The 123951-nt window shown below is 54.0% G+C and overlaps 7 protein-coding genes across 19 annotated transcripts in view; 2 read left to right on the top strand and 5 right to left on the bottom strand.

Moving 5' to 3' along the window:
* The first annotated feature begins 3111 nt into the window (after positions 1-3111).
* PGAP3 (post-GPI attachment to proteins phospholipase 3) lies at positions 3112-16864 on the top strand. 3 transcript variants are annotated; one of them, XM_081027131.1, is made up of 8 exons: positions 3112-3396; positions 4599-4696; positions 5503-5655; positions 13294-13356; positions 13972-14033; positions 14390-14526; positions 14772-14973; positions 15136-16864. In XM_081027131.1, exons 1-8 carry the CDS (start codon positions 3216-3218, stop codon positions 15197-15199), a joined length of 960 nt encoding a protein of 319 aa, XP_080883257.1. In that variant the 5' UTR covers positions 3112-3215; the 3' UTR covers positions 15200-16864. The 3 variants fall into 3 exon arrangements, with proteins under 3 accessions (XP_080883257.1, XP_080883259.1, XP_080883258.1); XM_081027133.1 differs by having other exon boundaries at positions 15293-15709; XM_081027132.1 differs by lacking the exon at positions 13294-13356 and having other exon boundaries at positions 3114-3396.
* A 523-nt stretch (positions 16865-17387) lies between these two features.
* Positions 17388-19145, bottom strand: PNMT (phenylethanolamine N-methyltransferase; the record flags this gene model as incomplete). The annotated part of the gene is given in 5 exon segments (XM_081027129.1): positions 17388-17915; positions 18034-18241; positions 18823-19008; positions 19011-19097; positions 19100-19145. Coding segments are annotated over 5 exon segments (966 nt in total). The 3' UTR covers positions 17388-17476.
* A 1513-nt stretch (positions 19146-20658) lies between these two features.
* Positions 20659-24359, bottom strand: TCAP (titin-cap). Its single transcript, XM_081027130.1, has 2 exons — positions 21725-24359; positions 20659-21514 (listed from the first exon to the last, which is right to left on the bottom strand). Exons 1-2 carry the CDS (start codon positions 21832-21834, stop codon positions 21121-21123), a joined length of 504 nt encoding a protein of 167 aa, XP_080883256.1. The 5' UTR covers positions 21835-24359; the 3' UTR covers positions 20659-21120.
* STARD3 (StAR related lipid transfer domain containing 3) lies at positions 23746-44855 on the bottom strand. Of its 3 annotated transcripts, none has more exons than XM_081027126.1 (15): positions 44688-44855; positions 32787-33059; positions 30034-30111; positions 29579-29656; positions 29401-29454; positions 28877-28994; positions 28585-28683; positions 28313-28368; positions 27859-27951; positions 27135-27197; positions 26871-26966; positions 26426-26505; positions 26230-26334; positions 24903-24996; positions 23746-24484 (listed from the first exon to the last, which is right to left on the bottom strand). In XM_081027126.1, the coding sequence occupies exons 2-15, from the start codon at positions 33006-33008 to the stop codon at positions 24380-24382; spliced, it is 1341 nt and encodes a 446-aa protein (XP_080883252.1). In that variant the 5' UTR covers positions 33009-33059; positions 44688-44855; the 3' UTR covers positions 23746-24379. The 3 variants fall into 3 exon arrangements, with proteins under 3 accessions (XP_080883252.1, XP_080883254.1, XP_080883253.1); XM_081027128.1 differs by lacking the exon at positions 44688-44855 and adding an exon at positions 33798-33858; XM_081027127.1 differs by lacking the exon at positions 44688-44855 and adding an exon at positions 33319-33528.
* Positions 44856-45328: 473 nt separating this feature from the next.
* Positions 45329-54525, bottom strand: PPP1R1B (protein phosphatase 1 regulatory inhibitor subunit 1B). Of its 2 annotated transcripts, none has more exons than XM_081029372.1 (8): positions 54364-54525; positions 53835-54021; positions 52090-52150; positions 51779-51801; positions 51288-51363; positions 47915-48118; positions 46234-46353; positions 45329-46146 (listed from the first exon to the last, which is right to left on the bottom strand). In XM_081029372.1, the coding sequence occupies exons 2-8, from the start codon at positions 53913-53915 to the stop codon at positions 46097-46099; spliced, it is 615 nt and encodes a 204-aa protein (XP_080885498.1). In that variant the 5' UTR covers positions 53916-54021; positions 54364-54525; the 3' UTR covers positions 45329-46096. The 2 variants fall into 2 exon arrangements, with proteins under 2 accessions (XP_080885498.1, XP_080885499.1); XM_081029373.1 differs by having other exon boundaries at positions 54163-54400.
* Positions 54526-71269: 16744 nt separating this feature from the next.
* On the top strand, positions 71270-75353 carry NEUROD2 (neuronal differentiation 2). Its single transcript, XM_081028550.1, has 2 exons — positions 71270-71487; positions 72568-75353. Exon 2 carries the CDS (start codon positions 72573-72575, stop codon positions 73719-73721), a length of 1149 nt encoding a protein of 382 aa, XP_080884676.1. The 5' UTR covers positions 71270-71487; positions 72568-72572; the 3' UTR covers positions 73722-75353.
* Positions 75354-99010: 23657 nt separating this feature from the next.
* The window catches only part of CDK12 (cyclin dependent kinase 12), a 72057-nt gene continuing 47116 nt past the window's right edge, over positions 99011-123951 (bottom strand). The window contains exons 15-21 of one of the 8 annotated variants that reach the window (XR_013991994.1): positions 121848-121960; positions 121223-121364; positions 118610-118793; positions 112697-112785; positions 110264-110444; positions 105098-105189; positions 99011-103379 (exon numbers count right to left, since the gene is read on the bottom strand). The gene's annotated coding sequence lies outside the window, so the exon portion shown is untranslated. Of the gene's footprint in view, positions 103380-105097; positions 105190-110263; positions 110445-112696; positions 112786-118609; positions 118794-119907; positions 119938-121222; positions 121365-121847; positions 121961-123951 lie in introns of those variants that run through there. The other 7 variants (XR_013991995.1, XR_013991996.1, XR_013991997.1 and 4 more) reach the window with 7 other exon arrangements.

The raw sequence follows: 123951 nt of genomic DNA, 5'->3' as shown, positions 1-123951 counted from the left end.
AATTCAATCCCTATTGATGGACATTTAGTTGTTTCCTTTTCTTTTGCGATTGAAAATAATGAACAACGCTGTCATGAATAGCTTCAACACCATTACTAGTACTTAACACCATTTTGTACTCATGTAGGTATACCTAGAGTTTGTGTAGGTATACCTAGGAGAGAAATTGCTGATTAGAGTGTTTCTGCAAATTGCTGGATTAAGGGGTATGTATAATTTACTCTGAAAGCGCTAAATTATCCTACAGAGTGATCATACTAATATGCTCTTACATTAGCAGCGAAATTATCTTAGTCTGCTGTTTGATAATTGTTTATTGCCTGTTTCCATCCTCTGACCATGAGGACAGTGCCTTGTTCATCACTGTCTCCAGAGCCTCACACATAGTAAACTGCCATAAATATTTGATGAATAAGGAACCCTCATTGTAGACTATCCCCCAAAATTTGTTCTAAGAATATGGTCAGTTTTCCTATGAGTCTTCAGCATGCTGTACTGTTTGCTTTGTCTTTTTCCTCCCTGGACTGGGAATCATTTCTTATTCATCTTTATCTTTTCTAGTGCAATTGCTGACACCCAGTAGGGCTCAAGCCTGAGTCGAAGAAATGAATCAATGACTTTGCAGGCTGTAACTCACACTGGAAACCAAATACAAGTTAGGAAGCAGATTAAGCTAAGGGCTCAATGGGGAAGAAGGAACCCTGGGATGAAAAGTTGAGAGAGGGAAAGACTTGGTAATTGTCTAGAGATGTAGGGCTGTGCTGACAGGGACAACCCTTAAGAATCGTCCCAGAGAGAAAACACCCCATCTCCCACCAGGACAACATAACATAAGTCTTCACTGCATGAGTTTTCAAGGACCTATGAAATGTTGAGAAGTGAACTAATTTTCAATGTTAGCTCCAAAATATAAGAAAACTATAAAAATTAATATTTTATTAAATGTATACAAAATGTGGGGCCGGCCCGGTGGCTCAGGCGGTTGGAGCTCCATGCTCCCAGCTCCAAAAGCTGCCGGTTCGATTCCCACATGGGCCAGTGGGCTCTCAACCACAAGGTTGCCGGTTCAACTCCTCGAGTCCCGCAAGGGATGGTGGGCTCTGCCCCCTGCAACTAAGATTGAACACGGCACCTTGAGCTGCTGCTGAGCTCCCGGATGGCTCAGTTGGTTGGAGTGCGTCCTCTCAACCACAAGGTTGCCAGTTTGACTCCCTCAAGGGATGGTGGGCTGCGCCCCCTGCAACTAGCAATGGCAACTGGACCTGGAGCTGAGCTGCGCCCTCCACAACTAAGACCGAAGGGACAACAACTTGACTTGGAAAAAAAAGTCCTGGAAGTACACATTGTTCCCCAATAAAGTCCTGTTCCCCTTTCCCAATAAAATAAAATAAAAAAGTATACAAAATGTAATGTATACAAAATGTATACAAAATGTATGTTAACTATTAGCAGATATGTAGCTATCTATAAATTGTATTTAATGTGGGGTTTTGCTACATTTTAATATGTTTGATATAATACAGAATGAGGTCTCCAAAATTGGAAACTTGAAAGTTCTAAAAGAGCCTTGTCTCTACCTCAGAGTTCTTTTAAAGGCAGAATCCTGCTTTGTCAGGATCTCTTCCTCTTTAATCCTAAATTTCCTCATGCAAAGAGTCATCCCAGAGTTATAGTAAGGACAAAATGAAAGAATACACTATAAAAGGACTGGTTTTTAGCAGATGCAAAGTAGTATTAGCATCCAAAGGTTTCTGGTCAGCTCCTGACCAGGAGGAGTGAGGGGTTGTTTTGTTTGTTTCATCTTCCCAATCAGAATCAACTGGTGCTCAACTCCAGGAGACACTATTTTTGTTTGGTTTTGTTTTGAACTGGAAGAGGCACACTTCACAGAAAATACAATGGGAATGTGTCTCCTGGACTTGTGCTTTGCCTAGCATGGTGGTAGAGCTAAGGGCTCAGGAAGTGTGTGCTTAATTTGTGAATGAATGGAACCCAATTTTACTCCCTGCACATTCCCCCCCCCAACCCCCCTCCCCAAGATAAAAAGGAAAAGTTGACCAGGGTGGAAGAGAATGGGGGAGGAGGGAAGACAGTCATTAATCCTTACACATTATGCATCTATAAGGCCTCAATGGGGTGTGTGCGTGTGTGTGCGTGTGTGTGTGTGTGCGTGTGTTGATGGTCCTACGGGGAGTGGGGATGCTAAAGTACCCTCTTCCCAAAAGTCCTTCTCTTAATTTTCCTTGAAGTCTTACACCTCTCCTATTTTCAGCGAGGGCTGAATCACGCTGGTGATTTGACAGCCCTGGATTTGGCCCCCAAAGTCGTAAGTTAATTATGTTGTTCGTTCATTAAGAAAAAGTTCTTAGCACCTACCAAGTGCCAAATGCTGTACTAGTGCTGGCAATAGAACGGCAAACAAGACAGCGGAGGTCCCCGCCGTACCTGGGGAACACAGACCACTGAGTGTTGCTGTATCACCCTTCAGGTGTCATCACCCTCAGGAGTGGTGTTTACACTGAGACTAGGGTCCCCAAAAGGAGACTAAGAGTAGTATAGACGCGACCACAGGCGGGAGGCTGCAGAGACGTGGCCCCTTGGGGGAGGTCTGGGGCAGGGGGGTGAGGGAGACCCGTGGGCAGGGCCAAATCAAGCAGGATTTGTGGAGTTATTTTATCCTACCTGGGAGCCAGTAAAGAATTTTAAGAAGAAAAGTGACATGGTCAAATTTGAATTTTGGGAAATGGAGCGCGGACTGAAGGGAGTGAAAAGTAGAGGCAGGGAGACTCGTTAAGGGGCTACTGCGGCGGTCTCAGCGACAGATGATGGCTTTAATCAGGGAGGTGCCAGAGGAGATGGAGAACAGTGGCCAGTTCCAGGTACATTAGAAGTGAAATCCAACAGGGCTGGTGACATAAAAATAGCCCTACCTCAAATAAAAGAGAACCTGGGGAGCAACAAAACGGATGTTGATAAAAGACCACTTTATTTCTCGCTTCAATCACCTGTCGTCACCTCTCCCTCAACTCGGTCGCCTCTATATATGGACATGACAGTAATGCAAGGGGCGGGGCAGGCGCGCACAAAAATCCGGGTACTTTTCATTTCAACGTAGTGGACGTCAGCGGAGAGAATAGAGAACACAAGGCACTTCCGGTTACTCCGGATGTGAAGACACCTAAGCTCCTCCGCCGGCGGAGGGCCAGGGTGAAGGGATGGCCGGGTGGACAGCGCGGCTGATGCTGCTAGCCGGGGCAGCCGCGCTAGCCAGTGGTTCCCAGGGCGACCGCGAACCGGTGTACCGCGACTGCGTGTTCCGGTGCGAGGAGCGGAACTGCTCGGGGGGAGCATTAAAGCACTTCCGCTCCCGCCAGCCAATCTACATGAGTCTAGCAGGTAAGCCCCGCCCTCTAAGCCCCGCCCCTTGTGCCCGAAATACCTCTGTGCAATCTGTGAACCTTGTTTTCCCACGCAGGGCCCGATGTCAGTGTGATTGGAGACCCAGGATAATGAGAGGCTCATCAGCCAGTTTTATTTTCCCAGCAGCTCTCATTTACTGTTTATTTAGTCAAACGGTTGTTTAATATTCATGGATACAAAGCCCTGAAATCAGACCGGGGTCCTGCCCCTCGCTGCTCACAGCTTCCACGGGACATTAACCTTCTCAAGTGCAAAGTAGAAGATAATTTGAGCTCTAAAGGACCCTTAGATTAAGCAATAGGAACATGTAGGAGAGGAAGGAATCGTTTCTGGATTTGAGAATGCGCGGGCAGCAATCATTTTAGAACATTCTGAGAAGGAAGGATTTCCAATGGATACATTTATTTGGACCTGTGGTAATAGAGGGCACCTAGTGTGTGACAGGTGTCAAAATAATTAATTTTCACAACAATGCTTTGAGGTATATTCTAATTTTACAGATAGGAAAACTCAGAGAGGTTAAGTACTCTGCCCAAAGTCACACAGTAAGTGGTAATACAGAGTTTTTAGTTCTGGCCTATTTGACTACAAGTTTGTTCTCTTTATTGTCCCTTTGCAATACAGACAGAGGGAACAGAGAGAGTGGAGGCCCTGAGCAGATGCAGGCACGTCCAGTAGCTTGTTTTATTCAGGGAGCAGGATGCATGAAAAGGAGTATTGGGAAATAAAGTTGGAAAGACAATTTGGGGCCTTAAAAGTCAGACTGAAGAATTTGGGCTTCATTTTTGCAGGAGGGGACTAACAGAGCAAGGGTTCCTCGCAGGTGGGTGAGAACAAATTCTGTGTTCAGGAAGCAAACATAAACCCAGGCATCCATAGAGGAGTCCATCAGATGCAAAGATCCCCATTTGGGGTGAAAGGAGAAGAGAAGAAACATTCCTATTTGCTCACTGTATTCCCCCACCCCCGGCAACACACACACACACACACACACACACCTTTCCTTATGTGTATGTCCCACTATCTCTCATCGATCCAAGCGGGAAACTAGAATTTTGAGATTTATTCTGGTTCTCTCCAACCTGCAGGCCCTCTTGACCTGCATTTGACTTTGAGCCCCATTCAAGCTCTCTGTGCTTCCCGTACTGAATAGTTCACCAGGCCAATTTATGTTTCAGGCTGGACCTGTCGGGACGACTGTAAGTATGAGTGTATGTGGGTCACCGTTGGCCTCTATCTCCAGGAAGGTCACGAAGTGCCTCAGTTCCATGGCAAGGTGAGTTAGAGAGTCAGGGTACGTAGATGGTAGTAGTGTGGTAGGAATCAGATACCCTCCTGTTAGACTACACTGTCCAAGCAGTCTGAGGTATGGGGTGATGAGTGTGTGTTTGAGGCAGATACCTGTGCTCAAAATCTGCTGGTTTTCATATAATCAGATGGGACCAATGTGTCCTGCCTCTGGATTGGGAGTGACAAGATCTGGGAGGCTTTGGGATCCCCTCAGAGTGTGGTGCTGGGCTTCTGAGGGTGGCTGAAGGCCCACCTTGCTCCAGGACAAATTCCCTGACCGCCACAGCGTCCTCTCTGTTGCTTCTTCAGTAGGAGTCTGGATTAAAATAGCAATACCCCCTCAGATTGCCCAGCGAGGCACAGTGTGCTGATGCCTTTTGATCCGATATGATGGGGCTTCTTGCGGTTCACAAGAATTATTGTCCCCAGTTTGTCACAGAGTAAGCTGAGGTTCAGAGAGCTGTGGTCAGTGGTAGAAGCGTGATTAGGACCTCTGTCTTCTGGATGGCAGGTCAGTGCTGTTTCCACTAGGCCATCCTGACCCATCTGCACTGGATCACTTAGGCTTCTCAGAGACCTGGCTAAGTGCTGGCTAGGATAGAGGGATGGCCCTCAGCCAGGGACTGGAGGGGAGCTCACTGACCCAAAGAGGAACTGAACCTGAGACTTTGGCCAGGTCCAGAGCTGAGAAACCGGCTGGGGACCTATGGATGCAGCAAGTCAAGAAAAGATAGTTTGGGCCACCTGGGAGGTGCTTGCCCCTCAGCCATCCTCCCCGTGTTCCTTTTTCAGTGGCCCTTTTCCCGGTTCCTGTTCTTCCAAGAGCCAGCTTCTGCTGTGGCCTCTTTCCTCAATGGCCTGGCCAGCCTGGTGATGCTCTGTCGCTACCGCACCTCTGTACCAGCCTCCTCGCCTATGTATTCCACCTGCGTAGCCTTTGCCTGGGTAAGTAACCTGGCAGGATTCCCGCTTTACATGCTCACCTAGGATAAAGGAATTGTTAGATCCCTGCTCTCACCCTACAGGGCTTCCACCCACCAAGCTGCCCCTCTGTTTTCCAGGACTGAAGTTGCAGGGTGACCAGAACTGGGCAGAAAACAGGGATGGTGCTGAATTGGGCCTTACCTTTCTAGCAGAGTCCTAGGTCAGGCTGTTTGGGAAGGAGAGAGAGGAAAGAAACATTGTTCTTGTCCTGAAGGAGGAAGCCACGAAAAGACCCAATAGGGCCATTTACAAACACAGAAGGGAGATGGGTGGTGGGGAGCATGTTGGGACCACAGGCCTTTCCAAGAGCGTCTTTGAAGGACTTGAAGCAATTTCAACCCCAGCTCAGGCCTAGAAGCAGTGGCAGCCAGAGCACTCCGTCGAGAGTTCAGCCTGATCTTAGAGCATCCCTGGAGAAGCTGAAATATGTTCCAGGGATGGCTCTGAGCTTCACAGTGTGACTGGTCAGAAAAGCCAGCATCCAGGGTCAGGAATTGTGTGAGAAGCATGGACTTTGGTACAGATATGAACTGTGACAACCTTGGGGAGGGTGTGAGAGTAAGAGGTTGCTATGGAGGTCTCTAGATGAGAGCTACCACTGTAAGCCTTAGGGAAACAATCCCCACTCCCTCACCTTCCTGCCATCCAAGCAGCCACTCAGTCACATATTAAGCACCTACTGTGTGCCAGGTACTTTGCTGGGTCCTGGAGATCCAAAAGTATATAAAAACAGATGGGTCCCTGCCCTCTGGTACTAATCACACAATTGAATGTAAAAGTGCAGTGGAGGAGAGGTGCTGTAAGGGCATGTGGTGGGGGACCAGATCAGTACAGGGCAATCAGGGAAGGCTTCCCGAAGGAAGGGGCAAAGGAGGGAAGATCAGAATGGTGAGTGAATGTTAACTAGATGAATTCAGGGAGATTAGGAGGAGTCATCTACGGAGAAAACTCAGAATGTGCACAGGCTGGAGAGAGCTCAGGTTATCTGAGGACCTGAACAGCCAGGAGGCCTTCCATGCAGGAAGCCAGGGAGTGGGGTGTGCAACCAGTGGGCAGGTAGCCCGCCCATGGGGATCTTGGGGACAAACAAACACTTTAGATCTCGACTCTCAAAGCATCAGGAAACAATGAGGGTCAGACAGAAGGGGGTTTCATGACTAGATTGCTTGCAAAATTCATGCTGGCTACTGTGTAGGGAACAGATTGGAGTGGGTGGGAGTGCATGCATGGGGCTGGTTGATAGCTTTAGCACAGGGCACAGAAGCTAGACTAGAGAGGTGGCACAGGTCTTATGAAGTGCGGTATTAAAGAAGTGTATTTGAGCTATGTTTTGGCGGTGACATTAAAATTAAAAAAAAATTTCTTTAACAAACGCATATGTAGCTCTCCTGTATGCCAGGCACCATTCTAAGCATTTTATAAATATTAACTTGTTAATCCCATGACAAGCTTATGAAGTAGGTAGTATTATTACCCCCAGTTTATAGAGGCGGAAACCAGGACTGGAGTTAAGTAACCTGTCCTAGGAGCCGGGGATCTGGCTCCTGAGTCCACACTTACCATCCTGGCTATGCTGACAAGCCTCAGCGGTAGGTTAGATGAGGAGAAAGAAATCCAGGATGACCACTGTGTTTCTGCTTACGAGACAGTGATAGAAGCTGTGAGTGTGGATGAGATCACCAGGGAGACCTTAGACGGCGAGAAGAGAAGGAGACTAGGAGAGAGCCCTGAGGGACCTTAAAATTTAATGGCTGGATAGAGGAGGACAAGCCAGCAATGGAGACAGAGGTGTAGGTAGAAAGTTAGGATATCGGGTGCTTAGGGGAGCCCTGGGGCAAGGACAGGAAGGAGAGAGTAGGCCATTCTCCTGAATGCTGCTGGACAGTCAAGGAAAATGAGAATTGAGAACCTTAGGAAAACTGATAGCGTGGGGGTGCCGAGAAGTCCATGCTGAGCGCCAGACTTGGGAGACGGGAATCGGAAGGAGGGCGGGACGGAGGCTGTGAAGCCTCTGGGAAATGCTGATCCTCCCTAATACTGTCCATTCAACAGATATCAGTAATTGTTATGAATTATGGAACACAAATCATGTGATGGGCATTGTCCTACCCTGTTTCCCAGAAAATAAGACCTAGCCAGATAATCAGCTCTAATGCGTCTTTTGGAGCAAAAATTAATATATGTAATATAAGACTGGGTCTTATATTATAGTAAAATAAGACTGGGTCTTATATTAATTTTTGCTCCAAAAGACGCATTAGAGCTGATTGTCCGGCTAGGTCTTATTTTCAGGGAAACATGGTATGTACTTTACCTACATGTTCTCATTTAATCCTAACACCACTGTGAGCTCTGAGCAAGTCTCAGAGGGAAAAAAAAAACTTTGCCCAAAGCTAATAGCCCACAAGTTAACAAATAGTGGAGACAGGGCAGGTTGGCATCCAGGTCTGTCTGAGTCCGGAGCCCGAGCACCAAGCCCCTTTGGGGTTGTCCCCACAGACTAGGACAGACGTTAGCAGAGCATTTGCTATGGGTGGAGACCGGGGTTAGCACTTGTGGAAGCTGAAGCCCTTGCCCCAGAAGCTGAGCCCAGTGGGAGGTGCAGGTCCAGCCAGCCTGGGGGGCAGAGTACAGGCAGAGCCAAGGAGGGCTTAGGTAGAGAGGCTGGAAGTGTTGACATGGGGAGACCACGTGGAGAAGTGTGTTGCAGGAGCCCTAGGAGGTGGAGAGGCTTCACCTGGGACTTGCAGGCCTCATCAGGCTTGGACATATACCTATGGGGGGAGAGGAGGGTGGATTTCAGCATTCCAGGCTGGGGCCGTAGCAGGGGCCATAGCAGGAGCGAAGGAGAGTGTGGGACCTCACAGGCAACCTGGGAAGGTCAGCCTGGCCGCTGCGTGGCTGTGTGAAGGGGAGGAGAGAGAGGGAAGGTGGAGCAGAGGAGGCCTGGAGTGCCAAGCTGAGGGGCAAGTTCTGTTGCAGAGGCAGGGGCCTGGCATCAATACACACTGTCACAGGCCTGGGTGGGATGGAGTCACCACTTCCTGTTTAGGCCTCTTGCAGGGAAGGGAATTTGGTCCTGGCTGAGAAAGCAGGAAGGGCATGGAAATTGAGGAGGGTATACCTGTCCTCTTTCCCTTGAGGTTCTTCCAGGTGTACTGTTTGTCTCGCCCACCACCTGCACCCCCCCCTCAGCTCTGCCCTAACAGAGAGCATAGCACAGCCCTGTCTGAACTCTCTGAACAAAGCTCAGAGCTCCTTGGATAGACCCAGGGATTTGAGGGGGCCTCAGAGGGTCCCAGCCTTTGTCTTCATGTGCCAAAAGCCAGTGGTCATTTCACGACTCTTGTCTTTGTCTCTCTGATTCTTGGGTCTTGCATTTCACTGTCATCTGCCACTCAGCTTACTTCTCAGTGAGGTGTCACACTTCCCAGCCATATATCCAAGGACTCTCAGGAACAGAGGAGAAGCTGTTAGGGTGGGAGAGAAAGATACCTGGGGCCTGTGTCTTAGGCTACCCTACAGTGTATGGTGTTCTGGGACATGGAACCCCCTCATGCCACCACTAGGCCCTTGAGGGACAGAGTCGCAGTCCCTTGGGTGATCCAGTTTGGATTTTACACCTAGTCTTTCATCCTGTATGTATTTGCAGGATGGAGGGATCCTGCCTGTATGGAGGGTGTGGCCGTGGACTTTGTCCGGAGCTGGATGTCCTGGAGCCGTGGAGCTCTTGATTTCTGTTGGGGTGGGGTAGGAAGGCCCCTCACCTCCTCCAGGTTAAGTCTTGGGCGGGGGTTGTCCCAATCTTCTTCTTTGGGAAATAAGGAGACCCTGCCCCCAGCAAAGTTAGTGAAGCGTTAGCACAAGAAAGCAGCCCCTGCCCTGACATTTAGGCCTGAGCGTGGGCTGGACAGCAGCCAGGCTTTGAGGGAGCCCGCCCAAGCTCTGTACACCACGGACCTTAGACTTCATGGAACTGGGGGCCCCTGCTCTCTGCCAAAGCTGGGAAGACAAACCAGTTCCCTGCCCCTTCATCCAGCAAGAAAAGGTCCTCAGGGGGAGAGGCGAGAGCCTGAGGATGTCAGGGTGATTTGTGGAGATGGGGACTGTGGTCGACCTCTGCTGAGGAAACTCTGAGAAGACATAGGTTGAGGCTGCTGCAGAATGATGGTTAGATTTCAGGAAGGACTTCTTGACAGTCAGACACGAGCCAGGGGAACAGGCAATGGCAGGAAATCAAGGAATCCTTTTCGAGGGTGGACAAAGCCCACTTCTTCCTATCTGCATCCACCTCTTCTCTCTCAGGGGTGAACTGGGCAGGTTTGCTCTGCGTGAGGCAGGGGGTGAAACACCATGGCCTTTAGGGGGGGCCCAGGATGGCAGCAGGCATCATATTTAACATTCTGCCTCCCCCACTTCTGAGACACCGAGCTATTTAAAGACCCACTTGTCCCCACCACCACGGTGTCAGTGACAGCCCCGAGCACTGGGGCTTAGCACTGGGGTCGAATTCCTGTCACTTGGCATCCAACCAGTTTCACGGCTGTGATATTTTTGTCTCAATTTTCTTATTTTCTAACAGACTGAAACAGCCTCCTGCTCTCTCTCCCCGCAGCCTTCCCTGTCCCCCTCCATTTCCACCCTCATTGGCACCCTGCCCCTGGCCTCCCCCTTTCCTCGGTGTTTACAAGAAGTTCTTGGCGCCTGCTGGGCCAGGCCCTCCTCCTCCTGGCCTGTCTGATTGGCCAGTTACCCCATCTGCCCCCCCCCCCATTCTACTCGAGCTTGGCAGAGGAGCCCAGGAGCAGCCGGACACTTGCATCTTGGGGGCTTTCCCTTCCTTCCACATCGCTCTGTCCCCTTCACTTGAGTCTTGATTACAAACTGAGGGAAGGGAACTAGTATCTCTTCAGTGCATCCTGGCAGGGTGATGGCTCTGGAGCCAGGAGGAGGGGCCGCTCCCTATAGCTGAGGTGTCTGCACCTCTGGGATCCACAGACTGGGGCCCCATGGTTTGACCTGCACATTGTGCACCTTGATGAAGAGGAAGGTGAGGTCAGGTGAAGGGAAACCTGCTGGACATGATGAAGAAAACTGGCATTTATGGGGCACCTACCGTGTACCAGGCAGCAGTAATAGCAACCATGTATTGAGTGGTTTCTTTGGGCCAGGCTTTCGCAGACATTGTCCTCACGACCCTCTTATGCAGTGGGTACTATTATTAACCCTGTTTTGTAGATGAGGCAGCCGAGGCTCAGAGAACCTGTTACTTGTTCAAGATCACACAGCTATTTAAAGGCTGAGGCAGGACTTGAACCCAGAGTCCATCTCATTGTGAAGGCTCCAGACATTCTGCCCCCAGCCTAGAACTGTGGGACGGGCCTGGGCAGCTGTGGGGAGACCAGCCCTTCTGCTCCTAGACTGCCTTGGCCCACAGGGAGAATTGAAGGCAGACGTGGCCTCTCAGGTCTGTGGAGAGGTGTGACAGTCCCCTGCTGGTCAACACAATGCAGAGAAATAACACCTAATGTTTCACCCTGTCCTGGGCACTGGGCTCTACAGACCTGTATTACTCCTTCAATCCTTATTGACACTAGCTGTTCACATTTTACACATGAGGAAAGTGAGGCACAGCAAGGCTAGGACACGCCCAAGGACACAGGAAATGCTGAGCCAGGATGTGAACCCTGGTAGTCCGCCCGAGGGCCTGCATTCTTGATGACACTCTCTCCCAGGTCTGAGGAGAGGGTCAGAAGAGGAGCCGTCCATAATGGGACACTCCCCAGGGAGAGGTGATTTTTCAGGGATGCAGAGACAGTTAAACGGGGGACCAAGCAGTCCCCACCCCTGTGCCCTACAGCTAAGCCCTGGTCCTGTGCACACCTCCTGCTTTCCTTGTTCCAACCGCCACTGAGCTCAGTCTTTTTGTCACCTCCCCCTTCCTGCTAGGTGACAAGGACTCCTGGCTGGCTTCCAGTCCCTGCTGCCTTCTTCTCTATCTCCCTCTCACACTGGCTCCAGGGCCACTCTCTTTCCCAAGGCTGTCCCTGTTCCTGGCCTGCCTGGGAGATCTGGTCCGCGTGACCACCTGGGTCCTCTCCATGCTGACCCTGCGCGTCACACTTTGTGGGAGCAGTACCCAAGAAGCACCCTCTTCTGTCCCGTTTTCTAGCCTCCATTACTGTCTGGGGAAGGGGCAGCATAAGGGATGGGATAGGATGGCTGTCCTTAAAAGTGGAAGCAACCTGACCTAGAATAATCACTTGACATCAGGCCTGGACAGGGATGAAGGAGCACGTAGGCCAGTCCCTGATTTTTCCCAGAGGGAATCTCAGTCCATTGTCCAGGACAAGAGAAGCATAAACAGTGGGAATCACCCCAGGACCCAGGCAGAAAGGCTTGTACCAGGAGCCCTCCAGAGACTTCCAGGACTGACTGGAAAGCCAGCAAAGGCAAGGAAAGCCCTCTGGCCCTCTCCCCATTGCCCTTCCCATTCTCTCTGAAGCCCCCTCGGGCCTGCATGAGGGAGCTCATCCTACTGTCTGAGCTTCCTGGTGCAGTGCTCATGGAGAGTGGCTTCCTACCCTGCTCCCATGGGCCGTGCCTGGCCTGTTTCCCTGGTGTTTGGGACTCCAGTGAGCAGCTCCGGGCCTTTGCCCATCTTGGGCAGGGCTGTCCCACCCTAATGCATCCCTCCCTACCTCCGGGGCATCCAGGCTGGCTCTTTCTTCCTTTGACTGATTGTCAGTGGTTTCCCAGCCCTTCCTCCCAACCCAAGTATCTCCACCCCAGCCCACCCTCTTTTCAGTAATTTGGGCCTCTGCCGTTGTTACGGCAGTCTCAGAAAACAAGTGCCAGCACACTCCCACAAGATCTAGGGCTCATTTGCAAGACGATCCATACTCTCTCCTTGCAGTTAATTTCCAGGAAAAAGGCCTCAACCATTCTCCTGGGCCCTTGCCCACCACTGCGCCTTCAGTCCTGCTTCTCTGCTTCTCCCAGAGCTCTGAGCAGCAGCCACTGGTCTGGCGGGTTGGGCCGGCCCAGCCAGGAGGAAGCTGGGCTAGCTGGGGAGCCTCCTCCTCAGAGACTTGGCCCCAGTGGGATCTGCTTGATCTCCCTCCCTTGCGTGCTCCGGACACACCCCAAGCTGGCTCAAGCCCCTCTACCCCACCCACTTCATTCCCACCCCCAGAGACTGAGGTCACTGGCTCCCCTGGCCTGGGTGGGGCTGTCATCACCTGCCAGTTGGGGAAGGAGGCAAGCTCCCCCCACACCCCCACCCCGGGGGCTGTTGTCTTAGCGATTGAGTAACCAGGGAACTTGACTTTGCTGGAACTAGTTCCCAGGCCAGGCTGGAAACCTGTGGAGGCTTCAAGCCCCCCAGCCTCCTTGAAGGTTCGGGGTAGTGGGAAGCTGAGCCTGAAGGAGCTGGGCTGGGTGGGGGTGGAGGGGAAGGTTTTTTAATGGGCTCCAGGAACAAGGGGAAATGCTTTTGTCTGCTCTGAAGAGCCTCTTCCCAAGAGTAAGACCGATGTCAGCCTCCGGGGGTCTTCCCCACCTTGGGGTGCCACACTCACCAGCTGCCCCCCTCCTCAGGTCTCCCTCAATGCTTGGTTCTGGTCTACAGTCTTCCACACCAGGGACACCGACCTCACCGAGGTGAGCGCCCCTCCTGCTCCTGCTCCTGCCCCTAGAGGGCCGGGGTGGGGCAGAGCTGGCTCTTAGGTCTCTTGCTGACTCCATTGAGGGAGCACCTGTTCTGTGCTGGGCATTTAAAACCTATTAGTGAGTGCACTTGAGCTCACTTAACCCTTGTGAGGTAGATGTGATTATTGGCTCTTCTTAACTGACGAGGCAGCTGAGCCTTGGAAAGGTGAAATCACTTGCCCAGGATCACCCAGCCAGTAAAGGGGTGCAATCCGGACGGGAGCCCCCAGCTGTGGGACTCCAGACTGCGCTCTGAGTTCTCGGACGTGCTTTGATGTTCCGGAGTCTTTGTAGGCACCCTCCATCAATACCTAAAGCTTCGCTGCTTGAACACCATTTTTAAAAACTGTACAGTGTGAATACAGGGGTCAGTCTGTTAAATTCAGAGGTGAAACGCCAATCGGCAGGAGGAGCATGAGACCTGGACCCCACTGACTATGGGCCTCAGCCTGCGGCTGTGCCTCTGCCCCCGAACCTGGTGGGTCCTCACTGGGCCCTGCCCTGCATGAAGCCTTGTTCCCCTACTCCCCGCTCCCCGGCCCCTCATCCAGCTCTCCCTGTCCTCAGAAAATGGACTACTTCTGTGCCTCCACCGTCGTCCTGCACTCAATCTACCTGTGCTGTGTCAGGTGAGCCCACCTCGGGAGCTGTAGGGGTAACGTCAGGCCCTAGGGACAGACGGGTCACCCAGCCCTCCCCTGGGGCTGCTGTCCCCAGGGCCTTCTTCACCAGTCCCTCAACACACACACATCCCCGGACTGGATGGGGATTCTGGGGTAGAACTGGGGGCCCTGGCTCTTTCTGGGGACCTGCAGCACTTGGTCCCAGGTCCCTGGAGGTTTGGAGGTCTGCCCAGCTGGCCTGTTTTGGTGGGGGAGAGGGGCAGTGGCTTCCATGGACTGCTGTTGGGGTGAGGGGAGCCTCAGGGAATGCTGTTCTGGGGACGGGCCACCCTCCATCTGAGCCGCTCTGGATGGGGGGGCAGGACCGTGGGGCTGCAGCGCCCGACTGTGGCCAGTACCTTCCGGGTTGTCCTACTGTTAATGCTGACCGCGCACGTCGCCTACCTGAGCCTCGTCCGCTTCGACTACGGCTACAACCTGGTGGCTAATGTGGCTATTGGTGAGGCGGGGCTGGGCCCCATGCAGAACTGCTGGTTTGGAGTAGAGGCGGGTGGTGGTGCTGTTCCTGGGAAAGGGGGTTCTAGGGAGACCCTGGGGTGGGGGAAAGGGCAGGATTTGGGGTAGAAGGGGGAGGCTGGGAGGGGAGTCAGGTGGTCCTGGGGTCAAAGAGCATGGGGGTATGGGATGCTTTGCTGGGGAGAAGGGCTGCGGGGAGTGAGCCTCTCCCCACCCCCACGCCCCTAGGCCTGGTGAATGTGCTGTGGTGGCTGAGCTGGTGCCTGTGGAACCAGCGTCTGCCTCATGTGCACAAGTGCGTGGTGGTGGTCCTGCTGCTGCAGGGGCTGTCCCTGCTGGAACTGTTGGACTTCCCACCTCTCTTCTGGGTCCTGGATGCCCACGCCATCTGGCACATCAGCACCATCCCCGTCCATGTCCTCTTTTTCAGGTGGGTACTACTCCCTGCCCAGGGCTCACCTTCCTTGTGCCCTTGCTCACCCGCTCTGTAGGGCAGACTGAGTTCTCTGCCACTAAGCCCCCTGCCAGCTTGCCTGCACTCGCCCCACGCAGCTCTCAGAGCTAAGCCTCCGTGGGCTTCTTGGCTCAACAGCTTTCTGGAAGATGACAGCCTGTACCTGCTGAAGGAATCAAAGGCCAAGTTCAAGCTGGATTGAAGGCCCTGGGAGCGGGTCTGCCCTAGTGGGGATTCTGCCCCCTCCCTGCTGTATCCTCTTCTCCCCCCAGTCTTTGAGATGATTTATTTTTTCCCTTTTGCATCTTGAACTTAAATATGAAGGATCATGTGACCTGCCCACTCCCCTGCTCGCCCCCACACGGCCCTCACAGGTCTTGGCGTCTGTTCAGGCCTGGCCGCTGAGCGTCTGGGGTAGGGAACAGGTAGCCAGCCCTCTTGTTCCTGAACTCAGCTGGTGTGGAACCGTGTTCTTAGCTCCACTGAGAAGAGAGCTGCCTGTGCTCCCCCATCAGCTTCCTCCTCGCGTCTCCTCACTGCCTGGCCGGTTCCCCTGGCCCTCTGTCTAGCTGGGAGACCAGGTGCCAGGACTTAGGGGATGCAGTGGGGTCCCCTTTTGTCACCCCCACCCCGCGCGCGCCCTGCGCCCTCCTCTAGGGACCACTAGGTGGCACTAGATGCTTACTCTTTAGCTGCCCGTTTCGAGGCAGTCCGCATTCCCCCATGGGATTTTGAGGACCAAGCTGTTGGGATTGAGGATCAGTCTTACCCTGACTAATGCCCTGGTCAGACCCCAAGAGGCCACACTCTCCATTCGGGGCCAGGATCCCAGAGAGCACAGGACAGGAATCCCCCTGGCCTCTGTGTTGCTGTCCTCATTGGGAGCCTGCACACGAGTGTGTACGGGAGTGTGGAGCAGACCAGGTGTGTAGGTGACGGGATGGTGAGCACAGGCCTGGGTGTGTGGGGTGCTGGGTGGACAGTGTATGTGAGCCTGGGCCTGGGACAGTGCACAGTGGTTTTAAAGTGTGTGTGTTGGGTCAGTGTGGGTTAGGGGAGTAGACATAGACTGAGTGTAAGATGAGTGTTAGTGCAGGTGAGTGTGCCACGCAGTGGGGGGGCATTGGAGTAGGATGAGGGAATCAAGTCACAATCAGCAGCCATTTACTGAGCACCAACTGCACAAAGGCCCAGGCCAGGCAGAAAGCCAGGATATCCCCAAGACCTGGCTGGGGGTATGGGTGTCTAGGCTGCGTGTGCGTGTGTGTGTGTGTGTGTGTGTGTGTGTGTGTTTCTGTTGCCCCGCCCCACCCTTTGCAAACCACTTAGGGCCCCCACACAACTCAAGATCACCTTCCAGAACCAGCCACTTGGGAGGCAGAGGAAGGAAGGAAAATAGGGATTCTGTGGGCCCCGCCAGCCTCCCTGTCTCCTCCCCCACCCCAGTGCCCTGCTTGTTAAACCCCTTTGCCACAGCCTGAACTCTGGGGAAGGGAACAGGCAGTCTGAGGGAAGAGGGGAAAAGGCTTATGGTTAGGTCTGGTTTCTAGCCTTCCCAGAGGCAGGCAGGGGCCACGCTGTGTCTGCACCCTTGTAAAGGTGACCCCTGCGAGTTGCTGGCAGCCCTGGGATAGAATGTGGCACTCCAGAAACTTTCCATCCAAAGGCAGTCTCTGTGATTGGAGCAGCGAGTCTGGCTTCTTGTTCTTCCCCTGCTGTCTTGTCCCTTTCTGGGGTAGGCGCACTATGCTAAGACTCCAACTGAAGGGACTTGAGTGGCTTGTGTTAATTTTTTTTTGATACTGAGAACTATTTTAAGGTGGGAGGGTAGCAAGGGACATTCTTAATAAACCAATTGTCAGCCTCACCTACCCTTGTTCAGCTCATTTGTGTGAGTGGGTGGGATAGAGGGAAGGAGGAGACCATGCTGTCTAGAAGCAGCAGACAGGTGGGGTCTCTACCTAGGTACGGGGCGTCGTGATGGCAGGGACCAGATACAGAGCAACAGCAGAGCTGCACAGAGCTCCAGTCCAGCTTGTGGAGCGAGCTGCGGGAGGGAGCTGGTGTCCATTCTTCCCCTCTCACTTCCCTGTGTCTGGATTGTAACCTTGACCCCTGCAAGTTCCACTTTAGTCTCTTAATTCTCCCTGCTGTCCCCCCTTCTGGTCTGAACCTTTCTTAGCTTCACCTGCAAACAGGATAATAGGACCTGCTGCTGAGTGGATCTAGTAGGTATCTGGCACACATGCTGACTGAGGTCCCTCTGACCCAGGCCTGCCTTCGTTTGGGAAGAACCTTCAGGGGTTGGTGCCTCCCACACTCCCACAACACAAGAGAGAGCTCTGGGCCCTTGTTGCTTCCCAGGAGAGCCATAGACAGCACTGACACTCGGCAGCAGACACATTTCTTTATTACGTGCCACCTCAGATAATAGGGAACTGGGTGGATGAGGGCTGCTGGCACTGGGTACACTGGGGCCTTACACCCTGACCTTCTGGGCCCAGGCAAAGAAAATGCCCTTGACATCGTCAACGCCTGTGAGAAGATGGGCAGGCATGGTGTAGGTGCGCAGGTCCCGTACCTTATAGCCACTGCGCACCAGGGCCTCCCTCACCTCCTCCTCACACACCGGCACCACTGCCAGCCTGGCCTCCCCAGCCAGGTACCATGACTCCTCCAGGGCCCCGATGAGGAGGAGGTGCCCCTCCGGCCTCAGCAGTGTGGTGATGTGGTCCAGGGCCCGCTGGAAGCTGGTAAGGTCGGGGCTCACGGCCTCCAGGCAGAAGGCCGAGACCAGGGCATCGGCAGGCAGGGGCGCCAGGTCCCCAGCACCCAGGGGCTGGGGCTGGTGCACATCGATGGGCAGGACCCGCTTCACCCTGGCTCGCAGCTGGTGCTCCTTCTCCTGCCAGGACTCACTGTGCAGGGGCAGAAGGCAGCGTCAGGACCAGGGCTCAGTCCTCTGTTGCTACGCTCCGCCCCCCATCAGCGACTCCAGGGGAGGCCCCCCCCCCACCCCGCACCCCCAGCCCTTACCCCTTGTCCTCAATGAGGCAGACATGCTGGCTGTATGTGCTCCAATCGAAGGCCCCAGGTTCCTCCCGAAGCCAGAGCCCCAGCTCCTGGCGATTCACCTCCAGGAAGTCTGTCATGGTGATGTCCTCGAAGTGGGCGCAGGCGCTGAGCAGCTGGTATATGGTGGGGCCCGACCCAATGTCGATGAGGGTGCGTCCAAACACTTCACCTGGGTGGGGCAGAGCGAGAGGGTCCCGGTGGCAGACCCGTCCAGGTGGCCCCGCCTCACTTACTCCTCCCTCACCTGCTTCTCCCTCTCCCCCCTCTGCCTCTGTGTGTCTTTATCTGGGAAAAGCATTGGCTCTGGAGTAGAAGTAACGTCTGAGTCCTGGCTCCAACACCTACGGACTTCCTTGGGAAAGGGACCTCACCCCTCTGCGACCCAGGCCCACATCTGTGACACCACCTACCAGCGTGATTACGGGGGAAATCCTGAGGCGCCTGGCAGTTTCTCCCAGTTGTCACGCTGCCCTCCCTCGTTCTGTCTCCATTTCTTTCCCTGCGTCTCTCTTCATCTTTGTCTCCATCTCTCCTGCATCCCCACCTCTCAATTCCGAGCATTCTGCCCTCCCCGCCCCTCTCCAGGTGTCTCTCCTCTTCCCCTCACTTAAGGGATAGTGTTTCTCTTCCTCTTCTGTTTTCACCTCTTAACCACCCAGCTCAGCTTCTTGGTTCCCATCTGACTCTCGCACGCGCCCCTTTAGCTCCCTGGTGACTTCCTGTCCCCGGCGCCTGGGTCCCCGCGCTCACCGGTGGCGAAGGTCTGCGCCAAGCACCGCAGCTTCCAAGGCCCGACGCCGTCAGGGCTGCTCAGGTTTCCCCGCGGAGGCGCGTAGTTGTTGCGGAGGTAGGCACGGGGCTCGAAGCGCTGGTAGGCGCAGGCGACCGCCTCCCGGGCCGGGTGCGAGGCAGGCTCCGCGGTGCTCATGCTGCCGCGCGGCCGGCCGTGTGCGCCGCTCGCGTCTCAGCCCCTTTATCTGCGTCCGGACCCCCGCCCCGACCCCTCCGCTGCGGGGGCGGCGGCGAGAGCAGAGCCGCCTGGGGCCACGCGCTCCGCGTCTCCCCCCGCGCATCCATCTCCGTTAGTGTCCGGGCGGCAGACACGCGGGGGTGTGGGCGGCAGCCGCGGGAACATGTGTTCCCACCCCTGGTCACCGTTGCGCTCGCTGCCCTCCACCCTTGTCCCGCTTCCGCGACCTGCACCTCGGTGTCACACCCCCATAATCCTAGATCCCGAGTCCCCACCCCCCAGAGCCCTCCTCCCAGGGGCCCCGTCCGCCGCCAGGCTCCCCTTCTCCAGGACACCCTGTCCAACAGCCACTCCTTTCCTTCGGAAGGTCACCCCAACTGCCCTTCTCCGCCCCTCCTCCAGGGCTCGTTTTCATCCTGCCCTACCCTGGCCCCGTCCTCCAGCGCCCCCCGCTCACCCCCACTGCACAAGGGACAGTCCGTTCTGGCCTCCGCCGCGGTTGCTCCGGGGCCGCACAACGGAGCTCGCCCCACCCGTCCGATGGCAGCAGCGATAGGGAAGGAGAGGAGGGCTAATGCAGTTAGCGGGTACAACAGCCGGACTTCCCCTGCGGGCCCTGCCGGCCCCGAGCGTCTTATCTGGGGGCTGCCGAGGGCGGAAGGCTCGGGACGTTCCAGCTGAGCCTTCCCAGGTGCGCCACCCAGGTGCGGGCGGGAGAGCGCGGGGCGCATTTCCCAGGCTGCCAAAGCCAAGGGGCGCATCCGGCGCTCGGCCGCCAAGGGCTGTAGTTCCCGCGCCTGGAGTTTCTGACCCCTCTCCTCTCCTCTCTCGGGGAGCTGGCCAGACCAGGTCTGCCGGTGCTGCTTGGTGTTCCAGGTACCAGGCTGCCGAGATGCCGGGGTCTCCTCTCTTATGCCCTCAAATAGGAAGTGGAGGCTGCAGGGCTATCTCCACGGTCTTCCTGGAATGGGGCCCCTCTACCCGGGGTGGGCTACCAGCCCCTACCCAGGTGGGCCCCCGTCCTCCTCTGTGCACCTCTGCCCACCACCCCTTGTCCCAAGGGGAAAGCGTCTCCTTGTTGGGCCAGACAGCCAGGTTGGAACATGAGTCCTCACCACAGCTGCAGGGGTGACAGACAGGAAACTGAGCCCCCCTCGCCCCCACCCTGACAACCCGCCCTGGGCTCTCAGGAGAGGGAGGGGGGGCACCTGACCCCAGCCAAGGATTCATTCTGTCTGGCTTCAGAACTGAGGCAGGTCAGCCTGGGGGTCACTGACCCCGTCCACACCCTGATGCCCGCCAAGGACAGCCCTGGTGCCAGCTCCCTCCGTAGTCTCCATGAGATCATTGAAACAAACCCTGGATGCCAACTGGCCTCCAGGGCACTGCCCAGTGCCAGGGGACTGGACACGGAGACCAGGACTACACAGCAGAGGCAGGGTACAGAAGGGGGACTGGCCAGCCACCCAGTTTACAGCTCTGTTCCTCCCCCCACCCAAACGGGATGTACCCACTAGCTTTGCCATATTTAGCTCAGATGCAGGGCCTGTTCCCAGAAGTGAGCATGGGGGGCACCAATGGGCTGGCCCCCACAACTACAAGGAAAGACATGAAACTGAAACATGATTGAGCATTTATTGCAGCTAACGGGGGTGCTGGGGGCTCCAGCCTGCCTCTGCCCACTTCACGTCCCCCTCCCTCCTGTCTTCTCCAAGACTCCTTCCCGGTAATTCCGAGATCCCCTTACACTTTTTCTGTCCTTCTCTGAAGCCGTCCTGGCCCAGAGTCACCCCTCTCAGGGACCTCTCAGCCTCACCAGCAGCTTTTGTCCCTCCGCCTGGCGCTGGGGGTACTCAGTTGTGCTGGTGCCAGCTCTCTACCCTCAGTGCCCACTATCTTTGCTCCCCTCCTTTTGGCTACTCAGAGGACCCAGGCATCCTGGCCTCTGGTTCCCTCCTCCTCTAGCCCCCAACTCTGGGCAAACTACAAAGCACCCATGGCCACCAGCTCCCCTCCACGGTCCTAGCCAGGAAGGGCCCAGTCCAGGGTGGGCACAGTGGAGCTCGAGTCAGTCCCTCTTAGCCTCTCTGTGCTTCCTGGGACATGGAGCGCGACAGAGAGCGACGAAGGGCACCTGGCTTGCTGACAGACACCACAGGGGGCAGCTGCTTGGTGATCTCTGCCATATCCTGGCGTTCCACACACTGGCCACCCAGGGCTCTCTCCAGTGCCAGCAGCTCCTGCAGCTGCGTGGGGGTGTCTTCACGGTCCTCCTTGGCGGCACTCATCTTGGTGGGGGTGAAGAGGGGCAGTGGTAGCACCCGCTGGTAGGGCAGCAGGTATTCCTGTAGCCCGCGGCCCAGGATACCCATACGCATCACCAACCAGGGGGAACGCTGCACCAGCGCCTGACACTGCCCCTGCTGGTGGTAGGTCTCATGCCGCTGGGTATCCTCTTCATGCAGGGAGCAACTGGGGAGGAGAGGGTGGGGTCACGGAGCTGCTGAGAGCTGTTGCCCTCCAGTCACAGGCTGGGTGGGGGGACCCCCTGGGTGCAGGAGAGGTGACTCCACGTCACTCTCCCTTGCTCCCACCCCCAGGAACTTTGTGCTCTGGCCTCTTAAGACTCAGCAAGGGTGCTCGAGGGGAGGAGAGGAGGGACCCCGGCTAGCCAGCACTCACCCCTCCTCAGGGCGAGTGAACAGCGTCAGATCCTTCCATTCAGCCCAGAAGGCCTCTCGACGCTCACAGTTCTCCTCAGACACCAGGCAGCTCAGCTCTGAAGTGGCCATGATCCGCCTCACTCCCTCAGCTCTGCTCCTCCCAGGCCCTTTAAATAGACCCCTCCTCCCCCTCCTCCAGGGGCTATTTTCAGCCCCTTTGGTGTCAGATGCTATAAGCAGAGCCAAGGTCTGATGGGGAACTCTAGGCCCGGGGCGGGGGTTGGGGTACCTGGACTCTGGCTGGCCCCAGGTTGGAGGTCAGCTTCTGAAGACATCAAGATACTGCGGTAGGCACAGGGGTTCAGAGCGACACCCCCAGGTGTCTGACATGCCTTAGACACTGTCTGAGACCAGGCACATGCCCAGCCTCGTGCCATCTTGGCACCTGCCCTCTGCCCCACCCCTTCCCCCTACCCAGGGAAGACAGTGGTTTGTCCATAAACAGAGCAGGAAAGTGAGGGAACTGAGGCCCCTCTGGGCTCTGGACCAGGTGGTCAGCTTCCCGCTACCCCCCCCACCGGCCCCACTGCTGTCCTCTGACTGGGCTCAAGGGCACATCCCTGGACCAAATCCCTCAACAGGAACTAACAGGGCAACCACGTCCTCAGACATCTGCATCCAAAGGCCTGGTCCCCGACCACCACCACACTGACAGGGATACTGGCAGTTCACTCCACACTGGGAGTCTGGGCACAGACCTTTGCCAGGTGTCGTCTTCCCCCATGGCCAGTGGTCAGAGTGGTCTCCCAGGTTGGAACAGTTACAGTGAAGGGAGTAGGTGTGGGAGTGGCCCCCAGCTCTACTCCCAACACCCCAAGTGGGGTGAAATGGGGTGAGATGGCAATCCAGGGGCTCCGATGAGTGGCAGTCAGCAGATCTGGCTCTAGCCCAAGTCAGCTATAAACAGGTGTGACCATGGGACAGTCCTTGCCCCTTTCTGGGCTTCATTTTCCCCACTTTCTGGTCATAACAGCCTGACCAAAGCTCTGGGGTCTGCCAACTCCAAAGTGTCACCAAGGAGGGGCCTGGCTCTGGTTCAGGAGAGCAGGATCGGAGGATGGCTGCTGGGACAGCCCAGCGCCCAGCTGGCACAGAGGGTGGTGGGCATGGTGGGAGGGAGGAACAAGGGCACTGCTGAGTGGACAATGCAAAAAGGGCACCAGAAGGGGCAGTGAGAGGAGCTGAGCTAAGGACTTGTGGGGACAGCACGGCACCAGCGGCTGGTAAGACCCACAAGCACCCACTGGGGGCAGAACTGCATACTCTTGATTACTGAGGCACTATGCCTGATTCTTGGTATCTTTCAATCTTATAATAGCTCTATGATGTAGTCAGTCTCATTTTTACAAAGTAAGAAATGGAAGCTGAGATGCAGATTTGCCCAGGGTCACACACAAGCCAGGCCCCACATGGGCCCCCCTGGCTCTAAGCAAGTCGACTCCTTTGAAAACCTGCAGACGTGAAGGGAAGAGAGCAGCGCCCAGGCCCTCACCTAGAACGACTCGATGCTGCCCCTTGTGAGTGTGGCGGGGCACAGCGGTAGGTGAGTGGCGCTCAAGAGGCTAAGATCCCAGTGGGGCCTCAGCGACCAGGAAGCCCAGGCCCCACCTCCAGGCTCCCCACCTCTTTTGGGACCCCAGGAACAGCCAGAGCCTGCTGTGGGCGCAGCTGGGTCTCTCCTACCTCTCCCCAAACCTTTACTGGAGGCCTTAACCTGACGTTCCCTCACAGGAAGCCTCCTATGGGGGTAGGACATTTTTCTCTGACCAGTCATCTGCCCAGCTGACCCATTCAGGAAAGTATGTGTGTGTTGGGGTGGGGTAAGGGGGGTGTTTCCAGGAACTGGGTCCCCGCTGGCTCCAGGGGAGAGAGAGTGTCATGTATCTGGCCATGGTGATAGGTGGCTCACTGCTTCCCCACCTGCATGGTGCTGCCCTCCTCTTCCCTCAACAGGCCCAGCTGGAGAGGGTGGTTTTTCTTCTGAGTTCATGTTTTTAATTGGCTCAAATTACAAAGGTCCCCAAGGAGGCCCTGGGAGGAGGGAGAGAACCTGGGAGAGGCAGAGGTTCACTGCCAGCACCCACCATCCCCACCTGCCACCCACTGCCCCACAAGTACATGTGGAAAAAGGTCCCAGACCCTTTAAATAATCCTAAAAAACCTTGACGAGAGCAGGCCACTGAAAGGGCTCCTGTACCTTACCACCGGTGAAAAGGCTGCTCTGGTCTCCATCCTGCCCAGAGCCCTGGCCCTCACCCACCAAGGCGGAGGCTCCCAATCCAGATGTTGTCCCCAGCTTGGCAGGGGACAGAGGACCTCCTTCTCTAGGAGGCAGGGACGCCATGCCTGTAAACATCAGCAGGACACTACCCACCCGCTGTAGTGGCAGAGCCCCGGGGTCCAGATGCTCTCCACCCCACAACCTGCTGTGGCCATGGCTCCCAGGCACAGCGAAGTGTGGTGGAGGGTGGCAGCTTGGCGCCAGGGGGCTGCTGTGAGAGGACATTTCTCTCTCCCACTGCTTGAGGCCAGGTCCTTTGCAGGCAGCCCCACGGCCTCTCTCTCTGGCTCCAGAGACTGTGTGACAGGCCCCCAGGGTGGTGAGAGGGCATGGTTATGCCCGGGCTCCCAGCTCACTGACGCGCTGCCGCAGGTGAAAGGCAAATTCAAACATGGTGGCTGCAAGGCTCTGGTGGATGAGGTACCTGGGCAGGCGGCCCTGAGGAAGGCGGGAAGGAGTTCCAGGGTGGCTTGTCCTCAGCAGGGGCTCCCCCCTCAACTGGCACCAGCAGGGAGTGCTGGGGCTACAATGCAGGTGCAGCTCTGGAATGCAGCCTGGGCCACCCTCTCCCCCTCAACCCTGGCAAGAAGGACATGCTGTGCCCAGGTCTTGGCACCAGCTACACAGACCCGGAAAGGGCGGGGCTGGCAGCTAGCCACCCCTCCGTGGGGCCTCAGGAGCCAGAGGTAAGAACCGGGAGGCACAGGCCCTCCAGTAACTCAGGCCGAGACCATCCAGACACTGCCCCAAATTTGTAAGAAAGGAGGCAGGGAGTAGGGGAGACGCTGAGCAAGACAGGGAGCTCCCAAGGTCACGCAGCCCCCTGCACTCCACCAAGCCTGCCCTGCACCCCCACCTTGAGATCTGTGTTAAGGATCCAGAGGAAAGTGCAGACGTGGGGGTTACTGGTCGACTTGAGCACGATGAAGCCCCCAGGACCATTCTCTCCCCTAAGGAAGAGAGGTACAATTGGGGGGACCTTGGAACCAGGAAAGGCCCCTGACTCCCCACCCCATTCTTAGCCCATCTTGGACTGGGGTGGAAGAGAGAAGGGAGCTGCTGACCTAGCAACTGCTACCCTGCCTGAGTGGGGGCCAGGACAGGTGTCCCAGAGGCCACAGCCCTCCATCCCCACCCACCATGTGATGCTCGCAGCCTGCCAATGTTTGCACACCCCCCTTCCAGCTCACCACCCTCTGAGCACTCCCAGCTGGGAGCTCACCACCTTCCCAGCCCTCATCTACTCTGTCCAGTGATTCTAGGTCAACTCTAGCTGTGAGGGGGTGGGCTACTCTGGCACGTCTCACCCCTGCTCAACTCAGTGGACAGTGTAGTGCTGGTGGGCTCCAGGAGGGGGCGCCATCTCAGGAGGCAGTCAAGGCCTGAGCTGCATGGTTCACATCCTGTGGTCATTTAATTTGCCCACAGCTCCACTTTTTTTTTTTTTTTTTTTAAAGGAGGGAGCAGCTCACAGGGGCCCATGCGGGGATGGAACCAGCAACCTTGGTCTTATCAGCACCATGCTCTAACCAATGGAGCTAACCAGCCACCCCTCCACTGAGCACTCTTAAGCCCACTCCAATAATAAGGAATTCGGCACCCCAGGAGGAAACAAGCTTGCCCATCATCAGCCAGCAGGACTGTGGTGGTGCCGAGAGCAGAACCTCAGTCTGATACTCAAAGAACAGTGCTCTGTGCAGAAGTCCAGGAAGGATGGAGGAGTGAGGGGGGTGCCGGGAGGAGCCGCCTGCAGCACGGGTACACAAAGAGAACTGCAGGACACCCTGGAACGGGCAGCAGGAAAAGTGAAACTCTGCTTCCTTTGGCGAGCCCTCCGAGCTCTCCAGGAGAAAGGCAGGGGAGAAGATGAGGAAAGGGGACTCGAGTCCCCTCAGGAAGGAAGTTCAGCTCCAGGCTGCAGAGCCTACTGCTCAGGTTGCCGGACTAGTGCAGCCTCATGGCTCCCAGCCCTATCCCTGGCCCCTGGTCTACACCCTCCAGCCATTATTCCCCAAGTCTCCAGCCAAGAGAGCAGCCGATTAGCGGGATTAGGAGTCGGGAGGGGTAAAGCCCAGTGGGCCAGGGGCTAGGAAGGTGGCCTCAGCAGGAGAAAGTGCCCAGCTGTACATACTGTACCCTGCCCTGTCCTCACAGCCACTGAGGGAGGGGCTAGTGGGGCTCACCTGACATATTTGTGTGTAGGGGGCTTGGCACAATGGGTCGCGGCGATGCCTGACGACAGGTATCGGTCTCTGCGCCTCTCAATGCGTCGGACGTTCACAAAGTCCCTGGGGGAGGGAGAGTTAGGTCAGGGGGTGCCAAGCCCAAGATGCAGGGGCAGGAGGCCTGCCTGGGAGGAGGAGCTTGGTGGCTACCCACCTGGGGGAGACCACACCGCCCGCAGCCCCTGCGGATACATCATAGGAGATGAGGGTGTTGTCTTCCACTCGCTGCAGGATCTGTGGGGCGTCAGGGGAGACATGAGGTGCAGCGCACCCCAGGAGAACCCCAGGGACAGGGCCCCAGCACTTCAGGAAACCCCCAGGCGAGCCTGCTATCTGCTCAGGTCCCCTTAAGAGCCATTCCCATTCGCGGGCCCTGGGCTGGACCCTGTGAGCACTCCTTTTCATTTTCCGATCCTCTCCAGGAAGCACTAGTGCCATCATCCCCGTTTTACAGACGGGGAAGCAGAGGCACACAGCAGTTCAATGCTATGACTCAGGGCCCCCTGGGGGTAACTGGTCACAGTATGATGGCCCCGCCCCGCCATGTCGCTCGCCTCTGCCCCGAGACGTGGTCAGGCCAGGCCCCCGGCTCAGCTCACCTGGCAGGCGGTCACTGTCTTATTCCACAGCACCATGCTTTCGGGCTGCAGGATCACTTCCTGGTACACCAGCTCCGCGGGGCAGGCCAGGAAGCTCTGGGGCAGGGCGGGCGGAGGGCTAGGTGGTGCCAGCTGTGCTCAGGCACACCAGCCCTTCCCTCTTGGAGGGAAAAACCTGCCAGAAGGCCCCTCGGCCTCTTTCTGGAGTCCCAGACTGAGCAGGACGCTCCAGAACATGCCAGAACAGCCATTTCCCTCACTCACCTTCAGGATGAATGTCTTGCCATGAAAGGGAACCTCGATGGTGTATACAGTATCCCCATATTCCTACGGGAGGGACAAAAGGGTGGGTGGAGGGTGGGAGAGGGCATGGGGGGCTGGTGGCACACGAATGGGTGACAGGTAAGTCAGGTTTTTAACAGCTCAGGGCAGAAAACTCCAGGAATCTGGGGATATTTGAGTAGCCGTTAAAAAACAGTGGTTCTGACAAATGTCCGGCAACAAGGAGAGAAAGGCTTTTGCTATCAAGTTAAAAGACAGGAGCACAGCTGTGGCTGCAACCGCGAAGAACCGTGTCTCCAGGCCAACAAGGGCTGCCAGAGGAACTGGCCAGAGAAAGGGACAGGGATGTTTTCCCCGTTTTCCAAGCCCTCTGCCATCTTTTCAGATAATATTGTTTTGATCATGAAACAAAACACCAGACACAGGGCAGAAGCCTGGCTTCCCCTTCAAAGCTGAGCTGAGAGAGCAGAGCAGCAGGGAGGTGAGGGCAGGGGGGTGTTTGGGGGGGAGCGGGGGGAGGGGCACTAGAGACATCTAATCCATCCTGACCTCCTACCACGTGGCCAACCCCAGGGCCCAGCCCCACCTCCTGGGGCAGGGATATGGTTCCAACCCTGGTAATCCTCGGGCTTATTTCTTAGGCCTCAGAAAAGGGAACAAAAACTCCCAACACATATGGGCGAGTCAGGTGGGAGAGGTTTCTTACATTATTCTTCTCAAACTTCCAGTTCTCCTCTTGGGCCAAAATCTGATCCACCACCGCCGTGGCCTCCTTGCCCTGGCGGATGTACTCCCGCTCCTGGCCAGGGATGGGAGGCGGGATGGGGTCACTCTGGGGTCACCTTGTTTGTGGCTGGTTCTTTCTCTAGACACTCCACACATCCCATGGAAGCTTGACCCAGCCACATGTGAGGTGTGACTCGTCTCCTGGGCCCTGCAGGATTCCTGGGGCCAGGAGCTGTGGCTGTGGCTGCTCCCCCCTGGTTCCCAGGCATGAGGTAGACCAGTGGGCCTGACAGATAGTGTGGTCAACACTCAGATGGGCACTGCCTGGCATTCAGGCTGCTGGGGTCTACCCTCGGCTGGGAAGCCCCTGCCCATCCTGGCTGAGGCCAGTGCTGGCCACTCTAAAGGCAGGGTGGGGGTGGGCGGCCAAATACCTGGGCAGAGAAGCTTTTCTTCCCGACACCTTCTTCATCTGATTCATTGTCAGACCCTGCAGAGAACAAGCACCGATGACAATGGGAAGAGGTGGGGAGGTATGAGGATTCGGGTATAAATGCAGGATGAGGGGCGGATGGCAGTGTGTGTGGGAGGCTGGCTATCCCTAGGGAACCAACCCATAGAAGGAATAGAAACAACAGATCCAGCCCAGCCCACTCCTTATAAATCCCCTCCCTCAAGGCAGTTCCCCCACCCACCAGCCCATCACCTGCAAAGGATTCTGGGGGTGAATAGAACTGGCCCTCGGACAGAGCTCTGGAGAAGAGTAGGGGTCCACGGGCGACAGTGGCCTGGGCAGCAAGATACCCTGGGAAAGCAGACATGGGCAGCCATTGTCCCAGACCAAGGACGTTAAGGCCTCAGCAGCCTGGGTTCCCCTGCCCCGGGCTAACTCTTGGAAGCTGCTCGGGTTGGCAAGATGGCTCACAAGTGGCTCCATGGGCTGACACTGTCCTCTCTTGGGGCTGGGATGACCCTCGCTGCCCCACCCCAGCACTCACATCGCTCCTCCTCGGCTTCCTGGGGCAGGACTTTGAAGTCAAGGAACCAGGTCTCCAACCAGGCAAGGACAAAGGAGACGATGGGGAGCAGGTAACCGAATGCCCCTTTGCTGAGCAGCTGTGGAGGGAGGGCGCTGAGCTCCATGCAGGGGTCACCCCAAACCAACCCAGAGCTCAGGCCCCTCCTGGGGCTGCCGACTCTGGCATACAACCACAACCCACTCTTGGTACGGGCTGCTTGGGGACCCTCTACGGCACATGCCTCTGGATGGATGAATGGATTCTACAGCAGGCTAAACTAAGGTTAGGCTGGAGGAAGAAGAATTTTCTGTCCTTGGGGCTGCCAGGGGGCAAGTGGGAGAAGCCAGTGAAGATAATTCCTTGGAAATATCAAAGGACCGGATATCCCCTTACCCCAACCTTGACAACAAGGGCAGACACCCAAAATGAGAGAAATAGTCCCTTAGGAGAAGTCCATCCCGCAGGCCACGCCCACCCGACCAGCCAAACCCCAAGCCCCTGACCTGAGAGAGGATGACCTTGACGATGAGGAAGGCACTGGACACCAGCGTGGTGACCTGCCGGTGGGGGCGGGGAGGTGGAAGGAGAGAGGGAAAACGGAGGCTGGCGAGTGAGTCTGCAGCCCCTCCCTTGCACCAGCCTCACCAGGGCCCCCGAGCTGCCCGGAAAGTGGCATCTTACCGCAATCACCCACCAGTGCTGGAGCCGCAGCACCGCGTAGCCCAAGAGTAGTCCTGAGAAGCGGAAGAAGGCCAAGACCTGGGGTGGGGAGGGGCAGGGAAGCCATCACAGGCAAGCCAATGTCCCTTACCCCTGCTGCAGGCTGGCATCGCCCTCTAGTCCTGCTCCCCCCAGGGCCCCTCCACATGGGTGTGCACGCCTCAGGAAAGAATGGCTGAGTCAGGGTTTCTCTGGAGACAATCTGGATGTGACCTTCTTGCACAGGGTCTTCTCTTCCCCCTCCCAAGGGGACTCTCTGAAGCTGGGCCCTCATTTAAGAAGCTTTTTGCAGACCGAAGGTTCCCTGAGGATGGCAGCCAAGTCTCCCTGATCAGGTGACAATGTGCATCGCCGAAACAAGAGAGTCCAGCCAGAGTCATGTCCCTCCCTGCCCCCAGGACCCTAAGGTCACTCACAAAGATGTCAAAGAAGGAAGTTTTAAAGTTGTAGTGGATGATCTCCTGTTCCAGGTTCTTCCGGATACCTGTGTTGGTCTGAAAGAGAGAGATACAAACAGCTCTGCAGGCAGAACCCAATCCCCTGGGCTGCCCCTCACCTCCCAGAATGGGGCAGCGCAGGGGGAGGGTGAAACCTGGAGGAGAGGCTGTCAATGCTAAGCCACCACCCAAGGAGGTCCCCAAAGCACCAAGGGAGCTCATCTAGGGGCCAGGGACCCCAGTACTAATAGGGTCCAGGCAGCCCAGAAAGGCAGGGCTGGGCTCAGGCACTGATGCTTGTGGGCACACCGCCCAGGAAGGGGTAAGCGTGGAGGGCCTCGGGGACGTGCAGAGGACGCGATGGGCCATGCAGGTAGGCAGGGCTGGCAGACAGTGTGCTGGGAGCCTGCCTTGCACATAATTTCATCTCCCTCCCACCGGTGCAGTACACATCTTTCTAGCCAACCATCTATCTGGGGTGATGGGGGCCGGGGTGGGCAGTGGTGTCAGACGGAGCCCCAGGTGGCAAATCAATTGATTAGGTTTGTGCTTAATGGGTAAAATCCATCACCCTGCTGGAGAGGACAGTGTGGAGAGTGGGCAGGCTTGTCCTTGCCCCTGTTCCTGCCCTAGCCACCCACACATTTTCAGTGAGACCTCTGAGACCTCGGCTAGGGAGTGAGGGGGCCTGGTTTGGTGCCAAAAGCCAAACTGCAGCCTGAGGGGGTAGACCCTTCACAACCACGTAGACACGTAGACTTCTAATCCCTGGTAGATGATCTGAATTGGGGGTGAGGGGGCTCGTTAAAGATGTAGATGTTCAGACCACCGAGTCTGAATCTCAGGGAGAGCTGAGCATCTGGAACCTTTATAAAGCTCCCGTGTGATTCTGGTACTCTACGGACTGCCTCCCCACCCCCACCCCGACACGAGAAACCCCCTGCACATTCCCACCGGGTGCCTCTACCTCAGGACCACTCTGAGCCCCTCAGAGGCCAGCACCCCCATGCCCTGGCCTGACACCCCACCCCACCCCACCCAGGCCCGCCTTTTCCTCCTCAGACGGCTCTCTCTTGGGCTCCACAGCCCCTCCCACCCCTAAGCGTCCCCACCCCTCACAGCTCTGTCTCTGCCCTTCTCTGTCCAGAGAACTGTCCTTCCCTTCCACCTGGGCACCGGCCTGTGCTGACTGCATCAGGGCTCAGGAGAGCCGAGTTCCGGTCCCCGCTTGGCCAGTATCTGGTGGCGAGCCCTAGTGCAGCTCTTGTAACCCTGCTGGGGTCCTTGTGTCCACTGGGCAACACATAGACTGTTAGAGAACTAAAAATATATAGGCTCCAAAACACGAAAGTAAAATTACAAAACTGAAAATGAATAAAATTTTAATTAAGTGTCCACCAAGTGAGACATTACGGTAACTCTACTAAATGTTAAGTCCAGCGTTCTGAAACTTTTCATGACATCTGAAAACAACTTGGAGGTTCGGTTTTCTCACTTTGCAAGAATTGCCAAATATGCATGATGACTGCTGAGCTATTACAGCCAATACAGCCACATAGTTTCAAAAGTAAAGTTATCAAAATATTTTCAGCTCTTTTCTGGAAAGGAAATATATATTGAATGAAGGATGTGGGTAGCTTCAGTGCTTGCTTTGATGTTGAATGGGACCTTCAAAAGGAAGACTGCTGAGCCCTCAGAAGCTGTTTGAACGGCCGCAAACCTTGCGGGGCCTCAGCTTTTTCATCAGTAAAATGGTCCCTAAGGTCCCCTGTGGCTGTGGTTCTATCTCGCTGAAGGTGCCAGCTCATCTCTGTGCACAAGGGACAGTCACCCGCAGAGCCCTACTTTGCCCTCCAGCTCCATATGCCCAGAATCAAACTTATCCTCTTCAGCCCTAAACCAGCCCCTTCTCCAAACTCCTCATTTCTACCAACAAAGTCATCATTTTCCTGTCACTCGAGCTTGAGACCTGGAGGACAAGCATCTGCCATCCGGAGCTCTGACTCCCTTTGCAGGGGGAAAGGAGGGGAGGCTCAGAGAGGCTCCCTTGCAGAGGTCACAGCTAATAGAGGAGGAGCAGGTATAGGGCCGAGTCTGGGGTGCTCTACTCCCCCAACTCCCGCCTCTGCGGTCAGGTCCTGCTCTGCCCGCTGGCCAAGCACGGCACAGGGAAGAGGGGTGCTGACCCTGCACTGAGGGCAGCTCCGTCTCCAGGCTGCTAGGTGGCATCTCACCAAACCCAGAGAGGCCAAACTGGGGGGCACTGGAGGAGTTTCCATAATGGGGAGGGAGAGCTGGGAGTTTTTACTGTCAGCTCCTCACTGTGCTCTGCTTTCGGCCCAGTGCCTGGGACACAGCAGGGGCTCAAAAAATGTTTGCTGAATGAATGAATGAAGCCAGAGAGCAATGGAAGGCAGAAAGAAGACAAAGGTTTCAATAGCTCAACCAGAGCCGGTTGGGGTCTCCCCTCCTTTCTCAAGAGTGTCCACTAGGGGGGCAGTATGGCGCAGAGATCAAGAGCAAGCTCTGGAGCCAGAGGGTCTGGGTTCAAACGTGCCTCCCTCACATACTTGCTGAGAGACCTTAGACAAGTGACTCAACCCCTCTGAGCTTCACTTTCTTTCTCCGATAGGTGAGAACAGCTGTTCTTCCCATTCTTCATGTTACTGACTAAGGCCCAGGTGTCCCCACCAAGACGGCGTGTGCCCCCAGCCTCAACCCCACTCACTCACGTTCAGCTCAATGATCCAGAGCAGGGAGATGAACAGCAGGTCGAAGGTGACAAAGAGGCAGAAGGTGCGGCGGACATCAGAGATCGTCTGGCGCTTCTCAGGAGGTGGCAGGAGGAAGTGCGACGAGAGGCTCTGGCTGTGAGACAGCGATGAGCCAAGAGAGGCCACAGCCGGCAGGCTGCGCTCCAAGTCGCGGGCCAAGTCCCCAGACAGTTTGTTCATCCTGGTGGGCCCCCACCCCCAGGTGGGGAGGGCGGGGCTTCAGAGGCACACCTGGGGGGAGGCGAGATGTCAGGGTCCTGGAGGTCTGCGTCACCGATGTCATGCCTTCACACACAGCCTCCAGGGACCCCATTGGCTCCCAAACACGTCTGCCGCGGCCCCCTACCCCGTGCCAAGCCCAGCCCAGGGCCCTCTCTGCCCCAATTCCCCCCAGCAGTCTGACTTCCGGGCTGGAGAGGTTTGAGCATTCCTCTCGTTTGGGCCTCCTTCCTCACCACCCCCTGCAAAGCCGTGTGGCCCCACACTTCACCTGTGGAGGGCTTGGGGTCCTCCCCAGTGCCTGGGGGCACAGCCTACTCCGGCCAAACCCAGCCCTGTGGTTCAGCCTCTGGTCCTGTCAACAGCCTCCCTCGGCCTGCACCCACCCCCAGGGAGGAGAGGGCCCAAAGCTCTGTTCTTTGTTTTCCAAGCACAAAGCCACATTCCCTCCCAGCAGCCAGCCCTATCCTCCCACCCCCTCGTCCATGGCAACTGGGAGGGACCTCTAGAGCAGTGCTCAGCACTGGGACAGCGGGTATGGAGGAAGGACGTCTTGGTCCCTTTTCTCTAGCGCAGTCCCCCAACCCCTACCTCGGCCCCAACCACCGTGGGTGCTCCTCTGGACACTACAACTTTCCCCTAATGGGCGTCTCCAGGCTGCCTCTCTAACCCTGCAACAACCGTTTCTCCACACAACAACCAGAGAAAGCTTTTCAAAACATAAATCAGAGCCTGCCATTCCCCGCTTACAACTCTCCAAAGGCTCCCATGGGTCCTTGGATAACAGCCCTCCTCACATGCCTTTGCAGTCAAGGCCTGCGGGGTGTGGCTCGACCATGCTCCTCTTACAGCTCCTCTCAAGAGGCCTGCCCCCGTCTCACTACCACTGCCAGCCTGGCCTGCGTTCAGATCCTGCAGAGTGGCAGCCGAGTCCGGCCTCGGGGCCTTGAACCTGCCTCTCTCAGCTGCTGCGTGGAATGTTCTTCCTGTCCTTTCAACTGGCTGCTCCAAAGCCATCACCTCGGAGCCTCCTGCCTCCCGTTCCCAGTCACAGTTTTATATATATACATTCTTCAGTGAACTCATCACTGAAATGATCTTATTTGTTGTCAAACGCCACGGGTGCAGGGTCTTTTCCTGACTTGGTCACTGCCATCTCTTAGTGCTTGGCACAATGGCTGGTGCCTAACAGGTGCTGAATAATTGACTGTTGATCCAGAGGCTCCCCTGGCCCTCAGCAACGTGCTATGCAGCGGAGAGGACCAGGGCAGATCCTAAAGAGAACAAGAACCAGCCACTAGCCAAGGCTCCACTGCCCAGAGAACACTACCCACAGCCGACACTGTTTCAGGCCGACTCAGGCCGACACAGGGCAGGATGGTTCTTTCTATTCTACAGGTAAGATAGACAAGGCTCAGAAAGGTAGACACTTACTTATCCCTTAACTGCCTGTGCAACCCTAAGGCTGAAATTCTCAAGAACCCTAGAGACAAAAGGGGTCCCAGGGCACTCCCTCCCTACAGCCCCCAGGCCTAAGGTCTCCGCTCCATCAACTGGCTGACAAGGGACCAATGAGGCCCTGCGCCCTGGATGGGGGAAGAAAAGGTTCGGTCGAGAGCCAGAGAGGAGCTGACTGAGTGTGGTGGGGCCTGAACTTCTGGGACTCCATCAAGAGTGTCCCTGAGTCTTCTCACAGGTCAGCAGCAGGGAACTGACTTGGGGCCAGTGGAAAGGGAACCATAGATGTTTGTCCCTGACCTTAAGAAGGCAAGATCTAACCAGTCTCTCTCCTGATTCGTTATTTCCTTTAAACTTTGGCTATACCTACTACCTGCCACAGCCCCCTCAATCTACTAGGTCCAAAACAAGCCCCTAGTTGGTGGCCAGCAGGAGGTTCTGAGCAAGCCAGCTGGTCTATCCCTCTGCCTCTACATAAGTCCCGTGGACAGGAGCTGACGGCTCTCAGCACAGGCACCAGCTCACGGCCACCCCCAATACCACACTCTTGGGGGCCCCCAGGACAAGCTCATCTAGAGGGTATTGAAGGAAAGCCGGGCCCCGCTCCAGAAGGAGGCTGTCAGAGGAGGAGGTGACAGGCCACTGGCCATGACCCCCCAGCATCTATCAGCCAGACCTGGTGCCAGACGGCACGATCAGGGTATCCCTCACTGCGACAGGGCCACAGCTCCTGGGCAGGTGACATTTCCTTGTCTCTAACAGCCCTCTTATCTCCTGTCAGACCTGTCTCCATCTCTCCCCTTTCCTGTCTGTCTCACAAACGACCTTTCTAGCTTTTCATTGTAAGTGTCTGTGTACCCCGTCCCCGCCATCGTTACTTCGCCCGCTGTCTGCGTCTTCTTCCCCATCTCTCTCCCTTTTATGAGTCTCCCTCTCCACCCCCATCAGGTCAGCATCTCTCTCCCTTTCTCCAGTTTTCTCTTTAGCTCCTTCTCTATCTGCCTTCACCCTGTCTCTCCCTCTTCCCTATCTCGCTGCAGGGCACTATGGCTTCCTTACTCCTAGTCTGCTCCAGTGTCCCTCTGTCTTTCCCCCTGGCTTTCTCCCTCCCTCCCTGGGGGCAGGATTGGGTGGCAGCAGCTTGGGTGTGAGAGGCACTCAGAGTGGCAAGAGCGCTGACACATACTCAGACATCCCTGTGGAAGCGAGAGACACAGATGGAGGCTGAGAGCAGAGGTGTCACGGAGCCTGGGAGCTGCAGACGCAAGGGTGTGCGGGAGCCAAGCATAGGGGCTCTGAAGCAGGGCTGGGGGTGGCTGGCCAAGAGTTGGGGGGGGTTCTCTATCACCCTCCCCCATGACAGCAGCTCAGAGTCCAAATACGCCAGAGCTTGTAGAGTAAAACGAGCCCAGTCTTGGCACAGGCACTAATTCCGAGTAACTTTGGGCAAGTCCTTTTCACCAAGGAAAAAGGTCAGTGGTTTTTTTAAAACCCCTTTTAAGAGAAACTTAATAACATAAAATAAAACCTTACTTGGAACCTCAATATATAAAACAGATAAAACGAGGACTGTCGTGGAGCCTGCCACAGAAAGTGGCCACAGAGAGCCCCACTAGTCAGCCTTTCCTCGAACCCTGGGTTCACCCCTGGGGCACCTCCTTGGGTGCACCCTCAGATGGCTTCAAAAGGCCTTTGAGCCCCCTCAGACCACCTGCCAGTCTAACAGGTGAAAAACATCTTGGCTTGGAACTGCGCTTAGCAGTCCCCAGAGAACCAAAGCACTTGTTCTCTGGTCCTTGAGGGCGGAAGGTGGCAGTGCCAGCAGAACAACTAGACTTCGCTTCCACCCCACAGCGCCCACCCTCCTGAGAAGGGGGAGGCAGGAATGAGTGATGTGAGGCTGCCACCCAGACCCTTGGGAGCAACACTCCCCTGCCAAGCCCACCACCTGCTGTCACTGGCCCCTCCCCTGCACCTTTAGAGGTGTCAGGAGTGGAATGGCACATGTGGCGTGAAGGAGTCCACACAGGATGGCTACAGACTTGACTCTGGATGTGTGTTTACGGAAGCTGAACTGCTAAGGTTTGGGGGGAGTGGGAGGGAGGGAATTGGAGGTTTTATCACCCTCGGTTGGAAAGAAGGGTGGAGAGGAATAGGCAAGTAGGTCTCGGGAACAGTGGAAAGCTCCTGAAGCAAAGGGGAGGGGTGGGCATGGGAGCTCACACCCCCTCCCAGGCCTTGCCTTACTCACCAGGAAATGCTAGTACCGCCCAATTGCAGTAGGAGCTTTGGGGTAGGGTCCTGGGCTCAGGGCAGACAGCAGCAGGCAGAAAAGAGAACTGGACTCTGAAATCAGGGTTCAAATCTCAGTCTCCCCTTAACTAGCTGTCCGATCTGGGGCAAATATAAGCATTCTGAGATTCAGTTTCTTCAGTTGCATTAAATAAAGGCAACAATAATATACAGTAAGTCCTTACTTAACCTCGATAGTTTCTGTGACTTGGAGACAACGCATAACGAAACTAATTGATATAAACAAGAGTTAAGTTCCTACGGCAACGTTCTAATGAAACGATGTTGAACCAAACAACGTTTGAGGACCTGCTGTACTTAATGCCACAGACATACACTTAAAAATGGTGAAGATGGGGCACAGCCGGATGGCTCAGTTGGTTAGAGCGTGAGCTCTGAACAACAAACAGGATTGCCGGTTCGATTCCCACATGGGCCAGTGAGCTGTGCCCTCCACAACTAGACTGAAGGACGACTTGGGGCTGATGGGCGCTGGAGAAACACACTGTTCCCCAATTAAAAAACAAAACAAAACTTACCACCTATGTTAAAAAAAAAAAAAACGGTTAAGATGGTAAATGTTATGCTATGTGTATTTCACCACAATAGAAAAGGTAACGATAATTGCTACCTTCTCAGGCTGGCATCTATGTACCCGTCAAGAGGAGGTAGGCAGGTGCTTGGTCAGTGGTGGTTGAAATGGAACAAGTAGCTGGCAAGGTCATCCAGGTGAGAGGGAAATTAAGTGTGTGTGAATGTGTGTGTACGAGGGGGAGGGCTTATACACTACAGTGATGTGTAATACAATCTCCCCAAAAGGCCTGGGTTCAAATCTGGGCTCTACAATTCACCTGCCAGGTGACCTAGAGCAAGCTCGCTGAGCCTCAGTCCCAAGTTCCCTCATCTATACATAAAAAAGGCCAAGATATTCCAGCTTTAGGCAAAGGTGAATTCCCAGGTGGGGGTGGGGGCAGGAAGTGGGGGGGGGACTGTTCTGGCTCCCCCCACAGGATCTGGCTGGGGGGGGGGTGGAGTATCAGACCTGATCTCAAATACTACCCCTTCCCACCAGTGCCCAGCCCCACTGCAGTCCCAAGCTTCCATCTCCCCGCCTTATCACCCACCGCCAGGTTCTGATTTCCAGTTCTTAAGTGGCAGAGATGCAGAAGGGTTCCTTGCCAGCCTTCAGTCACACCCCAGGGACAAGCTCCAGTCATCTCTCTGCAGCTCAACACCCCAGCTGCCTGCAGCTCCCAGCTGGTGTTTCCTGGCCGAGGCCAGGCTGCAATTTGAACAATGCCCCTTACTGTGCAAGCTTCAGAGGCTGCATCTGGGATCTGGGGATACCTGTCTTGATCCTGGGTTGTCTGGGGCATCAGAGGAGATAGCAATGCAGAGGAAGTGCATAGAATAGTGCTGGGCACCACAGTAAGTGCGTTAGACATTCACCTCTGCCACCTGAGTCTTCTTGACCTTTCCCACCTCCCAACCTCCTCTGGAGGGCCGGGCCACATTGTACAAGGACCAGTTAAGAGTTTGTTCCAGAGAGCTGTGCTCTGTGAACTCAGGATAGGGGAACAAATCTCATATATATCCAGAAATAGTCCACATTTCTGGGTAGTGTGGCTTCTCCAAACCCTGTCCCAGGGCCGAGGGGACAGTGGACACAGGCACGCAATACCTCCCACGCTCTGCATCCTCAGGAAGTGCTAGCATTAGCTCCAGCCAGCCAAAGGGGATTTCCAGTGGGTCCCTAACTCAGCACAAATCAGGAGGAATCAGTGACGCCGAGAAAAAACTGGACTCCAAACCAGAAGGTTCAAATCCTGGATTCCTACATTACTAGTCACGGAACCTCTCTGTGCCTCAGTTTTCTTCTCTGTGAAACGGGGATAACAACACTTACTACAGGTATTATAAGGATTAATGACTTTTTAAAAGTAATGGCCTAGAACACTCTCTGACACAGAGGATTAGCTCGTATGACATCCCTGCCTCTTCTCTAGAGGAAGACACAAGTCTTGAGCTATGACTGCCTCTGTGAGATCGCTTCAGGCCAGGGCTGGTGTTGTTCTGGGTCAAGCTGCCCTGTTAATGCCGAGGTTAATGGTGAATCCACAGACGGACAGAGGCAGAGGCTCTGGGTGTGGAACAGGTTGGCCTTGGCCCTGTCCTGCTGATGGCCAGCCTGAGAGGGAGCTGGTTTAGGGAGGGAGGAGAGCAGACCAAATGGGCCTGCGGTCCATCCAGATGGGCCAGCACAGAAGAAACACATCCGGCTGGCAGTGGCCCATGTGGCAGCCTGCAGACATCCTCTCCCTTACTCATCACCACCCCCACCCCCAAGAACTACAGCGATGGGATAGGAGGAGGAGACTGAAGCTTGGAGAAGCCTGCCCCGTCTCCCAGCCAGGATGGGGCAGAGCTGACCCCAGAGACATGGAGGCTTCCTCCCCACGCTGGACTGGGACCCACTAAATGGGTCCTAGACATGCAACTGCTGTCTCCAAAGCCTCTTCTAGACAGGAAGCAAGGTGTCAAAAGACCCCAAAGAGGTTAACAGCCACCCAGCCAGGGCCTGTGCAGAGCCCAGTGCCCTCCCTTCCACATGCAAACCACCCACAAATCCTGTTGGCTCTTCCTTCAAAATCCACCCAGCATCTGCCCACTGCTCACCACGACCACCACGTCACCGGCCCACTGTCATCCCCCATTTGCTGCAGCTTACTGACCACCCCGTTGTCCTTGTCCCAAGTCTATTCTCAACACAGCAGCCAGAGTGAGCAGAGAAAACTCAGAGCACACCTCCCCAACGCCCCAAACCTCTAATGGCTCCCGGCTGGCCCAGAGTTAAGGCCAAAGTATCTACCCTGGCCTCCAAGCACCCTCTTCCCCTGGCCTCTTCCCCTTGAACCCTCTGCTGCAGCCACACTGGGCCCCCTCTGTTCCTTGGGCCCATCGAGCACGCTCCCACCCCAGGGACCTTGCACTTCCTGTCCTCCGTCTGGAGCTCCTCCCCCAGGTCTCTGCATTGTTCCCTTCCTCCATTCTGGTCTCTGTGTCCCTGTAGAGGCCTTCCCTGAACTCCCTATTTAGCCCCACCCTTCATCCACTCACCCTGCTTATTCCCCACAGCGCTCATCACCGGCTCATAGTATGTGTTTAGCAGTCTGTGTTTACTGCCTGTCTTCTCCCACTGGAATGCCAACTTCATGAGAGCAGGGACCCCCAGTGCTCTGCTCACTGCTGCATGCCCAGCACCCAGAATAGCACCAGGCTTATAGCGGACACTCAGGAAATGTGTTGAAGGACTATTTACACCCTTCCTTACAGGTGCGCGTGCACACACCAACGCCTTGTCCGGTCTAGACTGCCTCTCCTGGAGCTGGACTCCATCCTCTGCTGATGTCTCACCCTGCCCAGAGCCCAGACACCCCTTCCACCAGTGGGCAAGAGGAACTGGTTTCCTGGACACCCTTAGGCAGGGTGGCTGCTCCCCTCCCGTCCCTGAGCCCAGACTTGCAGGAAAAGGACTGGAGGTGAGTTAAATTCCTTAGCAAAGGTCAAGGAGGAAGGACTCGCTCACTTGGCAAGACCCCAGCACTCCTCTCTTGCTTTGAGGGGTAATACTCCTCCCCCAATACTCTCCTAACCACTGGCTGCTACAAGGACACCCAAGGCCTGCTGGTCTCCCTTCTGTGCGTCCATTCCCCGCTTCCTCATTCTAGAATGACCTCCTCCCCCTGGGGGAGAACTCTTGACTCTGCAGAGACCAGTTCAAATGTCACCTCCTGGGCAAAGCTCTCCCTTACCCTCCAGGCTGCCCCAACCCCAGGTGTCAGGACTGGCTCAGCGCTTCCCTGACACAGACTTGAGCCTCAAAGTCGTCTTCCCTTGAGCCCATGAGTGTCTGGTTATGCCGCATGTCTAGTAAGTTCACTGCTCTGTGCATCTGTAATGCCCACCCTGGAACAGGGTAAAGTGCATGGATTTGGGGTTGGTCAACAGACCTAGAGTCAAAAACCCAAGGATATTCTTTATTAGGCTGTGTGCCCTTGACCAAATCAATCTCTGAACCTCAGTCTCTTCATCTATAAAATGGGGGTATCACAGTGCCCACTTCACAGAGCTATTAAAAGGATTAGAAATAACACATGCAAAATGCCTGTGACTAATTAACAGTAGATATTACCACTATTAGGGGCCACGGGTAGGGTTAGAGGCAGGGCCCTCTGGTCCAGGCATATCCAGCATGGCGCTTTGCCCAAACTGAAGCTCCCATCAGTACTGCTGGGGGGAAGGATGGGCTCTGGCCTCAGGTAGCTGACCCAGGATGGCACTTATTAGGCACTCCTGTAAGTCAAGGCTCGATGGCCCATGCCATCAACCTTGGCACAGTTAGCTGACTGGCCCCTACTCCACCCCACCCACAGAGAGTTTGGGATATTCCCTGGAGAAGTAGGAGTTCAGTACGAGGAGGACAGGGCGGCAGTGACAAATGAGATCTCAAAGCTAAAGCCAGGCTCCATTTCCCCCTTCCTCCTGGGGAAGTAGAAGGGAAGTGTCAAGCCAAAACAGAAACTATATTCATCACTGTACTGTACCCTCCCATTCCTGCCCAAGAGGGCTTCTGACAGTACAGTTTACTGGGAAACCCTAACAAACGGAGAACTTCTCTGCCCTCCTTCCCCCTCCACATGCCAGGCCCTATTAAATGTCTGGATGCCCCCAGCTGACTCTACGACCCTGGCCTACTCAGGCCCCATCCCACCCCTCAGAGCTGTTGGGTAAAACTTGAGGCTAATGAGGTCGAGTTCTCAAGGTCAGTGTGGAAAGGGCCAGTCATCTTCCAGAGAAATCTCAGTCTTATCAGCCCACTTATCAAAGTGAGTTCTCCGGCAGGGGTGGGGGTGATTCAGCTCACACTCCTCCAGCACCAGCCCAGATGGGACAAAAGCCAGGATCAGCCACTTCTCAGCCAGAAAAAGTTCAGAGGGATATATTGGTCAGATGGGATGGCCTCCTTGTCTCTTGTTCCACTGATGTGACAACTGTCCCTTTGGGGACCAGGACCCTGAGGCAGTTTCCAGAGACATCTATGGACCTAGAGTTGGGAGACAGTTCTTAAGTCCCCGCTGAGTGATTCTGACCTTAGCTGCAAGTCTCAGCTACCTCACCTGAAAATGGAGCCGACAACCTCTGCCACTCCCTGGAACAAATACGTGTCAAATGTACAAGATTTTAGTTCTCACCTGCACAAATCTAGGTGTGTGAGAGCCCGTTTAATGCAGCACACAGTGGCTGGGGACACTCAGTGGCCCCCAGTCTGGTAAGGGAAGCTGATAAAAAAGAAATGGTACCACGCTGTGGTCAGCGCTTTTAGGGAGGAAAGAACAAAGGACCATGGACTCCCAGAGAAGTGAGCATCTCACCCAGGCTGGGGTGAGGCTAGGAAAGCCACAGGGAGGAACCATCCGACAGAGGCCTTGAAAAATCTGTATCTGTCCCATCTGTCACCGGAGGCCTGGAGGATGAGCATCCCAGGCAGGCAAAGCAGCAGGAACAAAGGCCCCGCCTCAGGTCTAAAGCACAGACCCAGATAACAGGCTGACCCTACCCAGGGGGCCTGCCCCCAGGGCATGGTTCAGATCACCCCAGGGCATGGTCTCCACAGGCTCCTAACCTAAGGGGGTACTTCCTCATAGCCAGTGGAGGAAAGGAATCCCCAATCTCAGCGGAGGAGGCTGCCTCTGCTCTCCTGCCTACCTCCGCTCCCTCCCCCCACAAGAGCTACGTTCAGAGGACCCCGCTCTCCATTCTCTGAGCCCACCCGGTCTCCACCTCCCTCTGGTAAACTCATCGTCTTGCACTAAGGCCCTTCACTAAGTGTCGGCTCTTTTGGGAAGCCATTCTTGGCCTTTTTCTGCCTTGGGTTCCCCAAGCTTCATGCAGTTCTCTAGAATTAGTGCTTGCCATGTAAATTTATCCATTTCCAGATTCATTTCCTGAGCAGACTCACAGTCTGGGTCTTTTTCACTCTCGAATCTTCATTCGATAAATCCAGATCCTGCCCTCAATGCCCTCCACCCTAGCATTTTACTTACTGAGAAAGAGCCAGGCTCTGGGGCTCTGGGACAGAATGAGAAGCCACATCAACTGTCCTTAAGCAGCTTATGAAATTAAAAGTCATAACCACTGCTCTCTATTGTTCTTATATAAACAATAGCTAATATGTATTTATTGAGCATTCGTGCATGTGCTCAGTTTTAAGTCCTATACCCACATTATTTCATTTAATCCTCACAATAACTCAATGAGGTAGGCACATTACTATCTCAATTTTACAAATAAGGAAACTGAGGCACTGACTTCATCAAGGTCACAAAACAGAATGAGAACCCACGAAGTCTGAGTTAGAAGTCTGAATTTTCAACCACTATGCTATTATGGAGACGGTGTTGCAGGGACACAGAGGAGCAATATTTAGCCTTTGGGTGTGGGGAGAAGGTGATCCAGAGGCTGCCTGAGCAGAGCACTAAAGGAAAAGCAGAAGGTAGCCCAGCAGATTGGATAAAACGGGCTTTGTAGGTAAAGGTGCTGTGTGTGCAAAGGCAGAGACACAAAATAGCAAGGTGTGGGCAAGCGCATGCTGCAATGTCATATCATTGGACCTTAGGGTGTACACAGGAGGCTCAGATCATAGAGAGCTCTGCAAACTGTGCTAGGAATTCAGCCTTCCCCGTAGGCAATGGAAAGCCATCAAAGGGTTTTAAGCAAAGTAGTGACCCTATGAGACTTGTGTTTTAAGAGGATCACAAGAGTTACAGTTTGGAAACTGAGTTGCAGGCAACCAGGCCTGGAAGTTGCTGGGAAGCCACTGCAGTCATCCTGGTGAGAAATGCCACAAGGATAGTAACCAAAGAGATGGAGGTGTGAGGCCAGGTGTGAACCATGTTCAGGAAGTTAGACGGACTTAAGTCTCCTCTTAGATGTGAGAATTGAGGGAGAAGAGGAAATGTAAGATAATGCCCAGGTTTCTGACTGGAATGGGAGCATGAGTCTGCAGGGGAAAAGACCATTTCGAGTTTAGACAGTGAGCTCCAGTTGAAGTGGAGCTAGAAGGCCAAGTCTGCGACCCCAGGGAGGGGTTGCACTGAAGTTGTAGAGCTGAGCGTAGTTCGGGTATTTAGGCGGTGTAAAGCTGAAGCCCCCGGAACAGATGAGACCAACCAGATTCAGTGTACAGAAGGGCTGGAGCAGAGGAGAATGTGAAACTGTACTTCTGTCAGAGCAGTAGGAAGAAAATAAGGAGATGCTGACGCAGAGGAACCAAAAAAAAAAAAGTCACGTGTCAATTATGTCAATTAGAAATGACTGTCAGGGGTGTGATGCACCTATCAGAACTCGAGAAAGATACTTTAAAGGGCCCTTTTTATGTCAATTAGGAAGTTATTCATTGAGATTTCCAAAGGAAGTTGGGAGAGACCGGATATCAGTGGGACGCAGACTTACAGGAACCTGTAGATATTTTCCTCCTTGTCTGGGAACCCTGACCCCTCCCCATATCCAACTCCTGCCCTTAATACAAGCTACCATCAACCCCTCGCCTTTCCCATCGCAGTAAACAGGCGGGTTTTGCAGGGCGACCCGGGGCGCACTAACCGGACCCTCTCGAGTGGACGGGCCGCGGAGGGTCAGCGCGGTGGACCCCCGAACCCCGCGCGGGGCGGAGCGAGGCCGAGCAGAGGAAGGGGGCGGAACCTGGGACGCGGGGGGTGTGAGAAGGGTCGGACGGAACCAAGAACGGACACCGGGCAGGGAGGCGGGATCCGCTAGCAAGACACGACCCTCGTGGCACTACCTGGTCCTAGTGACTTCTGCTGGACCCACCTGCTCCATGTCAACCACCGGCCAGGCTCTTCTGCCCCAGCAGCTGTCTGGCTCCGTGGCCCCCGCAACGCCTCCGAGCGGAAGGGGATCCGGCGGCGGCGCCACTTCCGCCGCTGAGTCCGCCCTCAAGAGCGAACCGGGACGCGCGTAGTCCTGCAGCCCCGCCCCTTTGCCTCAGCCTCCTCCCCCACGTCCTCCAGCCCCACCCACAAGGGCCGGAAGTCGGGGCTGCAGCTAAAGTTAGACTTCAAGAGGGTCTTCCTAGAGTTAGGGAATGGGGAAGCCCAGGGGTATCGTCGTTATTGAGCCATGTAGGCTTGGCACAGTGGAAAAAAGGGAATTTCCTGAGGCAGTGCTGGGGGGACGGAATTTGGAGGAATCCACAATTGCTCTTGAAGCCCCTGTCCTCTTTCCTCTCTGTCTCTTTCAGCCATCTCTAGTAGGATATAGAAATTTTGTGGTCCTTCCTAAGAGTGCCCCCCGCTGGTTGTCTGCAGGACAGACTCCTAGACGAGAGGGCTGGTTACGAGGGCAAGACCCTGACCCCAGGATGACCAGTAACCAGGTCCTCCACATGAGGGGGAAAATTCCTACTACCTCCTCCTCCCTTTCCTTTCCCCTGAAAAAGGAGTCTCAGCACAGTTATTTACAAAGATTTATTACAGCATGGAAGCGGTTGAGGTCTGGAGTCAGGGAAGAGAGGAAGGGGGTAGAGCAGCTGGAGGGCAAGAACCTGGCTCCCCCACTGCGTGCCCCCCCCAAGAACGAATACTAGGCGGCATTCCTGGCATCAAAGCACAAACAAAACGCAACAAAGCAGCCTCGGCCAGTCCATCTTCCAGGCACCCAGGCTGAGGAGCAGGGGTGATAAGGGGAAGATTTCCAAAATGTTGAGGCTGTGGAGAAGGATTCCTGAATCCTTGGCCCTAGTAGAAGCCAGTGAGAGGGGTGGTGACTTGGAATCCACCATAGGAAGAGAGGGGATGGAGAAGGACCTAGGGCACCTACAGATTCTCTGTATCCTCTTTTCCCATATCTTAGGGTCCTGCCCTTTGGTTTTCCTGTGCCCGAGGGAGGAGGTCTGGGGAGTAGAATGGTGAAGGATGAACATTTATCCCTTGTTTACTGGATTTTCCAATATAAGCTCTCTCACATCCTGCCTCCCACTGGGTGAATAGGGGAATGACTGGCAGGGGTAGACATCTGGCAGGCAGCAAGTGCCCAGGGACTCTGGGCATCAGCCAAAGGTGGGCAAACAAGCAAACAGACCAATTTTAGTCTTCTAGAAGTCAGAAGCCGCAGCCCTAGCAAGTGAGGGGAAGGGTAGAAAATAGGGTGAGGACAAAGTGGGTTTCTGGGGAACAGTGATGTCCCCTCCATTTCCTTCTGGGAGATGCAGGGCTGGGTGCCTATGTGCCAGGCTCAGGGTGGGCAGGACGCTGTGGCTCCTCCCCCAGCTCTGCAAGGCAAGCAGAGGGACTCAGGGCCTGGACATGCCTACCAAAATCCCAGCCCCACCTCCCCGCACCCTTCCTCCAAACCTCACCACTTAGCGCAGGATCTTTCACTTGGTCCTCAGAGCTTCCATCTTTCTGGGGCTCATCCAGAGGGGGCGGGCGCTCCCAGGGCCCCTCCAGACCCTGGCCATAAGTTGTCTTCTGCGCAGCTGGGGATGGGGAACAAGAGATGAAGCCACAGAATCTAAGTGTCCATCTGGCTGCCTGGAGCGTGAGCTGAGGATCGCTGATGACTGAGGCTAAGTTTACTGAGGTCATTATGGTATAGTGGAGAGAGCACTGGACTACCATGTTTCTCCAAAAATAAGACCGGGTCTTATATTATTTTTGTTCCATTAGGGCTTATTTTCAGGGGATGTCTTATTTTGCTCATGTACAACAATCTACATTTATTCAAATGCAGTCATGTCATCTTCTTCTGGAACATCGTCATAACGTACTAAATATGTCCGTCTGGCTGAGACCTTAACTGGGGCTGCTTTTCGGGATAGGTCTTATTTTCAGGGAAACATGGTAGGATAGCGCTGCCAATGACTAGCCATGTGACTTAGATAAGTCAATTATTACCTTTCTGAAGGGGATAGTAACAGGGAAATTGTGTAGATTGCCTTAGATAAGATAATAGTTAATACCCTGCCCAGGCCAGCACTGGCACCCAGGAGCCACTCTGGGAGTGGTGGCAGCCTTATCATTTGACCCACTGCCCTGTTGCTTTTCCAGAGGGTACAGTCTCCTTTTATCTTCTCTCCGCCTGTTCTGAGGGTCTCAGTGGGAGTTGACTCAACTCTTCCAGCTACAGCTTTTGCTCCCATGGCTGATGCTCCCATTGCCAGAAATGCAGAGAGGAGGCCCATTCCATTTTGTTTGGGTGCAAAGGCTGGACAAGCTGGGGTGGTCAACTGTTTTTCATCCCCTTAAATAATGGGACCAAAAAATGTATGTGCACTAGGTGGGAGATAGATGAGGCACAGCCTTCCATGGCCAGGCATGGGAGAAATAGCGTGGGAGGGGCTCAGATCTTCCTGCCCAGAAATTCTCTGGGCCTTGAGACCCTCTGTGTAGATTGTTGAATCTGAGGCCTCTGGCTCTCAGGACTTGTGGTAGGTCTGAGCCCCTTCCCTGGCCCCTTTCTTCCCAGGCAGCTGGGGTTGGAGGAGCGCAAGACCAGATAGGTTCTCGAGTCCTGGATTCTCCGTCTAGACACTAGAGGGCACTCTCTCACCCCAGCCTAAGTAATAAAGGAGAGGAGAAAGCCACAGGGTCTGGGAGAGGACTTATCAGCCAGCCCTCTGCCTCCCAGCAGAGACCACATCCTACATTCAGAAATGCAGGCGATGGGGGGCATTGGACACTCTTCATCCCCTATCCCTGTATCTGCTTGCACTCCCTCACCACCATGGATGGGAAGTTCTTTCTTGGGTCCAGCTTCAAACCTCACGTGGCCTTGTCTGATTCTTAGGGAAGAGAAGAATTATTAAGAAAAACCTGATTGGGAGAGGGACTGAGTCAAGGATGAGAGCAGCCCAGGTGTCAGGTAAGGCTGCATGTGGGGCATCCTGTGGGGTGAGAGGATGGGGAGGACCTTGTAATAACGACTGCAGTTGACATGTGTGAGACACTGAACTGGGAGGGGGTGTCCCAGGACACTCGAGGAGGACCCCACCTGCCCCTTGGTGGTAGGACTCAGGCTTCACAGCCCCTTCAGCTTACCAGAACCCCTGCTGCCCTTCAGGACTTCAGCCTGGCTGTCCTCCTCTTCCTCTTCTTCCTCATCATCGTCGTCCTCCTCCTCTTCTTCCTCTCTCGGGTAGCCCAGTTCCCGCAGCTCGCCCAGCTCATCCTCCTCCTCTGAGGCCTGGTTCTCGCTCAGGTTGCTGATGGACTGCAGGTGAGACTCAGCAATGCGCTGCACAGCTGGCACAGGGGCACCCAGGAAGGCAGGGTCAGCCAGGTCCCAAAACAGTCCCTGGAGCTGGCCAGGCCCCAGCCTCCTTCCATTGGCCTGCTGCAGAGCTAACCCCCTACGGGTCTAGTTCAAAGCTGAAGGCTGCAGGGCAGCCTGCTGGGGGCCAGGCCAGGACTGAAGCAGCAGGGGTAGACTCTTGATCGTGTTTGGCTCTTAAGCTGTCCAAAGATGCTGGCCCCCCAGAGGCTGGCACTAGGCCATAGGGCACCAAGCTGGACAAGATCGGGCGGGCACAACAGCAGCTTAACATTCCCTGGCTGGGGAGCTTGCTTCTCCAAGGACCTGGAACTGGACATAGTGTCCACCAGCTATAGCCTGGGCAGAAGGTACAGGGCCCCTGGGCCAGGGCCGGGGAAATTTGTCCCTTTCAATGTCTGGGAGAATGCCTAGCCGGCTTATGGCTCACTGCTCACCCTGATCCTGCCCACCCCTAAGCGGGGCTTGGTCACCATCCTCTGGCACTGCCCCATCATAAATGCCACTCCATACGCCTCTGCCCCAGGCTCTAAGAGGTAGGAACAGTTCTGAGCCTGAGGACATAATAGCCTGCAGCCAGTGAAGTCTGCCTGGGGGTGTGGTGTGCTCAGACGCGGCCCCCACAATCTTGACCCACATCCCCAAGCTTCCAGCTCCCTCTGTGGTGACCTAGAAAGCAGCAAACACCACCCACCCACCCCCCCAACACCACCAAAGCCTGCTGGGATACGGCTTAGGTAGGGAACCGTGTGGGCAGCTGGAGAGGTTTCCAGAAGATGGAAAGGACCTGACAGTGGAGGAAGGGGCTACGGCTAGGAGATTCTGGGAGGAGGGCAGGGGTGGAGGGGACACCGTGAGGAGTGGCTGGGGCAGAGGCAGCAGAGGGCCAGGCACTGGTAAACTCAGCCTACAGAAAAGATGCTGAGGAGCCAGGGGCTGAGGTTGCCTTAGCTCCTTCTTGGTGGGCAGGCAGCCCCTCCCCTCAGAAAGCCCAGAGGGGTAGATCCAGGCTGGAAACCTCCGGTGCAGTGAGCAGGGCACCGCACTCTTGCCAAGTTGGGGACAGGCACAGAGGGAGCATTGTGTGTGCCCACTGCCCCGCCCTGCCCCAAGCTCCCAGCCGGTGCCTCCCGCTGGCTCTGGGCAAACTACCCAGGCAATAAAAGCGCAATAAATCGCCCTGCCCTGGCCTTGGGGACTCGGCGAATCTTCACCTTTAGCCAAGTGTGAGAGCTTGTCCTTGGAGAGACCCCTTCAAGCCAAGACTCACTGTGGCCCACTCCCCAGAGGCCCTTGCTTTATCCCCCTACCCAATCCTGCCAGGTGCTTTCCCTTGCCCAGAAAGGGGTTGCAGTCTACAAAACAGTGTCCTCCAGGTACAGAAGGGTCCTCTGAGGGATGGAGAAAGGGTTGAAGGGAGGAGAGGAGGTGGCAGCTCCGGCAGCCACCCTCTTCCCGAGCTGGGGGAGGAGAGTTCAGTTCGTGAGCCTCAGTGACAACAATAGGTGTGTGCAGTGCCTGTGCTGGCGCCCCGTGAGCCTCCCCGCGTGTGCGTGCACAGCGCCTCGTGCCTCTCGGGGTTCTCTGGGGTCTCCCCTCCCCCTCCTAGCTGTCTCCTTTCTCTGCCATCTCTGGAGCCCTGAACCCTCACCCCAAGTCTCCCTTTTTGAGCTCAAAGGTCTCCAGCACAGCTCCCAACCTCCCCCCACTGCCCACCCCTATCCTGGCCCTTTTCCACTGCCCTGCTTCTCCCCACGTAGCCTCTCCTAAGGCACAGCCCAAAGGGGCAGGGGGCTGGGGCACGTGTCTGGCCCCTGCAGGGTGCTCGGAAAGCCTTGGCCTTATCCTCTTCACCCAGCCCCCTGCCCCACTCTCACAGGCAAGAGCCCAAGGGATGGTTCTTCCTCACATCCATTCAGCAGCCCCCTCCCGGTCCAGGGTGGGAGGAGAGAGTTTTTGTCTTCTCACCTGAGAAGATGCCACCTTCCCCCCCCATGTCTGCCTTAGGGGTTGGCCTTCCCCACATCCCTACAGGTGAGAAGTCCTTCCACGGGCTGAACCACACTGCCTGCTTGCTGTCCCTTCATTTTCCTGTCTCCTGGGGAAGAGAAAGGGTCCCTACCCTCTCTCCTCTCCTCCCAGCCTTCCCTCTCTGCTCCCAGCTCTGGCAGGCGGGCTGACAGGTGCACCTGTTGACCTTAGCTGGTGCTGGGAACTCATTAAACCCACGGGGGTAAGCAGGGAGCTTTCAGCACGCTCTTCCGCTCTCCCTCCCTCTCACCTCTGTGGGAGGAGGGGGCTGGCCCGGCAGGAAGAGCCTTAGGTGGAAGTTGAAGTGGGGGTGGGGAAGCATCCTAGGGCTTAGGAAGGAAGAGACCCACCCCCCACCCCAATCCGCCCCACCTTCTTCTTAAGGTGTATCTCCCACAGCTCCCCACTTTAAGCCAAGTCTCCAGGCTGGCCCTAAAGATCCCTGTGACTTCACACCTCCTCTCTTTGGCCCATCTTCTCCCCTCTTTCTGGAATACCCTTGCCTGCCAGTTGAATTCCCATTCATCCTGCAAATCCAGGCTGAAGGATCCTCTCCTCTGTAACTCCCCCTGACCCTTTGAGGCAAAGGCCCCAGGAGGCAGGGACCAAATCTCCTTCCCCTTATTTGGCCCAGTGCCCGCCAGTGAGCCCTGGCACACACTAGGTATTGAATAAGTGTATGCTATAGAAATGATTTGCCTTTTAATATAGGAAGGAAAAGGAGGAAGGAGAAGCACCCAGTGTGCAGACCTGTGCAAATGTTATGGACATGGGAGAGGGGAGCAAGGGGTGCAGTCCAGGGAAGAAGGTGCCTTTTGGGAGTGGGGAACGGGAGGTGGTCAGTGCACACTTGCAAAGGGCAGAGCTGAGTCTGGCTATGTTGATGCCTGCTTGTTATTGTAGGCCAGCCACCGCTTTTCTTTCAACCCCACAGCCACCCTTCCCAGCTTCTGGGTCAAATTAAGACCTAATTGGTCTTGAAGTGGGGTTTGGAGGACAAGACAATCCCTCCCCACTGATAAAAACTTAACACTTCACCGCCCTCCCCCAATATCAGCCCAGTTCCAGAGGTCATGGGGACAGCCAGACTGATGGGTGGGGGGATAGTACCTTTCAGCGAGGGGGGGGTGTAGGCACAGGGGTTAGGTCTCTTCGATTTGAGGTGGTGCCCCTCTCCTGAGGCTCTCTGCCAGGGAAAGTGCCAGGTTAAGTGGGCTTACCGCAGGCCCCTTCTCTTCCACCTCCCTCCATTCCATCCCACCCATAGCAACCTGGGCAGACGGGTCTGGCCTCTGCTGATGGGTCTGGGTGCTGCTGCCCCTCTGGTCCTGCAACAGGCTGAGGCTACCCCACTGCTTCCAGAGGGCCTCCATAAACTGTGACCTGGCTCAGGGCGGGACCCTGGGCTCTAGAGGCCTCATCCCAGTCCGGAGTAAAGACAAGGGCAGAGGAGGATCGGTTGGTGGCACCCTGGCACCAGGCTCTGTCACCAGAGGTGCCGATTGATATGCTAATGTGTCCTCCTGGGTGGTACCCTGTAGCTGGGAAGTCACCCCAGCTGCCTCACCACATCCCTCCTTCCAGCGGCCCTGGAAACTCACCTGGTGGGGGGAGGCCTCTTCCTCTGAGGGAAGCCGCCAATGAACCAAGGGAGGCGGGGAGAGAGAAACAGAATCTGAATTACTTTCCCCAAAGGGTCAATCTCTGGGGAAAGGGAAAGTGTGCCCTTTCCTTCCTAGTGTTGGGAGGTGCCCGTCAATACATGAACCCAGCAGAATTGGGCTCCCAGACCTTACTCACTCCCGCCCCCCTTCTGCTCCATCTCCTATCCTTGGGACTTTGGCAAGGGCCCCAAGAAGGCATCAGGGTTAGGGTGGGGCCAGGGCTCGGCAGGGGCTGGGAAGGGGCCCACCTGGTGAGGAGTGCTCAGAGAGCCGGAACAGCATGGCAGGGGTTGGTCTCCTGCGCCGGATCTAAGGAGATGGAGAAAGAGGTGGGGAGGGGGGAGGCAGGACAGATACCAGCAGCCCACACCCACACCCACCCCACTTCACCCCCAGGCAGCAGGGAACAAAGAGTGCTTTGGAGTCCCCAGGGAACCTTTGAATCAAAGACTGTCAGAGCTGAAAGGAACTCTGCAGCTCATCCAACGCCCTTATTTTACTCAGGTAAAAACCGAAGGCTCAGAGAGTTTCAGCAAAGTGCTCAAGGCCACACAGCATCCAAGGCAGAGAAAGGATGAGAGAGAAACCTGTCACTGACATCCAGCCCATGAGTATCTCACTCCATGGCTACTCCACAAGGGGTATCCTTGTCTACCATCCCAATCGAGGTCCTTCCTCTCCTCATTTTTGAAGACATGAGACCTTGGGAACTGAAGCTGGCTGTGGAAGATGGCCTACGGGCCATGGCACCCACAGGCCCTGCCCACTGAAGGTCAGCTCAAGGGCTCCAAAGAAACAGGATCTGGCTGCAGAGGGAGGCTGAGCGGGGGCACTGCAGGCACCTCCAACCTCACACAGAGGCTCAGGTGTGGGCCCAAGTCGAAGACCCACAGGGGCCTGGGGGTGTGTCTGGGGGTCTGGGCCCCTCTGGCATTCTCTCTCAGGCTGGGGAACTCTTCACCCAGTCTTAATAAAAAAAAAACACGAAAAGTTGCCCTCTTGGTACATTAGCCAAGCTAAACAGTGAGGGTATGGGGTGGAGGGGACACAGAGCATTCCCAGTAACTGCCTCCCCCCAGCTTGGCAATCAGACCAAGTGTCAGTTAATTAGGTCCCCTCTGAGCTCCAGGGAAATGCACAAAGAGAACCAGGTGAATGAAGCTGAAACTGCCACCTCCCCCTGCAAGCTCCAGTACTGCCCTCCAGACCAAAAGCTGCTTAGGCCTAGGACCCGACCTGCGCCCCCATGGCTCCCTATCTTCTCCCAAATGACGTGGCCTTACTCTCACTGCTCTGTTGGGATCCCACTGAGACTCAGCAACAAGTGACCACAGCTAGGCTGTGGGTGGGTGAGGGGTGGCCATCTTCTCTCTCTCTCTCTCTCTCTCTCTCTCTCCTTCCTCTTCCTCCCACCTTCTGAGACCTCAGTTATCCCTGTGAAGAGGACTGGCTTCTGTGATGCCTGCTCACCCCCAGCCCCATGCTGAGGCTGTTTAGGTCCTGACAGCAGAAGGTCAGAACAAGGTTCTGGCGACTCCAGGCCAGGCAGACAGGTTGGGACTAGAGGGGCAGGGCCGTGGGGCAGTGAAGTTGGGGGTCTGCTCCATAGAAGGGGTCAGGGGACAAGGTTTCTCACATCCGACCAGTGCTGGCCGGGACGGGGCTCATGGGTCCCAGTGACAGCCCAGGGAAGGAGGACATTGTGCAGAGGAGAGACCCCCTTCCCGGGGCAACCGGTAATGGCGTGCCGGGATGCTCAGAAGCTCATTGCCTAGAGTTCTCCCGCCGGGGGACCAGGACCGAGGCGCAGGGAAAAAGTTGCGCGAGTCTCCAGCGAACTTCACGCGCTTCCCAGAAGCCCCGCGGGTCCAAGGCGGCCCGGGACTCTCCATCGCCCCCAGCCCCCAGGCCAGCGCGGCCCCGGCAGCGCCCAGAGCAGGGGAGTCCCGGAGTGTGTGGGGGTGCTGCCGGGGATGGGGCGCGTCCCCCTTACCATCTCCACCTGGCGGGGATCCAGCTGGCTGGGGGGCGCAGGCACGGAGAACTGGATCTTCTTGCGGTCTTTGGGGTCCATGGCGGGCGGGGTAGGCGATGGGGCTAGGGGCGCGCGGCTCGGGGTCCGGGGAGGCGCTCCCGGCTCGGCTCGCCAGCGCTGTTCGGGGCGCCGCGGCGACGGCGGGCTGTGAGTGGCGAGAAGGAGGAGGAGGAGGAGGAGGAAGGCTATGCGCTCACGGATAAAAATACCGCGCGCGGCGAGGGGAGCGCGCGGGAGGAGGGTCTCCGCCCGCCGCCCGCCGCCCGCCCCCCGCCCCCAGGCTCGCCTGCCGCGCTGGGTCCGCGCCTCGGTCCGCTCGCGCCTCCGCCCGCGGGCTCCCGGCTCTCTGATCTCGGTGTCTCTGCCTCTCCCCTCCTTCCCTCGCTCCCGGTGTCTCGCCTCTGTCTCTCCGCTCGTCCCCGATCTCCCCCTCTTCCTCTCTGGGTCTGTCTCAGTCTCTGCCTCTCTCCCTCTCTCCCGGTCTCACCCCTCTGGCCCCAGCCTTGGGGTCCCCAGCCGGTCCTGTCGCCTGGGAGTGGCCCCCGGGGGCTTGATGGGAGGGCTCAGGAGAAAGTAGCCAATGAACACGGAGGAGCGTGTTCTCTCCGGGCCCGGGGAGGGCGGGAGTGTGAGCCAGGGCACGGGGAACAGGCTGGGGGCCCCCTGCAGTCTCCCCAGAACTTGAAGCTGCATTATTGATGGAGTCCCGCTGGGAGGATGAGGGGGAGGAGGGAGGAGGCCTAGGCGGGGAGGGGGCAACCGGGAGAAGGGACTCTAGCTTTAACCCCTTCGTGGCCTGGGTGCTTGGAGTTTCACCAGGAGGCCTGTGAGGTCGTGAAGAGAGTGCCACCAGCATGCCAAGCTGTGAATGGGGGTGTCCTAGAAAGCGAGTGAGTGTACGAGCGGATTGTGCGTGGGAGGACACGTGTCAGTCATCATGGCAGGGAGTGTGTGTGAGTGAATGCCAGGGGCCCTGTGGTGCCTCTAACTAGGTAGTGTGTGTGGGGGGGGTCGCTGTGGTATGGGTGTGTGTGCGAATCTCTGAGTAAGTGTGTCAGAGTGTCAAGGATGCAGTGTGAGTGGCAGGGTGTGGGAGGACGCTGTGTGTGCGGGGGAGGGTGTGGGTGTGGGGGAGATTGGCAGAGGCTGTCAAGGTGATGGGCAGGCGTGTGCCAGCTTGCAGGAGGGTGGGGGTACTGCACCCACAGCTCTAACCTGTGCAGTGGAGGGGCATGAGGTTGTGATCCTGTGAGCACTCGGGTTTGGGGGGAATATGTGCCTGTCACAATGTACCCTGGATTCACGTGTCTCCTGCCTTTTCTCCCAGCTCTAATGGGAGGGAGAGAGAGCCAGCCTAGGGGGAACAGAGTTGGGGGTGTTGGGGGCTGTCTATGGTACACGTGCCATCATGTGTGTGTTTGGTGTATTCAAGAACAGAGCTGTGGGTAGAGGTGTGTACTCATTTCTGAGGTGTGAGCCTTTCTCTCTGCAGAGGTGTGTTTGTGTGTGTCTGGAGAGGGGAAGGGGAGGCACTGGCCCTGTGGATTGGAGTGTCCCTGTGTCTCTGTCCAGGTCCAAGGGTATCTTTGCAGGGGCAGCATTTCCCTCTGCAGGCCTGTGGGTGAGGGTCTAAATGCCTCTTTAATGCTGACAGAGTGCATATGTATGCAGACGTGTACATTGCGTATGTCTTCCTGGGGTTCTGTTTGTATTGGCCTTGTTCTCTCCTGGTCGCACTCAGGCCTGGATCAGTCAGGAGCCCTCCCCCGACCTCCAGCAACTTTTCCACTCCCTGCCCCAGCACGTTGGGTCCTTGGCAGAGTGGAGAGGGAGCAGGAGGCCAGAGGAGTCTTGTGGAAATGGGCTCAGAGGCATGATATTGTGCCTCAGAGCCATTGTCCACTGGGGGGGGTGAGGGAGAGGGTGGCAGGGGGGCAGAGCTTTGCTCTTAGGAGCTGGAAGCCCTGGCTACTTAGCTCCACTCCCTCCAAACCCAGGCCTGGCTCAAGTCCCACTGTGTTTGTTGACTTATGTGCTTGTTGGGAGACAGCAGGATGCCAGGATGCTGGTCCAGGGGTGTGGGCCTCGCTGGCAGCCCCTGCCTTGGCCCAGACCCCTCTTTCAGATGGGGTGTGGTGGGGAGTGGCAAAGCCCAGTTTGGCAGTGCCTTGGGAGGGTAAATAAGGAAGTTCTGAAACTCAAAAGAGGCATGTGAAAGACACGGCCCAGGCAGTAACCTGCGTGGCCACTGGGCCAGGATGAGTGAGAGGCCTGTGGCTTCCAGTGCTGGAGGGTGGGATGAAGGGGACAGAGTGGCATGAAGGGAACAGAGGACAGCTGGGTGGGTAATTAGAGCACAGGGGCAAGGAGGCATCACCACCAGTTGCAACTTGGAGCCCATCAGAGTTGAGAAGGCCCTGGGGACCACAGGGGCTCAGTCTTATTTGACAGGGAGGACTTGTTTATGCCAAAAGGACTAGAGCTCTGGGAGGCTCTGAATCAGGAAAAATGTCGCTGACCAAGGCTGGGGCAGCTGGGAAGGGAGACTCTTCCCTCTCAGCCAGACTTGGAAGATGGAATGTTTGGGGCTGGAGGACAGGGTGTTTACCCTCTTCCCCCAGCCTTTTTGGCACCCACAGCTCTGGCTGCTAAACCCAGGGTCAAGAGCAGGCAAGACTGGCTAACAGAGGTACAAGCACGAGGGACAGACAGGAAGGAGAAAGAAGGGAAAGAAGGATGACAGAGACAGGAGGTGAGAGAGAAAGGAGGGAAGGTAGGAAAAAGCAAAAAGAGAGAAAACACATGTGAGAGATGGAGAGACAAAGGGAGAAATAAAGTGTCACGACTACGAAGAGAGGCAGAAGACAGAGATGCAGAGAGAGTAAAAATAGCTCAGCATTAAGATAATTGCAGCTCACAGCTCTGCCCTCCGTTAGGAATTAAATGAGGTTTTATTACTTTGATTTTTCTCTCCTGGATCCTACGCGACTTCTCAAGAACTTGGGGAAAAGTTTTTCAGGTGGGCGGCCAGGTGGCGGGGGCTGCGTGGGTGACAGAGGAGGAAAGGAACAGGACTTCTGGAAACTGGGGAAGTGTGGGCAGGGGCAAGGAGTGGGGAGGGGCTAGTGAGGATGGGTGAGCCCAGCAGGGGCTGGGGGAGGCAACCAGGGTCAGGCAAATCCTGGAGGGACTGAGAAGCCAGAGGCCAGGGTGACCTCCCTTTTCTTTGACTTAGAATTAATCATATGCAAATGAGATATAAAAATAATATGCCACTCTTCGGGTATTATTTTGAGTTAGAAGCACAGGCGGTTGGGTCCAAGGAACAAAATTAAAGACCTTGTTTGACATAACTCCCATTGAACTATGGATGTTTCTGCTTGGACTGACAAAACAAGTTTATCACAGCATGTCTATTAATGTACCATACGTCTGAGCACACTATTTTGAATACACGATTTCTCTTCACATCATTGGCCTGTTGCTGCCACAGTGCCTGGCGTACAGGAGGCACAACATTTACTGTCTCTGGAAGGTGAATTTGGGAGGGTGGTGTGAGGCCTTTGTCCTCTTTCTGGGAGGTGGGAAGAGTGGATATTCCCTCCCTTCCCAAGCAAGACAGTCTCATGGACAGAACATAAACGGGGGAGTTGGGCAGAACTGGGGAAGAATCTTAGGTCTGTAACTGTGACCCTAGACAAATTTCTTATCCTCTCCATGCCTCAGTTTCCTCGTGTTTCAAAACCCACCTCACATGGTAGCTGTGACGATTCAATAAGATGAAATGAATAGGAGGCAACAGAAGTGGAAGACCAGATATGACGTGGATTGACTCCATAAAAGAAGCCATAGGCATGAGTCTACAGGAGCTGAGCAGAGCTATTGAGGACAGGACATTGTGGACGTCACTCATTCATCGGGTCGCCGGGAGCCGGAGCTGACTCAACTGCAAGAACACACACACAATAAAGTCCCAGCCCAATGCAGAGCTCCGGGTAGGTCTTCAAGAAAGCTTCCAGCTACCCAGGAGCTCTAGGGGTGCAGTTCCGAAAATGGCCAGCGGGTGGCAGAGTCGGCCAGGGTTTGGGCGGCTGCACCGCGGGCTGGCACGGCGGGTCGGCAGTTAGGCATCACACCCGTGACCTTGGCACCGCTAAGCTGAACCAAGCTGGCCGGGTTGGCATGTGGCAGCTGGAAGGGAGGGATCTCCGGGAAGCAGCCTTAGGGAAGCCGGGGAACGCTAGCTGGGCACACTGAGGCACCTTTCTTTGCCGCTGGTGGGGGCAGGGGCAGTGGCGGGGATTCCAAGGTCCGCCTGTTGGGAAGCCGGTTGACACCGAGAGGGCAAGGGCACTCTCAACAGGGACAATGGTGGCACCGGGACAGGGGGCAATCATCTGAGACATTCATTCACACACTCATTCATTCATTCATTCATCCATCATCCATCCTTTTGTCCATTCAATAAATTCACATTGGGTGCTTTTTAAGAAATCAACTTTATTCAGTTAAAGCTTAAATATGATGAAATGTACACATTTTAAATATACATTTCTATGAGTTTTTGAAAAATTTGTAACATATAACCACTACCACAATACAGATATAGAACATTTTTATCATCCCAAAACATTTTCTTTTGCCTCGTGCAAATCAACCTCTCCTCCCCCCTCACTGGGTGTATCAGAAGTCTTAGTACATTATTTTGAGACCTGTCCTTCCACCGTCGGTCTTCCCATTATCGCCTGCCTGCCATAGTGCCCAGAATACAGTAGGCACTACATGCTGTACAGAGGATGGGTTGGAGGAATGAATGAATCCATGGATGGATACATAAGCCACAGAAATTGACACCATGTGACATATATGGAGCATTTACTCTGTGCTGGGCACTGGGCTAGGCCCTTTATATGTATTACTTCATTTAATCCTCATTAGTATCATTCCATTTTACAGATGAGGTAAATGAGGCTCAGAACTTTTTGCCCAGAGTGTGGGTTCAAATGCAGACACCCTGACCATTAGAGCTCTCCCTCTGTACTGCTGCCTTTAATACATTCAGGATGGGCGAGTGGAAGTTCGCTTGTATGCACTGGACCGACCTTCTCTCTTACTCAGCATTGGACCAGGTTTCTCTCTCACCTAGTCTCCCCATCACCTAGCTTTGAGGTGGTGGGGAACAGAAATCAATGTGCCAAGGCTGTCCTCTGGTGGCAGACATGAGTACAGCTGTATCTGTGCCCTCTGGCGCCCCCAGGTGGGATGTTGTTGAGAAGAACGACTGGAAGCCCGCAGCCCACAGCGGAAGCAGCCTCAGCCCCGGGCACCTGGAGACCCCCTGCTCTGGCCACTGCCTGGTGCCCCCCGAGGTGCCAGCTGAGGCTGCCCCCGAAGAATGCCAGCTGCCGGAGCCCGCCGCCTCCCACCCCCTCCACCAGCCTCACACACTCCAATCCCGGTCCAGTCGGCTGCTTCCATTCCCTGAAGAAGAGGCCCTAAAGTTAAAACAGCTGTTAATTTATAAACCAATTTTTCCGTGACTGCTTAATAAATCGCCAGCAGCTGCTCTGCCCCCTCCTCCTGCCCAGGCACCCGGCCCTGAGGGCTGCACGGAGAAGCTCAGAGCCGCCAGCCTGCCCCTCCTGCCTCCTTCCCCCAACTCCCCAACTTGCCCCCATTCTCCCAGGAAGTGGGTGGGTGTGGGGGAAACCCTGATGAATCCAGCTTCTTTGAGGTTCAGTGGAGTAGAGAGATGAGGATGGATTTTCTTTCCTAATGAGCTGTAGCCCAAAGGCCATCCCTCCCAATGCCCTACAACCACCTAGGACTCCCAGCCCAGAAGATAGGTGTCGAAGGTTTCCTTAGTTCTGGGCAGATGAGGGTGTCCAGATTCCCTAGAGAAGGTTCCCTTGAGCCACTGGGAGGTAAGGGGACCCTGGGCTTGTCCCTGAGAGCACTGGAATCTCAATTCCCATACCACGGTGGTCCCCCTGACAGATGCTAACCAACTCCTCGACCCTGCTGTTCTCTAAAGGGTGGGCTGGGAGGGGGCAGGGATGCTGGGGAGTTGCTCACACACATTCTCCCCCGATAATCAGAGGAGGGATTTGGGCCCCCTGAACATTCCCTTTGCCTAGATCCCACTAGCATATGAAAGACACCATGAAAATCCATACAGGGTGGGGGCCATGTGAATGGCATGCACGTGGCATGTTCGTTCGTTCTCTGCATCTGCAAATTCCAAATGCACCCAAGGAGAAAGGCCTGCTGCTACTGTGATCTCTGACTCCACTGGGCAAGGAGTCCATCCAGCCGTGCCGCTCTGGCCACAAGGAGCTCAGTAGGAAAGGGCAGAAATTTAAATCCGGGTCTCCCACTTATAAGCTGTGTGACCTTGGGCAATAACAACCTCTCTTCCTTCCTCAGTGTCTCTGTAACATAGAGATAATACTTACAGAATTGTGAAAATTAAACAAGTTGATGCACATAAAGTGCGTGGCACATACGTAGTAAGTGCGTACAAAGCGACACTTGGTATTATCTTCCCCTCTGCTAGAAAGAGCAGACACTGGAACTCCTGGGTTCCCCCACTCCCTCAAGTAGCAAATCTTGGGGTAGGAGTGCTTAGGAGATGTCCACGGGAAATGTGAAGACAGGTAGGAGTGCTCGGTTTTTTAAAGAAAAAAACCAACCAGGATTCCTGAGTTATATGGTTCTGGCTGGGCTTTCTCATTCTGGGCCCTTCTGTTCTCTCCCATCCACCCTCATCCCCTCCTGACTCTGGTAGCCATGTTCTTACTCAGCTTGCTTCTTGGGAAAGAAGGAAAAGTTTCCACCACACTCCAGCTCCTGGAGCCCCCACACCTTAAGAATTAAGTTCTCCCCACGGTCTAACTGAAATCCCGTTCATTTCTTTTTTTGTTCTCTAGCCAGCAGGGGATGCCATGACCCTTTCCTGCCCCACCCCCAGCAGGACGGGGAAACAGAGAACCTGCGGGATTCTGCTGGCACACAGGCTGAATGTGAGTTTGGCCTGGCTACATCCTCCCCATGTGCCAACAGCAACTTAGTCTACCTCTTTGAGCGTTGGGTTCCCCAACTCTAGAAGCTACCTCCTGGGTTGTTGTGAGGGTTGAATGCGACACTGTCCATAAAGTTCTTAGCACAGGGCCTGGCTCTCAGCAGGTGCTGGGGACATGGAGGTGGAAAGAGGAAAAAACTCAGATCCCAGAGCTGGGTTCAAACCCCACTCCGTTACTCCCAGCTGACTGTCCTTGGGCTTAACCTTCCTGTGTCCCTGTTTCTCCATCCTTAAAATGGGGGCTGTAACCTATGGCATTGGGTAGTTCTCCAGCTAAATAAATGTTCACCAGAACTCATAGTACTGTTAGTTGCTGTTACTATTCTCTGCCCCCACTAGAGCATGGATGCCATTTACGCCTTGCCCCATCCAGGGGCTTGATGATGGCAGAAGGTTGGAGGGTGAGCAGAACCAGACTGGAGACCCTGATATTGGGGATCCTGGCTCACAGCAGGCCTGCAGCCTCCACTTCATCAGTGTTCTCACCTCTGGCATCCCCTAGATTCCGGTTTGGGCAAAATCAGGAGGCACATCCCTCTGCCTCTTCTAGTCAATGTTGCTGCAAAGCAGCCAGCCCCCTCCCTGTGCCCAGGTTCCTGACTACCTCCTGGAAATAAAGCAGGGTCCCAGGGGCCCACTCAAAGCCCAGGACTGCTCTGCCAGGGTGCCAGCTGGTGCCCACAGGGGCGGGGCAGCGATTTGATCATGTGGAAAGGGAAAGCTGGAGGCCCCCCCAGCCTTGGTGCCCCCCACCAGAGAGAGACAAGACTGGGGCACCCAGGACATCCTAGAAACTTCCTTCCCCCAGAGACAGGCAGGGGTGAGAGCAAAGCTTGGCTTGTCCAGTGCCTCAGTTTACTCAGCCATCCCGGAGGTGGAGTCTTCATTTTTGTCTCCCTGAGGCCCCAAAGGCCTTTGTCTCCCAAAGGCCTTGGCATTGGCCTCTCATAGCTCCTTGCCCTCTTTCCTTTCTTAAAGAAACCAAGCTCAGACTCATCCTCCCCGCATGGATTCTCTCCTTAGAAGTCACCCAGAAGGACACTTAGCCGCGGAAGGGAGGTGAAAAGCCAACACCACGCTGGAGACTGCCTCTGCAGGATGTGGGGCTGCATCTGCAAGCTCGCCCAGGGCGCCGACCTCGTTGGAGTCTCCCCGCGCTCCCTGCCCATATCCCTTCCCGCTGCCACTGGCCCTTTAAGAGCTTCTCCGCGCGCTGCCGTCCCGGATCAGCCAGAGAGACCATTAAAATTTTATGCAGAATGAAAATGGGCCAGGTCTCCAGCTTCCTCGCTCCCATCCAATGATTTATTACTCGCAAATACCACAGAACTAATTAGTATAGTAATTAATTAATACGCATTTGCATATTTGCATGTGCAATTAGTGCAGTGGAGTGATTACTGGGAGAATGAGGGGCCCCGGATTATCAGATGTGAGGGGGAAGTGGCCTGGAAAAGAGTTAGTGGGAATGAACTTTGTAGGGAGCGCGAAGGCGGGGAGGGAGGGGAGGCAAGCGCGAGCCGGGCGAGGGCTCCACCGCGCGGGGGGCGCCTGGCCGGGGCGCAGAGCTGCCGCGCGGGGAGCGCCAGACCTGGGCCAGTCCGCGGCCACTACACGCTGGTCCGGGGTCGCGACCCCTGAGCCCCTGCCCTGCCCGCGGCCCCGCCCCGCCCCCGCCGTGTGGCACGGCTCCAAGCGCGCGTCTGATTGTTATGCATTGTGTTTCTTGTCGCGAGCGGAGCCGGGCGGAATGGGGCTGGCACAAGCTGTTTCCCTGCCACGCGGCAGTGGCACCTTAAAGGGGCAGTGTCCTCTTCCCGCTGCCTCCGGGACGCCCCTGGCACCCCTGACCCCACTTTCGAGCCGTCTGCTGGACCCCTTTCCAAGAGGCGACCGGCGGCCCAAGTTGGGCTCGGGACGAGAGGGCACGAGTGGAAGCGGGCCAGGAGGTGGCGCGGCCCCAGAGGTCGCCAGGCACGTGCCGAGGGAGCCCGGCCGGCAGGAAGTCAGCCTGCCAGAGGGGCTAGGGCGGCTGGGGCGCACCGGGCTCTGTGCCAGGCGCGCGGCGGGGGTGGTGAGGAGAGAACCGGGAGAAAGCCAGGAGAAGGACAAGGAAGAGAAGGAGCGAGTGGCAGAGGCCCACTGGGGGCCAGGTGTTTTTTTTCATAGGACAGCACTTTGCTTCTTATCCTTACAAAGATTCTGTGAGGTAGGGCTACTTATTCCCATTTTACAGACAGCAGAACAGAACCGTGTGACAGGCCGCTAGAGATCGAGTGCTAAAGCTGAGGTTTCAGCTGGCTCAGTGTGGTGTCAAGGGCCAGAGGAGAAGCCACATTTCCTCAGGGGACATCAGGGGGCTTCCTGGTAGAGGAAGCACCTCACTGAGTTTGCAAGGTCGAGGAGGGCACCTTCTGAAGGAGCTGAGGGAAGAAGAATGAAAGGCGCAGAAACCCCATGTTTAATGTGACTGCCCCTCCCCAAACCATCGATCAATAGAACCACAAAGATTCAGGCCAGGGCACTGGCTCCTGTGACTTGGGGGTCTGGACAGAGGGCAAAAACCCCCCTGGGAATAGTCTTACCCAGGGTATGCTCCTTCCCTCACTATTGCAGAACGTGCTGGTTGGGTGGTGTGGAGATCATGGGAGTTTGGGAAAGGCACACAGTTTGTAACAATTTAAAAACAGACTCAGAGTCAGAGCTTGGTTCAAATCAGGGTCTGCCACTTATTAGCTGTGTGACCTTGGCCTTAACCTTAAGTGGAGGAAATAGTAATCCCACCTCCAAGGTGGTGGTGAGAATGAAGTAAGATGATGCATGTGAAGCCCAGTGCCTGGCACAGATAATGCTCACCAATGTCATTATTGTGGATTATATGTTATGTTATTACAGAGATCTGAGGCCCCAGGGACAGGAGGACCCCCAAATGGAAATTGGGGTCCTAATCTCTAGTCCCAGCTATGTTACTTATGGTGTGACACCAGGCAAGTCACTTCCCTTCTCCGTGTTGTGGTTTCCTTATCTGTAAAATGGAGCATTGGTCCCTGATGCTCCCACCACTAGATTGTTCCCTTTCCTTCCCCTGCCCACCCTGACCCCTCAGCATAGTGAAGCAGGTAAGTAATGGCTAAGTCTCATTCACACTGTCCTGGGCTCCAGTCCCCCAGGGGCTGAGCCAAGAAGTCTCTGGTTAAATTGTGACCAGAGACCTACCCTGGCCATCCCCTCCATGTACACTGCCCCCATGGCCCTTTGGGGTTGTCCTCCTATGACCACCAGCAACACTGCAGCTGTGGGTCATCTGTGCCCATTGCCAGTCCCAGGTGCCCCCTGTACCCGTGCCAGGCTCAAGTAAAGCATCAGAGAACTGTCCAGTATCAGGCCTCCAGAAGTGCCCAGCTCAAATCCTTAGCTCTGATTTCCAGGGAAGGAAATCAGAAAATGCCACGGGTGCGGGAAGTGCACAGCAGAGCCACCCGGAGAAAGGAGCCCAAGACACACACCTGTCCTGTGCTCTTCCCACTGCTCTGCACTGCCCTATCAGGTGCCCACCAGCCCCCATCCAGCAGGATGTCCCTGAGTGTGCTTCATAACCAACCGTCCTTTCAGTCCTCCCATCAGTGCTGAGGGAGATGAGCAGGTGGGCAGGTGGCACTGTTCCCATTTTACAGATGAGGAAGCAGAGGGTCACGTGATTTGACCAAGGTTGCGGCCCTGCTAACTCTGGCACTCTTTTGGCCACCTTGAACTCCCTCTTGGTCTGACTGCCTTCCTGTGTGGACCCTTGGAGGGGGCAGGGGCAGGGGCAGGACATCCCGACTGCTCACTTGGAAAACTGACAAGAAAGGCAGAACAAAGATGTGGTGATGAACAGAGCTCCAGGAACAAAGATTTTTTAAAAATAAAGTTGGTTACGAGCTTGATGCAAAATCAGACGTATCTGGACAGGGCTGTAGATTGGGGCTAACAGACCCCTCCGCCTGTCTTTTGTACAAATTATGGTCTGCGGAGGTGGAGTTGGATGGGGTGGGGGTCACAAAGCTCTGTTAGCTCCTTTAACACTTAACAACAGTCTTAGCAGTCAGACCCATTTTATAGAAGGGAAGCCTGACTTTCACATCAGTGCCAGGATTGCAGAGGAGGCTGATAGTGGAGGAGGGGCTTCCTGTGGGTGGGTATCCTGCCCTGATAGCAGCCTTCCATTTCTGAGGTAGAACTGCCACTTCGTTCAACAGTGGCAGGAAAGGCCTTGGGTGCCACAACCACTTGTTGAGGATATTCTATGTGCCAAGCTCTGGGTCCAGTTCCTGCCTTCCAGGAATGTGCTGTCAGGTGGAAGAGATTCGTGTGTCAAAGGTCATTGCCTGTGCCTCTGCAGGTGTGCAAAGGAGTGACATCTAATCCAGAGAGACTTCCTGGAGGAGGTGATACTTAAAAGGTGACAAAAAGGGAGAGGGTGCAGCTCAGGAAAAGGGGATAGTCTGAGCAAAGGCTCATAGGCACGAGGCTTGAGAAAGCAGCAGCCCCTTAGAACAGCTGAGGAGCAGAGTTCAAGACAGAGACAAGGGTCAAATGAGAGCTGGGCAGCAGCCAGATCAAGAGTGTTCCTTAGGAGCATGGTCTGATCCTAAGGGTGACAGGGAGTCATTGATGGGCAGCCTCGATCCTGTGTGGGACCAGAGAAGCTGGGGTCGGTGGGAAGTCAGAATTTCCCAGAGGAAGAGAGTGGTCCAGGCCCATAAAACAGAGAGGTTCTGAGGTATTAGTGGCTTTGGGGAGTAGCATCAGCAAAGAAGAAAAGGCAGCAGGAGTGGGACTCAGTCAGGTGTACTTGAACCTCATCTCCCCTCCCCTCTGGGAGCTCATTTATCCCATGCAGGCTAGGAGGTATGGGTGGAGCAGGAAGGAGAGGGTTTCTGAGCCTGCGGAGAGGTATGAGGCTCAAACAGGCCTATCTCCAGCTGGGCAGGAACCACCCTGGTGGGGGAGGCACTGTGGGGCCTCATGTGGCCTCAGAACCAGAGCTTGGTGCCCAGGGAATGGAGGGTCAAGCATTCCCAGGCTCAGCTTCGACTCCCCAAGCCCTCTTTCTAAGGGCCACTTTAGGGGGAATCTGTGACCCCCCCACCTAAGTCCACCTCCCCAGACTGAAATTTGTGCAAAAGACAGGAGGAGGGGTCTGGGTTTGACCCAGGACCCTGTCTGCTTTAGGAGATTCTCTGGAGAAAGACTCCTGTACCTCAAACCCTCTAAGCCAGGCAGGCATTAATGGCAACAAGCATTTATTGAGCACCAACTGAATATAGCTTGTGTGAAGCACTGGACTACTGAGATATAAAACAAGTAGCCACCACAGTCAAGTCAGGGAGACAGATGAGTAAATGAATCCTCCTAACAGAGGGTGGTAAGTACTGAAGCTGCCCTGCCTGGGGAGGTCAGGGAAGGCTCCCAGGAGGAGGTGTCCATCCAGGAACTATTTGACAAAAGGGAGGCTCAGGGACCAGCATTCATCAGTGAAGGAGCTCATCAGAAAAAAGGGGCTCAGAAGCCATAAGTCACAGGTTATGGGGCAAAAGTCACTCTACTTTTGGAGCAAGGGAACAATCCTGAGGGAGCTAGCTTTGCGAGAGGAGTGGCCAGTCTCCTCCATCACCTTTGTCCTGGGTTAAGGGGAGAGGGTCAAAGGTGCAGCAAGGGTCTGACTGAGGGCTCTCAGCATCACCCCTGGCTCCATGGGCTTTTGCCTACCCATCTTTGGGTGGGGCCTAGACCCAGAGTGGGAACCCAGGGCACAGGCAAAAGAACTCGAGGAGAATCCTCATAGTGTGCTGGAGGTCAGGACAGGAGGTCAGCACGGAGGAGGGGGCTACACCTCACTGGTTCTCCCCTTCCCCCTCCCCCGTGGCACCACAAGGCACGCAGCCGCATATCACCCGTGCCAGCCCTCACCTCCCGGCAACGTCGCCGCATTCTCAGCCACGCCATCTGGCGTGCCCGCCGCTCCCCAGAACACTGCGGCGGGCAGGAGGGGGTGGGGGGAGGGGGCAGCAGGGCAGGTGCCCACCCCAGAGCCAGGAGGAAGAGGCAGGTCCCCCTCCCCCAAGGTCCTTGAGGACTTGAGGTGGGACAGGGGCCTGGGGAAGAGGGTGGCAGGTGCTCTTATGCTTCAGGAGGAAGCTTCAAGCATCCCCAACTGATATAACAGGCACCGTCTGGGCAGTGCCAGCCTGCCCCCTCCCCTTCCTCCTCCCCCAGCACAGCTAATGCCAGGAGCACAGGCCCTCAGAGGATCTCCAAATTCCTGCCTTTCCCCTCAAATCAGAGGTGGGGGTGAGAACAGGCTGCCCCTCCTGAGGTTCCCGCCCTCATTCTTCGCCTGCCTTCCCACCTCAGCCCAGGAGGCCCCAGGAGATGGATTTATGGCTCTGGCCAGGGAATGGACACCTGGCTTCTATTCCACCTGCTCCCCATGGCTTGGCACTTTGGTGGGAAAGCAAGTCTCCTCCAGCACATTTGCCCCCACCAGTCTTATTTGGGGCATGGTGGTGGTGGCGGCTGGCTAGGTGTCCTTCTGGGCGTCAGAATGGAGCGGAGCCTTTACAGATTTATGTGTGTATGTATTTATTTTGGTGGAGTAAGGAGTGTAATGAGAGCAGTTTTACAGAACATGCAACCTGTCCCCTGAGCAAGATTCCCCTAGACTGCTCAGGAATGACCTCTCCCCTCCCTCTCTCTCTGCTCCACACTCTTAGCCCCCTCACCTCCCCCCCACCCCACCCCACCCCCGCCCCCGCAGGACCTAAGCCTGCACAAAATGGCTGCCACCCCTCTGAGGCAGCCATTTTAGGTGCCCAGACTGTGGCCTCCCTTGGGATGGGACTATGTCTCCATGGGAACCTCAGACCCTCAGCTCCCAGCTCCCTCCATGGGGGTGGGCAGCAGAATGGGAGTCTTCCAAGCCTGGCTGAGGTGCCCACTATTCCCCTTTCCCTCTCAGAGACTCACAGGGGACTAGGCCCCTCACCAACTCCCTTCCCCCAATGCCAGGGGGAGTAACAGATGGCATCTCTGGGTGTCCTTCTCCTTCCGTCTTCTTCCTTCCATTTCTGGCTGTTTCTGTCTCTCTGTCACTGCATCTCTGCATCTCTGGGTGTACAGAGGAGCATGTATGTCCCTGTATGTTCATGCTTGTTTGTGTGTATGTGGACACGTGTGTGTTGTACCTCTTTGAAGCCGATATCTAAAGCGGGCCCATCCCACACCTCCCTCTGTTCCAATTTTCCCCTGTTTTTTTAATTGTATCTTCTAAAAAAAAAAGTTGAAATGTGTCGAGTGAGAAAAACTTGTTCCATTTTTCCAAAGGAAGAAAAGACAGGGGCAGGAAACAGACTGGGAGAGATGAAGTTCCCCATTCTCCCAGGTATCCCCCCACTCCCACCCCACAGGCCTCCTTCTCTGGGGGGATTAAGAGGGCTTCTCAGACCCACAGAGCTGAGGTCATTCTTGACAGGAGACAGGGTAGGGATGCAAGGACCTCTCAAAGGCTCCCCTATCCTGAGCAACATTCTGCCTCCTGCCTCTGACCTGGAGCTGATAGGGGCCTGTGAGGCTTAACCCAGCCCGCAGTGTCCAAGGAGAGGAGGGGATACCCCCAAAGGAGCATTCATTCACCTCCTCATCCATTCATTCACCCATTGATTCAACAAAAATTCAGCTTCTATATTGACACAGCATTCTGAATGTGTGTGTGTGGGGGGTATGTGTATGAAATTAATATTGTAGTACATGTTGCAGTTTACAAGGTACTGTAATAAAAATGAGAGCTGGGGGGAGGGGGGTAGTAGAAGAATGTAACAGGAGTCAAATATATGGTGATGGAAGGAGAACTGACTGGGTGGTGAACATACAATGGGATATATAGTTGATGTATTACAGAATTGTACACTTGAAACCTATGTAATTTTACTAACCATTGTCATCCCAATAAATTTTAATTAAAAAAATAATGAGAGCTGGCATTTTCTGAAGGCTCATTATATTGCTGGCCCTGTGCTAAACTCATTACATGTAGAACTAACAACAGCTCCATGAAGTGTAGCAATAATTATCCCCATTTTACAGATGGGGAAATCAAGACTGGAAGATGTTATGTAACTTGCCGGAGGCATTCATCATTCTTTAAAACTGGTAAGTGGGGTTGGCCAGGAATCAGAGCCCAAAGCATGTGCAGGTAACCAAAATGCCATACAACTGGGGGAGAGGGCTCAAGAAGGGCCACATGTCAGGGTTGAAGACTCCACTCTCAGTAAATGGACAGTAAAGCCCTCAAAGCTGTGTCCAAATTTGAACAGGGGCCTGCCCAGCATACCTGAGTCTCTGCCCCACCTGAGGCCTATCCTTTGGCTTCTCTTTCTGCCATGACCAGGAGTCCCCAGATCATTTGCCCTAAGGCAGGATTCTAGCTTCTCAGACCCAGGACCCACTGTCAGCTTCTCATGCTTGGAGACTTCTGAAGCAGATTGTGGGGCTGTAGAAGGAACACTGGGCTGGGAGTCAAGTCCCTGGGTTCTGCTCTCCACTTGTGTGTTCCAGGACAAGTCCCCTCTATGGGCCTCTGTGAAAGGAGGACTTGGGACTGTTCTGAGGCTCCATCTGCTTCCCGCCAGGAGCCCAAGACAGCTCCATCCCAGCTTCTCCAAGGTTTCCTTAGCCATTGTGTGTGCCTCTATTTAGAACTGAGTTCACTCTACCAAGATCAGCTCAGTGTCTTACCAGCCCAAGACCCGCTCTGGGGGTTCCTAGAGGGAGTAAACTGTATCTGTACAGATTGAGGGTGAAGTCCACCGTCTTTGCACCACGGAGGTACTTGGCACATGGGTGAATCAAAGTGTGTGTGCTTAAGGTATAAGTGAAGTTGTCTTTGCATAGTGTGGGGGGACAGGAAATGTGTGTCTGAAACACACAGATGCCTGAGTCAGGGTGTGGGCAAGGGTCTCCCTACACCTGGCTGTGATTACCTGCTCACACACATGTATCTGAGTAGGGGCGTGTATCCATTTTCTGTGCCACAGAATGAGGAACAGGTGTGTGTTGTGTGTTGTGTGTGTCTGTGTATGTCTAAAGCTACCTCTCTCAACCTATGCCATTTGCATCTGTGTCTGGCCCAGTGAGAGGGCTGAAAGGTGAGCTGTAGGATAAAACAGCAATTTCCTACCTTCTTTATCAAGACACCTGTCTGACCCACCTCCCCTTGATCACTGCTGGAGTTGGCTTCAGAAATTTTTTCTTTTTTTTGCAAGGGGAGGAGAATGCTTGGTCTCCTCCAGGAACTTTAGGCAATTCCCAGCCCCTTATCCCCTCAACTAAGCAAACCAGGAGGCCAGGAGAGAAAGATGCTGGTGGAATGGTCACTTGTCTAGCAGGGGGAGAGGATGTCGGCAGGTGAGGACTGAGGTTTCCAGGTTAGGAATCCATACTGAGACCCTCTCTCCCACCCCAGATGGAGGGTGCAGAGGCTCATCCCAGGGGCTCCTCTCTACCCCCACCTCAACATTCATAGGCCCCCAAACACACAAGGAAATCTCCCATCGGCTGACTCCACAGATATACACACGTCCCCACAGACACACACGCCCATGCAGAGACACAGACATCCAGGCAAGTCTTTCCTTTTCTCTGTCTTTCCCTTGGTTTGAATTTCGTTCAGCCACATATGCTGTGTGTGCGCGAGGGTGGGTGGGGGAGGGGCAGACAGGGATGAGGGATGGCATGGTGCCAACATCTACCTATGGGGCTTGGGCCAGGGATGCCCTCCATGCCTACCCTGGGAGGGGGCCTCAGCGGTCTCTTTGTGGCCTCAAGGATCCTCCTGGAGGGTGGGGGCAAGCATAGAGGTCCCTTTTCCAGACCCCAGGGGTCTGGTCCCTGACCCACCTTTGGGGGTCTGCAAGGGAAAACATGGACAGAGTAGGACTCCGGAGGGAGCATAGAATTCGCGGCCACCACAAAACCCCAACTTCTAGCCTTGCTACCCCCTTGTTCCCATGTGGGGAGCTCTATATCCAAGGGGGGCAACTCCTCCCACTTCCCTCTCAATCCCTGCTTTCCCTGCGTTGGGCGGGGAGGGGCGGGCGGCAGAGATATTTATTTATTTCCTTTATTTATTTAATTTTTTTTTTTTTTTGGAGTAGAGAGTGACAGATGGCGGCGGGTCCCGGGGGAGCCGGCTCTCCCCCAATGCAGACGCATGCCAATCACCGTCTCTCATGTGATAGCTGCTGCCCGTGACGTGCCAAGCCCATATGGCCTGGCATAGAGGCTGGTACCCCGCCTGGTAGAGATGCCACAGTCGCTCCGCGGTTCGCACGGCGCTCTGAAGACGCCGGCGCCCGCCGCCTTGAGGAGCCGCTGCCCCCGCTCCCTGAAGATGGGGGAACAATGAAATAAGCAAGAAGATTCCTCTTCTCCCCCCTCTCTCTCTTGCCCCCTCCCCCCTCCCCTCCCCTCTCCCCTTGACTCCTCTCCGAGGTAAGTTGTCCGGAAGGGAGCTAGATTTGACCCGCCGGTTGGGGGGGTGGGGAGGGCGGCTGCTTCGGCCGACAGGAGGGCCCCCAAATTCCCCCTTCCTGGGAAATGCCCCCTCATGGGGTGGGCATCGGAGGCGCCCCGGGTTTCCTCTCCCCTAGGAGCTGCAGCTCGGGGGGCTGCGGAGGGAGGCGTCTCCGCCTGCGATGGGCTGGGGGGGAGCAGGATCATGGGGGGGCGTGAAGAAGCTGGGATGGGACCTCCCCATGGTTGTCCTGGAGGAGCCTGCGACCTTTCCCCATCATCAAAAAAAGAGAGAAGCAAACAAACAAATTTGTATTTTCCCCCATCAATCCCGAAATACAACGAGATCTGAGGAGCAGTGTGGGAGGGAGGCAGTTTGAAGCCGGGAAGGGGGTCCCTGACCGCACAGGAGACGGAGGGGGCTCGCTTCTCTCGGTCTCCTCCCCGCGCCCGGGTTCCTCAGCCCTCGCCGCCCGGAGCCGGTGCCGGGAGCTGGGGACACAAGGCGAGAGGAGACGATGCTCCCGCCTCTGGAACTGGGGCTGCGGGGGTGGGGGCCGAGCTGAGGGCGGCGCGCGGCCAAGTTGCAAATTGGATTAGGGAGCGTGGGGGTGAGAGCCACGGGAGAGTGGGGAGCGGGGCCGAGGGGCCGCGGCCGCCAGAGCCGCCGAGCGGGGCAGCTGTCCCCACCGGCGGCCGCCCAGCCTTGTGCCACCGCCGGGAGAGCAGAGGCTTTCAGGGCGAGCGCGCCACCTCCCTCGGCGAAGATATCTGTTCGCTGAAGCCCCCGCTCGGCCCCTGTCCTGACCCGGAGAAAAGCCAAAGGCCGGGAGCGAGCGCCGGTTCAGGCCCCGCGCCGGGAAAGGGCCTGGGCCGGGATCCGGGGGGCCCGGCTGGGGCTGGGGGGCGGGGCGGGCAGGCGCGGCGGAGGGCGTCCAGGGCCCCCCCGGCGGGAACCCGCGCGGGCCTGGGGTGCAGGTGGGCTGGGGGCGGCGGCAGGCCCAGCGCGCCCCTCACTCTGTGCCGTGTCTCCCCTTCCCGCCCGCCGGGCGCCCTCAGGCACCATGCTGACCCGCCTGTTCAGCGAGCCCGGTCTCCTCTCGGACGTGCCCAAGTTCGCCAGCTGGGGCGACGGCGACGACGACGAACCGAGGAGCGACAAGGGCGACGCGCCGCCGCCGCCGCCGCCTCCGCCGGGACCGGGGGCTCCAGGGCCCGCCCGGGCCGCCAAGCCAATCCCTCTGCGAGCAGACGAGGTGACGGAGGCCGCGCTGGCTGAGGTGAAGGAGGAAGGCGAGCTGGGGGGCGAGGAGGAGGAGGAGGAGGAGGAGGAGGAAGGGCTGGACGAGGCCGAGGGCGAGCGGCCCAAGAAGCGCGGGCCCAAGAAGCGCAAGATGACCAAGGCGCGCCTGGAGCGCTCCAAGCTGCGGCGGCAGAAGGCGAACGCGCGGGAGCGGAACCGCATGCACGACCTGAACGCCGCGCTGGACAACCTGCGCAAGGTGGTGCCCTGCTACTCCAAGACGCAGAAGCTGTCCAAGATCGAGACGCTGCGCCTGGCCAAGAACTACATCTGGGCCCTGTCGGAGATCCTGCGCTCGGGCAAACGGCCCGACCTGGTGTCCTACGTGCAGACGCTGTGCAAGGGTCTGTCGCAGCCCACCACCAACCTGGTGGCCGGCTGCCTGCAGCTCAACTCGCGCAACTTCCTCACCGAGCAGGGCGCGGACGGCACGGGCCGCTTCCACGGCTCCGGAGGCCCGTTCGCCATGCACCCCTACCCGTACCCCTGCTCGCGCCTGGCGGGCGCACAGTGCCAGGCGGCGGGCGGCCTGGGCGGCGGCGCGGCGCACGCCCTGCGGACCCACGGCTACTGCGCCGCCTACGAGACGCTGTATGCGGCGGCGGGCGGCGGCGGCGCCAGCCCGGACTACAACAGCTCCGAGTACGAGGGCCCGCTGAGCCCCCCGCTCTGTCTCAATGGCAACTTCTCGCTCAAGCAGGACTCGTCGCCCGACCACGAGAAGAGCTACCATTACTCTATGCACTACTCAGCGCTGCCCGGCTCGCGGCCCACGGGCCACGGGCTGGTCTTCGGCTCGTCCGCGGTGCGCGGGGGCGTCCACTCCGAGAATCTCTTGTCTTACGATATGCACCTTCACCACGACCGGGGCCCCATGTACGAGGAGCTCAACGCGTTTTTCCATAACTGAGACCTCGCGCCCGCCCCTTTCTTTTTCTTTTGCCTTTGCCCGCACCCCTATCTCCTGCCCTCCGAGCGCAGGGGCACCCCAATCTACCCTGGCGCAGGGCGCGGGGTGCGGGCCGCCGGTCCCGCCGCTCTCCTGGGCAGCGCGGTCCTTTTACCTGTGGGTGGCCCGTCCCAGGGGCCTCTCTTCCCCCAGGGGACTCGCCTTCTCTCTCCCCAAGGGGTTCCCTCCTCCTCTTTCCCAGGGAGTACTTCTCCAGGGACCCCTCTTCGGGCATTCCCTGGAGACCCCCACCCCAATTCCTAATCCCTACACTTAGGTTTCCTCCCCCCTCCCCCCTGCAGGCCCAGAGGCGTTGGTAAGGGGGCAGCTGAGCTGTGGAATAGTTTTCCCTCTATTATTATTGTTATTATTATTATTATTATTATTATTATTATATTTCTTTTAAATCAAACACCGAGCTGCTGAGGCAGAAAGGAGCCGGGCGTCCCCTCTTCCCTGAAGAGGGCAGAAGTCAGGGTGCCCCAGCCTGGACCTGGAACGCCCTCACCCCCAACCTTTAGTCTCAGCGTTTTGTGATTTTAATTTTGGCGGGAGGGAATGTGGATTGAGAGGAAAGAGAGAAGCCAAGACAATTTGTAACTAAAATCCGTTTTCCCCTTTTTTAAGCAAACAAACATACAAAAAAAAAAAAAAAAAAAGCAAATAGGCGACGGAGGCTGAACGCAGAGTCCGGATCGGAGAGAAAACGCAGTAAGAACTTTTAGAAGCAATAAAAGGCAAAAATAAATACATAAATAAATAAAATTACTACTACCAATAATAAAAAGACAGATATCTATGCAAGGAGGTTCTGACTGAGCCGAGCGGCCCGGCCCGGCCCCCGGGATGCCCCTCTCGGCCCGCGGGCCGCGCCGCCCAAGCGCGGATTTGTGCACTTTGGTGAAGTGGGGGCCAGCGTCGCCCCCTCCTCCTCCCCAGGTTCTTACAATCAGTGACTCGGAAATTTGGGGCCCCAGTGCCACTGCCCCCACCCGCCCCATCCCCGTTGTGCGTCATGCTGTTTTTTAAAAACCTGTTTCCAAATTTGTATGGAATGGCAAACTGTTGGGGGGGGATCGGTTTGGGGAGGGAGGGTTTGCATGAGAGACACACACGCACACAACACCGCACGCACACGCAGGCCGGGCGCGGGCGTCCAGGGGCAGAAGGAGGAGAACTCGCAGGCCCCCCTCCCCACACGCACCTCTACCCCTTCCCGTGGTGAGGGTGGAGACCGAGATCTGGGGCAGCCCCTCCCTGCCCTACTGTGCCCCGGCAGGCACAGGCACACCCGGCGATTTCCGGTGGCTTGGAGAAGGGGTTTTTGTCCGAGTTGTCCTCTTGACTTAGGCTGGCAGGTGGGCAGGGAGAGGGCAAAAGAAGAACCTCTTCCCACCGGAGGCAGGAGACCAGGCATCCAGACACACGATGCAAAAATGCAAACCCACAGGCGACACACCCACACACCCACACGCAATTTTACCTTCCTCTTCTAGCGAAGATGAAACTCCCGTCGGACACCCGAAGTGCATTGCGTGTTTCTGTTCAGTTTAATGACTATTAATAAATATTTATGTAAATGAGATGCAAAGCCGGACCCGATTTCTCAGGGTGGCCTCATTTCATTCGGGGGATTGAGCTGGGGCTCCGGGTGATGGAGGCAGAGTCGAGTGATTGTGCAGAGGCCAGGTAGAGGGACCCTGGACATTCCTGGGTGGGATTCCCACCCTATAACCCCCTTCACAGCCACCCACTGGGCACCAAAACAGCTACATTCACGGCCCCTCCCAGACCTACACATACACACACGCCCCCAGCACAAAGCATTGCACTGATCTCCTTACACTCTTTCAGTTCCCAAACAGGCACATGCACCTCCATTGAAAACAAAATACCTTTTCATCAATGAAAAATGACCAAGTTGGCAGCAGCTGGTCATTTTACAATCCTCTGCACACTGTTGCAAAAACCAAGTGAGCAGAGCTAAGGAGACAACCATCTGAGCCAGCAAGGACATTTTTAAATAAAAGACTTATAAGGTCATGAGGATGAAACATTTATGGAGGAAGTCTTTTCAGTCTTAAATTCGTGCTTCAGTGGACTCGGGAATGGGCCGGTTTTTAGCCTCAGGAACATTGAAATTTGAATGGGGTGTTGCCGAGGTTAAAGGAAGGAACACCCCAGAGCTCTATTAGGATGCCTGAGCCCAGGCACCCACCCAACCACGAGCTTCCCCTGCCAGGGCAGTGGGAACGCCCCTGGTCCACAGCAGGACAGCCTCCCTCCTGCCAGGTGAGGCTCGCAGGGAGGGAAACCCTCAACCTCGGGAGGCGAAGAAAAGGCGCCCTGTGGAGGAGCCTGTCCTGCCCAAGCCGAGTCCCCATCTCAAACAAGGTAGCCTCACCATTCGCTTTGTCGGAGTCGCAGGGGCAGAGGCATCTCTGAATTCACTTCCCTGAAAGATTCCCCCCTCCCCCAAACACACACAGCAGCGCCCACTAGACTCCTGGAATATTTGGAGAGGGAGTCAAATCCTAAAGACCCTCATCCCAAAGCCTGAATGCGCTTAGGATAGTAGGCCGTTTCTAATGCTGCTTTCTTAAATTATTGTGTGTTTGTGTGTGTTTTAAAAACACTGTCGAGCGTTTTCGGGTTGAAATGGGTTGTAGTGTTGGTTTTGGGACTTAAGGTCAGGCGTGCTTGTAAAGGTTCGATCCCAAATCCCAAAATGAGAGCGCCCTGACAAAAAGTGGGAAAGGGAAAGGTAGTTGGAGAAGGAAACCCTACATGCAAATGAGTGGATCTGATTACACTCACTGTCTGACCTTCAGCTTGGCGGGCCTCCTAGATGACCACCTCCAAACCCCCTCAGTCTCCCGTAGAGACTACGCCCTCCCCTCCCACCTGAGGACGTTTGCGGGCGGAGAGGTGACGGAGCCGGGAGCTGTCCGATGCTGGGTGCTGACTTGTGTAGCCTCGTGCTTTCCCGCCACAGAGGGATCCCACGCGTGTCTGGTCCCGGGGAGAGCCGCACAGCGTGATGTTCTTCTCAATGCCCGACCGGAATTCTGGGCGGAATTCTCCCGCATTTTCTGGAGAATTTCACTGGAATTCTTTCAAAAATTCACTGCCTTCTTTGGAATTCTCATAAGATCGCCTCTCTAGAGAGAATAAAAACTGGGTCCTTCATCCCTAGAATTCGCCCCTGTCGGTGGTGTAAAAGGGTCTTGTAGACCTCTTAATCACCCCTATTCTTGGGAGAAAGGGGTTGACCCACCTTCCTTCTTCCCCACTTCTTGCGTGGAGTACGAAGCAAGCAGCACATCCCAGACCAAAATCCGAAGGAGTCTAGTCTGCTCATGGCATGGGGCAAGGCCTGGCAGGGGTACCTGGAAATAAAAGCAACTCGGCACACATCTTGAAGCCTGAGTCTCAACCTGCCCTGAGAGCAAGGTTAACTGGGCTTCTTTCACACTCAGCCGGTTTTCCAGAACCCGCTCTGAAGTCCAGGGCTGGGCGGCATCCAGGTGGCTTAGGGCTGGAAGCAAAAGAGCCCTCCACGTGTCTCACCTGGCCAGACCACAGACTCCCAATCTAAGATTTGCTCTTCTGGCTGCTCCATGTGGCTCAGTCTGCTTTTAAAGCCGGATTCTAGCCCCTTTCGAAGGACATTGATGACTCTTGGGCCACTACGTCTGCGGTGACCTCAGGCGGGCCCCTGGGCCCCTTTTGGGTCGGGAATCCGGTGTGCGTTGGCTTTTTGTGGACCTGTCCACAGGAGCTGCCTTTCCCCCAATTCCTGACCCTTCTCCCACACTTCCTGCACTCTGGCTGCGCTCTATCCTCCCAGCACCTTCCTTCCCAAAGCTCAACTTCCCTGGCGAGATGAGCAGGAGAAGATGTGCATGGACACGAGGCCCCAAACTCCCCCTCACAGATCTTTTCGCTCTCTCTTGCTCTCCCGTTTGCACTCACACACCGGGAGAAGCTCCTGGAACAGAAGGAGGTGTGGGGGAGTAGGGGAAGGAGAAGGCACAACAAGGCCCGAGTGGTGGGAGGGAGAGAGCAAGGGGGAGAAGTCGCAGAGAGGACACCCTTCTTGCCCCAGCCTGAGCTGTGCGGATCGCCAAGACGCACCAGCGGCTCTGCTCCAACCCACGGGCTGCCGAACCCGTGGCTGGAGCCTGGATCTAGCAGGAGGGCTTCTTTCACTTCATTTTCCCACCCCCATCAAAGGCCAGTGTTTGGAAATGACAAGGAAAAAGAGATGTCTGAGTCCAGGCCATTGGTCCATCAGAGGGAAAGGAAGGAAAAGCCTTTGCTACTTCTCCCATCTCCGTTGAACCCCATTCCAGCCATGATCTGGATGATAAGCGCCCGACCCCTAGTGAATCTCCAATGAAATCCCATGTCTGATTTCATCACCCAGAGGGACAGCCCAACAACCCACTGAGTAGCATCCAGGAAAGCTGAGCCCCGGCCCAGCCAGCAGCAGGGAAGCCCTGACACTCCCTGGACTCCAATGGGTTGTGCAGCTCCTCTTCCCCCCTTTATGGGAAAGTCCACAGGCTGTGAGTGCAGTGGCCAGAGATTCCTTTCCCTCTGGGGTGACCGTTGTTCCCCCCTCTTCCCCAGAATCTGTAACCCAAAGTTGCCTGCTCCTTGGAGGAATCTGTTGATTTGAAGGGACACTGAAACTGAAGGATAGGGACAGAGTCCACAGTTTAGTTCTCAAGGAAAGAAAGGCCAGTGCAGGCCAGGCCGGGTCCATGTCGGCCTCCACTTCCACTCTCGGTCCCCTTTGTGACAATAGGGGGTCAACCCAGGACCCACACTTGACCTGCTCTTCTGTGCTCAAAGGAGAAAGCTTCTTTTTTCGAAATGTGGGAGGGGGCAGAAAGGCCTTGGCTGTCATAAAAGGCTTCCCAGTTCACAGCCCAGGACACGGTCACTTTTCTTTCTTCAGGGCTGGGGCACCCAGGCACTGGCCACAGACCTAGAGGGGAATTGATTTGGGCTGTGAGAAACCTTGAAAACCGGCTCCTCTTCCAAATCCTGAAGCGGCTTCTGTCCCACATCTTTACAAATTTTGGACAGTTTTCCTGGTGGAGAAATGATAAGGGCACAGACACCTCCCTCAGGCTGTTCTCTCCCTGAAACTTTCCCCATCCTAAAGCACTGGGACCTCCCGGAAGTGCCAGTGCTGAAAGGCCCGACACCGAGGCGGTGCTCACAAGGAGGGTGAGGGATTTGCAGGGGTGGCGGAAGAATGCCAGGGGCTGGGGGCCTCGGCTCCTCCTCAGTGTGCGACCGGGAAGCTGGGTCAGAGGGGACAGGGTGAGGGGCCCCGCTAGACGCTGGCTGTGCCAAGGGAGCCGGGCACTGCGTGGGGTGGAGACGTTGCCCAGATGTACGCCCGGGTGTGGCTCTGGCACTGCCAACCCGCCTGCCCGCTCGGGCGCAGGAGCGCAGCGCTGTCTCAGCCGGCAGACGGGGGCTGCTCGTTCCTTACGCGGAGTGTGTGCCTGGTGTTCGGTTATTCGAATTTAGCTCTCAGCCTCGCTCCACCTCTGTCTGCGTTTCATTCCTCTTTTCGGAATTAATTGCATCAGGAACGGGTCTTTCCGGGGCGCTTCCGCCTCCCTCCCGCCCCAGGCTGCGCTGGCCAGGAGGCCAAGGCTGCGAGGTCGGGTCCCGCCAGGGCGGAGGGAGCCCCCAAGTCCCTTTGGGGACCCGCGTGCCAGTTCCTACCCTCAGCCAAGTCTACGCCAAGGGCACAGCTGGGCGGGGTCTGGGCAGTCCGCCCGGCTTGGGACATCTGTTCTCGCCAGAGTCGCATTAAAGGCGAGGGATGGGGGTGGGAGGCTCAAAACCAGCCCCTCAATCCCGAGCCGTTGCCTGCTTTCTTGACCGCAGGCGGAGGCAGCAGGGACACTGGAGTCGAATAGGTTTTTCTTTCCCCTTGGGAAAACTGAAAGAATAGGTGTGGGTCAAGTGGGCTTTTCTCTCTTGCCCCCATCTCTCTGTCTCCCCAATCAGATGCCACATGGGGCCTCACTCCTGGAGGGCAACAGGGTACTTTGGCCCCACGGGAGCTGTCTGGCAGCCCCCGGAGGCACAGCGCCTGGGTTTTGCGGAGGCTGCGGGCCCGCCAAATGGGGAACAGATCCCGCTTGCAGCGAACTCGCGTTTGTCTTTGCTCCGAAGCCAAGGCCAGGGCGCCGCGCAGGGTGAGAGTTAAAAACAACTCAATTAAAACATTGAAAACATTTTGGTTTATACTGGGGGGAGGGTGGTGCTTTAAAAAAAATATGAGAAGACCCACAAAGCCCCTAAGCAAAACCAAACCCAAATACTTAACCACTGATCATTTTGTAGAAAAAGAAAAAATCTCCCAGACATTTCTCCCTTGGTGACGCCACGAAACAGCTCCTGCCTGGCCGAATCCAGCGCCTGGATACCCCTTCACCACCCCAGCGCCCTGGCGCCGAGCCCAGGTCGCCCCCTGCCCACCCTTCGCTCGCGCTTTGGTGCCAGTCTGTGCCACTCAGCCGGTGCCCGGTGCCCGGTGCCAGGCGCGGGGGGAAGGCGGGGAGGAGCCGAGGCTCCAGCTTAAATTCCATGGCATCTGTTCATTATTATACAGTGAGGATTTTTATATGGACAGCTAAATTAAAGACAGATTTTTGCCAGAATTGCAGATCCCATAAAAATGATGACACAGGATGGGGGCTTTTTCTTAAAAAAAAGAAACATGAAAAAACTTAACCCACAATGCAAACCCCTCTGTGCCCCTCTCCTCCGACATTAGCAAGTTTCTTTGCCCCCTTCGCCCGCCTCTCCTTCTACCAGCAGGGCTGCCCAGGGAGAACCAACCCCCAGCGGCTCTTCATGCCCAGCCTGCTAACAGATGCCCAGTGACCAACCAGCTTGTTTCCAAAGCCGCTGGGGCGGGCGGAGGCAGGACGGCCAGGTCAGGTGTGGCGGGTCAGGATGGGAACTGGAGCTGGGAGGGAGTTCCAGAAAGGATGAGGACTCAGGGGGCTGACCTTTGCACATTCCCAATTCAAAGGGCAGGCTGCGTTTTTGGCTGGTTGCCAAGGCTTGGTGGGGGTAGTGGGTAGGACCAGGCATGTGGGGTTCTCCATTCTAGGGCACTGGACAGCACCCACTTTCCTCTCCAATGGAGAGGGTGATACAAGGATTGTGCACAATTTGCCCGGGAGCGGGACTTCTGGAATTTCGAATTTCAGAGATTCTAGAACGCTGGAAACTGCCCCTTGGGGGTATGCGAGAACTCGCAGGAATTCTGGGTCCTGCGTGGGGGAGCAGACCTTCCAGACTTCCGTGGTTCTGGTTGCAACGACTCAAATTTGAAGCTCAGGGATGATGTTGCGGGGTCTCGGGGGTAGGCTGTAAAAGTCTAGACAGGCAACGAGAAGAGGATGGAAGGAGTGAGGGCCACTCTCAGGGGTTCAGACATGTCCCCCCAAATTAGTGGCAGCCTTTCTTCTTTTTCTTTCATTACATTATTTTTCTAGGGAAGCAAAATAAATATCTGTGGAGTTCTGTGTCCGCCAGACAATGGCTCTGTCTGTGTCTGCGTCTGTCTGTAACTCTGTCTGTGGGGCTGTCTGCTCATCTCCCTCAGATTCGGAGCTGACAGAATTCATATCAGAAGAGTGAACGCAGGGACATCTGTGTGCGGAATGACTGTGCCTACTCCAACCTGCCAATCGCTTCTGGCACGCGCTGGGTAACAAATGCCTGTTACCTCGGAATGCTGGCGGGTGGGGGTGGGGTAGAGGCGAGCGCCTGGCACCACCCCTGCTGCCAAGCCCTGCCAAGTCCCACTCCTGCCCTCAGCCCCCTTCCCCGAGCTGGGGGCCCACGGAATTGGATTGTTCATTAATTAGCCATGATTAGAAGATTTGGGTGTCTCTCCACGGGGTCGCCCCGATATCCTGGGCCTCCCTGATCTCCATCCCCACTCCCCTCCCGCCCGCCCTCCAGGTTTTCCGGATGAACTCGGGGTTTCTACAGAGGGCAGGCCAGTTGGGGGTGGGGTGGCCAAGGAATGCAGGGAAAGGGGTCTCCGGAGAGAAGAATGCTGCCGAAGTTGGCAGGAGGACTTTCTGTGGCGAAGTGTGTGTGGAGGGTTTGCACCGACGCGGTGGGCGGGATGGGTTGTGGGGTGGGGCAGAGCCCGAAAGGGACCGAGACCGGAGATCGCGGACAGAGACCGAAGAGAGACAGGGCTGAGGGGATGCGGAAGAAGGGAAGGAGCGAGAGAAGGCACGAAGCAGGGCGGCACCGACCCGGTTCTCTCCGCACCGGAAGCCTCCGGGATTCGGCCCAGCCGCCGCAGCGACCCGGCGGGCCTCCCCCGCCTCTTGGCCCAGGCGCGTTCGCAGATCCATCAGCAGGTTCCGCTATCCGAGATGCGGATGGGGGAGGGCGCCACACCACAGCCAGTGCCAGCTTGGGGGGGGGTTACTGCAAGGAGGGGCGGAAAGCACATCTAAAATTCCGAGACATCTGTTCGCCCAGGGAGGAGACACTGGGCGCAAGAAGACTGGGCGCCCCCGCCCCGCCCGCTCCGTCCGCCGTTCCAGGAGCAGGACTCCCGCACCACCCACCCGCCCCCCGCGCCCCCACCCGCAGCCACCAATGCTGGCTGGCAGAGCAGGGAGGAGGGGGCGCCAAGCATGGGATCGGCTTGGGGGGAGAATTCGGGAGCTGCTGTCCTACTGATAGGTCCTCAAAAGGGGAGAATCAGGGCCCGGAGGAGGGCTGTGTAAGGCAGAGACCCTAAAAAGGAGGGTGTGGAGGGCTGTCTGTCAGAATAGATCTCCCCAGAACACCCACAGGCAATCTCCCACATAGACACTTACACACACACTCTGTGATCAGACACACTCATATAAATCCTCCCATTCCAGTGAACCCACATAACGGCCCCCTTCACACTCCATCACTTATTCATTCAAGCAATTTCCCTGGATGCTTGGTCGGTGCTGGGCCTGGGCTACGTATTGGGGAGATACCTTCCTACCCAGCAGGAGCTGGGAGCACAGTCAGATGCCCAAGTTCACAGGCCACACCTGCTCTCATCCTCACACTGACTGTCCTTGATGGGAGGGGGCCTGCAGGGCTGGAGTTCCAACACAATACCATCCCCCCTCATCCGTAATGTAAGCAGCTTCCCCAGGGAAGTCAGGACAAGGTCTAGGAGCCCCAAAAGGGGGCTGTGGACCCACTGCCAGCCACTTGTCACCTCTCACCTACTCCCTATGGGAAGGAGCCCCCAGCCCCAGGTTTGGCCTGAACAAGCTCCAGCCCCATTTCCCACCAAACTTTGATGACCACCTCTCTCTTTTCCAGTCCCTGGCCTGGCACCTGCCCCAGTACCAGGGCTGCCCTAGCTGGGCCGACAGAGGCCAGACCTCTCAGCTGGGAAATGTCCATGTGGTTGCTACTTAAAAACTGATTTATGAGGCCATGGCTGCTGTGGAGGTTTGGCCTGCGGTCCTGGTAGTAATCAAGGGCATATGCCCATCTCGCCTGGCACTGCCCAGCTTGTGAGCCCAGCCCTGGCCTCTGCTCTCCTGCTGGGAAGGGAGAGGCATAAAATATACCAAGTCTCCTTTCTCTTTAAGCTAGATCTCTCTTCCTCCACTCTTCCTTTTCCTCCTCCCTTTCTTCCCTTTCCTCTCTCCCTCCTCCCTTCATCCCTCCTCCTTCCCTCCCTCCCTTTCTCTTCCTTCTCTCCCAAGTGGCACGGACCAGCCTGTGTGCCGGGCTGGCGCTCACAGCTGCAGCCCATCTGCTATGATTGAATGGTGACAGTGATGAGACAGGAGCTGGGGGAATGGGAGGACATGGGGGCTGCCCTGCCATTTCTCACCCCTCCTGCGCCAGCCCCCACATGCTTCCTTGACCTCCAGACTGAGACCATCCGTTATGACTGTGCAGGGTGGGGTAATCCCACCCCTGTAAGTAGTGAGGGAATTCCTTTCCTCCCAACTAGATTCCTGAGAAGAAGGAAGAGGACAAGGAAGGAACCGAGAGTAGGTGGAAAAAGGGGTGGGGTGGGGTTGGAAGAGCAGTCTAGGAGAAATGACCCACATGTCCACCCGCACAGGCTGGAGCGCTGAGACTCCACTCTGGGCAGGGAGGCCCTGACGTAGGTCCAGGGTCCAGCTTTTTCAGGAATCCAGGAAAACATCTTTGACAGCTCCTGGTGGGGACCCTGCTCCTAGACCCTGTGACTTTCCTCACCATGAGGTACTCCCTCTGTACTCCAGAAAAGAAGGTCTAGTTAAACACGAAGAAGGATTTCCCAACTGATCCCAGTGCAAGACCAAGATACAACCACAACGACATGTAAGGGAACATATATTGGGAGCTTATTATGTATCAGTACCTGACTTAAGCATTTTACTTAAGGTAAAACTATCATGACCACCCTATGAGGCTGGGACTCCTACTGCTACTACAGACACGGACACTGGAGCACATACCCAGCCGGTATCCGAGGCTGGGCTTCTGTTTCGGTAGGAAGAAAGGAGACAATAATCAGGAGGTCCGATTTCTTTTTAAGAGATCCAGTATCCTTTCTTTTCCACTTTCTCCTCTCCTTCTGCCCTCTTCTTCCTCCGCCTGTACCCCACCCTCACTCAACCCCGTATCCACTCACCACTGAACTCCCACATATGTGGTTTTCTCTTCCTGCCACTGCCCACATGCAGGAAGGCACCCACTCTTCCCATCCCACCCACGAGGAAACCACACAGGCAGACTTGGCTGCATCTGACCCCACCTTCTTTTCTAGGGCAGCTGCCCCTCACATCCATAGGCCTGGCCCATGAGCTTTGTCTGCCTGAAGCTCTGGGTGGAAGATGGTACTGTAAACAGCTGTAGGACCAGGCTGGTCTAATCTGGGCCCCTGGGAAGCCCAAGGAAAGCAATTTGCTCCACCTGACATACTGTTCCTGCCCTTTCCCTGGACACTGGAGTCTGTCTGGGTCACTCATGCCCCTTTTCACTCTTTACATCTGCATCTCCACTCTTCTCCTTCCTCTTTCTCCAAACTCTTTCCTCTTCCCTTCTTTCTTTCATCCATCTTCACAATTCTTTCTCCTTCCCCTCCTCTTTTTCGCTCCCTCATTTTCTCTTTCATCCACATGCCCTTTGGTCCTTGAGCCCTTTGGTCCCTCTATTAGGAAAGTGGGAAGTACTCATGTTCCATAAATTTCACAACTAAGGGGCTGATGGTGGGAGAGCCATCCCTACTCCCTACTAGGCAATGCACCTGAAGGAAGTTTTTATCTCAAGAGAGGGATCTAGGAACCCATAATCCAATCTTGTGGATAAGCATTAAGCAGTTGATAAATCCATGCAATCCCCAGAACAAATCCAGACCCACATTGTTGTCCACTTGTCCAACACAGATTGGAATAAGAAAGCAGGTGGGAAGCTATTTGCAGGGTCATTACAGGGCTTTTATGGTGTCTGTCTCTTACCCCTAAGGTCCTCCAGGGCAAGGAGGCATGCTGCAAGGGACAACTGGAGGCCAACAGAAACCACACATCAGGGGTCCCTAAGCTGCCACGGCAATCTTCCCAAACTCTTCTCATTTTTGACCCTGAAGGGCAAAAATGGACAAATCCTTGAGCTTGAACCTACACTTCGGCAGGGATGGGGGGGACCAAGATCACTTTCCAGCCTCACCTCCCTCTCCCAGGCCTAGTGTTCAGGCATTTCTTAGTTCCCGTGATATCCTCTCCTATCTATCTATCTATCTATCTATCTATCTATCTATCTATCTATCTATCTATCTATCATCTATCTCCCTCTTTTATTTGTGGATTTCCCCCTCCCTTCTCTTCTCTCTCCTCCATTCCTTCCTTCTTGTCCATCACCTATCCCAGGTCACGACCTTCTGTAAGGGGGACCCAGGGACGGACAGTCTGGTTTCAGCACCACGGACAGAGACGCTGGTGGGTTTGCCTTACCCGCTGGGTGGGTAGGAACCTGGTGGGTCTACTTCTGCTGGGATCTGTGCAAGTGGTGACTGCCCACGAGTTTCTTTGGGCACGCGCGCGCGTGCGTGCGTGCGTGCGTGCGTGTGTGTGTGTGTGTGTATGTGAATGTACTCAAGCCTGTGTGAATTCCTGTGTCTGTGTCTCTCTGGGGCACAGCCTGTGGGCGTCTCTGGCTGCATCTGTGTTTGTATCTGTCTGTGCAGTGTCCCCGCCTGCTCTCTGTGTCCCTGGCTGAGAAAGGGGAAGGGATGGGGACGCTCCGTTCTGGAGGTGGGGGAGGCAGCGGGTGGCTTCGTATCCCAGCCGGGCCTGGGGGCGTCATCCTTGCCCAGACGCACCAGGCACCATGTGGCATGTGTGCCAGCCGGCACAGGCTGAGGGCATTCTGCCCAGCATGGGGCGAGGTGGTGGGGGGTGCAGGGAGCTAGAGACAGGCTAGGAGAGGTGGGGAGCTGAGCTCAGAACTCAACTCTGGGTCCAGGCCCTTTCCATCCTGCGTGAACTGAACTCACAGGCACATGCATGAATAAATGTACAAGTTACTTGCCTTTGTGAGGACCCAGACAACCAAATAACCATCACCTCACATACACATATCCTAGGGGAAATGCATAGGAGGCAGGCCTATTCTGGCTTGCACACAAATCACCTGGCCCTTTGCACACCACTTCCTGCACAAATGCACACACAAATACACAAACACCTAAACCATACTTGAAGCGGATGGGTGAGGCAAGAATCAACACTTTGTGTCACAGAACAGGACCCCTAATTTCATGTGTGGGCACTTCCCTCCTCTAATGCCAGGCAACCACTCTAAGGGTCTGGTAGCTCCTATGACAACAGTTCCCTCCCCAACAAGTGAGCAGGCCCTGCGGTTGTCATCAGGAGCACCTGTCCTTGGCACCCAGGGAAGTCTGGGAGGATAATGCTGCCTCAGTGCTTCATCTGGGAAAGATTGAGAGAGAGGTGAAAAGACATTCAAATGGCTCTGCCCTTCCAACACCCAATGAGAGAGTCTGGTGTACTGGGGAAATCCTAGATTGCCCATCCCAATCTCAATACTGACTGGCTGTGTGACCCTAGGCAGATTATTTCTCAGTGAAATTTAAATATGACAATTCAAGTACAGGGCTTAGCTCAAGTTAGTTGTTATTAGTTGTCACTACTAGTATATTAATACTATGGAAAGAGTGGTCAGCAGGATTAGATGAAATAATGTAGCCAATGCTTCCAGCACAGTATCTGACCCATAGTGGATGCTAGTATGAATATAGTGGTAGAATTTCAGGAGTTTAGGTAGCTAAAGGGAGCTAAGAATGACAGAATTCTCTCTCCAAACTCGAGAGGCATGCACTCCCAAGTGCAGCAGGAGGAGTGGAAGTTAGACATGTAAAAAAGCTCAAGGAGCATCTGGGAAGCCACAGAGTGGGGTGGTAAGAGGGTACCCTCTTGTAGGGGGCATCCACATCTCTGCTCTTCAGCTGGGCCTTTCACTTTCTGGCTTAAAACTCTTCAGCGGCTTTCTCAGCACAGAGAATAAAATCCAAAATCCTTACTGGCTGGATCTGGTCCCTGCCTCCCTCCCCAGTGCCATTTTCTGCCTTTCCTTCTCTCTCCATGTCCCAACCTCATTGGCCTTTCTTTCCACTCTGCAAACACTGAGATCACCTTCCCACCCTAGGGAGTGGCCTGTGTTCTTGGCCCAAACAGTCTGCTCACCCCATCCCACTCTTTTCTTGGAGGGCTCCTTTTCGTCCTTTAAGTCTCAGTTTGTCCCCTTATCCCCACAAGAAACCTCTTCTGAAGCCCTTATCAAAAGCAGGCTCCCAGCCTATCAAAAATAGGCTTTATTTATAGTAGCACTCCCAGCACGTAGGACACCTGTTTTTTCCTTTGAGGCGCTTTACCTAACTGTTGACTTGTTTTACATCTGTCTCTCCTGCTGGTCTGTAAGCTCTCTGAGGGTAGGGACCACAGTATTTGTTCTGTTCCGATAGTAAACTCTGCTCCCAGCGTGGAGTAGGTATTTAGTCAATGTGATTGAATGGCTGAATTGATAAGTATTTTGACATCTTTGAAAGGGTAGGGGTTGTGCGGGAAGGGGGGGGGGGGAGGAAGGGTAAGTGGGTCCTGTAACCTGGGCTCCAACCTGCCCCATTAGAGGTCTGTCTCATCTCTTTCTTCCTCTCAGGAGGCCTGTCTGCTGGCAGCCTCCTAATTATATTTTACTTGACTATAAATCTTTCCGTTAAATGTAATTGAAAAACATACCTTTCGAATCATCGCATTAACCTAGCATCCACTTTGAAGCGGTAATTAAAGACTTCCTCGAATCTCCCACTGGTTTGGGGATAACTGGCTCAGAGATCATCCCCTGCCAACCCCAAATGTGTAGGCACCAGCCCTCCTGCCCCCAGAGAAGGTAGAGGCACAGGACCCAAGCTGCCCACAGTTCAGGCTCAGGGGCTTAGCATGTCCCCCTCTGCTCTCCTCACTGCTCTACTCAGATAGCAGGCAGCCATGCCCACACTCCAGCCCGCACTCCTTCTGGCCTAAGGTCTGCAGTATTCCCCCTCCTCATTCTCTCCTGGACTCCTGCTTCAGAGCTATCTCAGGTGGGGGGGTCAGGAAGGAAGGGGAAAGAGAAGGAACAAATGCTCTCCCAGCACCTTAAATGAGTCAGGTCTATCCCAATCAGTTTTTGCAGCTCCCTGAAGACAGGCTGAGGAAATCCATGGTGTGAAAGTTTCTGCAATATAATAGGGTTAGAATTCAAATTAAAAGGCCAACATGTTAGAACTTAACTAATAATATTGCCTCCTTTCAGAGTCCCAGTGGTGCCTTTGGTGACCAGGTGCCCCTCATGCCAGCCCTCTCCCTTCCCATGACTCCAATTCCTCAACTCCTCTGGTTTCCTAAGCCCAAAACTCTGGAGTTATCCTTGACAAAGCTCTTTTACGCCCCCCACCTGATTCAAAAGCAAATCTGCTCTGCCTTCAAAATGAATCCAGAACCGAGCACTTCTCATCACCCCTCTGCTACTATCCTGGACCAAGCTGCCGCCCCCTCTCTCTTAGAGGACCACAGCTTCTGCCCTTGGTCCCGTTCAGTCTATTTTTGGTGCAACAGCCAGAATAATATTTTTTAAAGTAACAGCTTTATTAAGATACAATTCACTCATTTAAAGTTTTCAATTGAAAAATTTTTTAGTATATTCATAAACCTATGTGACAATTACCACAATCAGTTTTGAACATTTTTACCACCCCAAAAAGAAACCTATACCCATTAGCAGTCACTCTCCATTTCCCTCAATCCCCCTAGTCCCTAGGCAAGCAAAATGAAACATCACCTTCTATCTAAGACGTTTCTCCTGGCTACCCCAACCAAAACTGCACCTCCTTTCCTCTCTTTCTTTGCTTTTTCTCTTTAGTACGCACCACCATCTAACATGCTATATATGTTACACATTTATTATGTTCATTGTCTACTTACCCCACCCACAAGCTCCCTGTGGGTGAGGCTTTATTTATAGTAGCACTCCCAGCACCTAGGACAGGACCAGGTACATAGTAGGTGTTCAATAAACAAGTGTCGAATGAATGAACAGACTCAACAATAAAGGTATTGAAATCAAGGATCTCAAAAGAGGCATCCATTCTCTAGGGGCAGGCAATGAAGAGCCATCCTGGGGTCCAGCTCTTGCGTGTCTGGACTTCTTTGTCTGTCTTTTTGTTTTTTCTCCTGTGCTAGACATATGTTCTACTCACCTCCACCCCCTGGGCAATCCTTAACCCCAACTCCCGGACCTGCAAACTTGTCCCTCCTCCTTCTTTCCTTCTGTCCGGATCAGTCCCTGACTCTTCCCCACTCTTAGCTTTTGGACTCAAACACGGAGGACATCAAATGGGTGGTCTTTTGCAGGCTACTGGAAGAATAATCAGTCTCACCGCCTGAGTCCTCCAGGAATGATGGTGTTCACTTACTGTGCATACAACTTGGGCCAGGCCCTGAGCTGAGTGCCGTAGACCAGCACTGTCAGATAGAACTTTCTGCAGTGATGGAAGCGTTCTATTGTTGTTTGGTTCAGTATGGTGTAACTCACCGCTATGAGGTTATTAAGCATTTGAAATGTGGCTAAATGTGACTGAGAAAATGAATTTTAAATTTTATTTAATTTTAATTAATCTAAATTTAAATAGCCACATGTGGCTAGTAGCTTCCAATCGGGCAGTGCGGGTTTGACACATTATTTTATTTAATCTTTACAATTATCTTGGGGGAGTAGGTATGATTATCCCTATTTTATAGATGAAGAAGAATGGCTAATCGGGATGAGAATCCAGGTTTTTTGGTTTCTAAAACCTTCTAAGGAGCTGTTTCAGGATTTGAAGTAGGAGCTATATATGTAAGGAGGGCATAGAATGACAGTCATTTATTCTTTCTTTCAACAAGACTTCACTGAACCTCATCTGCTAAAGGCTGGGGATATATCCACAAATCATTTTATAGAATACCTCCTGGGACACATTTTTATTCCCACTTGACAGGTGAGAAAATTGAGACTCATTAGATTCAGCAACTATCTGATCTCCCTGCTCTTCCCTTGACTTTCTCCTAATCCCCTCCCTCCACGCCAGTCTAGTCTCCATATAGGAGCCTTTGAAATATTTGTCTGATCATGTTTTCCCTCTGCTGAAATTTGGCCAGGGCTCCCCATTTTACTCCCACAGAAAACCAAAGTCTGCACAAAGGCTTACTGGGCCCAGTACAGTCTACACCTCCCTCCACTCTCTCTCAGACCTCACCTGCTACTGCTCTCCCTCCAGCTCTCCAGCCCACTGGCCCCCTTGGCCCATGGCCCATGGCCCATGGCCCAGGCCTGCCTTACGGCCTGGCTGCTCCCTGAAATCCACACTGCCCACTTCTTCACCCCTGCAGGTCTTAGCTCAAATGCTGCCCTTCCAAATGAGGCCTATCCTAACCCTTACTTAAAATGGCAACCTCCGGGCCGGCCTGGTGGCTCAGGAGGTTAGAGCTCCATGCTCCTAACTCCGAAGTCTGCCGGTTCGATTCCCACATGGGCCAGTGGGCTCTCAACCGCACGGTTGTCAGTTCAATTCCTTGAGTCCCCCAAGGGATGGTGGGCAGCGCCCCCTGCAACTAAAATTGAACATGGCACCTTGAGCTGAGCTGCCCCTGAGCTCCCAGATGGCTCAGTTGGTTAGAGCCCGTCCTCTCAACCACAAGGTTGCCAGTTTGACTCCCACAGGGATGGTGGGCTGCGCCCCCTGCAACTAGTAACGGCAACTGGACCTGGAGCTGAGCTGCGCCCTCCACAACTAAGACTGAAACAACTTGACTTGGAAAAAAGTCCTGGAAGTACACACTGTTCCCCAATAAAGTCCTGTTCCCCTTCCCCAATAAAATCTTTAAAAAAAAAAATGGCAACCTCCACCCCCAACCCAATCTAGATACCTTTTTGCATGAACTTTCCCCCCATAGCACTTACTACCTTCTACCATAAACATAATTTACTGATGTGTTATGTTTGTCCATTTCCCCAGCTAGAATATAAATTGCTTGATGGCAAAGATCTTTGTCTGAAATATCCAATGCCTGGCACAGAGTAGGGTATCAATGAAAATACGTTGACTAAAAGGACAAACTTGCCATCGGTACTCCTGCTCTTGCAGCAGGAGGGCTCGGATTCTAACTTGAGCTCCTTTGCTTCCAAAGTCTGAGTTCATTCATACAAAGCCATTTTCTCTTAAGTATTCTCTCCAGTCCCCTCCCCAAGTTCTCTCCCTTAGGGTGACCCTGAGCTTACCCAGGAGTTCTCTGCTCCTGCAATTTTTAGCCCAGGCAGGGATATGGGTTCCTTTATATACTGTCAGCTATGATGCCAAGAAATTTTAATAAAACTCAGAGATCCTCCTCCCTTCGAGGAGGGAGCCCTGGGTCTGTTTTTCAGGTTGTGGCCCTGGCAGATCACCCCCACTCCTCTTGCCCCCCCACCCCCCACTGCTATTCCTCTCCCTCTCTGCTGAGGAGGGGCTGGGCCAAGGGATCTGATCATTTCCTACTTTCAGCAGAATACTCTGGGGACCTAGCCGCCCCTAGCCCACTTCTGCGCACGCAGTGACGTGCAGGCAAATAGGTGGAATACTCCCCCACCTCCTGACTCCCCACCCCATGAGGAAGGGGACAGAGATGTCCTCCTGGTGGGACGCAAGGGCAGGGGCTCTTCCTTGAAACTGGCAACTGGGGTTGTTTGTGACTCCATTAGGAGGGATGGGAGTTAGATAGCAGAAAGGACTTCCCACATTAGGAAATGAAGTAAAGGTATGAGGCCTCTTCCCCCTGTAAGGGCTAAGAGGATTAAATGCACTCATCGTCTTGTATGCTTTGTCCTGTATGTCTTCTTGAATGGTCTAAGTAATACGAGAAATGACTGTCAGTTCTCCAGAGCTCATCCCTCTCCAACTTCTCTCCTCCTCCACTCCTCCTCATGCCCTTTTCCGTCTCCCTCAGCTCAAGGCCACTTATGGGGCCCAAACGGAAGGCCAGCTCCATAATATGTACTCCAGGGACTCCTAAGTCATCAAGAGGGAAGAGCTGACCTCTGATGTGTGGTTCAACCCCCTCCGGCAGAGAGGTGAAAGACTAGGGCTTCAGGCCAGTCCCAGCTCTACTATCACAGCTGTGTGGTTCAAAGAAGTCGGTCAACTTCTCTGAGCCTTAGCCTTCCATCTGGAAAATGGGGCTAATAGTATCTGCCCTATAGCATAGCACAAGTTGGAGATGGCTTATGGGAAGTTCCTGGCACAGGGTAGGCTCTTACTAGTATTATTATGACCATTATTACTTGGGCTCCTGGAGGCCCTTCCTTTCATCCCTATGGATGAGGGAGGGCCTTTTCCCCTATCATTCTCCATCTGGAACTTTCATCTGGACCAGAGCAATGGTTTCCTTATTGGCTTCCCTGCCCCTCGTCTCATTCTGCTCCAACCCAACCTCCACATTCTGTCAGAATTCTTTTCCTAAAATTCAATCCAAACCCATCACTCCCTGCTGAAAATTCCTCCCAAATCCCTCCACTGCCTACCTGGACACAGCAAGCATAGTGATTAAGAGTTTGGGCTCTGAGGTCAGACATGGGTTTGGTGCTCAGCTCTGTCACTTTCTAGCTTTATCTTTTAGGCAAGTTCCTTAATATCCTGGAATCTCAATTTACCCATCTGAAAAATGGCATAATGGTATCTGCTTTGTGTGGGTATTGTAATAAACAAAGTAATAGCTCCACCTATTAGTATGACAACATGAAAAAGTCAACTCCTGAGCACAGCAAGTAAGGTTGTAGCAGTTAGACTTTCCAAGTTTTAGAGCAAGATTGTCAAAATGAAGCACCGGGCCTGCCCAGCCAACCTTGTTTCCTGCCATCCTCCACATGAACCCCAGGTTTTCGTTGGCACAGGGCATCATCACTCATCATGCCCTAAGCTGAGGCTTCTTTTGGTGCCTTTGCACATGCTGTTCTCCCTGCCTAGAATGTTCTCTCTCCTTGCCCACCTGATAGTCTCCTCCTCAGTTAAGACCTAATTTGAGCCCGTCTTTGGCGAAGGCTTCCCAGACCCCATCCTGATGCTCCGTCACCCCAGCCTTTAACTCCGCTTGGCATCGGGTTAAGAGCCACAGGCTCAGGTCTGCCACTTCCTACCTAGGTGACTTTAGTCAAGTTACTTCACCTGTCTGTGCCTCAGTTTCCTGATGTGGACAGTGGGCTGATAAGAATAGTATCTATCTGATGAGGGTGTGAGGAGTAAATGAACTACCATATGTAAGGAAATTTGCTTCCACACTTGGCACAGAGTGCCCAGTAAGGGTAAGCTGCCGTAATTATTATCCCAGCTTCTCTTCCTTACAAGGCAGGGCTCAGTCTACATATTTGTCTCACCCACAGACTGTGAGCTTGGAAGGTAGGGGCTGGCACTGATTCACAAGGCTGGTGCAGAGTGGACATTTGGCACCTATTTCTGGATGGACAGTCATGAAGGTTCTCCTTTATTAAGAGCTTTTTTATTTGCCCCTTAGGATAATCATATGAGTTGGTACTCACGTTCTTTCCATTTTACAGATGGAGAAATTGAGGCCCGGAGGTAAATAAATGCCTTAGGGCCCTAGTAAGCGAGCAAGTAGCAGAGCCAAGGTCTACCTTTGGACCCAACTGACTCCAATCAACCCCCCAGAGCCTCTGTAAAATGGACTGATAGCTGTTCTCCCATCTCTCAGGTTTACTGTGTGAATTAATACATATAAGAGGAAAAATGAGGTTTGGATCCCCCTTATGAATTAGGTAATGCTTTGTCTAGGATAAGAACAAGAACTTTTCTGGGTGTAAAACTGAGGAGTAGCTGAGACTCAAACAGCCCCAAAGCCCCAATTCACCCCTCTCCCTAGGGTCTGTCTGGAGCCTGGGGCCAATACAGCAACCTCCTCCCTTTCCTGGGCCCACTGCCAGCCCCTCCGCCCCTTCCCCCCACCCATTGCCACTGGAAGACAATGGTGGGCAGGCCCGCCCTTTGTGAGAGGGGTCAGGCCAGTTAATCTTGGGCTGGGTTGGGGAGGGGCATGTCAGTGGACCAGGGGAAGGGAGAGGGGGCTGCATGTGGGGACAGACAACAGAGGGCTGGTGAGGGTCAGGAGGACATTCGAGGCCAGGGGCCTTAGGAGTGAACGCTTGAAACAGGCTTTGGGGAGCGTTTCCACTGAATGTAGATTTGAGCTCCTATTAAACTTGCCAAAAATTTGTGTTAGCTAATGGATTCTTAATTCTGTCTAAAATGAGAGAGGGAAAATTATGCCATTCATCTTGTATTGGTTTGAAATTACATCTGACACCTAATCGATCATCCTGTGGAACATTAACTCTTTGGAAGAGACCCAACTTTTCCTCTCTCCCTTGCTTTCCAGCGCTCTCCAGCCACCCCCACCTCGATTCCTTCTTTTGTATTTCATTAACTAAGCAAGGCTCTGGTTGTCTCTGGGGGTGAGGGGTGGGAGTTAGGGAAAGGGTTCATTTGAATAGGAGATAACCAGCACCCCCAATTTTCTGCACAAGACCAGAGCCCCTGCTTCCAACCTTCAAGTGACCTCCTCTTTCTGCTTTTTCCTATGCATTCTGTGATCTGGAAATGCAGAATGGAAGGCATTTGGGTGTGGGGTGACCTCAGAACCACCTTGGGGGCACCAGGGAGAGGCGGGGAGCCAGGCAAAGCAGAGATAGCACCTGGGGCTGGAGCAGGGGCGGTGGTGGGGGGCTCACCTGCTACGTGCCTGGCAGATGGGTGAGGAGGAGGAGCGCAGATGACAATAGATTTGCCTCTGGGGATCCTGATGAGTTCTGACTGAAAACCCCAACCCCAGACCTGCTTTTCCAGGAGGAGGACTTTCTGGCAGCAGAGAGAACCCACTGGAGACAGACAGACCTGGGCTGGGATGTTGGCTCCACTCCTGACAAGCTGTGTGACCTTGGGCACATTACATAACTCCTCTGAGTCTCAGTTTCCTTCTCTGTCAGAGCAGGATAGTAAGACTGGCACAGGGCTGGGGTGAGAGGTGCTCGAGAAAGGTGACAGTTACACCCCTCCCCACTTCTGCTGCTCCCCCCACTTTACCTTCTTCTCTCCTGCCTCCAATTCCCTGATCCCTCCCTGAGCAGACCTAGGGATGAGAAGGAAGCCACAAGGTTAGATCAGGCCATGAGGGCCAATGTCACCTCCTAAAAGAACGCCTGAAGGACTGGGCCTCCGGGGTTTCTACAGATCCCTCTGCCCTCTTCCTTCCTGGAGCTCCTATATCTCCTCCAAAGTTGTGGGGGGGGGGTCTACTACTGGGAGAGCTCTCTTAGCAATCCCCATGCTGCCCAGGTGGAGTCTCTTGAAGAAGGGGCACTCTAGGAGATGAGGTCAGGGGGGCACTCCAGCAGGGGGAGAGCCACTTGCATCCCAGATTTTACAAGGAAAAGGTGGATTGGGCTGGGAGTGGGGGCTTGGTCCCTCAAGAGCAAGGGAAGGCAAAGGGAATCAGGTGGGTATGAGAGAGGGGAGGAGCCCCATCTCTATTCCCCAGGAGGTACAGTGGCTTCTCCCTCAGGTTGGCTTTGGTCACTATGGTAAGAGGTTTCCAGGGCCCCCCAGCTCCATTGGAAGGGAGGTCATCACAGAAGGAATGTAGCATGCAGCTAGCCTCTGGCACAGGACAGCATGTGAGAGGTGCTGAGATGCCTCTTTCATGGAAATCTGGGCAGTCTCTGGACCCTTCTCAGTGTAGATCTCTCTCTCAATAAGCAGCCACAAATATCTGAATGAATATGCAGGTGAAGGGCAGAGGCTGGTGAAGGGACCAGTTAAGGCCACGCAAGGAATCACTAGCTTCTATCAGGCATCTGTTCCAAATGGCCTAAAATGCCCCAACTGCATTCTTGGGTCTTGTAGAAGAGCCCCAACTTGTGAACTAGGAAAGATGGGGAAATCTCATCCAATATCCTCATATTACAGAGGAGGAACCCAGGACTAAGAAAGTGGGTATACTGACCAGGAGGGTGAGGCAAGGCAGCCAAGGACACAGCCCTCTGGCTCAGTCCAATGCTCTACTCAACCTGTATCATGAATCTGAAAGGACATTTTCCCGGCTCCTTGCCTAGTCCCAGGAGAGTCTACACTGCTTCTGGGGGAGCACTGGAGTTTGGGGAAGGAGTGGGAACTGCTGAAAGAGGCTTTCCCTGGAGAAGAGCAGAGGGGGCTGGGGAGATTTCTTAACTCCGTCTCCCGCCCCCAACACACATACAAACACAGAGTGGCAAGAATTTTATTTCCAAATGTCCCTTCTCTGGGGAGTTCTCTGTTTCCCAGGAGACGCCCCATAGAGATGCCCCTTCCTGCCAGCCTCCCTGGCAGCCACTAGGCGGCTGTGGCTCCCTCTTTTGCCTAGAGACGCCAGAGCGAGGGTCCCACGCGGTTTGTGTTAACAGGAAGTTGAGCCCAGGTCTATAGGTGCTGAGAATGAAGCAGGCGAGCAGGGGTGGATGTGCAGCCAGGACAGTGGGGAGACTGAGGAAGCCACCCACAGGGCCACATAGATCCAGGGCACTGGGCAGCACGACATAAGGCAGGTCAGCCCAGATATGTGTGCTGAGCTGCCTTTGGTCACCAGAGGAAAAAAATTCTTCCCTGACATCTTTTTTCCCAAACTGGGAATGTTTTTGTTGTGTTTTACTTTGAATATAAAAATAATGCCTGATTGCTATAAAAATAGATAATTCTAATCAAATGGAATGAACAAAAGCTCCAGATTCAAATTTTAGGATCTGTCTTTTCCCCTAGGGAAGCAATTAGCCTTTCGTTGAAGAGTCTAGGCAAGAATCTGCTGTGTTCAGGAAAGAGGGGGAAAGCATCATAAGATTATGGAATGTGCTAGAATCGGGAGGTCCTCCTGATTGAAGCAAATACCCCTGTACTGAAGAGGCTGACGTGTGTCTGTCTGTTTTTCCCCAGATCAGTGGCTTCAGAGTACAGTTCTTCCTACCTACTGTGTTATTCCCACTCTCCCACCTGCTGGGTGCACCCTGCTGCCCCAGTGTGGTCACCTAGGAAATACGGGTTGGAAGACTACATTAATGAACTCACAGCTCAGGAAAGAGACTCAGATACAGACACTGAACTGACAGAGTGGCCCAGCTCATAGTCACAAACACGACTGCCACAGGTCTGGAAAAGCTGGCCTCAAATTCTCCATCAGCTTCCTCTTTCCCAGAGCTGAGGGTAGCTAAAGATTGGAGTTAGCCAAACGGGCCAAGCCTATGAGAAACTGCCCAGCTCTGGCCCTTAAACAGGATAGGACTGAGGCACTAGAGGGAGACTGACAGGACTTGTAGAGAAGCCCCACAGAGAGAGAGGAATAGGAGTGGTGTGAATTTAGGCCTGATGTGAATTTAGAAATTAAATCTAAGCCATGCCAGTGAAGTGGAGAGGAGTTTTGCCCCTCTACCCTGACAAGGAAACAGCGCAGGCTGGAAGGTTCCAGGTCAGCTTCTAATTAAAGGGATTTAAGCATATGGAGACTTACCTCTTTCAAGAAGAGAGAAGAGATCAACCCAACACAGTAGCAGGGATGGAGCCTGCTCCTCACCACCTTCTCCTTCTTCCGGATAACTTAGGTAATATGCCATCAACATAGTATCCCATTTGGCCATTGGCAACTGTTGGGGAGGTCTTAACCCTATTTTACAGATGAATAAACCAAGGCTAAGAAAAGTAAAATGATTTGCCCAGTTCACAAACCAAGGGGTAGTACTAGGAAGACCCTCCAATCTCAGGCCTGGCCCCCAGATGCTCTTTCCACTGAGGCCTCACCTCAGCACTTGGTTTTGGGGGGTGGGTGGGGAGGTCACAATTTTGTGGCCAGACCACCTCCTGCTAGATTTGGGGGCGGGTTCTCTAACTCACAGAGGCCCCTGGCCTTCCTTTAAGCTCAGATCCTTGAGGTGTCCTGTTTTGTTTGGGCAGACCCTGTCCCTGCTTTTCCTGAGAACTGTACTTAACTCAATCTAGGGGCCATGTGTTAAGACGTGTACCACCGGGCCCTGGCCCATGTGATCAGTGCTCCTCGAAGATGTCACCTTTCCTTTTTGGCCAAGGCTCATTCTCCCAAAGTTTTCAGTCCATCGCTGTTGCTCCCCCCCCCCACCCCCTCCATTTCCTCCTGGGGAAGGCGCCAAACCTTTGCTGAGCACAGGCCCCAGATAGAAACCTGCGGCATTCTTGGCCCAGGGCTTGACACCATGGTCGGGAGCATCGAGCCCCACACAGCTCCGCTCCTCCTCGGCGCCCACCCCGCCCGCCGGGGGGCAAAGGACGGGCTGGCCTTCCCTCCGGCCCTGCCCAGCCAGCTGCAGCAGGGCACCGAAGGGCCCGCAGCCCGAGGAACGGCTGGGGGCGAGGGCCCGGGAAGGGGCCCGCAGATGCCGTCTCCGCCCCCCTTCCTTGGCCGGGGCCCCCGCGGTGTCGGGGAGCAGGAGGAATCAATCAGGATAATGAAGCCGCAGCCTGCCACGCACCGCGGGGGCACTAAGGATTCGGGGCCGGTGCCAAGTCCGCCAGACGGTTCGGAGGAGCCTGGCCCGACGCGGCCTGGCTACGGCAGCGGCGGCGGCGGCGGAAGCACGGAGCCTGCGCGCGGAGGCCGGACGCATCTCCGCGCAGGCCCCTGGCAACCGCGCCTTGGCAACAGGGACGCCCGAGAGGAATCTTAAAGCTGCAGCTCCTCCATTCCTCGCTGCCGCCGCCTCCTGGCCTCCAGCGGAGAGGGTCGTGCCCACAAGAGTTGATGGTGGGAATCAGGCTCTGTGCCTCTTGGAACTTGGGGGTCCGACTCATACCTTCACTTGTTTATTTATCAAATGTAGATCGAGCCTACGTGCCCAAGCACGGGCTAGACAACGGGGAGGGAAACGGGCAGTGATTAAAAATGAACAAGGTCCTGCCAAGAGGAGTTCACAGTCTAGCGCGCCAGGCGGACCAGACTGGCTGAGGTGAGCAAAGTCCTGTGTTACCCACGATAAAGAGGCTTCGAGTGGAGGGCTAAGGGACTGTTACAAAATATTCCTGCAGCACCTGCCTTGCTCCATGGGTTAGACGCTTCTTTCCTGGATTGTGTTACTATCCCAGTAGCCCTGTGAGATGGGTATTATCATTATCATCGTTATCAATCCCATTTTAAAGATGAAGAATTAGAGGCCCACAGAGGTGAAGTACTTAGTGAAAATCTCATTTTATGTTTTGGACAATTTAAGACTGGGTCACAGGACTTCTGATCCTGGCCAGCTGTCATTACGGTGTGATGTCTGGAAGGTTAGACCTGAGTATAAGAAGTGAGGTGAAAGGGTAGCTAAAGGAAGAGACGGTTACTTTTCCCTTCTGCTGCCCACTACCCTGACCATGTATGTCTGCCCTGTCCTGATGGGCATGCCTATATGTGTGCAGAGGGCTTGAAGAGGTGACCTCCAGAGGTCCCTCTGGTTCTGTGATTTGATATCTCCTGCTTGCAGTACAGGCACTGTGCCACCCTTCTGGGCAGCAGTAGTTGGCAGGGGGCTGAAAACTGAGGAAGATTCCAGGTTTCTGAAACAAGGGGTCAGGGGTGGTGGGGGAGGATTAGAGGGATGGTAAGGGGGCTTTGGCAAAAGAAAGCCTGAGTCAGTATCACTGGGAAGGCTGGGCCTCATCTGTCCTTCTCTTGTCCATATATCTTTCTCTTTCTGCGTATCCATTCAGGTAAGAAATTTATGCCAGAACCTGGTAGAGGCTTGGAGGCTCTTGGTGGAGCAAAAATCATGCTGGCTTTGAAGCCAAGCCAATCTCGTTTTAAATCCTGGCTCTGTCACTTATCAGCTACGTTAGCTTGAGCAGGTGACTTGATCTCCCTGAGCTCATTTCAGTTGCCTCATCTGTAGAGTAGAGGCATTATTACCTACCTTTCAGGGTTACTGTGAGACTTAAACGCAGTGAGAAAAATGTATGTATGGTGTCTGGCACATGATAGATGCTTAACAAATTTAAAGATTTCTTTGCTTATTTCGGTAGTCTGATAACGACTCCCAAAGATATGTCCGCATCCTAATCCCCAGAACCTATGAATGTTATCTTATCTGGAAAAAGGGTCTTTGCAGATGTGATTAAGAATCTTGAGATGGGGAGATTATGTGGCCTGGACCATCTGGCTGGGCTCTAAATGCCACTACAAGTGTTCTTGTAAGAGAGGCAGAGGGAGATTGTACACACAGAAGAGTAGACATTGTGAAGACAGAGGCAGAAACTGGAGTGATGTGGCCACAAGCAAGGGAATGCCAGCAGCAGCCACTAGAAGCTGAAAGAACAGATTCTCCCTTAGAGCCTCCAGAGAGAGCACAGTCCTGCCAACACCTTGGTTTTGGCTCAGTAAAACTGATGTTGATCTACTGGCCTCCAGAAATGTGAGAATAAATTTATTGTTTTATGTCACCAAGGTTGTGGCAATTTGTTACAGCAGCCTTGGGAAACTAATGCACTTACATTGGAGATTCCGTCTTGAACAAAACCTAGCACCTGCTCTTTAGGAGTTCACAGTGTAGTGGGAAATGAGAGAAGTAAATAGTGCATAGGGATGCCCGGAAGGTGGAAGGGTAAGGTAGGCACGGCTGTTGGAGTTAGAGAAAGAGTTAGCCAGGTAAGGAGCTAAAGCAGGAAGGGCATTCCAAGCAGAGGAAACAGTGTGAGTAAAAGCACAGAATCGGAGAGAACACTGCCTTCAGGAAATTGCTCACGTTTGAGATGGCAGGTACATAGGCATGTGGGGGGTATCATGACAGAACTGCTAAAGTGGGCAGAGGGGCAAGAGAGTCAAGAAGCTTCCACCCCAGAACGGAATCAGTCCCTTACCCGGTGCTGGCAGCTGGGCCCCAGATCAGAGAACCTTAGACTGTCAGTACTGGACAGAAGAAGCCTTAGAGACCATCCAGTCCAGTCCTGCCACCTCACACATAGGGAAATTGAGGCCCATAGAGAGTGAGTCCATCCCGGGAATAAGCTAGAACTAGATGGTTGCACTCTGGCCTCTCTCTTGAGCCTGAGTGTCCCATGTCTGAAGGTCTCAGAGACACTGCCTAGTTGTTCCTCTGTAGCCTACTTCCAAAAAGCACAGGCCCTGTGGTCTCTAAACAAAGAGGAGTGATTTGCATATTATTTGCATGTTGCTAATTAGACCAGAAGCAGATTTACTCAGCCCCTTTTCTTTATGTCCCCTTCCACTGTCCTGTCTCACTCTCATTGAGTTCTTTTTCCTCATCCATCTCCAGACCTCAGCAACTTCTCCCATAATTCCAGCCCAGGTCTTATGCCTCAAACCCCTGACCTGGCTCCAGCCCAATGCCTACTGTATTAATTGTTTGGTTCCCTCCTGGGAAAAGTACCTGGTGGGTTTTTAGCATATCTAGTCTGGATGGGGTATCTTGGAGCAGGTCATCGTGTCAAGGAAGATGGGCTTTCCAGCTCGAGGATTTCTCTGGGAATGAGGATGAATGAACTGTCTCCCTGCAGCCCAGAAACCATCTAAATGGGGCTATGGAGTTGGGTAAGAGGGTGCTCCTTGGGGAGCTCATGGGCAGGTGCCAGATGCATGCCCCAGGCCTGCCCCAAGCCTCTTGGCTGGCAGCCATACCAGCCCATGGTGGAGCTGGCTCCTTCTCTGAGGGAGGGAGAATCCTGGAAAAGGTCAGGGAGCATCCTATGGCCTGGCAGTCTAATGTTGGTTAGCTTGAGGTTACCATGCAAGTTATTGTGGTTCCTCCAATGGGGACGGCACATCCAGATTCTTGGGGCTGCCATCAACCCAGCCCAACTGGGCTGTGAAGCACTGTGCTAAACTAAGCACAATGTTTTCTTGAGGGTAAGCACTAAATACATGTTTTCTGCTAATGATGGGCCACCTGATTCCTGGAGATAGGTGAGGAGTAAAGAAGGTCACAGAGAGGCACAGATTCTGCCTCTCTCACCTCCCGTTAGCCCGTCTTCCCTCTGAAACCAAGGCTATACCCAGCACCTCTCCCAAGTGAGAGGTCTGAGCCTGTCATCTGATGGTCACCAGAGACGGTACCATACTGTAGCCAAGACAGGAGCACAGGTGCCCCCAGAGTTGCTATGGGGCTCTGTCACCCTACAGCTGACTCAAGTTAGCTGCCAGGAGCTGGAGAACGTTGGTGCATTACAATTCATAGAAAAACCTGGAGCACAGCTCAGGCTAGCAACTTGCAGAAACCACCTTGCTCTGCTTAGAATGGGGGCCTGGGGCCGCCTGGTGGCTCAGGTGGTTGGAACACCCTGCTCCTCATGCCGAGTTTGCATTGGTTCCATTCACACATGGGCCAGTAAGCTGTGCCCTCTATAGCTGAGACTGTGAATAACAGCTCTTCCTGGGGCGGAGGGAGCTGGGCTGCCGTGAGCAGCCTGAGGTCACAGTGAGCAGCTGGAGGTTGGTGTGAGCTGCCTCGGGCTGCTGGGTGCTGCCACAGGCTACCGTATGCTGCCATGAGTGTCCGGCGGCCAGCGTGAGCGGCCGGCAGCCATTGTGAGCGGCCGGCAGCAGGCGAGAGCTGCCGTGAGCTGCTGACTTCCTCAGCCGGGGGGAGCGCAAGGCTCATAATACCAGCAGGGGCCAGGGAGCTGTGTCCTACACAACTAGACTGAGAAACAATGACTTGAACTGGAGTGGTGGGGAAGCGGAAGAAGGGGGGGGGGAAAAGAATGGGGGACTGAATATGGGAAGAATGACTTCCCTGCGTATGTGAATAATTCCTCTCCACGCAGAGGTGATGTGCGAGCTGTGTGAACATGTGCCACAGGGGCCTCAGCAAGCATCCTGACCTGCATACACAGCTGTGTGCACATATCCCAGTTTGAACTGTATGGTGCACGTGAGTGTCTTCATGGAATTCCGCCTTCCCTCTTCCCTCCTCTGGGCCTTCTCTTCTTGTTTCCTGGTAAAAGGGGAAGGGGGTAGGCACGTCAGTTTCACCATCCCCAGCCCTGCTCCCTTGTGTAGAGTCCCTGCCTCCATTTTCTCATGACAGCAAGCAGATCCCTTCTTGAGTGGGGGAACCTAGATGATTCCATCTTGCATCAATTCCTCTGCTCTGGGAGCTCCCTGTTCCCCTACTGTGTCCCATACCATTCCCTCCCTCATCTAGTGTCCAAGTCAAAGGGAGAGGTGGGAGGAACTGGGGTGATGCTATGGGAGTGGGAGTAGGAAAGGTGGATCAGATACTGTTCGATTTTGCCCGGGTCCCTCTGGAGCACTGCTGCTCATTTAAAATTCCGATTTAAAGCCGAGCAGCTCTTTAAATTTCCACATTAGCATGCCGCCCTGATGCCAGGCCAAGATGTTGGGATGGATTTGGCAGGAACGCCTCCAACAGCGGCAAGCAGCAGCATTTGCCAGCAATAAAACAACGCATGAATAAAAGAAGGCCAGCTTGGCAGCGGCAGCAGCCCAGGTAGCTGGGTGAGCCCAGGAGAGGCCCACATACTCGGGGGCTCAGGGGCATGAAGGCCTGTGCAGGGGCATGTGTGAGTGCAGGCCTCTGTGGCTGTGTCAGCTCTCACCCTCAGTCGGGGCCTGCAGTGGAACCTGAGGTGAGAGGTGAGGCAAGACTGAGGTTTCTTCCCTGTGCCCATCTTATTCCCCTCCCTCCAGGGTTATCTCCTTGGAGGAGACAGATGTGGCCTTTGATGACGACACATGGACGTGGCCCACAGTCTGAGTTGTCCTATTTCATTAGGGGCCAGAGAACAGGTAGGGTCAGAGAGAGCAACTCTGCCTAGAGCAGATTTCAGCTCCATGACCCCAGGTATCTGGGCGTGAGGGGCACTCTCCGGAGAAGGGGACTGGGTATTGGTTCTGAGCTGGGTCGGGGAGATGCTCTGGGCTGGGCAGTTGGCTAGACTGGGGAGTGGCCAGGGGGAGCAAGGGGCTGCCGGGCCTGGCCTAACTTGATCTTCCTGCAGACTTGGAAATATTGTGTGAGGTCAGATGGCAAGGGCAGCAAAAAGGTCAGATGAAGCCGTGGCTGAAGGCTGGCGACCTCCCAGAGGTTATTTTATCTACTCCCTGCTTCCCAGAGTCTAGAGAGTGCAGCCGTAAAGGACTTGAGGTTGCTGGATCCTGTGTTCTGCTCCATCACCTGGCTGAGACTCATCACCAGCCATGACAAAGAACAAGCTCTCACTGCTCTTACCATCTATCGCTCCCACTTGCTCAAACCATCCCCTTCCCTGAAGCCCAGGGGAAGAGGACAGAAGCAAACAGAGGGGTGGCAGCAGATGGTCTCTGCAGTCTCAGCTAAGGCAGAAAAGAGGGACACCCTTCTCGGATGGAACACCTCCCTTCCGGCTCAGGAGTGATTTCAGGCCCCAATATGGGGAGAAGTTGTTGGGACTCTGAATTCTCTCAATCCCTGGAGGAGTTGGAGAGCAGAGAGGCGGGCCAGGGCAGAGGCCCCATATCCTGGAACTTGAGCTAGTCCTGTCCTGATGGCTTTTTCCAGGGAGAATGAGGTGGCCTCATCTCTCAGGCACCCTGTCCCCTGGTCCACACGTTGGGGTAAGTCAGCTCTGGGTGAGGGAGTGACTAAGAAGCTGAGTTTAGGCCAGAGAGATGTCATTTTGTCATTTAGTCATTCATTCAACAGATATTTACCAACAGCTGCTTTGTGCCGGGCACTGCGCAGGGCTCAGGTAGCACACGGGTGAGCAGGCAGATGTGGTCGGAGTCCTCATACAGCTTCCCGTCTGCGGGAGGAAACAGGATCATTATTCAAATGACGACACAAATAAGGGTGAAATAACTGTGCTAAGTGCTCTGACAAGATATATAGTACCACGAACGTACATGATCGAGGGACTTGGCTGAGTCTAAGGAGTGAGGATGAGCTTGCAAAGGAGACAGAGAAAGAGCAGCCAGAGCGGTAGGAGAATTGGCAATGACATAGAATCAAAGGAGGAGGTGGTCAACTGTGCCGAGAGATGCTGAGAGCTCATGAGACATCTATTCGTCCTGACTCCTCACCTGCTAGTTTTGACTACAGGTATGGAAAGGCTCTGGCATCGTGCCTGGCTCACAGTTGGTGCTCTGTAATGTTAGCTCCCTCCCCCCCTCCCCAAGCTTAGCCTTCCTCTAGGGACCCCAGATTTCTGGAACAAAGGAGCTGCCTAGGCTCAGCTTCCTCTGTCAACTCAGGCCCCAAACCCCAGCCATCCAGTCCTCAGTGAGGGACTCTGGGCTTCATCCTGCCTTTCCACATTAGTCCTTTCACATGGAGCCCTACCATTCCCCAATCTACTTCCTCCTTTGTATTGGTCTTGAGGGGCTGGGTCTAGGTCTCAGAGAAAGATGCCATTCTGGCTCCGCTTCTGGGGCTGAGTCTGAGAAGGGAAGAGAGTTGGATTCCTCAACAGCTCCCAAAGCTGCCCAGGGTCAATCTGAGTGTCTTAGGTAGGGAGAGGGAGAGTAGTGGGGAGATGGGGAGGGGGGATGCCCACCCAAGGCGGCGTAGAGCCCAGAGCCTTTTTCATCGCAGACACCCCATCTGTCTCTCACAGAAGGCTTGGGTTGGAGGAGGTGCCGAGAAGGGGGGAATGGAGGGTGAAATTTTACAGTCTGTGAGCTAGCACGACCACAGTGAAGGTCCTGACCCAGAAGGTTCGAGGGTCAGAGTGGGGTACTGGCAGGGCTTCTGTCTTCGCCACTGAAGACGAGAGGTCAGAGGTTGGGACTGGAGGTGGGAAGATGATAGGGACACTGCATACTACTCTCCCTAGACAGCTGTGTGTTTAATTTTGATTTATAGCTCCCCACCCCACCGAGCAGAGGGCAAAGAATCATAGCCTTCTGGCCAAAAAACTACCAGCATTCCTAAGCCCAGGATTGGGCTGGATTCATGCCTCCCTCTCCCCAGCAGTTAGACCTTTTCCAGACCTTAAACTAATATTTTAGTGAAATTTGACAGTTTTCAGAGTGTTTCCTTTCACATATAACTTTAACTGATCCTGCTAAAGTCCAAAGAGGTAAACATTATTATTCTTGATCTACAGATGAAGCAACGAGGGGTTTAAAAGATTAAGCGAATAACTTGGATCACAGGAGAGTAAGGAGAGGACTCCCAGACCCAGGTCTCCTGAGTCCACATGCAGACGCTAGGCTACACTTAGGTCTTCCTTGCTCCTCACTTTTGGTGATATTGTGCAGTCCCCACTGCCAGGTCAGGTCTGGGACTCTCTAGGAGAGAGCTCAAACTTCTCCCCCATGACTGACAGATGTGGGGAGATACCCAGGCCTTGTTGGACACACACTGACACAGCCCCTTACTGAACAGCAACCTCCAGGCACTAGGAAACTGGACATCCCCAGAGGGATGGGCCTCCCACATAGAGAAATATGAGAGGACTACAGGGAGGAGGGGCAGGGCAGGGTGTGGGGAGTGGAAAATGCCAGCCTAGGAAGCAGCTGTTAGGGTCACTCTGGTCCTGGAAAGGACACGTAGGAATCCCTGTGGATATCCTCTCCCCACATTCCAAGTTCTAAATACTTTTTTCCCTCTCTACCTACACTTAAGAGAATATGATTCTACAGCTTCCCTACCTACTCCAGTCTTTTTTCCCACTCTTCCATGTTTGGAAGTTCTTCCTCAGGTATAACTTTATTTCCTCAGGCTGCAACTTAATCTCTCTAAAAGCACTCTAAAACACGTGCCAAGAGAACCCAAGACAGGCTTTCAGTTATTAGATATAAATAGACAGGGGAGGGGAACTGAATATAGAGACAGATATTATATCTCTCAGTCCCTGGAAGTTATTAGGAAGGCACTAGTGGTTGCTAAGCAACAGGTCTCCACAGAGGACAAGGCACTGAGAGGAAAAGCCTCTTTTGACTGAATATTAGGGTGAGAGGGTAGGGAGGTGGGGGGTCAAAGGGCTGTGGACTAGCAGGCAGGGATGCTGGGAATGGTTTGTTCAAGACCAGCCCCATTCCCTGGGCCTTAGCAAACTCCGCCTTTCCAGCCTTCAGGATTGGTAGAAGGAAGGCCTGAGGCACTCCTCCCTTTCTGCCAGGAGGAGGGAACCTGGTTTCCATAGCAACCCTGAAACAATCCTGGCCCTGTTTTCCTTATGGCTTCTCTGTAGCCCCCTCAGGGAGCACTGATTATCATAGACCCCTTTCTCTGACCCCCAACTTCTCATTTGATGGGGAGGGCCCACAGAAAGGTAAGGGGGGGGAGGGTTCCCACAAAGCTGGTCTCACTTTGCCCTAATGTGACCATTTCAGACTCTAAGGGGCAGTGACCTTTCCAGGAAGGACTTCCAGGTGTCTTCTGACCTCTGCACCTCCTAAGGAGCTACAAAAAGCAGGGCCAAATGGTGGCATCAGATGCAAACTCTGGGCTCAGGCTTGCTTTCTACAAGGGCCAGTACAGACTGGGGTTGGAGGTCAGGAAAGAATGAGGGGGTAGGACCTTTTGTGCCCCTTGGCCACCCAGTCCCCCACCCCCCTCGACCTGAAGTCCACTGTCATCAAGACCAGAAAATGGAGATATAGAACATTAACGTATGTCAAGTATAAGTGAGTGGCACCGAGGGGCATAATCTGTTTTTCTAATATGACCACAAGCAGAGTGTTAGAAGAATTAGGCCGACAGCTGCTGGTCCCCCCCCACTTCTGCCCCCCCTCCTCGCTCTCCCTCTCCCTTCCTCCTCGGCGTTTGCACACACCAATGGCAGCCGGGCCCTGCTCGCGATTTCTCTTAATCTTCCTCCACCATCCTGCGCTCTTTCCGCAGGCGGTGCTGCGAAGCCGGCAGAGCCCCGCGTCACACCTTACTGCTCTCTGAGATTGCTCCACAGAGAGCTCAAGGAGATGGCAATTCGGTGCTGATGCCGGCTGGCAGCAGTTGGGAAAGGGGAAGGAGGAGAGAGAGAGGGAGGAGGGGAGGGGGAAAAAGTTGGCACGGATACCAAGTTTTTCCCTAGAGAGACTGGGTGGGGGGGAGCGAGAGAAGAAGAGAGAAAATGACACAGAGAAAAGGAAACAAGGAAAAGGAGGGAGAGAGAGAGAGAGAGAGAGAATGAATGAATGAAAGTTCTCTCAGACATCCACATGTGGGTATCCCCAACTCACCTCATTCATGACCCTCTAAAGATCACACCACCCAGTCAGGGCTCCCACCCATCCCCTGACAAACCCCCCAGCCAACCCAGAAGTTAAAGCAGCCCAGGCATGTTGCATTTGTGCAAGCGTGTATGTGTGTTGTGTGTTGTGTATGTGTGTGTCTGTGTGTATACGCCTGTATGTTGTCTGTTTTGGATCGCAGTAGAATGCAGTATGTAAATGAGATGGTTATTACTGCAATGTTCATCAAGCTGAGCCGAGAAGACATTAATAGCCTGATGAATATGCATGTGAATTTGTTAATTAAGTTAATTATTCTGCTGAAAATGCATTCGTCTTCCAAGGACATTTTCCCAATGATTTTTACATGCTCTAGCCATTAGTCATGCTATATTTTATCAGGGAAATGAGTTTGCTTAAGTTGTAAAAAAAAAAAAAGAGAGAGAGAGAAGAGAAATAGAGGGAAAAAAAGAAAGAGGAAAAAAATGAAAGAGGAAGGAGGAAAATGTATTGAAGTTGAGAGTGGGAAGGCATCTGAGGCAGGCCTGAAGTTTGAGGCCCAGCTGGGCTTTTGAAGCCTGCCCTCGATTTTTATGGGTACCTCACTCAACAATTTTTTGCCCTTTTTTTGATGACAAACTTTTTTTTTCCAGTGCCAAATTTCCAACACATTAATTAATTGTTGTAGCCAATTAACTGTAGTTGTGCAAATGAGTTTAGCACTAATTACCATGCAGTGCCTGTAATCACATAAAAAACTTGCTGAGAGAGAGAGAGAGAGAGAGAGAGAGAGAGAGAGAGAGAGAGAGAGAACAGAAAGAGAGTGGTGGCAGGAGAGGAGGGGACCTAGAGTAGGACCAAGGAAAGGGAGTAAGCAGGGGTCCTGAGGTTTCCTGGTTAGGAGCCATCTTGGCTCCAAGAGAACATAGCTGTCTTCTAGACACATTCAGGACCTTTGAGAGTCAGGAAATTTCAGTGGGGATAAGAGGTGGTAAAGAGTGGTCTCCCTTGTGTCTAAGAACTTCCAACCAAAAGATAGAGATATGGAATGGCTAGCTCTGGTTGTTTCAACAATGCAGTGGAGTTCCCATAAATCCTGAAGGCCTCGGTGTTCAGCCCCCATGGCTGGAATTACTGGGTAGGGATGCTGGGTACCACTGGGAGAAGATGTACTATTTTTCAATGGGCCATGAGAGATGGAGAAGAGTGATACGTAGAGTCAGCCTGGAGCCATAGGTAGATGGGAAATTGTTATGAGTCTACAGTCACTGGAAGAGACCAAGGGAGCAATGGTAACGTCAACTGTAAAAGAGCCGGTTCCCGAAGGAGGAGGCAGCCTTTGGCCAGACACACCTCCCAGAACAGGAGCCAAACCTTCTATCCTACAAGTTGGAGTCTCTATCCGTCATGTCTGGGCCAACTCTAGGTTTCCACCTGTCAGCTTCAACCAGTGCCCAGAGGCTGAGGGACAGATCAAATAATTTCTCCAGCTCCTTCTGACTTAGTTGGAGGGAAAGAGCAGTGGTGAAGGTGGGACTAAATGCTGGACTGGCATTTTTGCTTCCACTCTGCTTGGCCCATGTTCCAGACACTGAGCCTGCCCAAGGTATATGTGTATAAATGAACTGTAGTTCCCCTCACCAACACCACAAAAATAAAAGGTGCTATATGTCCCTTACACCTCTAGAACAGAGAGCTCACTTGTCATGGGCCTCAATTTCCTTAGACCTTGTCAGAGATACATTCAACTTCACATTTCCAAGGAGGACCTTGCCCACTCATCGATAGACAATCAAAGGCTGGATCCTCCTTTTCCCATCCCAGGTCCCAGGTCTGTAGGCAGGTTGTTGGTGGGCTCCATCCACTTCAGTTTTGTTCTTCCCTGGCAAAGGGGAAACAATTTCAAGGGTACATGCCATACTGCCCCTGCTCCATGACATTGCTACCCTTCTAACCTCTGAACCAAGTTAGCAATGAGGACCTGAACTGGCCCAGGTTGCTCCAGTATCTCTCTTCCAACACATTCCTTCCCCAGCAAACTTAATCAAGGTCTGAGAAAGCCTGGTGTAGTGAAAGAGCCCCACTGTCTGGGGTTCCAGGCTCTTCTTTGCCATTTAACAGCATGTGATCATGGGAAAATAATTTACTGGGAGTCTAAATTTTCCTCATCTATGAAATGGTACAGACAGAAGGGTAAGAAGCATAATAATTGTGAATATAAAACACTCAGTGCACCAAGTAAAATGAGCTACTTCATTAATTCCTAGTGAGACTACAGAGTTCTTTAACAGGTGAATGGCTAACCAAATTGTGGTTACAACCCTACCATGGAATAAATAAAAGGCCGAAGCTATTGATACGTACAAAAACTTGGATGGATCTCCAGGGAATTATGGGGAGTGAAAAAAAAAAGCTAATCCTAAAAAGTTGCATAGCGTATGACTCCGTTTTTGAAACGATAAAATTTTAGAAGTGGAGGATAGATGAGTGGTTGCCAAGGGTTAAGTTAAGGAGAGGGTGAGGTGGGCGTGATTATAAAAGAGCAACATAAGGAATCCTTGTGGTGCTGGAACTGTTCAGTATCTTGACTGTAGTGGTAGATATACATTTACACAGGTAAAATTGCATAGAACATAACTGCACACACACACGAACAAGTAAAACTGGGGAAATCTGAATCAGACTAGTGGATTGTATCAATGTCAATATTCTGGTTGTGATATTACACTGTAGTTTGGCCAAATGTTACTATTAGGTGAAAGGAGGCAAAATGTACAAGGGAAGTCTGTATTATTTCTTATACCTGCATGTGACTCTACAATTACCTCAATTAAAAAAAAAAAGCTATGATAATTAATGTCTCTGCTGGGTATAAGACGGAGAAGGGGCTGCCCTTGTGTTTCCACTGCAGAATTCCAGAGGGGAAGATTAAAAAATATTATTCTCATTAGGGTACATCAATAAAATGATCATAGCCATGGGAAGGGGGCAATATTTGTATCTGTTCACCCAAATAATTTCACTCTTGGAATTCGCTATAAAAATGCATGAAGTTTTATGTGTTAGAATGTTTGTTGTGGTATTACTTAGAACAGTAAAAGTATCTAAAGGATTAAAAATAGGGGATGAGCCTTATAAAGCATGGCATATGTAGGTGATGAAATAGTCTATAGACTTTAAACATACTTAAAAAGAAAATACACCCAGCACAATGCCTGGCACGTAGCAGGTACTTAGTAAATGGTAGTTCTCTTCCCTTTACTGGGATGTTCTGGGCATCAAAAGTGCTAACGTATTCAAACAGTAAGGTGCCTGGTAAACGTCCAGGCAGAACACAGCGGAAGTGCTCCTGGCTGAGAGGCACGGGAATGGGGAAACTGACTTCTTGGGGAGTCTGACTCAAGGGATTGGGACAATTTCTTTTCCAGGAGACTGCCACCCCCGGCTCCACACCATGAAGAAAACTATGGACATTCTCCCCAGCATATCCACATATTTGGCCTATCATTTCAGGGGACTCATGGAGTCTTTGAAGCCATGTCAGCCGTGCTGACACCATAAAAGTAATAGACTCTATTGCCTCAACCACTGTTGACGGAACACCTACTGAGTATCTATCTGGCACTGTCCTAGGTGCTTTATACACATCACTTCACTAAATTCTCTCCACGACTCTAAGAGGTTGTTCATTTGCATTTCAGATAAAGAAACTAGGGCTCAAAGAGGTTAAGTGACTAAGGTAGCACAGCCTTAGTGGCAGTGCAGGTACTGGACCCCAAGGCTGTCTGCCTCCAAAACTTGTGATCTAACCACCATACATACTGTATTTAGAAGGGCTGAGGAGGGGTGCACTGCGTGAAAACTGCTCTGAGGCCCACATCTGAAGGGGCCCCAGAAAAGTAAACCTGTTCTTCCACTGCCCCTTGGGTAGTCACTGACTTAAATACATCCTGGCAGAAGAAAAATTCCCGGCAGAAGATAAGTAGGCCCATTCTGAAGTCGTACATCCCATGAGTAAGTTTTTCCATATGTCTAACCTCTATCCTTTCTGCTAAAATCTGATCCCTTTTCCAATCTCATTTCTATGGGGGATGGTGAATATATGACATGGTGTCCCTCCACGAAAGGTCTTACCTAGGTCAGGAAGGGATGGAGGGGCTTCTCCTTCCCCAGGTCGGTTAAGGCCATGACTAGGACACTTCAGTCCCTTTGGTCTCTTGGATCTGCCCCAAGGTAGATCAAACCAAAAGATTAGTTTTGGAGAAAATGGACCGGGAAGAAAAGCAGTAAGGTGTAGCCTAACCAGACCAAGGAGCCCAGCTTGGAGGATGGCTTGGGACTCTCTCGGGACCTTCCTGAGTGCCAGGCTCAGGGTGAAGTTAAGGTGGGCAGCTCTTCCCACCGGGCTTAGCAGCAGCTTCATGTTTGACATCTATCTAGCTGTGGAGGTCTGGCCAGCGTCCCTCACGCCAGAGCCTCGTTTGTCTTGATATGACATCTCCATAGAAAGGAGGGGGTTGGGGGTTCTGTCACTGGATATTTACTCCTCCTGTTTCAATACTACATCACTGGACTTGCTCAGGACCAGGCAGCCCAACTGGGGGACTTAGATATGCGCGGGGAAGTGAATAATCTTGTGAGGAGGATGTTGGGATCCCACAGTTAGGTCCAAAGCCCTTTCTCTCAATGAAAGAGCCACAAGGGCAACTGGAGCCTGAATCTGGACACGTAGATTGGGGAGGGGAAGTCTTGTCCCTCCCTCCCTCTCCCTTCCCTCCTCCATACACTATTCTACCCTGCTGGGGCCCAAGCACGCCCACTGCTCACTTTGGTGTCCCTCACCACCTACCCTATGGATAGGAGAGGGTTAAAGGCATGGTATGGGCAAGCTATAAATTTCCCATCAGTGTGGGGAGAGTAGGACTGTTGGCAGGGAGGGGGCTGGGCTGGGGGGGAGAGGGGGAGCTGGGAAAAAGCCAGGAGGTTGTCTCTAGGTAACAATAAACACTGCAAGCAAGGAGCAGCTGTTACACTTACTCTCTCTGCATCACAATGCTGAAATAACACTAATAAACCAGTGTGCCCAATGCGCAGGCATATACACATTTAGGGCCGGGCCTCACTGCACCCCCAGGGTTGCCCTCTGCTTCAGGTCAGGGCCTTTGGTGCCAGGGGACATATCAGTCTTGGCCTGGCTATACTTGCGGGAAGGATGTGGACTGATGAGTCAGTCTGAGTCAGAGTGGCTTTCTCAGAGTCAGGGGGTGGCAAAGGCTAGGGCTTCTGGGTTCAGATCCTGGGGCCATTCACAGGTTGAAAGAGTTCAAATGGAATAACTCTTGGCTGGGAGTTGGGAGAAAAGGAGAGCAAGAGAGAGAAAAATATAGGGAACAGACAACTACTTACCATGTCTTCTCAGATTAGAAGGGATGAAGTAGGCGGCCAGGAGTGGAATTGGATGAAGGGAGGTGAAAGAAAAGGGAGGCCAAGGAAAGGTTTGAGAAAGAGAAACATGTGGTATTGAGGAGTGATTCCTATCTCTCTCACTCACCCACTCATTCACTCTGTGTCTCACCCCCCCGGTGCACCCAGGCTCCCCTCACAGCACCACTTGTGTACTAGACACAGGTGATTATTAGTTCAGTTCAGCACTGGGTTCTCTTATGGGTATCCCAGAGGGGACCCTGGGCTCCTGAAGCTGTCAGGGAGTGCTGGGGGAGTGGAGCTGCTCCCATGTTCCTACACGAAGAGCAGCTGGTCTGCCGCTTTCTCCAACCAAAACTGTCTCTGAATCTCTAGGAGCATCACAGCAGAGGGCCCCTCACTCCAGGGGGAGAGCAAAGACACCAGCAAAGAAAGGACTAGAAATAGGCAAACGAACACTGAGATTGTAAGAGAACTCCCCTCCTCTGCGCCCATCCTTCTCTGAGTTTAAAGGGAGGGCATCTACTATTATGTATCTGGACACACTGGTACCCAACATGCCTATTTCCTTTGATGAAAGAAGGAGGCCCCTGGGAATGTGCTCAAAAGCATGGGTGGTTCTCCTGGTCCACCTTCTGGCCCTTTTCTGCTGGTGTGATCTCAAATAAACTGTCCTATCATCCCTCTGATTCAGAAAGGACGGAGAAGATGCACGTTGCCAACCTGGCCTGTAAGAGAAGAGGGAATCAGCACTTTTGAAGATCTGTGACGCCTATTTCCAGGGAAGAGAGTACAAAACCAAGTGGTAATGCTTCCAGGTTCTAGTCTTATAACATTGTGCTTAAAAAAAAATTCCTAAGTCATGTGGTACCAGCTGGGTACCAGAGCTCTGGGCAAGCAACTGAGGGCAGGGAGAAGTCCTTCTTCTGGAAGGTGCCCAGGACGTTGGAGCTGCCTCTGTGCAGCCAAGGGTCACTAAGGGCAAGGATAACTGGCCTCCCCTAGCCTTTCCTCTCTGAGAAGCCTCTCACTGGAATGCTCAGCCTCCCCGGCTCTCTTTCCCAGTTCCCTCTCCTTTCGTAGCTAGGGCCTCTCCTTGCCCCACAATCCAGATGAGAGACCTTCATCCCCAGAGCTCAGAGTGGGGGAAAAACAGGCAGAAGAGAGCTCTAACAGGCCTGGGCCCCCTTCCCCTGTTGTTTTCATGAGCCGCCCCCACTGCTGTGAGTCACCAGAACCTTGAGCTCAGCTCAGCTGCCAGCAGCCTTCTCCCTACCCCCCTCCTCCTGCTGGCAGATATGTACCCAAGGGCCCCAGAGCCCACCACCTTCCTACTCGCAGGGCCAGAGCCCCCTCCTTTATCTCTAGGAATCTGCAACCCAGACACATTGAGTTGAGCGAGCAAAGCAGGGCAGGAGACCCCAGCTTGTGCTCTGTGCTGGAGCAGAGAGCTGGCTGCCTGCGTGGCAGAGCAGGATCGCCAGCCAGGAGAGCTGGCACACTTGGGCACACAGCCTAGTCCGCATGTGAGGGGGGCGTAGGAGAGGATGGGGTAAGGAGGTTGTTTCAGGAGCAGGCATCTATCTCCTCCTGGCTCCCTCTCTGGTCATTGTTTCTTCTCCTTGGCCTCTCTCCCTGGGTGTTCTGGACATCAGGACGCTGCCACCTCTGAGATGCTCCTTCCCCTCTTTCATGGCTTTAGAAGCCAGAGAGGTGGGGATCTGCATGACAGACTTCAAGGTGTCAAAGTGGGACGTTCAGATAGCCAGATCTCTCTCCATCCAGTGGGACACACTGAGGGAGGAGGAGGAAAGTGGTCCTACCAGAGTAAAAGCTAAACCCTGGGCCAATACTGGGCTCCTCAATGATTCCCTTTTCTCCAAAGTGCAGGGGATTCTGGGTACTGCCAGCTCTACATTCCACTTACTTCAACTCTATCCCTCCCTCTTTCCCTGCAAAGCCTAGGGATTTCTTCTGGACTCCAGAGCAGGCTCCAGGCTCTGACTCTGATGCCAAGGCTGTAGATCTGGCATCCTTGGCTAAACCTTGGGAATGAATATAAGGCAGGGCTGGTGGGGTTCGGGGGAAGGGAGGCCACATTCCTTACAGCAACAATCGAGACTTAATGCTTTAAGGGCCTTTTAGCCCCTCCAATATGCCTCCAGTGTTGGAGTAGGGGTAGACAGAAGTGAGAAGGAGGGCCTTTAAAAGCCTGACATCCTCTGCCTTCCTTCTTCACTGCACGCTCTTTGCTACTGCTCTGTTTGAGAGGAGAAATAGCAGCTCTGTAAATAGAAGCCATCTAATAAATGCCCCGGAAAATATTCAATATGAATGGCCTGCCCTATGTTAGGCAGCCAGCCCCACAGGTGGGATACAGGCGTCTCAGTTCCCAAAGTTTCCTGTTCTATCTTCTCCCCACTTTCAGGCTTCTCCCTGATCTCCCCTGACAAGAGAATCTTCCTTGGCACAGGGAAGTTAAACTCCCTGGCACTGTTCTCCTCCCCTACCGCCACCCCTGCAGGCCCTCAGAAGCAGTGGGGGAGCTAGATGGGTTCTTTCCAGGCTATTCTGGGGGATGCAAGGGGGCCCTTCTCATCTTGTTGGCAGTAGAAAAGGCAGAGAATCAGATAGCCAAGGAGATGACCCTGAGAGTCTAAGGACAGAGCAGGGTGAGGCGGGGGTCACTTAGAGAAGCACATCTTGCTCTTCCCCAGGGCCTTTGGGGTATAAAATGGAGTACTGAGATAGAGGAGAGGACCATTCTGGGAATGGGAGAAGCTGTGTGCCCATCCTTGCCCTGACCCCAACTTAGTCTCATGAAGCACAGAACAAAGAATGCTGAATTTTCTGAGGAAGGAAGCCGGTGCCAGGAAATGGCACCTTTGGTGACCTGGTGGAAAAGTCCATTTTCTCTTTTACCCTAGTGTTTGAACAGTGAAGGAAGCAGCAGGGTGGGGATGGGGACAGCTGGAAACATGCCCTTCTCTCCAGTGTGCACCAATACCTCACAGCCAGATGGGGCCTAAGAGCTCTGGGGCCATGGCACCACATGAATACAGGGGCATTTCTTACTCAGCTTTCAGAGCCTTGAGTTTTATTTCTATCTCTGCTCAGCTTAGATGTGGATAAGAAGAATAAGGTCACTCCTCGCTACATTTTTCTGCTTAATTTCTCTAGCAGCTTATATTGCAACAGGGAAACTTGTGATAAAAATCTAAAAGAAAACCCTCAATATTTACTCACCATTGGGGGATTTATTTCTAGGTTAAGGAACTGGGGTAGTTGGTGCATTTCCTTCCCTGTGGACCTTATAGAATATGGTAAAATCCTACAGGAGTGGGGGTGGGCAGTGAGGGATCTCTCTGTTTGGAAGTAAGGAAATGGATAAGATGACCCCTGGAACAGGGAAATGTTCCCCCAGTAATGCACCTGCCTTACTCCTCTGAGTTGCTTCCAAGACTCAGGGGCCAGAGACAGGAGACACCAGGCAATAGAGAATATCCTGCTGACCATCTTCCCTGACTTTCCTTTCCACACCCTACCTTCCTACCTTTCTCTGTGTTCCCAGGAACTCTTCAAGTCCTGGAACACAAAGCAACACCAGGACAGGATTCAACTGATTTCCCCTCTCTGGGTCTCCATTTCCACATCTTTAAAATGAAGGTTTGGCAAGATGAGCTCCAAGTTTTCTTCCTTGCAACAGTAAGGTTCTGAGTCATACCCTAAAAGCACCAGGCCTTATTTGCATACTGTTTTGCATGTAATCTCCATGGCACTTATTTTATGTCTAAATGTGCAGAAATACCTCTGAACCCTACCTTTCTCCTTCCTCTCACCACAGTTTCTGGTTCTATGGTCCCTAGCTCTCGTCCTCTCTCTTCAAAGCTCTTCCCCACCTTCCTTTCACAATTTTACAGCACTCACTGGGACAAGCCCAAGTGGACAAAACCCTAAGAGCAAGAAAACGGCCTTACCTAATATCCTGGCTGCAATTTTGGGCCCCAGACCTGAGTCAACCGATGCAGTTCTATCCTTTTTGGAGGTCCTGGCAGTTGGGGGGAATCCTGGCACCTCTCCTCAGTGCCTCCCCTCCTTCTCCACCTCACCATTCTCCATGCCAGAACGCAAAGTGGCCAGTGATTGATGGGCCTGGGTTCCTGGTAACCGCACCCAGTGGCCCAATCCTCCTCCCTTACCCAATCCCTCCCCTGTCCCTATTCAGAGATCAGATTGTCTCATGTTGGTCCCTGAGGTCCCATTAATTAAAAATACATCCAATTAAATGGCAGGTGAAAACGTGCTATTGGAGCTCTCCACCCCCCTGCCCCAGCTTGATCCCCCTCCCCTTAAAGGCTCAGCTGTGCTTTGAGCTGAGGAAAAAAAAAACAGAGAGAGAGAGAGAGAGAGAGAGAGAGAGAGAGAGAGAGAGAGAGAGAGAGAGAGAGGAGAAGAAAGAGGGAGAGAGAAGAGGAAGACATAGGGAGGTGGGGGTATGTCTGTGGAGGGGGCATGCTATTTGAACCTCTGCCAGGGTAGCATGTGCCAGCCTGGGAGGGTGGCACTGTGCCCTGGTGTCTAATTTCTGGAGGTGTGAGTAGGTTCAGTCAGCTGTATACCCACCTCCATTTCCCTTAAAGGGGCAGAGCGAAGTCAAAGGGCATGGCTAGCTGTGCTGCCCTCCTTCTGGACTTGGCGGGTGAAGGGCATAAGTACAAATGGTAGAAGGCCCATTGGTGGGGGTGGTGTTCAGGGGTTAGAAGAGTCTGGAGCCTCCATTCTTGGCATATTCTTGCTCTTCCCCACACTGCAAAGAAGATAAAGAAGAGCCGGCTGGGACCCAGGTGGCAGGGCATGGCAATGCTCCCGAGCCAGACTGTGCCTACCTCTGCCCACAGGAAAACTGAGAAAAGAACTAAGGGAGGGAGGAAGGAAGGAGCCATAATTTGGGAGGGGGGAGCAGATGGGTCAGATAGGATAAAAAATACAAGGATGGACATTTGTGCAGGCACCACATTCCCCCAGCACCTACAGGCAAGAGGGTCTGGAAGGACCTGTTCTGCTTGCCCTTTCTCTAGGCAAAAAGACACAGCAATAGTGTGAATTCACCCCGACCTGGCTGCCTGGCAGGCTGTGAGTGGGGTACTTCCCTTGATGAGCACTCGTAACTCCCAATCTACTCCACACTTATGATGTCCCGAGCATTTTGTCAGGTAAGACGTCTGCCCCCCCTCTGCCCCTTGTAAAGCCCTGTGACCCCAAGCAATACAAAACTAATGGGCACTGAGAGCTGTTGGGAGGGGAGCTATGGGGTGACGAAGGGTGGCACTCAGAATCTAGGCAGGAGTGGGGGTGCGTTGCCGACCCAGAACCCCCGCCTGGCCTCCTTGGCAGCCTCAGTACCTCCTCACTTCACTTTAACGCTAATTGGAGATTTTAATCTGCGCTGCTGCTCTGCTCAGGGTGCTGGGGGTAGCGCCAGCTGTGCAGTAATTCCAGCAGCACCGACTGTTTAATCAAGCTGTCCTCCTGGGGAGGGGCCCTCGGGCACGGGGGTAGGAGGGAGGAGGACACCTCTGTCATCCCTTAGCCTGTGCAGCCCGGAAGGGCTTCATAGAGACTGAGCATCAATTGTGTGGTACCTCATCCCTGGAAGGCCCCTTGAATCCCTGGCGGAGCCATCACACTGTATGGGGTCAGCATGAGGCTCATTGGCCAAAGCAGCCCCCCTCCCCATCCTGCTTTCTGACACCTTTTTTGGCTGATCCCTGGGGTGTCCTGGGGTGTCCTCCAGCCACTCAGACTGTAAACATCCACTACACCATCTTGAGCTCTGCAGGTTTGTCCTGGGGGAGGTGATGGGGGGGTAGAAGGCTGAACTTTCTCACTCTTTGTCTTCTCCGTTCTCTCTCCAGCACTCTCTCGCTGACAAAGATACTTCTCTTAAAACACTGCAAGAGATTTTTTTCCTCTGAAAAACCACAGGTACCCCCACTCTTTGGACTAAAAAGTGGGGTGGACAGAAGGAGGCTGCTACACCCTGAGGGAGATAAGCACCTGTGCAATGTGTTGGGTGACTAGAGCCAGGCGGCTTCCCAAGTTCAGCTGGGAACATACTGAGATCTCAGGCCACTCAGGCAAAGTGTTCAGGGTCTCAGGCCATTTTTAAGGAAAAACAAGTGGTACTAATTATTCTTTTGGCTTCTTAGGCACCAGTGTAAGGCTCTCTTGGGGTCTTTCTGACCTCTGTCTTGGGGAAAGGGTGCCCCCATTGCCCAAACTATCTGCTAAGAGACAGGAGTTTTAATTGATCAGCAGCACCCTCGTGTGGCAGAAACCAAGACTGCAGCTGCCCAAGTGGCCCAGCAGCTTTGAGGGATCAGCCAGCCATGTTGACAGACAGGTGGGCGGGGTTATAAATGTGCTCTCTGTGCCATCAAGGTATTCCATGCATACTTACTGCTTTAACCGCTTCCAGGGACATTTCCTGCTTTTTAACACCTGCCCTATCCCTCCCTCCATCCCATCCTAACCCCAGCTCAAGGTATGTGCCTGTCAGGGGAAGGAGAACTTTAACCAGAGCTGGCATTTATTTAAACCTGCCGCTTGTGCTGTCTGGATTGCAGGGGTGAGAAGAGGCACTGCTGAGAGAGGAAGCCTGAAGTCAAAAGGGTAAGCTGAGGTCACCTCCAATGGCAGGAGAGGCTCTGGCATCCCTGCCAACTCTCTACAGGAGCCAGACAAGAGATGACACATGAGCATAAGACAGAGTATCACCTAGTGGTGGGTTGTGGGGACAAACAGGGACAGACTCCAGATTCTGAGATCCTTGTCGTCAGGAATGGATACCAGATAAAATACCTTTCCCTCAAAAGATTCAGGTACTGTTCGAGGATGCCAGGCCCTGGGCAGAATGCACATATGGGGCTTTAGACTTCCAGCCCAAGCAAAGAGCTGCCTGTCATTAGACCTTTCCTCTCCAGGGTCATAAACCATCTGTTTCCGGGTCACTTCTTCCCACACCCACTAAATGGGGGAAATGGTTCTGAACTACAGAAAAGGGGATAGAAATTTAACATCAGGAAGGTCTTGTTAAAGATTAGGGCTGGAAGTCACCAAGGCAGAGAGCTGAGTCACTACGGCCTTCTCCTTGTTGAAGATATTTAACAACAGACAGAAATATTCCCAGAGGGAAATATGACCCTGCTTGGGGTTGGTGGGTAGGAGCACACCTACCTAGCAGCCAGAAGGGTGGGGTGGGCACTGGAGGCTGGTGACCTGCCTGGTTCTGGGCATTGAGGATGGAGAGAAGCAGCCTTGTAGGCCTTTACTTCTGGTGTCTCACGCCGTATTTGGACAGGTGGGTCACCCAGCAAGCCTGGAAAGAGGGTATAGAAGCGTATGAGAGATCACGAGAAGAGACCACACTGCCTATCCTGACTTAGAATAAAGGGAGAGAAAATAGCTTCTTGGGAAAGAAGAAGAAGGCAGGGCTGTGTGTGTAAGAGATGGTGGGTAAGTGAGGCAGGTGTTTTAGGGGAGAGGCTGAGAGTAACTGACCTCAGCATCCCACCATAGAGGAATATGTATTAGCACAGCTGGCCAAGAGGAAAGAACAGGAATGAAATGACTGTCAGGGAATATAAACGGGGTTACCCACTCTAGCCAGGAGGGAGAAGTTGTTAATAAGAAGGTAAGACACCATAATAGGGTCAAATCAAAAGCTAAGGATCTCCTCTGGAGATCTTTGGGAATAAGAAACTTCCCTGAGGCAGGTGTGTGTGTGTGTGTGTGTGTGTGTGTGTGTGTGTGTTCATTATAAAAGCAGGCCTGTGACCTCTGATTGACGTTAGGTCCCTACCTGGCTTGAGTCTGTGACAGACACTGAATTTCTCAGGGCTCCGGATACCAGGTGACTGACTGATGGACATCACCGAATTCCTCAGGGGCCATCCCTCCTCCTGCTGTTGCCATCTGTAAAAAGAAAATGACAGGTTACATTAGACATCGGCTAAGGGACTAGACAGCAAAGAGGGTCTTTCGTTTTTCACCCAGGAGCATGGCCTTGGTAGGTACCAGTGATGATGATGGTCACCATTCTTCCAATTCCCTCCAGTCTGAATTCATGAAGCCCAGAAGGATTCCTGAACCTTAAAGATGCTCCCAGAGTTATAACTATTCTACCTCCAAGGAACTAGCTCCCAGTCCAATAAAGTAAAAAACGGTACTTAAGAGATTAAAAATTCAATCGAAACAGAAGCTGTGCAACCCAGAATTATAAAGGGCAATGAAGGTTCAAGGTTAAAGCAAAGGTAATGCAAGGTGAATGGAGGAGGTCATTTAGTTTTAGATCAGAATATCAGCTGGTATTTGAGGCTCTCTTGTCCAAAACATCTTCTTAAAGAAGGGCTCGGAGGCAAAAAAAAAAAAAAAAAATTCCTGTGAAACAGAAAAGAGGTTTGCAGGAGAGCAGACTTGATGGAATTTGAGCAAGTAGGTCTGTCATACATTCTCTATGTAGGGAGGCATTTGCATGGGGACCAACTTCACATTCCCCCCTATGCTATCAACTAGGATCTATTTCTTTGTTGTCAGCAGATAGTGTTTGTTCATTTCACAGAGCCTCTGCCCCTCTGACCTAGACACGTAACTATCTGTAAGCGGCCCAATGGTGTTTCTTTCTCCAAAATTCTGCTTTCAGTTTAAGGACTCTTCAGCATTGCCTTCTCAGCTCATCAGTGGCTCGCAGGCTCATATGCGTTAAGTACTGGAGGGACTTCCAAGGTCCCTCCCGGTCTGGGGGAGGTCCAAAGATGGGAAGGGAGTCTCCACACCAGAGTAAGATGACTTCAGAACCTGCCATGCCTGTCAGTGCCCTGAGCACGCTATTTAGGTTTTAGGTCACTATGGAGCACCCCACCACCTTCCTTCTGCCTCATCAAAGGAGAAAGCCAACAACTCAATACTAAAAAAAATGGGGAAAAAAAGAATCAAGAAAAGGGAGAGGGGTAGAGCTCCTTTATCCCTAATTTCCCTGTAACCTCAAAGAATATCACATTTGACTCAGAGTTCTATAATCCATTCTCACTTATTCAGACACTCCCCTTAGTTCTCCAGCAGGTGAGATGTATTTTGTTTCTCCCTTCCTTCTGATTTTGCTTCTTAATATAACTGTATTGTAACACAAAGAAGCCTGAGTTGAGATTTAGGGTAAATTCCTCACATTGCCTGTGAGTCTCTTTTCTGGCTGTCCAACACCCAGAAATGGCGGCAAAGTGCTCCTTGAACTTTGGGGTAACTGAGGGCATCAGGATTGTTGGCCATGGCTGTTATTTGCTTCCCAGTATGAATCAGAACTCTTGACTCTAAATAAAGATTATACCTGTACAATTTGCATGTCACTGAAAAATTAGTCTTTGTGGTAAAAATATGTATTGCTTCTCACTTTTTTTACTAATGTTTTTCATATCTACCTTTCCTCCTCAATCGGTCCCTCCCCCCTCAAAATCTGACAGCCCTACCTTCCTTTTCTAAGGAAGCTTGGGGTCTCAGGAGTCTGGGGGTTCATGTAGGTTAAGATTCTGGCCTCTTGGATTCTAATCTTGCCTCACTATGAGACTGTGGGCAAGGCACTTCCCTTCACTAAGCCTCAGTTTCCTGTTCTGAGAAGTTGAATTAGGTGATCTCTAGGGTCCCTTTCTAGTTCTGTCCATCTATGATTCTGTAAGTGTCTTTCCATCAAGAAGTGAGACATTCCCGCCCTTCACACCTTCTCCCTGGGCCAATGCAGGAAGAAGCTCCCCTGTAGATGCCTGCCTTTCTCATGCTGGCTCAACTAAGGGACAAAAAAAGTGAGTCCCAGTAAGAGGCCTTCCTTTAAGTGTCCAACTCCTTCCATTAGGAAGAAAAGATATTAAGAAGGTGATCCAACTCTAAATCTTGCTAAAGCAGATATGAGACAAGGC

The sequence above is a fragment of the Rhinolophus hipposideros genome (genome assembly GCF_964194185.1).
Source record: "Rhinolophus hipposideros genome assembly, chromosome: 20".
Classification (NCBI taxonomy): Eukaryota; Metazoa; Chordata; class Mammalia; order Chiroptera; family Rhinolophidae; genus Rhinolophus; species Rhinolophus hipposideros.
Note: the sequence above shows the minus strand (reverse complement) of the source record. Positions and strands in the feature narration are given on the sequence as shown.

Coding starts and splice junctions, on each gene's coding strand:
- PGAP3 (XM_081027133.1), top strand. CDS start 3,216: ATGGCCGGGTGGACAGCGCGGCTGATGCTGCTAGCCGGGGCAGCCGCG. Junction 14,527..14,771: donor GGTGGCTAATGTGGCTATTG/GTGAGGCGGGGC, acceptor CCACGCCCCTAG/GCCTGGTGAATGTGCTGTGG. Junction 14,974..15,292: donor GTCCATGTCCTCTTTTTCAG/GTGGGTACTACT, acceptor ATTTATTTTTTC/CCTTTTGCATCTTGAACTTA.
- TCAP (XM_081027130.1), bottom strand. CDS start 21,834: ATGGCCACTTCAGAGCTGAGCTGCCTGGTGTCTGAGGAGAACTGTGAG. Junction 21,515..21,724: donor TTCACTCGCCCTGAGGAGGG/GTGAGTGCTGGC, acceptor TCTCCTCCCCAG/TTGCTCCCTGCATGAAGAGG.
- STARD3 (XM_081027126.1), bottom strand. CDS start 33,008: ATGAACAAACTGTCTGGGGACTTGGCCCGCGACTTGGAGCGCAGCCTG. Junction 26,967..27,134: donor GCAAGACATTCATCCTGAAG/GTGAGTGAGGGA, acceptor GCCCTGCCCCAG/AGCTTCCTGGCCTGCCCCGC. Junction 26,506..26,870: donor AGACAGTGACCGCCTGCCAG/GTGAGCTGAGCC, acceptor GACGCCCCACAG/ATCCTGCAGCGAGTGGAAGA.
- PPP1R1B (XM_081029372.1), bottom strand. CDS start 53,915: ATGGACCCCAAAGACCGCAAGAAGATCCAGTTCTCCGTGCCTGCGCCC. Junction 48,119..51,287: donor CACCCCCCCCTCGCTGAAAG/GTACTATCCCCC, acceptor CCCCTGTGCCAG/CTGTGCAGCGCATTGCTGAG. Junction 46,354..47,914: donor GAAGGGCAGCAGGGGTTCTG/GTAAGCTGAAGG, acceptor CCCCATCCCCAG/CTGCGCAGAAGACAACTTAT.
- NEUROD2 (XM_081028550.1), top strand. CDS start 72,573: ATGCTGACCCGCCTGTTCAGCGAGCCCGGTCTCCTCTCGGACGTGCCC.